Source organism: Pelophylax lessonae (genome assembly GCF_965119305.1).
Source record: "Pelophylax lessonae genome assembly, chromosome: 1".
In the NCBI taxonomy this organism is placed as follows: Eukaryota; Metazoa; Chordata; class Amphibia; order Anura; family Ranidae; genus Pelophylax; species Pelophylax lessonae.
Genome location: NC_138768.1, coordinates 330,753,542 through 330,867,439, shown reverse-complemented (window position 1 = coordinate 330,867,439; position 113,898 = coordinate 330,753,542). Strand labels below are relative to the sequence as shown.

The following is a 113,898-nucleotide window of genomic DNA, read 5'->3' as shown; positions in this document are numbered from 1 at the left end:
TCTTATGTTAGAATTCCGTTACTATCCATGATGTTAGGGTCAGTTTTGACCCGTGTTTTAAATCAGCCATAAAATACCCTCTGAATAATTATTTATCATCAAATTTGTTTCTTACCTCTTGGTTACCTTGTTAGGCTTCTTTATCCTTGAAAAGATTGGTTTTAATATTTTTGGTGTGACCCCTAGACCTTTCTTTTGATAGCATACCTCTCATTGTCAAATTTAAAAAATGGTAAAATAAAGTCAGCAACTCTGAAATGAATTTGTCCTAGGTTTCTTCACTTTATTTAGAGAAGCAGACAAGCAGGAAAAGAGATAGGCCCCTCCCTAACTACAGCTCACAGGGTTGAGAGGGGATTGGCTGTCACTGTTACTAAGCAGAGAGAGTGTTTATGATTTCAGTTTTGGCACTTATTAGTGTCCTAAAATCCTATATTATAACTGGGTCAGAATTGACCCTAACACCATGAACGTCTTAATTTTCACCACAGTATTTTATAATTTAGTGAAAAGGATTATTTTTCTATTACATTGTTTAAATAGAGGTTCCTGACAAAGTAAAAAAATCTTGATGCAATAAACAAATTTATGATACTTATAGACATTCAAAACCTGAAAACGGGTCAGTTTTGACCCTAACACAAGAGGAGGGTTAATGCATTCTATGAAAAAAAACCTTCTTAGTGCAGCTCCCCCTGCAGCCCCCCTTACCTTAGCCTGATCAAGCAATGTGCATGAGAGCAGGGGCTCTCCCAGGTCTCTCTCTGCTCATTGGCTCGCACAGCAGCTTGAGCCATTGGCTCCTGTTGCTGTAAATCAAAGCCAGTGAGCCAATGATGAGAGAGCAGGGGGCGAAGCCAAGCCATACTCTGTGTGTGAACGGACAATGTCTATTCACAGGAGCGTAGCTCAGGAGCGAGCCTGCTCGAGTGCCCTCATAGCAAGAGGCTTGCTACTGGGGGCACTTTGCAGGGGGAAGGAGCCAGGCCCACCAGCAAGAGATCCAGAAAATAGAGGATCGAGGCTGCTCTGTGCAAAACCATTGCACAGAGCAGGTAAGTCTAACATCTTTGTTATTTAAAAAAAAAAATGTAATACCTTTTAGAATCATTTAAGGAGACTGGCTTACAGTTTTCTATGCTCTTGTTTTCTATGCTTTTCTCCAGTTGGTGGCAGTAAAACCATAGGATGCTTATTATAATCAAGCTGTGTCCATCATTGGATTATGGAAAAATACATTTTCCACTTGCAGCTAGCCAGAAAATTAAAGTCATTGTTTATTTTAAAAAAGTGACAGAATCTGTCTGCACATAGAACATCATTACTGACTGTAAAGAGGACAAATGTCTTCTGTGAGAGAGGCATATATATATGGCAGGACATCATAGAAATGTGTTTAAAAATTGTCCAAATGTAACCTCTAGTGCTATGATTATTCCATCCAGAAATGAGGATACAAACTGGGGGCCTACTTGTAGGCACATGAACACTGTTGGTGGAAAGCCCCTGAGGATCTAAGAGCAGTAACGTGCTGAGCATCTGCTGCTGCTCACTGGGCCAGCTGTTGCAGCAACACCATTTCCAGAAATTGACCGCCTAGTTTCTCTGGATGCTTCTGTTCTGACAGATGTGCAGTTTATTATCCAGAGGGTCTCAGCCCTGTGTCGTCAGCTGTGTGAAGTTTCAGTACCCAGTTACCAACAAGGCAAAGGCTAGAAACCCTCAGCATTAGAAGTCTTGGTGGTGTTGAGAAATTATGAATGTAAGCTCTGTTGTTTATCCCCGGTGGTTTCTCTGTTACCAACTGGTGCTTGGTGTTCCTTTCAAGTAGTGTTGACCTGGCTGGCCACGGGAGCACTTGCCATAATGTGCAACTATGAACTCTAATTCTATGTTCTTAACTCTTGGCAATCTTAAGCCCGGCACACACGTACACTCTGTATGTACTGCTGTCTGTTCAACAGAAGCCAGTCTCACAACCGGCTTCTGTCTAACGGTTTTGCTGTAAAACCAGCATTTGTTCTGCGCTTGCATCCAATGGCTGCAATCCTGGAGTTCCCCCTGTCAAAATACAATAGCATAACTGCAGAGATTTCCCCATCACACGTTATTGTGTTGTTGCAGGTATCTGTCAGGTTTTTATTGCTCATCGCTCTGGTTGAATGAAAAAAGCTGAACATGCATACCCAGCTTTAGACATGCTGATAATGTACAGTGAACTGTGTAGGTGTTGCAGGCTGTATATAATTAGAAAAAAATAGCTAGCACACAAATAATGGTTTTTTGGCAATATACAGTAGATGTACAAAATCCTTTCTACCAGAAACTTTGACTCCTAGCATTTAAAAAAAAAAAAAAAAACATCTGTTTCCCTTATAAGAGTCTCAGCCTGAACATTTGACTGTTTTATTTAAAGCTGACAGCTAAGCGATTCCAGAACCCCCACCAACCAGGACACTATATTCTGACAGCAGGACCTCCCACTGTCCCTCCACTGTCAGAATACACTGATCAGTGGCTGCAATTGTTGGTCGAGAAAAATTCTCCAGCGTGTCTGTCTGACAGAAGTTGATCGAACAATCAACTTCTGTTGAGCAGAGACGTAGACATCCCTGCTAAAACAGACCGAACATAGATTAGTATATGGCCACTTTCGGAAACTCCATAGGTTATAATGCCTGGATGATATACATATAAACCCCATTATATGGAGTTTTTGCAGCACTAAACAAGCAACTGTACTTTTCTGTAACAGCTTAGCATACAGTATCTCACAAAAGTGAGAAAATCCTTCACATTTTTGTGAATATTTTATTATATCTTCTCATGTGACAACACTGAAGAAAATACACTTTGCTACAATGTAAAGTAGTGAGTTTACAGCTTGTATAACAGTGTAAATTTGCTGTCCCCTTAAAATAACTCAACAGACAGCCATTAATGTCTAAACCGCTGGCAAAAAAGTGAGTACACACCTAACTGAAAATGTCAAAATTGGGTCCAAAGTGTCAATATTTTTTGTGGCCATCAATTTTTTCCAGCACTGCCTTAACCCTCTTGGGCAAAGAGTTCACTAGAGCTTCACAGGTTGCCACTGGAGTCCTCTTCCATTCCTCCATGAGGACATCACGGAGCTGGTGGATGTTAGAGACCTTGCGCTCCTCCACCTTCTGTTTGAGGATGCCCCACAGATGCTAAACAGAGTTTAGGTCTGGAGACATGCTTGGCCAGTCCATCATCTTTACCCTAGCTTTTTTTAGCAAGGCAGTGGTCGTCTTGGAGGGGTGTTTGGGGTTATCATGTTGGAACCAGGGGCGGACTGACCATTAGGGCACTCGGGCACTGCCCGAGGGCCCGGGCTAGTAGGGGGCCCCATGAGAGGCTCCTGGCACCTACCTTCCAAAGCATCTGTGATGATCCCGGAGCCAAGTGCCGGAGCAAGTTCCAGCACTGAGCTCCGGTAACTGGCCTGCCAGAGACACACTAGCGTGGGCACTCAGGGCACATTCCCTGCATCTCTTTCAGGGTGCCTGGGCTCCCTCACGCAACGATCGTCCCTCTGCAGCAGCCGACACTTGCATCTCTCCCCCAACTGATGCCTGCTCAGTACACAGAGCTCACCAAGGATCCTCCTCCACGGCTCTGAAGTACACAGACAGGAGGAGGAGGAGTAGCCGGGGAGGAGGGACATTAAAGCGGAGTTCCAGCCATTTACTCACCTGTCCAACGGTCCAGCGATGCGGCCGCCGGAAGCCTCGATCCTCTCCCTCGGCGCCGGCATCACTGCTGTGGGCACCCGGCTGTTACAGTTTGCGGCTTCACAGCCGGGTACCCACTGCGCATGCGCGAGTCGCGCTGCGCGCCGTGATTGGCCGGCAATCTTCTGGGACCTCTGACGTGTCCCAGAAGATTGCAGGGAGGGAGGGGGAGAGGAGAACTTCCGCTCAGGGCGCCGCGGCGCTCCGAGCGGAAGTGGGAGCGGGTACCTGTCAAAACTAGGTACCCGCTCCCCCCCCCAAAAAATGACATGCCAAATGTGGCATGTCGGGGGGTCAGGACTCCCTAAAGCGGAAGTTCCACTTTTGGGTGGAACTCCGCTTTAACTTCAAGAGCTGCACTGATTATCTGAGGTATGTACTGTACATAGTTTATGGATACGGAAGGGGGACAGATAACAAGGATGCACATATGGAGAAGTGATGGGGGCGGGGGCATATGCTAGGGGGATGCTTTTGGAGGGGGGATGACTTGTGCTAGAAGGTGAGGAGGTGGTGTGAGGGGATTTCAACTCTGACCTCTCGCCTCCAAATGCACCCCCCAGCACATGTTCTCTTACTGCCCCTTCTCCCCAAATCAAAGAGGTGCAGATTGCCACTCATCCCAGGGCCCCCTCTCTCCTCATCCCAGGACCCCTCTCTGCTGTCATCCCAGGGCCCCCTCTCTCCTCATTCCAGAAACCCTCTCTCCTCATCCCAGGACCCCCTTTCTGCTGTCATCCCAGGGCCCCCTCTCTCCTCATCCCAGGACCCCTCTCTGCTGTCATCCCAGGGCCCCCTCTCTCCTCATCCCAGGACCCCTCTCTCCTCATCCCAGGACCCCCTCTCTGCTGTCATCCCAGGGCCCCCTCTCTCCTCATCCCAGGACCCCTCTCTCCTCATCCCAGGACCCCTCTCTGCTGTCATCCCAGGGCCCCCTCTCTTTCCTCATCCCAGGACCCCCTCTCTGCTGTCATCCCAGGGCCCCCTCTCTCCTCATCCCAGGACCCCTCTCTCCTCATCCCAGGACCCCCTCTCTGCTGTCATGCCAGGGCCCCCTCTCTCCTCATCCCAGGGCCCCCTCTCTCCTCATCCCAGGACCCCTCTCTGCTGTCATCCCAGGGCCCCCTCTCTCCTCATCCCAGGACCCCTCTCTGTTGTCATCCCAGGGCCCCCTCTCTCCTCATCCCAGGACCCTCTCTGCTGTCATCCCAGGGCCCCCCCTCTCCTCATCCCAGGACCCCTCTCTCCTCATCCCAGGACCCCTCTCTGCTGTCATCCCAGGGCCCCCTCTCTCCTCATCCCAGGACCCCTCTCTGCTGTCATCCCAGGGCCCCCTCTCTCCTCATCCCAGGACCCCTCTCTCCTCATCCCAGGACCCCCTCTCTGCTGTCATCCCAGGGCCCCCTCTCTCCTCATCCCAGGACCCCTCTCTCCTCATCCCAGGACCCCTCTCTGCTGTCATCCCAGGGCCCCCTCTCTTTCCTCATCCCAGGACCCCCTCTCTGCTGTCATCCCAGGGCCCCCTCTCTCCTCATCCCAGGACCCCTCTCTCCTCATCCCAGGACCCCCTCTCTGCTGTCATGCCAGGGCCCCCTCTCTCCTCATCCCAGGGCCCCCTCTCTCCTCATCCCAGGACCCCTCTCTGCTGTCATCCCAGGGCCCCCTCTCTCCTCATCCCAGGACCCCTCTCTGCTGTCATCCCAGGGCCCCCTCTCTTTCCTCATCCCAGGACCCCTCTCTTTCCTCATCACAGGACCCCCTCTCTGCTCTCATCCCAGGGGTCTCTTTCTTCTCTCATCCCAGGGCCCCCTCTCTCCTCTCATCCCAGGGGTCTCTCTCTCCTCTCATCCCAGGGGTCTCTCTCTGCTCTCATCCCAGGGGTCTCTCTCTGCTCTCATCCCAGGGGTCTCTCTCTGCTGTCATCCCAGGGATCTCTCCTCTCATCCCAGGGGTCTCTCCTCTCATCCCAGGGGTCTCTCTCTGCTCTCATCCCAGGGGTCTCTCTCTCTGCTCTCATCCCAGGGGTCTCTCTCTGCTCTCATCCCAGGGATCTCTCCTCTCATCCCAGGGGTCTCTCCTCTCATCCCAGGGGTCTCTCCTCTCATCCCAGGGGTCTCTCTCTGCTCTCATCCCAGGGCACCCTCTCTGCTCTCATCCCAGGGGTCTCTCTCTGCTCTCATCCCAGGGGTCTCTCTCTCTCTGCTCTCATCCCAGGGATCTCTCCTCTCATCCCAGGGGTCTCTCTCAGCTCTCATCCCAGGACCCCCTCTCTGCTCTCATCTCAGGACCCCCCTCTCTGCTCTCATCCCAGGGCCCCCTCTCTGCTCTCATCCCAGGGCCCCCTCTCTGCTCTCATCCCAGGACCCCTCTCTGCTCCCATCCCAGGACCCCTCTCTGCTCTCATCCCAGGGGTCTCTCTCAGCTCTCATCCCAGGACCCCCTGTCTGCTCTCATGCCAGGACCCCCTCTTTGCTGTCATCCCAGGGTCCCCTCTCTGCTCTCATCACAGCCCCCCCCCCTCAGCTCTCATCTGAAGACCCCCTCTCTGCTCCAATACAAGGGTCCCCTCTCTGCTCTCATCCCAGGACCCCCTCTCCACTCTCACCCCAGGGCCTCCTCTCTGCTCTCATTCCAGTGTCCCCTCTCTGCTCTCATTCCAGTGTCCCCTCTCTGCTCTCATCCCAGGACCCCCCTCTCTGCTCTCATCCCTGGACCCCCTCTCTGCTCTCATCCCTGGACCCCCTCTCTGCTCTCATCCCTGGACCCCCTCTCTGCTCTCATCTCTGGACCCCTCTCTGCTCTCATCTTAGGACCCTCTCTCTGTTCTCATTCCAGGACCCACTCTGCTCTCATCCTAGGGCCCCCCATCTGCTCTCATCCCTGGGGCCCCTCTCTGTCCTTATCCCAGGGGTCCCTCTCTGTTCTTATTCCAGGGGCTACTCTCTGTCATTATCCCAAGGGTCACTCTCTGTCTTTATCTCAGGGGTCCCTCTCTGACCTCATCCAAGGGGTCCCCTAAACACCAACTGTGATAGGGTGTTCAGGACAGCAAGGGCCTGTTTAAATTTGCAGTTTGGGGGCAGGAAAACCTCAGAATTGAGCCCTGTATTTACTCACCCCCCACCACACCCCCTTTAACTGCAAGGGGCAGGGGTGTACACATGTTGCAGCCGCAGCAGGAATTATATGTCCTGTCACGCTTGGCAGGTGTAGCACCTGCCAAGCATAACTCATTCAAGTGAATGGGGTTGCATTGCAAAGGCTGTGCAACCTTGTGCAGTACGGCAAAAAAAAAAGGGTAAAGTAGGCAATGAGAAGGCGTTGTATTGCCTCCTCATCACCTGCTTCAACTCCTTGGATCACACACTAGCATGCTGAAACTGTGTGCATTGCACATGGTTGCAGGGTATTTGCCGAGTGGGCCTCATTCACTTGAATAGGTCACGATAACCCACCAAAAGCAACAGGGGGTTTAACTCCTGCTGCAACATGTGTACTCATGGGCATGGACACAGGGGGGCCCCATGATCTCATATTGCCCGGGGGCCCCATGGGTTATCAGTCCGCCCCTGGTTGGAACACTACCCTGCAACCGTCTCCAAAGGGAGGGGACCATGCTCTGCTTCAGTATTTCACAGTACATGTTGGCATTCATGGTTCCCCCAATGAACTGTAGCTCTCCAGTGCAAACAGCACTTATGCAGCCCCAGATCATGACACTCATGCTTGACTTTAGGAAAGCCACACTTGTCTTTGTACTCTTCACCTGATTGCCGCCACACATGCTTGACACCATCTAAAACCAAATAAATGTATCTTGGTACCGTCAGACCACAGGACATGGTTCCAGTAATCCATGTCCTTAGTCTGCTTGTCTTCAGCCAACTGTTTGCGGGCTTTCTTGTGCATCATCTTTAAAAGAGGCTTCCTTCTGGGATGACAGACATGGAAACCAATTTGATTCAGTGTGCGGCGTATGGTCTGAGCACTGACAGGCTGACCCCCCACCCCTTCAACCTATGCAGAAATGCTGGCAACACTTTTACGTCTATTTTCCAAAAACAACCTCTGGATATGACGCTGAGCACGTGCACACAACTTCTTTGGTCGACCATGGTGAGGCCTGTTCTGAGTGGAACCTGTTCTGTTAAACCGCTGTATGGTCTTGGCCACTGTGCTGCAGCTCAGTTTCAGGGTCTTGGCAATTTTCTTTTAGCCTAGGCCATCTTCATGTAAAACAACAATTCTTTTTTTCAGATCCTCAGAGAGTCCTTTGCCATGAGGTGACATGTTGAACTTCCAGTGACCAGTATGAGACCAATAACAGCAAATTTAACACACCTGCTCCCCATTCATACCTGGGACCTTGTAACACTAACGAGTCACGTGACACCAGGGATGGAAAATGGCTAATTGGGCCCAGTTGGGACATTTTTACTTAGGAGTGTATTAACTTTTGTTGCCAGCGGTTTACACATTAATGGCTGTGTGCTGAGTTATTTTGAGGGGACAGCAAATTTACACTGTTATACAAGCTGTATACTCACTACTTTAAATTGTAGCAAAGTGTAATGTCTTCATTGTTGTCACATAAAAAGATATAATAAAATATTTACAAAAATGTGAGGGGTGTACTCACTTTTGTGAGATACTATATATATATATATATATATATATATATATATATATATATATATATATATATATATATACGTTGTACCTAGACTGTGGCTTGAATCATAAGCATATCTGTTAGCTAGCATAGTCACACTGCTGAGCTCTCTGCAATCACTGGTAATGGTTACTGACCTTTTTACATTAGCGCTGCTATACTATTATACAGTATAACTGTTCACATCTTTAAAAATGGCATTATAGATAAAAAAAAATGAAGAACAAAACACAAGTTTTCAGTTTCAGCAGAACATATATTCATTAAGCAATCCAAGATTACACATCTAGAACAAGAGACAATACTAGCAACATACATTAAAAAAAAAACAACAATCTGTAATAAGGCAGCTATAAGGCCCCTTAGGCAGAGAAAAAGGCATAATTTATAATGTCAAACTGCCCTTCTCTATGGTTTAATAATTCATTACTTTTTAAGCTATTATGAATTTGGACGTTAAATTGTTTTATTAATTAGTTCCCTGTACCCTGAACATGACCCACTTATATATCAAACCACTACATACATCACTAGAACATCACTCATAACTATGTACAGTATACCTAAAATCTCACACTGCCACATTTTGACATTAATATGTACCTTACTCAATCTGAAACTTTGAAAACTGAATGTCCTGCCTAAGGGTAGACATCACAAGATGCCCTGAATTGATGGCTAAGCTTCAACAACTGCCATCAACGTGACCATTGAGAATGCTTTTAGAGGCCACTAAAGCACTCTTATTTGATAGACAATGGAAAGGTAGTCATCAGGGCCAAATCATGAAATTAGAGAAAGACAGACCTAGTAACCAGGTGAAACAATATCAATGAAAGACAGGGGAAAACTGTGTAATAAAAAGCATCTTGTAGTGCTCAGTCTTAGGCAGTACAGGCTCACTTTAAAGAGACTCTGTCACCGGACCATTCATTGCAACAACAATCTTCTAAAACGGTTATATGTGCATTTAACATATTACAAGCATGTTACTATCTTTAAAGCCTCCATTGTGCAGAGATCCAAAAGCTCTTAGATTATTGCTGAGTGCTGCCATATCATATGTGATGTCAGCATCCCCAGCAGACTCAAGTGACACTCTATAGCAGTGTTTCTCAACTCCGGTCCTCAGGGCACTAATAGGCCAGATTTTAAGTATTACCTTGGGGAGATGCAGACTAGAATACTGCAATCACTGAGCAGCAAATTATATCACCTGTGGTGTATTTCAGTTTTCTTGCAAACCTGGCCTGTTAGTGTGCCCTGAGGACCCTAGTTGAGAAACACTGCTCTATAGCAGGGGTCTCAAATGGTGTGGTCCTCCAGCTGTTGCGGAACTACAAGTCCCATCATGCCTCTGCCTATGATAGTAATGCTTGTAACTGTCAGCCTTGCAATGCCTCATGGCAATTGTAGTTCTGCAACAGCTGGAGAGCCACCAGTTTGAGACCCCCCTGCTCTATAGTAATCCCCTTTGCTCCTCCCCCCCAACTGCTACAGCACAGACATTAATTAGACATTCCCAGAAGATGAGAAGGCTATGATGTGCAAAGCAGGTGCTGGGCTAGGGAACTGACTTATACCTAAGTAGTAAAATTCCATAAGTTCAGAGGCACATTGCAAGTCCTACACATTTTATGGAAAGGAAAAACAATGCAAGTAGGCATTTAAAATGCTTGATTTTTCTGTGCTTTTACCTGTTACTATTGGTGACAGGGACTCTTTAACTACTACTATTGTAAAATCTTCTATTTCCCTAATATACTCCTTACAAATATAAATACACGAGACATAGAACACACACAAACTAAAAACAATGACGTTTCTGCTCATTTTTCTCCAAAATGGATGCAGCTTAGAACTCACAACTGTATATTGTTCGCTAGTTTGTAAAGTAAGTAAGACTTAAAATTGTTCATTTGCGTACACATTACTCAGTGAAGGCATACCTGTATAAGAAAAGTGTAAATCTTTTCAGCTGCCTGTACCGCCTAATGCTGCTCCCATCCAAAAAAATCTTCATATAAACTTCAAAGTTAAACTGATACTTCAGAGTGATGATCCCCTGGATCTGCTACAGCTCTCACCAGTTCCTTCTGCTGACGTCCAGGTGATTAAAGATAGCAGTAGTGATGTGGAGGTCAGCAGGAGGAACTGGTTAGAGCCTCAGAGAACTCAAGAGATCGACACGCCTGGAAGTGTCAATATCTCTGTGGACTTCACATGACAATTCCTCAGGATAGCAGTGGTGTATGGCAGTTAAGGCATTGGAAAAGGTGAGAATTTACACACTTTTTCTTTTAGTGGCATGCCTCTACTAAGCAGTTTTAGTATAGTGGCAGGGTCAGTTTACATATGAGGAACTGGTTAGAGCCTTAGAGGACTCAAGAGATCGACACGCCTGGGAGTGTCAATATCTCTGTGGACTTCACATGACAATTCCTCAGGATAGCAGTGGTGTATGGCAGTTAAGGCATTGGAAAAGGTGAGAATTTACACACTTTTTCTTTTAGTGGCATGCCTCTACTAAGCAGTTTTAGTATAGTGGCAGGGTCAGTTTACATATGAGGAACTGGTTAGAGCCTTAGAGGACTCAAGAGATCGACACGCCTGGGAGTGTCAGTATCTCTGTGGACTTCACATGACAATTCCTCAGGATAGCAGTGGCGTATGGCAGCTAAGGTATTGGAAAAGGTGAGGATTTACACACTTTTTATTTTACTGGCATGCCTAGACTAAGTCTTTTTAGTATAGTGGCAGGGTCAGTTTACATATGAGAAGCCCTTTTAGGTTTAGAAAGTGGGACAAAATTATTAACAGAGATCTGTAATAACTTTGCCATTAGAAATACATTTGTTTAGACTGAAATCCTTTAAACCAGTTTGAGAAACACCATTTCAATTTAATGGCTTACTTCAGTTGAGGAGGTACAGTAGTTTCCTCAATGCACCAGTAATGTACCAGATATATTGTTTATCCACTGCATACTGTATGAACAACCATTTATTACACTTTGCCCTCAATATAACATGGGAGTAGACTTCATCTTCAGTTCATACACTTTAATTACTGTATAGTTAAAGTATAAGGCATACTTTCCTTATTTTTTATTGTTCCCATAAAATATATGCCCTGTACTCCCTAATGACTTAGTCCTTGTAATGTTTCTTTACTTTCATCCAAACATTATATCTTGGCTTTGGATCGAGTAAAGCAGGGTTAGAACATCTGCCAGGTTTTCATTCCGATGATCCTGTGCAGTGTGGTAAAAGTAGCAGCTGCAGCCCTCAGAGTCCCTGAGCAATTAGGTTGTCTCTTAAAAAAGGTATTATTTCTATATATTTTAATTCTCAATTTTTACAACAAATAAGAGGATTTTTATACTCTACTTTCTTCATTCTATCTAACTGTTATAATACATCATATTTTAGAATAAATATGTCCTTAAACACTGAATATTTTCTATCAATGGAGCAACATAGTAATCCTTGTAAACACAGAACATTCTTATCTTTAAATCACACCACAACAATGTATTTGAAGTTTCATATTTATCCGGCTATAGCTATCTGGTATAGCTAGTGCTAGTCACATTTAACTGGACTTTTTCTGTGATGTTGAAGATGTTTCACTGGTTATCCAAGCAGAGTTTTCAGTTCTAATGACAGTCAGGAAAACACTGAAAAAAGAAAATTTGAAGTATTTTTTTTTCAACAAACAGCAACCCTGTGTTATTCAAGCCTGGCAATACACCAAGGATAAAGCTTGTGCATACAACAGAAAAAGCACCAAAACACAAGCGAATTGACTTGTTACATGTAGTGCAGTGTAGTGGAGAACGCAAAAAAAACTCGTACATTGGGGAGGCAAAACAACCTCACCAAGTGGATAGCCCAACATAGGAGGGGAGTTCTACAGGTCAATTTTCTTACGCCTTACAGAAAAGGGACATTATTTTTAAAGATAGCGAGGTGCATATTATGGACAGAACAACTGGTTAGCAAGAAATGTGAAAGCACATCTATACCAAACTGGAACAACCATCTGTAAACATGGTGAGAGTCTTCAACAGCATCTTCCATCCACATATAATCCTGCTTTAACCTCTCTATTTCGACAACATTTCCCACCTTTGATCACCCATATCAGACAATAAACACCTGTCCAAGCACCACTGTGGGATGGGATGATGTAATTAGAACAGAGTAGTTTCACAAACTTTTACATCTGCAATTATGTTCTTGTCCAATCAGTATCTGCCTTGACACATTCCATGTTGCTTGGAATATGGTGGCTATAAATTCTTAGGTATATTAAAGCTGACCTTCACTCCCAAAAGACACTTTTTGCAACCCTCTGAAACAACCCCTCACCCACCCCATCTTAAAGCCTTTACAACTTTTATTTCAGTATTTCATACTTCAGCCTGCCCCCAGCCGCAATTAGAATGACACTATTCAGCTCCAGCAGCCTCCTAGGATACCTACCTCTTCTGGAGGGCTAGCTGCAAGAACCTGAAGGAGACAGCATGTTCCTGATGATGTAGGGAAATGAAGAGGGTAGCGAGTAGTGCGCGGTGATGGAACAGGACAATGCTGGATTTGCTGGGTGTGCATGTTACTTGAGCATTACCCAGTGTAAATAGGTAAGGGAAGGATAAAAGCAAAAGGAATCCCGTTATAGAGTAAAGTTCCCCTTTAAGAAGTTAACTTTGATAATCAGTGAAACATCTTCAACATTAAAGGACAAGTAAAGTTAAATGTAACTTACTACTAACTTTGACTTTTCTATTTAAGTGAAGAAGCAATGTGCAATAACCCACACCAACCATTCAGTATCCAGTAACAGATCAGTATTCTGACTGTGCTAAACTGTCACAAACCTGGCTTGGTTGCTACAAGTTACAGCACATTAATGCTCTTTACATTAGAAGATAGTGTGGCTGGATTCTTGTAGGCAGGCCAGACTAGTCTGTCAATAATGTGAAAAAACACTCTACCTCTGTACACAGAGAGCACTATAGGACCAAATAATATGATCTATTTCCATCTAAAAATGTACAATCCTTTCCACTATTTACGCTAGCATAAATGGATACTGCAACCTAAAAGACTGTTTCACATTTAGCAATGGGTAATCTGCTTCATAGCTATGACCCCTGAATTAGAGCCCCAGAATCATGTTGAAGCCTAAATGGAGTTGACTTAAAAATAACAAATTGGTTACACATTTTATTTAATCTCTAATCAGATAACATTGACTTTTCAATGCCTTTCTACTGGTGGCAGTTAAACTTTTCTATTATTTGAATGACTAATGACAAAAAAAACTTTATGTCTTTTATAAATGTCCACACCTCTTGAAATCTGAGACTGAGGACCCTCTATAAATGGCCACTGTCAAGGGGTGGAAGGGCTTCCACATTGTAGAAGAGGACAACCCTTTAGGCTAGAGAAAGTACAGGTCTACCTAATGCTATAAAACAATGCATTACTGTTTTCTTTAAAAATGTAGTCTAATTTCGATATTAATAATTACATTTTATTATGTCCTACATTTTGAGCACTTTTGTTTTATTGTGACATTAGTTATTTGGTCAGAAGTCTTTGGTCTATGTTTGACATGCAGAACCATTTTTAGACACTGGACTTTTTTTTCTCTCTCGTATTATATGAAATGTATCCATCCATTTTCAGAATCCTGAGTTCGGGAAGCTCCAGCATTAGACAGACTTAGGCTGTAATTCTTGCCCTTGTTGTTGTCCCAGAACTCCTCATCTCCAACTTGATAACGAATAGCAAATTGTAGTGAAGAAAACTGGGGTTGGTCTTGTGGTGGCAGAGGTAGACGGAAGGTGAAGAGATCTGTACCAGGGTGGCCGGCTCCACCATGGCACAGACGAGCAGCATACAGAGCATGGGTTTCCTGATAAGAAAGCCATCCATTCAGAGTATAGCGTACTGTAACTCTCTTTTCATAAGCCAGATCCAGGACCCTTACGGACCCCCACAGGAAGCAGCTTTCACAGCGCATATTCTGAAGGCACACACGCTGATCCCATGTTTTCTGATCCCAGGCACTTCGCTCCCATGCTTGTTTTTCCAGTGTTTCTGACTCTACTATCCATGAAGGGGATAGGACATGGCGAGCCTCACACCAACTCTGGAAAACAACATCTTGGTTAAACAGTGCTTCCAGTGGAAAAAATAATACACTAACATTCATCACAGTTAGGTTTTAATAGCAAGGACAGAGTATTCATTAAAGTTTGCTTACGTTAAAGAATTCCTATAAAAGATATACTAGCAAGGACAATACTCCGTAGTTATTATGACCTCATAGAGAAATATACCCTGCTTTTAAGTGGTTTTGCCTCTCAGGCAGACTTAGGTGACCCAGACATAATACAGGCTTATACAAGGCTGATTCTGAGTCTGTATCAGATAATGCAAAAATGATGCTTCCTTGTACAAGTAATATGCATAATAAATGAATACAATACAATAATACAATAATGTGATTGCACTAAAAAGTATCTTTTTGGAACTAGAATGTGCCTAAGATGCTGAGTACCTTGAGGTGCTTGCAAGTGCATGTAATATTCTTCTAATCAATCCCCTGGATCCTCTGCTCAGATTGTAAACCTCCATGTTGATATCAAAAAGCAACTAAAGCCTCCTATCCTTTACAAGAAAACTGCCATCTTAGCCTCTGTTTGATCTTCAGTTGCAATGTTGCTGCACATGTGATCAGTTTTGACACAAGCCATTTGATGGCTTGACAATTTAGTTGAGAGCTAACATAAACACACTAGATGTTTTCAAAATTATGGGATTATTCATATTGGTAATTGTTGTACTGTATTTGATGCAAACTTTATATTTCTAATTATATACCCCCTGAGGAAGACTCTACAACAGAGGTCGAAATGTGTTGGGGTTCTCCTAAATTGGATGTGATGTTTTTGTGACACAGTCCTTCATTTGTAGCTATGTGCATATATTGACACAATGTGTTAACCAGAGCTCATATCTTTCGCTTTTGTAAATCTTAAAGGTAAAATTCTTTTATCCCAAAATTGTCTTCAATAAAGAATATATTTTTTTACATCTAGAGTCATTTTGATAATTGCTGCTAAAAAACCCCTGGGGGTTTCTTCCCTTCTCTCCTTCGATATATTGGGGTGTGCAGCCTCTCCATGTAGTGTGTTGTCGTTTTGAGTTTACATAAACACACTAGTAACTGGAACGGTTATAATTCAAGGCAAAACAGTTAAAGTGGAACTGAAGTTCCCCTGTAACAGCGAGCAGGAAGGCTTTTACTGCAGTAGAGACATGTACATGCAATAAAATGCCCCTATGTGTCTGCTTGCTGTCTTCTCCAGCGCTGTAAACTGAGCTCCGCATGCACAGCTTAGCTTACTTTACAGCATTGGACTGGTCTCTGAGTGCTGGGATGACGGCCTCCTGCACATGCGCAGGAGCGACGTCCTCTCCCCCTGGCCAATGAAGATGCCAGCACCAGGATGGTTGGACAGGTGTGAATTAAGCCTTTCGTTCTGCTTTAAATGTGCTGGTTTAGTTCCACTTTAAGCCCTGTTTTCACCTTGTGCTAAGGACCCATCATTCAACTATCAAATGCTAGAATCTAGTGTCTGGCATTTTAATGCTAAATTACAGGAGGTGGAGCTCAGCACCAGGAATTGGAACTAAACCCACCAATGTAAGGGATTCCCAAATGGGTTATTCCAAAGCATGCCTTAAATGATAATTGTTACAGTTACTAATGTGCTTATGTTGGCTCACAGCTGAACTGTCAAGCCATGAAATGGTTGGCCTCAACGCATCACATGGACAGCACCATGGCAACTGCAGATAAAACAGAGGCTAAGATGGCAGCTTCTTTAGGAGTAAAGTATAGGAGGGTTTAGCCCCGCTTTAATTTAAACATGGAGAAAAAAAACAAGGTCTCTGTTCAGCTACTTAAAGAGGTTGTAAACCCCCAAAAATGTTTTTTTTTTTCAACCTGAAAGAGAAACACATAATGAGCTAGTATGCATCGCATACTAGCTCATTATGAAATACTTACCTTAGAACGAGCCCCCGCCACGCCGTCCGCTTACCTCTATGACGGGCGACATGTCCAGTCGCCCGTCTTCCGGGATCGCGGCATCCGGCCATCTGATTGGTTGGAGCCGCGGTGACGTCACTCCCACGCGCGGGAACCGATGGTCACGGCACGGAGCTCTGAAGGAACGGCACGAGCGGCCGTTCCTTCAGAGCGCATGCGCCAGTGACGTCACTGGCTGCATGTAAGGTAAATATCTCCTAAACGGTACATGTTTAGGAGATATTTACAGTACCTATAGGTAAGCCTTATCATAGGCTTACCTATAAGGAAAAGTGTCAGAGGAGGGTTTACTTCCTCTTTAAGCCAAAACAGAAGCACTTGCAAGCATTGCAAGGTGTCTGCTCATCAGCGCTGTTGTTAGCCTACTCACCTTCCAGGCTGACTACATTTCACTATAGTAGAAAAAACAGGCATGTGAAAAGATAATTTATCTGATGGACCTCAGCCAAAAAAATTATAGCTCAGCATATCGATCTTTCTGGCAATATTCTCCTTACGCAGATTGTCAAAGTAAACGATCTTTCCTAAATGCACATTGTTTACCGTGGTTGTAATGGCTGATGTTTTTTACACCTTAATGCATTCTATGCATTAGGGTAATAAAAACCTTCTGTATCAGAGGATCCCCCAGCCCCCCTTTATACTTACCAGAGTCTGATCTCAAGCCAGCGATGCGCACAAGAGCAGCGGCTATCTCTGTTCTCTCCCTTCTCACTGGGTAAACGGATATCAGCAGGAGCCATGGGCTCTTGCTGCTGTCAATTAAATTCTGTGTAAAGGGAGTGAGGGGCAGGGTGGCTCTGGAGTGAATTTTTACATACAGTAGTTACCATGGCCCACGCTGAACCAATGTAACTATGTAAAAATTGCCATACCTAAACTTCAGCTTTAATTTCTCTGCAGGTTTAACTTTCATCTTTATTATTGTAAATATTATCCCTGGCTACTTTACATAGAATATCATGTTTCCTTTTTTAAAATGACAGAAGAAAAGTGGTGGACTGTAAAGCACAGCTCACCATAGGGTTCCAGGGGTACTATACAGTTCCTCCAGATATTGCTGGGTGTTCCTTGATCAATGAACAATTTCTGCCACTTGGATAAGCTGCCACCTACACCAATAGTCTTTTTAGCTATGTGTAAGGGAAAGATTCCTGCCAGTAACCACAAATATAGGGGGCATCCTTTCCATTGACCATCACACAAATCTATCATCAACTGTAGATATAGTAATTATTAGCCGGGCTTTTCTGAGAACTGAAAGTTATTTCAAGGGCTCCTTCATGTTTAAAAGGTTGTGAAAGGCTGATATAGGACCTATTCATTCTAAAGAACTCCCTTGCACTGCTGTTCCCATCATTTTTACCCCCAAGGAACCCTTACAAAATGTTTCAGCTCTCAGGAAACCTTTGTTCAGATTAGTCAGTTAGAGGTCATTAGGCAAGTGGCCCTTACGCTGGTAGTGGTCTATGGGAAGAATGCCCCCCTTACAATGGTGGTCAGAATGCCACCATGCTGGCCCTGTCAAGTGCCATTGGTGCTGAAAGTATGCAGGCACCATCAGATGTGAGGTAAATCACAGCTCTAGGAATCCTAGCCACCTCTGGAGGAACCCTGGGGCTCAATTGAACCCTGGTTGGGAATGGCTGCCCTTGCAACTCAACACACAACAAATATAATGGCTATCTTGTAGTCATTCTGCTGGCCCTGTCAAGTGGCATTGGTGCTGGAACTATGCAGGTACTATCAGATGGAAGGTAGAACACAGCATGGGGAATCCTAGCCACCTCTGGAGGAACCCTACGGCTCAATGGAACCCTGGTTGGAAATGGCTGTCCTTGACACTCAACACACAACAAATATAATTCTTATCTTGTGGTCATTCTGCTGGCAATGTCAAGTGGCACTGGTGCTGGAACTATGTAGGCACCATCAGATGGCAGGTAGATTACAGCTTGAGGAATTCTAGCTACCTCTGGAGAAACCCCAGGGTTCCATGGAACCCTGGTTGGAAATGGCTGTCCTTGCAACTCAACACACAACAAATATAATACTTATCTTGTGGTCATTCTGCTGGCCTGGTCAAGTGGCACTGGTGCTGGAACTATGCAGGTACTATCAGATGGGAGGTAGATCACAGCACGGGGAATCCTAGCCACCTCTGGAGGAACCCTAGGGCTCAATTGAACCCTGGTTGGGAATGGCTGTCCTTACAACTCAACACACAACAAATATAATGCCTATCTTGTAGTCATTCTGCTGGCCATGTCAAGTGGCATTGGTGCTGGAACTATTTAGGTACTATCAGATGGGAGGTAGATCACAGCACGGGGAATCCTAGCCACCTCTGGAGGAACCCTAGGGCTCAATGGAACCTTGGTTGGAAATGGCTGTCCTTGCAACTCAATACACAACAAATATAATACTTATCTTGTGGTCATTCTGCTGGCCCTGTCAAGTGGCATTGGTGCTGGAACTATGCAGGCACCATCAGATGGCAGGTAGATCACAGCTTGAGGAATCCTAGCCACCTCTGGAGGAACTCCAGGGGTCCATGGAACCCTGGTTGGAAATGGCTGTCCTTGACACTCAACAAACAACAAATACTTATCTTGTGGTCATTCTGCTGGCCTGGTCAAGTGGCACTGGTGCTGGAACTATGCAGGTACCATCAGATAGGAGGTAGATCACAGCTTGAGGAATCCTAGCCACCTCTGGAGGAACCCCAGGGGTCCATGGAACCCTGGTTGGAAATGGCTGTCCTTGACACTCAACAAACAACAAATACTTATCTTGTGGTCATTCTGCTGGCAATGTCAAGTGGCACTGGTGCTGGAACTATGCAGGTACCATCAGATAGGAGGTAGATCACAGCTTGAGGAATCCTAGCCACCTCTGGAGATACCTCAGGGGTCCATGGACCCCTGGTTAAGAATGGCTGTCCTTGCAACTCAACAAACACAACAAATATAATAGAAAAACAAAATTCGGTGTAACCGAAAAAAGAACTGCGCAAATGGAGTGATATTTAACAATAAATATATAAATGTGAAAAATTAGGGAATTTCTTCCTCTAGCGAGCAGCAATAAAAACATGAAAACGCAATATGTGATAGTGAATGTGGGTTATTGCACTCAGCAGTATACTCACAATAAAGTGCTAATGCATAAATAACATAAACATATGAACCAATTATTTAAAGGTGAATATTCCAATGAATATAGCAATAATAAAAATAATAAACATAGTCCTTGAAAAGTGCTCGGTGCAAACTTTAAGTTCCAGCAGCAAATACAATTGGACTTGATGTGAAATGCCTTCACCAATCACCATACACCCAGTGCTCGGATAAAATACTTCTTACCAAAAGAAGTTGACCCCTTAATTATAGGGGGTCATGATCGCAATGTATCTCCACAAGAGCTCCAAAATCTCCTATTACAGTCTTCACATCCAGTGTGTGATAAGCCAGAAGTAAACAGATGACTCCGAGACTCCGGACTTTGCTATAGTCATGCAGCTGTCCTCAGGTGCTGCCCTGTACAGCTGCATGACTATAGCAAAGTCCGGAGTCTCGGAGTCATCTGTTTACTTCTGGCTTATCACACACTGGATGTGAAGACTGTAATAGGAGATTTTGGAGCTCTTGTGGAGATACATTGCGATCATGACCCCCTATAATTAAGGGGTCAACTTCTTTTGGTAAGAAGTATTTTATCCGAGCACTGGGTGTATGGTGATTGGTGAAGGCATTTCACATCAAGTCCAATTGTATTTGCTGCTGGAACTTAAAGTTTGCACCGAGCACTTTTCAAGGACTATGTTTATTATTTTTATTATTGCTATATTCATTGGAATATTCACCTTTAAATAATTGGTTCATATGTTTATGTTATTTATGCATTAGCACTTTATTGTGAGTATACTGCTGAGCGCAATAACCCACATTCACTATCACAACAAATATAATGCTTATGACTGTTACTATTGACTACAGCTCATGGGGAAGACATTGTACAACATACCACATCCTCTCTGGAGCTGCAGGATCCTCCAATTTGTTCCAGCAATTCTCTCTGTAGTCGGTGGGTCACGTGATGCGGAATTTGGGGCATATCCTCACGTCTGAAATGGCGTACAGACTCCAGCTCTAGCCCTAAAGCATCGGCAAAGCGGACCCTCTTCTTGGTTTCTGGGCTGCGATGGCGCTCAGTCCGGGGTACACGCAGCGCTGGTGCGGATCGTGAACGCCTTCGAGGAGCGCTTGCGGATTTTACAGCGGTGGAGCGTCCCGGAGAGGATGTGGCTTCTTCCTCTTCATCGTGCTCCTCGATGCTTGGTCTGGCCGTGCGGTAGTAGGCTCGTTCATAAAGTCCAGCAATGTAACTGAGGTTTCTGGGGATGTCCCCCGTGGGAGGCCGAGAGCGGCAGGACATTCCTCTAGCTAATATTACAATCCAGGCATTAAGGCTTTAACGCTAACTAGGGGAAAGTAGAGGGAAAGATTTTGTAGGTGAAAGCTGTTATGGGTGGCTGGCCAATAAACGATTAGAAGGCATGGACAGTGTGAGGAATATAAAGGCAAACATTCAGCACACACACCTCTGCACCCTCCTTCAATGACACCTAAACTGCCCCCTGTGTCATTCCATGTCCCCTTCCACCACCGTGCCCTCATCTTCTCCCCGCTGTGCGATGCTCCTCCATCACTCCCTGACTCCTCTGCATCCCATCCATCCTGCGGAGTCCCTGGACCACTACCGTAATGCTTCGTGTAGCAGGGACAGGAGTACAACGCTTGGGCCAGCCCCCTCCACCCATCCCGCGCACGGAATTGGAGGAGAGTAGGGAGTGGGTGGGGCTCCCTGCAAGGTGATCCAGACGGGAGCAGGCGCAAGGGGACGACAGAGCTGCAGACAAGTTGCGGGCCATGAGATCCGGAGATACAAGCACGGAGGGGGCACTGCAGGCGCCGCACTTATTGACACCCTGCATACCCGAGGCGCTGGGCAGTCTTTACATGGGGGGGGAGCTCTGCGGTGGACACGTGGCGGGTGGCAGCACGCTTATCGGATGAGGGTTGTAGCCGCTATGTACAGAACACGGCCGTTACACATCTCAGGGGGTCATATTCTTACCGGTGTAGACGGTTGTAGCGGAACACTGGGGTGCCCGTTTAGTCTACACATTACGGCGCGGAGGTATTTCGCGACCACTGGTAGGAGGAGAGCCGGCCAATCAGAGCGGAGATAGGCAAACCTTTTGATGTCATCGGGCGTCGCCATGACAGAGCCGGAAGTGGTTCCGTTTTAGACCAGAGAAGGGAACGGCAGTACGGGCCGAAAGGGGGGAGAGCAGCATGAGAGTGATACCAGCCGTCTACGGGGGAGTCCCCAGCAGCACATGACTGGTAGGTGGGCTCCTGGGTGCCCTGCAACGGCTGCTCAGGGTTAGAGGGGTCAGCTGATACCAGAAGGCTGGGACCTCACAGTGTGTAATAGCTGGGACCTCACAGTGTGTAATAGCTGGGACCTCACAATGTAATAGCTGGGACCTCACAGTGTGTAATAACTGGGACCACACAGTGTGTAATAGCTGGGACCACACAGTGTGTAATAGCTGGGACCACACAGTGTGTAATAGCTGGGACCACACAGTGTGTAATAGCTGGGACCACACAGTGTGTAATAGCTGGGACCTCACAGTGTGTAATAACTGAGACCTCACAGTGTGTAATAACTGGGACCTCACAGTGTGTAATAACTGGGACCTCACAGTGTGTAATAACTGGGACCACACAGTGTGTAATAACTGAGACCTCACAGTGTGTAATAACTGGGACCACACAGTGTGTAATAGCTGGGACCACACAGTGTGTAATAGCTGGGACCACACAGTGTGTAATAGCTGGGACCTCACAGTGTGTAATAGCTGGGACCTCACAGTGTGTAATAACTGGGACCACACAGTGTGTAATAACTGGGACCACACAGTGTGTAATAACTGGGACCACACAGTGTGTAATAACTGGGACCACACAGTGTGTAATAACTGGGACCACACAGTGTGTAATAACTGGGACCTCACAATGTAATAGCTGGGACCTCACAGTGTGTAATAACTGGGACCACACAGTGTGTAATAACTGGGACCACACAGTGTGTGATAACTGAGACCACACAGTGTGATAACTGAGACCACACAGTGTGTAATAACTGGGACCACACAGTGTGTAATAACTGGGACCACACAGTGTGTAATAACTGGGACCTCACAGTGTGTAATAACTGGGACCTCACAGTGTGTAATAACTGGGACCTCACAGTGTGTAATAACTGGGACCTCACAGTGTGTAATAACTGGGACCTCACAGTGTGTAATAACTGGGACCTCACAGTGTGTAATAACTGGGACCTCACAGTGTGTAATAACTGGGACCTCACAGTGTGTAATAACTGGGACCTCACAGTGTGTAATAACTGGGACCTCACAGTGTGTAATAACTGAGACCTCACAGTGTGTAATAGCTGGGACCTCACAGTGTGTAATAACTGGGACCACACAGTGTGTAATAACTGGGACCTCACAGTGTGTAATAACTGGGACCACACAGTGTGTAATAACTGGGACCACACAGTGTGTAATAACTGGGACCACACAGTGTGTAATAACTGGGACCACACAGTGTGTAATAACTGGGACCACACAGTGTGTAATAACTGGGACCACACAGTGTGTAATAACTGGGACCACACAGTGTGTAATAACTGGGACCACACAGTGTGTAATAACTGGGACCACACAGTGTGTAATAACTGGGACCACACAGTGTGATAACTGAGACCACACAGTGTGTAATAACTGGGACCACACAGTGTGTGATAACTGGGACCACACAGTGTGTGATAACTGGGACCACACAGTGTGTGATAACTGAGACCTCACAGTGTGTGATAGCTGAGACCTCACAGTGTGTGATAGCTGAGACCTCACAGTGTGTGATAGCTGGGACCTCACAGTGTGTGATAGCTGAGACCTCACAGTGTGTGATAGCTGGGACCTCACAGTGTGTGATAGCTGGGACCTCACAGTGTGTGATAGCTGGGACCTCACAGTGTGTGATAGCTGGGACCTCACAGTGTGTGATAGCTGGGACCTCACAGTGTGTGATAGCTGGGACCTCACAGTGTGTGATAGCTGGGACCTCACAGTGTGTGATAGCTGGGACCTCACAGTGTGTGATAGCTGGGACCTCACAGTGTGTGATAGCTGGGACCTCACAGTGTGTGTAATAGCTGGGACCTCGCGCCAGTGCGTGTGTGGTAGCCGATCAGCTTCTAACTTCAGCTTTTTGAATTAACGTGTTTCTAAACCCGCTGTCTTCTTTTTTTTTTTTTTTTTTTTTTTTAACTAAAACAAACATATTACACTTGCTGTTGTACAGAGCAGCCCTAATCCTTGTTTGCTGGGGTCCACCACCAGCGCTCCAGGCCTCTCCTTTTGGCCAGTGTAGGGGCACCCTTGCATGCTCGCTCCTGAGTCGCCCAGTCTGCATCTATTGCATATGTAGAATGCAATAAGGTAAAAAACGTGGAGGCTTTAGAACCACATTAAAGCGGTTGTAAAGGCACAAGGTTTTTTACCTTAATGCATAAAAACTGTATGCATCAGCCCTCCAATACTTACTCAAGCCCCCTCTCGATCCAGTAATGTCCTTGAGAGCCTTGCCTCTCTGGGGACACGCACTCCTGATTGGCTATTGGCAGCAGCGGGAGCCATTGGCTTTCAATCATAGCCAGTGAGCCAGTCAGGAGACAAAAGGGGTGGGGTTGAACAGCAGCTCCGTACGTGGATACACACAGAGCAGCAGCTCGGGTGCCCCCATTGCAAGCTGCTTGCTTTGGGGGCACCTGTCAGGAGGGAGGAGCACTGGTGGAGGATCCAGGCCATTCTGTGTGAAACCACTGCACAGAGCAGGTAAGTATAACCTGTTTATTTAATTTTTATTTTACTTTAACCACTTGCGGACCGCCACATGACTATTTACTGCGGCGGTCAGCCCCGTACAGGCAAAGTGACGTACTACGTTGCTAGCCTGTGAGCCTCTAGAGGGCGAGTGCGCGCCGCCGAGGGCGCGCTCCCGCCCCCACTCGTTCCCTAACATGTCTGCGTGTGTGACCGGCGGACCCGATGTCTGCAGGTCACTCGCGATCTCCCGCTGGAGAGGGAGAAAGGCAGGCGGCTGATGTAAACACAGCCGCCTGTCATTCTTCCTGAACTAACTGCAGAGATCATACGATCCTTCTATGTATGATCGTATGTCTCTGTGGTTACATCACTAGCAACACCCCTTTACAGTAAGAAGCACTCCCCTAGGGACACACTTAACCCCTGCATCACCAATAAAGTTAACCCCTTCCCTGCCAGTGTCATTTTTACAGTAACAGTGCATATGTATAGCACTGATTACTGTAGTAATGTCACTGGTACCCCCAAAAGTGTCAGTCAAGGGTCCGATCTGTCCGCCGCAATGTCGCAGTCCTGCAAAACAAATCGCAGATCGCCGCCATTACTCGTTAAAAAAAAAAAAAAAAAACACCAAAAATGACAGAAATTTTTCTCTTAGTTAGTAAACGCAATAACTTTTGCGCAAACCAATCAAAGTACGCTTATTGCGATTTTTTTTTTTTACCAAACATATGTAGCAGAAAACAAATTGGCCAAAAATGTTAAATTTTGATTTTTACTTTTCTTTTTTTTTCTTTAATTTCATATAAGAAAAAATGTGAAAAATATTGTTATTTTTTCAAAATTGTCACCGTTTTTTTGTTTATAGTGCAAAAAGTAAAAAATCGCACAGGTGATCAAATACCACCAAAAGAAAGCTCTGTTTGTGGGAAACGAAGGACGTCAATTTCATTTGGGTACGGCGTTGCACGACCGCGCAATTGTCCGTTAAAGTCACGCAGTGCCGAATCGCAAAATAGGGCCTGGTCAGGAAGGGGGTAAAATCTTCTGGGGCTTAAGTGGTTAAGCCTTGACCAAAAAAACCTGGAAGCTGATTGGTTTGTGTGCACAGCTGCTCCCAATTTTGCACTCTACATTTTTAGCCTGCGGTCACACTACTTCTGTGAGATTTGTAACATTTTGATACGATTTCAGTGAGGGGGCTGTCCATATCACATTGAGGAACAGTGAAGTTATGAACAAAAGTTTAGCTAGCAAAGGGTTAATTTTTCACTTCTTTCTGGCTCAAGTAGTGCTGATAAGGACACAGGCAGGATTTGCAGTATGATTTACAATATAGTCTATGGCTGTGAAAATCGTGCTAAAGTCCTGAAAAAGTAATACATGAACTACTTCTCAAATCGTATCTATTAAGACACTGCTATAGAAACGCATTAGATGCTACTTTAGATTAGATTTGTAGATCGTATGTTGTGCCTAAAAGTCGTACTGGTGTGACAGCTGGACCTGTGGCTGTCCCTTACACTTGGCTGTGTGCTAGGAGCCTGCAGACAGTCCTCTGTCATTAGCTTGAAGTAGAAGCAGGTTATAAGGGAGGTGACTCTGGACACTCCTTACTGCCAGTGTAAAAGGGGAATTTTGTATACTATGCATCACATGGGAAGTATTCAGTTCACAATCATTTATATTCGTTCTCTAAATCAAGCATTGGAGAAAAAAGTAGTTTCCAGCGTGACTGTTTTACATGGTTGCTTAGAGATTAGTAGCATGGAACCAGTAATTTTGTAAGGCTATTAGCAGATATCTGTATATTCTGAACTCCATGGGGCTGATTAACTAAAACTGAAAGCTGATTGTTTTCTTTGCAGAGCTGCACCAGATTTTTCACTCTCTAGTTTTAGTAAATCAACCCTATTGACTGTTTGTCATCTAGAACAGGAAAGAAATCTAGACTGAAATGATAGTGCCACCCCTCATGTCAAAACAACCCTTAATCTATTAGGTAATTTAAACACTTGCAGTTTTAACTACCTGCCGACCACGCACTGTAGTTTTACTGCTACAGTGTGGGCCGACCGTGCAGATTCACGCGCGTGTGTGTGTGTGTGTGTGTGTGTGTTTATGTGTGTATGTGTATATATATATATATATATATATATATATATATATATTTAGAGCTGCACAATTTTTTTGCTTGGAATAAAGATCACGATTCTCTGTGTAACATCTTTTACATTATAAAAAAAATTGGGATAACTTTACGGTTTTGTTTTATTTTTTTTTATTCATTAAAGTGTATTAATTGCGTTTGAAAGACTGCTGCGCAAATACAGTGTGACATAAAAATTTACAACAATCGAGCAAGTGTCATGTTAAGATCGTCAGGGGGAGTGAATCGCGATCTCGATTCTGTTACGATTAATCGTGCAGCTCTAATATATATATATATATATATATATGTGATTTCGCATTTCCAGGTAGGGGGCACAGCGCATCCACCCACCCGGCTGTGCTTTCACTGGCTCCAGCATGTACCGATCACAAGTTCCTGGCCAGTGATTTATAGCTGGCACCTTCTGATTGGTGGCGCGAGTGACAGGAGAGAGCTTTGTTTATATTAACAACCTAGAGCACTCTTCTTACAGTGGCCATGTGCTGATTTTTGTTTCCCTGCAAAGCAGGGAATAAAAACTGGCACATTCCTTAGTAAAAGCAGCGCACACAGTACACACTGCACACATTTAACCCTTTGATTGCCCCAGATATTAACCCCTTCCCAGCCAATGCAATTAGTATAGTGTCAGTGTATATTATTAGCACTGCTCACTGTATGCCAGTGTCAGTTAGCCAGACCTACAAAGTGTCAGATTGCCCTCCATACTATCACAGCCCTGTTATAAGTCGCCGATCACCGCTATTACTAGTATTAAAAAAAAATCAATAAATAAATAAAAAGTCAAGTATTTATGCAAGAGTTTGTAGACGCTATAACTTTCATGCAAACCAATTAATATACAGGTGCATCTCAAAAGATTAGGATATCATCAAAAAGGTAATTTATTTTAGTAGTTCAAATCAAAAAGTGAGACTCCTATATTGTATAGATTCATTACACACAGAGTGATACATTTCAAGCATTTCTTTCTTTTAATTTTGATGATCACGGCTTACAGCTAGTGAAAACCCAAAATTCACTATCTCGGAAAATTTAGAATATTGTGAAAAAGTTCAATTTCATGGTGTCACACTCTAGTCAGCTAATTAACTCATAATACCTTTAAATGTTTCCGTAGCTTTCGAATGGTGTCTGTCTGGTTGAGTAAGTTACACAATCATGGGGAAGACTGCTGACTTGACAGTTTTTCAGAAGACCTTGTTACAAGGAGGGTAAGACTCCATGTACACGGGACATTAGAAAAAACGTGCTGCAAAGCTAGTTATGACGCCGGGAATAAGCAGCTGTTAAATGTGCTTTCAGTAGCTTTTTCCATTGGCGTTATTGCACGTTTGGCCACGTTGCTTTTAGCAGCGTTTTTTCTGCCTCCATTCAAAATCAATGGTTCCCTATGGGAGCCTATTGATTTGAATGGAAGGCGCACCGCGTCGGATCACAATGATCCGACTTGCGGTGCAACTTGCCCTGTGAGAATCTTGAGGGGGAACTCATGCCAAAAATGGGAAAAAACTGCCGAAAAACGGTGTGGGGTCCCCCCCCAAGATCCATACCAGACCCTTATCCGAGCATGCAGCCCGGTAGGGCAGGAAGAGGGAGGGGACGAGTGAGCGGCCCCACCCCCCCCTGGACCATACCAGGCCACATGCCCTCAACATGGGGGGGTGTTGGTGCTTTGGGGCAGGGGAGCTCTGCACCCTCCGCCCCAAAGCACCTTGCCCCCATGTTGATGAGGACAAGGGCCTCATCCCCACAACCCTGGCCAGGGTTGTGGGGGTCTGCGGGCAGGGGGCTTATCGGAATCTGGAAGCCCCCTTTAACAAGGGGGCCCCCCAGATCCCGGACCCCCTCCCTATGTGAATGGGTATGGGGTACACTGTACCCCTACCCATTCACCCCATAAAAGGCAGTGTTTGTAAATGACAGAAGACGTTTTGGAAAGTTTATTTAAAAATCTTCATCTGGTCTTCTCCCTCTGCTCTGGTCTTCTCCCTCTGCTCTTCTGCTGTCCGCTCTTTTGCCCTCGGCTTGTCTTCTTCCTCCGGTCCTCCTCAGACGATGTCTCCGGTGATTATGCCGGTCTCCGGTCTCTGCAGCTTGTTATATAGCCATTGTGGGCGTGGCCGCCAGGTGACGTCATCAGGAGACCTCGCCCCCTCATGTCACAGATGACTAAGGCTGGCCATACACTATACAATTTTCCTATTCAATTTTCTTTAGATTTACCTTCAACTATGTAGTACAAGGACCTGCCTGACTGCGTACAAATTGAAAGTGTCTAGGATTGACCTTATATTATATGGTTTTGGTAAATCTAAAGGAAAGTTGAACAAGAAAATTGTATAGTGTATGGCCAGCCTTAGTCACAAAAGGTCATTGCTAAAGAAGCTGGTTGTTCAGAGTGCTTTATCCAAGCATATCAATGGAAAGTTACATGGTAGAAAAAGGTGCACAAGCAACAGGGATAACCACAGCCTTGAAGGCCATTCTAGAATTTGGGGGAGATTTACAAGGAGTGGACTACAGCTGGTGTCAGTGCATCAAGAGCCACCACGCACAGACGTATCCAGGACATGGGCTACAATTTTTGCATTCCTTGTGTCAAGCCACTCCTGAACCAGGAACATCAGAAGTGTCTTACCTGGGCTGAGGAGAAAAAGGACTGGACAGTTGCTCAGTGGTACAAAGGCCTCTTTTCGGATGAAAGTAAATTTTGAATTTCATTTGTAAATCAAGGTCCCAGAGTCTGGAGGGAGAGGCACAGAATCCAAGTTGCATGAGGTCCAGTGTGAAGTTTCCACAGTCAGTGATGATTTGGGGAGCCATGTCATCTGCTGGTGTTGGTCCACTGTGTTTTGTTAAGTCCAAAATCAGCGCAGCTCTACCAGGAAATTCTAGAGCACTTCATGCTTCTTTCTGCTGACCAGCTTTATGGAGATGCTGCTGATTTCATTTTCCAGCAGGACTTGGCACCTGCCCACACTGCCAAAAGTACCAATACCTGGTTTAATGATCATGGTATCGCTGTGCTTGATTGGCCAGTAAACTCCCCTGACCTAATCCACATAGAGAATCCCTGAGGTTTTGTCAAGAAGAAGAGAGGCACCAGATCCAACAATGCAGATAAGCTAAAGCATACTATCAAAGCAACCTGGGCTTCCATAACACCTCAGCAGTTGCCACAGGCTGATCGCCGCCATGCCGCGCATTGATGCAGTAATTCATGCAAAAGGGGCCCCAACCAAGTATTGAGTGCATACTATACTGAGTACATGGACATTCTTTTCTGTAAGCCAACATTTCTGTAATAAAAATCTTTTTTTTTTTTTTTTTTTTCATTGGTCTTATATAATCTTATTTTCTGAGATACTGAATTTTGGGTTTTTACTAGTTGTAAGCCATAATCATCAAAATTAAAAAGAAATGCTTGAAATACAATGAACAAAATTATAAACGCAACACTTTTTTGTTTTTGCCCCTATTTTTCATGAGCTGAACTCAGATCTAGGACTTTTTATATGCACACAAAAGGCCTAGTTTTCTAAAATATTGTTTACAAATCTGTGCTAGTGAACACTTCTTCTTCACCGAGATAATCCATCCACCTCACAGGTGTGCCATATCAAGATGCTGATTAGACAGCATGATTATTGCACAGGTGTGCCTTAGGCTGGGCCCAATAAAAGGCCACTCTAAGGCTGGCCATACACTATACAATTTTCTTGTTCAACTTTCCTTTAGATTTACCGAAACCATGTAATATAGGGTCAAACCTAAACACTTTCAATTTGTATGCAATCAGGCAGGCCCTTGCACTACATAGTTTAAGGTAAATCTAAAGGAAATTGAATAAGAAAATTGTATAGTGTATGGCCAGCTTTAGGCCCCTTTCACACAGGCGGACCATTCAGATCCGCCTGTTCGTTTTTTTTTTGGCGGATCTGAACGGTCCCCCCCCCATGCATTCCTATGGGGCATCGGATGTCAGCGGAGACATGTCCGCTGACATCCGATCCGTCAAATCTGGACGGATGGAAACCCTATTTTCCATCCGTCCAGCGTATGGGATCGGATGAGAACGGACCCACGGTCCGTTCCCATCCGATTTCCCTCATAGAGATGCATGGGGAACTGACAGCTGTGTCTCCGCACACAGCGCGGAGACACAGCTGTCATCCTTCTGCTCAGCGGGGGATCGGCGGATCGATCCCCCGCTGAGAAAAGCAGAGTCCATTTGACGGACACAGTGTGTGAAAGAGCCCTAAAATGTGCAGTTTTGCTGTATGGGGGGGGATCCGAAAACCAGTCGGTATTTGGTGTGACCACCATTTGCCTCCTCTCCTTTGCATAGAGTTGATCAGGTTGTTGATTGTGGCCTGTGGAATGTTGGTCCACTCTTCAATGGCTGTGCAAAGTTGCTGGACATTGGCAGGACCTGGAACACGCTGTCGTATGCGCCAGTCCAGAGCATTCCAAACATGGCCATGCAAGAACTGGGATGTTTTCAGCTTTCAGGAATTGTGTACAGATCCTTGTAACATGGGGCCATGAATTATCATGCTGCAATATGAGGTGATGGTCGTGGATGAATGGCACAACAATGGGCCTCAGGATCTCGTCACGGTATCTCTGTGCATTCAAAATTCCATTAGTAAAATGCACCTGTGTTCCTGGTCCATAACATATGCCTGCCCATACGATAATCTCCAAAGTGCTAGACGCCATTGAATGTGAGCATTTGCCCACTCAAGTCAGGTATGACGACGAACTGCAGTCAGGTTGAGACCCCGATGAGGACGAGGAGCATGCAGATGAGATTCCCTGAGACGGTTTCTGACAGTTTGTGCAGAAATTCTTTGGTTATGCAAACCGATTGTTGCAGCAGCTGTCCGGGTGGCTGGTCTCAGACGATCTTGGAGGTGAAGATGCTGGATGTGGAGGTCCTTGGCTGGTGTAGTTACATGTGGTTGTGAGGCCGGTTGGATGTACTGCCAAATTCTATGAAACTCCTTTGAAGACCGCTTATGGTAGAGAAACGAACATTCAATTCATGGGCAACAGCTCTGGTGGACATTCCTGCAGTCAGCATGCCAATTGCACGCTTGCCCAAAACTTGAGACATCTGTGGCATTGTACTGTGTGATAAAACTGCACATTTTAGAGTGGCCTTTTATTGTAGCCAGCCTAAGGCACACCTGTGCAATAATCATGCTGTCTAATCAGCATCTTGATATGCCACACCTGTGAGGTGGATGGATTATCTCGGCAAAGGAGAAACGCTCACTAACACAGATTTAGACAGATTTGTGAGAAATAGGCCTTTTGTGTACATAGAAAAAGTCTTCGATCTTTGAGTTCAGCTCATGAAAAATGGGGGCAAAAACAAAAGTGTTGCATCTACCATTTTGTTCAGTGTCTATCACTCTGTGTGTAATGAATCTCTATTTAACGAGTTTTACTTTTTTAACCACTTCAGCCCCGGAAGGTTTTTACCCCCTTAATGACCAGGCCATTTTTTGCGATGCGACACTGCATTGCTTTAACTGGCAATTGCGTGGTTGTGCGATGCTGTACCACCAAAAAATCGGATGTCCTTTTTTCCCACAAATAGTTTTTCCTTTGGTATTTGATCACCACTGCGGTTTTTATTTTTTGCACTATATACAAAAAAAGAGCAACAATTCTGAAAAAAAAAAAAATCTATTTTTTTACTTTCTGCTATAAACATTCCCAATAAAGAAATCAGACTTTATTTTTTTTTTTTTTTTTTTATCTGTTTAGGCCAATTTGCATTCTGCTCCATATTTTTGGTAAAAAAAAAAATCCCAAAAAGCGTATATTAATTGGTTTGTGCAAAAGTTATAACATTTCCAAACTATTGGATAGATTTATAGACTTTATTTTTTTTGTTTTCATTAGTAATGGCGGCGGTCAGCGTTTTTTAGCGGGATTGCGGCGGACAAATCTGACACTAAGGTCCGGTTCACACTTATGGGAAGGCTGCGAATCCGCAGCCTGTTCCCGCATCGCACACGCACCCCCGGCAGTTCACACTGCCATATGCGATACGCTGGGGGTGTCAATGTAATCTTAACGACACCCCCAGTTTGATCGCATATCGCAGTGCGAGCGTGCAGTTCGCACAGGATCGGATCGCACAAGTGTGAACCGCTGTGCGATCCGATCCTGATGCAGCTTCCAAAAAGGGTCCCTGTGCGTGTTTGGTGCGGCTGCGGTGCGAATTTAGCCATACAAACTGTATGGCTAAACTCGCACCGCACAGCCGATCGCATGTAATGTCGGAGCAGTGCGCTCCGACATTACATGCGAACCACGCACAAGTGTGAACCGGGGCTAAGTGACAGTTTTTGGGGACCAGTGACACCAATACAGTGATCAGTGCTAAAAAATATGCACTGTTACTGTATAAACTACTGACAGGGAAGGGGTTAACATCAGGGGCGATCAAGGGGTTAAGTGTGCTCCCAAGGAATGTTTTCTAACTTGGGGGTGGACTGACTGCAGTAACGGAGAGACCGGTGTTCCTGATTACTAGGAACACACGATCTCTCCGTTCCTGTCTGACAGAACAGCAGTGCCTTGTTTATATAGGCAGATGGCCGTTCTGTCAGTCTCCTTGGTAATCGTGGGAGCCGCTACTGCGGACTGACTCCCGCTGTGTCTAATCGAATGTACATAATTTTGCACTTAAGGGCTGCCCTGCCGCAGTATATGTACGATGGGCGGTCCTTAAGTGGGTAATTAAATTACTGAAATCATTTTTTGATGACGTTCTAATTTTTCAAGATGCACCTGTACACTTATTGGGATTTGTTTTTACCAAAGACATGTAACAGAATACATTTTGGCCTCCCATTCATGAAGTTTTGATTTTCTACATTTTTTTTTTTTTTTTTTTTTATCATTTTATAGCGCAAAAAAATCCAAAAGAAAGCTCTGTTTGTGGGGAAAAAATGTTTCATATAAATATAGTTACAGAATTAAATGACCACACAATTACCAGGTAAAGTAGCGCAGTGTCGAATAGCAGAAAGAGCCTGGTAATGAGGGGGGTAAAATCTTCTGGAGGGCAAGTGGTTAAAGCGAAGTTCCACCCTGAATTTTTTTTTCACCTTCCGCTTGCTTAATTTACCTGAAAAAGAATTGGATAATTAATTTTTTTTTTTTTGTTTCACTTACCTTCTTTTTAATGAAAATATACTTACCTTCCTTCCTCTTCCTCCCTCTGTGGCCGCAGCACACGCCATTCACTTCCTTCTTGCATTGACTCCTGGGAGCTGAGCGTCATCGATCCCAGGAGTCAATGCGCTTGCACCGGTCCTGCTCTTCACTTCCGGTGTAGGCGCGTCATTGCCTGCTGAACCGCTTCTGGGCATGCCCAGAAGCTGTGCAGGGATGACACGCCTGCACCGGAAGTGACGAGTAGGGCATTCTGGGACTCCGATGTCACCGAAGAGGACGCTCCGGCTTCAGCTTGCCCACACCTGAGATGGCAGCACTGGACAAGACATTTTCAAGGTAAGTATTTCATCTAAAAGGTAAGTGAAACTGGACAATTCAGAGGCTATCCTTGCTTAAATGCACTAGCCCTGACTGTCCCGGGGTTATTTTTATCGAAAAAATGTTTTTCTTGGGTGGAACTCCGCTTTAATCTACCCAAGGTAGCTGTTTACTTTGAGTCTTCTGTCTGGTCATGTAATGCTTTTCTTTCAGCAGTGGGTGGTCCAGAATGCTGCAGCAAAATGTATTCACCTAATGACGTGAGCACCATTCTCTGCAGCTTCTATTCTGAGTCTAGGCTGGCAGGATGACGTACCGATTGGGTTGCATAATGTCCTGAGCTCACGTGAAGTGGGATGAGTGATGCTGGATGTCACCCAGCCTGGAAGAGGACCTGTGCTGGACAACAGACTGATGAGTTTGCAGGGACAGCACCAGTGAGAAGAGCATCGTATCAAAGTTACTTTTTAATTGTGAACTGGGCAATGCATTTTTAAAACAAACCTAGCAGAGTTGAGTTTTAAAGTGGAACTTCACTTTCATAATCCACATTGATTCTTTTTAATCCTCACGCTGCTAGCATTAGTAAAAAGGTAGAAAAGTATATCATATTTACTTAACTGAGTAAACATTTTTTAGTTATTTTTTTTTTTTTTTACATTTCTTCAGTTACTTATGGGTTTCTTGCCTTTGCAAATGATGTCATATGTGTTTAGAAAAAAAGGTAGCCGGTGTTCTAAAATTTAGTCGTACCCGTGAAAATTCCGGACCCTCGTCGCTTCCGGTGATACTACGTCACCATCAGCTCGTTGCGAGCCCCGGTGCGCATGCGCACAAGACATTTTCCAGGTCCGATGAGATTTTAAGACTTTGCTAACACCTGACTGAGAGGAGGAGGAGGGGCTGAGGTAGGACGACAACACAGCCGCGGGAAAATTTTACAACACCGCCGCATCATCGAGCAAGGAACATGTTGCAGAGCTGACTTAGAGGGGTTCTCTATAGAGAATGCGGAATTCAATTCTATGTGAGGGCGGAAGTCTATGGACTTTAGGCGGAGGTATGTGTCAGTAAGGGCGGAAGTATCGGGAGAACAGGCGGAAGTGGCTCTATGTGAGGGCGAAAGTCTAGGGACCTCAGGCGGTGTTCTAAAATTATATACACTTCCTTCCCGCCTCCTCAGGACGGACAGTCCCCTCTAAGTCAGCTCTGCAACATGTTCCTTGCTCGCTGATGCGGCGGTGTTGTAAAATTTTCCCGCGGCGGTGTTGTCGTCCTACCTCAGCCCCTCCTCCTCCTCTCAGTCAGCTGTTAGCAAAGTCATAAAATCTCATCGGACCTGGAAAATGTCTTGTGCGCATGCGCACCGGGGCTCGCAACAGCTGCTGGTGGTGACGTAGTATAACCGGAAGTGACGAGGGTCCGGAATTTTCACGGGTCCGACTAAATTTTAGAACTCCGGCAACTCCAGAATCCAGTAAAATGAATAATATTTATTGCTACATATAAGGGCACAAAAATTGCTTACATATTAAGAGCCGGTCCACACTAGCGCGACTTGTCAGACGACTTGTCAGCCTGACAAGTCGCGGTCCATTGACCGCTACAGGACCCGTTCTAATAGGAGTGACACAAGTCGCTCCGACTTAGAAAAAGGGTCCTGTACTACTTCAGGGCGACCTCGGAGTGACTTGCATAGACTTCCATTATGTGAAGTCCCAGCAAGTCGCTCCGAAGTGGTAATGCACAAGTCGCCCAGAAGTAGTAAGGAGTCGTGTCGCCTTAAGGCCCGTACACACGTACCGATCGTCGGCATACAAACGTCGGTGGACGAAGGATCTGCCGATTGTACGCGTGTTAGTATGGTGCCTCCGACAGATGTCTGCGCACAATCCGCGGACAAAAGTCTTTCGTGCAAACATGAAAATATTTGTATGCCGACACCAGAACGGACGATTGTTCGCCTGTCAGTACACAATTCGGCCGACAGACCGCAGATTTGCAAGACTGGGCATGCTCAGAAAATAGAAAACACAGGGAAAGTTAACCATTACATGACATCACTTCTGCAGTCGGCGGACAAAATTCTTGTGCTGTCCTTGTGCTGTCTTTGCACTTTTCAGCAGACACCGACATCCCGGGGAGAAAAGAGGAACATTTGTAAGCCGACCATCGGTACGTGTGTACGGGGCTTTAGTGTGAACCGACTCTTAGACACACAGCCTTGATCACACATGCTCGTGATCAAGGCTTTGTGCCGAGACATGTAAGCTGTTTTTATCCACCTATATGTAGCAATAAAGATTATTCATTTTACTGGATTCTGGAGTTTCCGGCTACCTATTCTTCTGAACACTTGTTAAAACGTATGGAGATCCTTTTAAGCCTGTGCACCCAGCCGAAAGACTCCACTTCAGATTTGTCAGGAGTCTCCTTTTTTGAGAGTGCTGCTCTTTGTGTGTCATTTGTCTATAAATGATGTCATAAATGAGTCTTCAGGAGAGGCAGAGAGATTTTCTCAGCTAAGCATACTCTACTGCATGCATGCCTGAGCTAAGGGCAGATGGATTCCGGGAATTAAATTCTAAATGAATAATTTGCCCTTACTCTAGATGGCCATGGCTATAAATGCTAGGGGCTTGTTTTCAAAGTGATTTCTTAACCAAATAAAGCATGGATGGATGTGTGAGTTTGCTTTATACATTAAAGATGAATGAAATAGTGTTTTTGGTTTGTGGTTCTCGGATGCAGTGAAAATCCCCTTTAATACCCACTCTTGCAAAGTTACTCTATACTAGACATGTCAAACTTCAATATAATGGCATACCAAATTAGGATAGGGTAAACAAATGAGGGACCAGATTTATTTCTGAGAACACGTGGAAAACTTCAAAAATGTTTCGGTTTATAATTGAGGATTATCATACCTATGAATAAAGCTATGTTGTTGGAGGGTGTTTTTGTTTTTTTATTTTTTGAGTTTCAAATGTTTAAAAAAAAAAATAATAATAATTTTGTCTATTTTAAATGTTTGTTCCTTTTTAAAAAAGAAAAGTTGACAGACTAATATAATATATGGAAATACCATTATAGAAAAGACTTGGACCTCATTCAGTTTAAAAAAAAAAAAAAGTTTTTATTGACTTCTCTGTAAATTAGAGTTTTAACATTTTCTGTGGAGTGATGGCAAGAGGGCATTTTTGTGTTTTTGGCTTTTAGAGAGCCTGGATGGCGCAGTCTGACCCAAGATCCCGATCCCTGGTGGAAGATTTTGTCCAGTACAAGCTGTGTCAGCGGGGTTTGCTTCCAGAGCCAGTTGGACCTCCATCCTGTGGTCTACATTCAGCTATGCGTGCTGCAGGGGATGAGTTTGAAGAACGTTTTCGACAGGCATTCAGTGAAATATCCACACAGATACATGTGACCCCTGGCACAGCTTATGCACATTTTGCGGAGGTGGCAGGTGGTCTTTTCCAAGGTGGGGTTAACTGGGGTCGTGTGGTGGCGTTCTTTGTGTTTGGAGCGGCACTTTGTGCAGAATGCGTCAACAAAGAGATGGCTCCCCTTCTACCGCGGATCCAAGACTGGATGGTGACCTTTTTGGAGACCAACTTGAGAGACTGGATGCAGAGCAATGGGGGATGGGTGAGAAATGGCAACTTTACTTTTGTATGTACATTTGACAATTTATCTTAGTTTATCACTGACTGGGCACCTCAAGGGACAGTTCTGTCTGTTAGAGATTCTGTCACTCTTAGAAAGCCAGAAGTTGTTGACAGATATGAACTGCAGGTACCCAGAAATGGTAGGACACACCTGAAGCAGCTTTCAGTACCTCTGGCTTTGTCCAAATGCTTTGTCGTTCAAACGGGCAAAAGCAAATGTTGGAGCTTGCCTATTCCACACATTCCCATTCCCCCATCACTGTGATGGGCTGCCTCACTGACCAATAGTAATGGGCGGGCAAGCACTCTTACTGAATCCTGAAGTACTGAATCATTCTATTGTCACCGCTATCTTTTATTTAGGTGAAGCAGGTGTTGAAGTGAAAGCTGCTGTAGGTATGTACAGGTACCTCCTGGGTGTGTAAACATTATCAATAGTTTTTGTTACTATAAATAAGTCTTTTTTTTATCATTTTGCAATAATAGCACAAATGTATTTAAAATGGCCTATTTAATATAGATAAATAGATTATGGAATACTTATACATTTAAAGAGTTAATGACAACACGTGTACATATTTCCATAATACCTGAAGTAGGCCAACCCAAAGCAGGAGGGTTCTGGCTCTTTTTAAATGAGGTGATATGTATGTGTACAGTATTTAGAAAAAACAGTCTACATCACACAGTGTACTTTATTTTTTCATGCTTGCCGCTTACCCTGTTGTTAATTTGCGGACATCGAAAATATCACTTCATTAACCACAGGCACATCAAATGCCTGCCTGCTGAATTCCTTTTTTTGTAGGGTGCTCTGAAACTCCTGAAAAGCAGAGTGTTCTGATATGCAAATAGGAGCAATCTCCTGGAGTTATTAGCTCAGGCCTACCTCCTCCTTCTCCTTTCTAACCAGTAGGCAGGAGGAGTGGGAACCATGGAAGGTGGTGTTTGAGGACCTAGTAGTACATGCTTTTCATTGTGCCATCTTAAAGTGATATTAAAGGTTCGGTATAAAAAAAATATACCTACCTGCTCTGTGTAAATGTTTTGCACAGAACAGCACCGATCCTGTCTTCTCGGGTCCCCCTCCCTTCCCCCCACTAGAACCTCTCTCCACAATACATTTAAAAAAATGAATTGGAGTTGGACTTTAGTCACATACATGTACTCAGGTTTTCATTTAAGATGATGCAGATGTGCAATGACTGGCCTGTTGGCAATGTTGTGACACTCCAACCATGTTACTGTATGTCTTTCTTTCTCAGAATGGGTTCCTGGCTCTGTATGGCGATGGTGCTATAGAAGAAGCAAGAAGACAGCGTGAAGGAAACTGGGCCTCTCTGAAAACAGTACTGACAGGGGCGGTGGCTCTTGGGGCTCTTATGACTGTAGGAGCTCTGTTTGCCAGCAAATGACACATAAAGCAACAGACACCAAATGTCCTCTGCAAGCAGTGTGCTTTATCCATGCACAACAAGAAGTGTGTTTGTAGATGAGTGCCATCGTTAAAGAGTATGTGACGGTTCTTGCCTGTGTGCTCTATGTATGTTTCTTTGTTTTAATATGACGTTTTTGCAGCATATGAGTATGTATTTTATGTGTCCGATTGCATAAAAGATTACAGGTATTGTTTGTATGCTGGTTTTTTGAGTGTGATCATGCATGTCTGCATTCCAGTGTTTTTCTGTGCATGTGTATCCAATATGTCTTGCTCTGTGTGGATGTAATGTCTGTATGGCTCCATTATATGATGCTTTGTGTATGGAAGAGAGAACTGTATTGCCTTGTATGCATTTGTGTCTGTATGCAGTGCTGGTATTTGTTGCTTCTCCTTGCTGCTGGTGGTTTAGTCTAATGAATTTGTAGTAGGAGGGAGCTTCTTTCTCTCTACCAGATTCTTTTATTCTGTACATTTGAGGGTAGTAAACAGGCATGAGTAGAGCTAATGGTCTCAAACGATAATTTAACCCTTTTGCTGCCACCAATGCTGGTATATAAACAGACTCCTGACTGCTAACTCAGCCAGGAATTTGTTTACATTTTTCGCCAGGCTGCTGGCTTTCTAATAGAATTGGCTCTGTAAAGTCACCCCCATCACTTCTACATCAATAAAGTGACCTTTTCTTTGACAAATTACCTCAGAAGTGCTCAGCTCTGCTCACTTCCAGGTTCAGAACTGTCAGTCTCTGGCCAGGGAAGAAGCTGATGACGCCAACTCTGTTCACTGTCAGCATCAAGAGTAGAGAGGTCCTAGTGGGGGTCTAATAAACCACTGATGTACCCTTAACAAGAACCTGCACTATGCTATCATTTGGGAGGTTTATCAGCCTCCTTGTGATAGAAAATAAGAGTAAAGTTAACCCCCCCCCCCCCCAGCCGCTTGGGTGCCAGGTTTATAAAAACAAAAAATGTGCCACACATATTGGGTATCGCTGTGTGTTCTGGAGTGAGACAGTTGTCTATAGAGTGTTTACGATCTATGGACAATTTTGGGTACTGTCGTTTTTTTTTTTTTTTTCTGTTTCCTAGGCATACAGTTTTAAGGCTAGCTAAACAAATTGGGTGTTGCGTTTGTGTGCACTAAAATTTGAATTTTTAATTTGAGTGCATTTTTTACTGAAAATATAGATTTAATAAAAAGGTGCATAAATTGTAACTGCCACCATTTTTATTTTACTGGGTCCCTGCTTTCAGGAAATAATGTTTTAGGGGTTTAAGTAACAGTTTGCCCTAAAATGTGCATTTTATTGTAATTGCAAAAAAAAAAAAAGGCTCTGGCAGTAAAGGGGTTAAAGAATAGAAAATACAAAATACAGTACTGTTGCAATTAATTAAAATGTCTTTATGTCAGCCTTCTGCAATTGCTGTTCTCCAAATATTAACTGCACAGTCTCTAGTTTTAGTTCTGATAATTAGATGTCATGCTGCCCCAGTACTCCCTGCAATTGGCATGAGTTGCCTGAATAATTCAACTGTTTGCTATCACCTAGTGCAATTGTCCTCCACCCCTCCTAAAGTAAGCAACAGACATGAACTGGCTTCCTCTCAATACCTGTATATAAAGGCAGGCCTGAGAGGAGGAGGCTCCTGCACTAACTACGCTCTCACACAAGTTGACATTGGCTTCCCTGTACGGAGAACACTGTTTCAGAGGAGATTGGTTTAAGTGTTCATCATGCATTAAAGATTCCTTGCCCAATGTTATTCTGGCCTCTGTTATTCCAAATGCATGGTTTCTTGCTACTTTCATTATGTATTAAACGATAAAGATAGCTACACATAATAGTGAAATAGTGTCAATTACAGCACTCCAAGAAAAGTCCAGGGCACTCGCCTTGCATATTTACAGTATCTCACAAAAGTGAGTACACCCCTCACACTTTTGTAAATTTTTTATTCTTAAGTGACAACACTGAAGAAATTACACTTTGCTACAATGTAAAGTAGTGACAGCTTGTATAACAGTGTAAAAAACTCAACACACAGCCATTAATGTCTAAACCGCTGGCAACAAAAGTGAGTACACGCCTAAGTGAACATGTCCAGATTGGGCCCAATTAGCCATTTTCCCTCCCCGGTCTCATGTGACTTGTTAGTGTTACAAGGCCTCAGGTGTGAATGGGCAGCAGGTGCGTTACATTTTGTGTTATGGCTCTCACTTTCTCATACTGGTCACTGGAAGTTCAACATGGCACCTCATGGCAAAGAACTCTCTGAGGATCTGAAAAAAAAAGAATTGTTGCTCTACATAAAGATGGTCTCTAGGCTATAAGAAGATTGCCAAGACCCTGAAACTGAGCTGCAGCATGGTGGCCAAGACCATACAGCAGTTTAACAGGTCAGGTTCCACTCAGAAGAGGCCTGGTTGACCAAAGAACTTGAGTGCACGTGCTCAGCGTCCTAGCCAGAGGTATTTGGGAAATAGACGTATGAGTGCTGCCAGCATTGCTGCAGAGGTTGAAGGGGCGGGGTCAGCCGTCAGTGCTTAGACCATACGCCGCACACTGCATCAAATTGGTCTGCATGGCTGTTGTCCCAGAAGCAAACCTCTTCTAAAAATAATGCACAAGAAAGCCCACAGTTTGCTAAAGACAAGCAGACTAAGGACATGGATCACTGGCACCATGTTCTGTGGCCTGATGAAACCAAGATAAAACTATTTGGTTCAGATGGTGTCCAGCGTGTGTTGCCGCAACCGGGTGAGGAGTACAAAGACAATTGTGTCTTGCCTATAGTCAAGCATGGTGGTGGGAGTGTCATGGTCTGGGGCTGCATGAGTGCTGCCGGAACTGGGGAGCTACATTTCATTGAGGGTACCATGAATGCCAACATGTGCAGTGACATACTGAAACAGAGCATAATCCCCTCCTTTGGAAACTGGGCCGCAGGGCAGTATTCCAACATAATGACCCCAAACATTCCTCCAAGACAACCACTACCTTTGCTAAAGAAGCTGAGGATAAAGGAGATGGACTGACCAAGCATGTCTCCAGAACTAAACCCTATTGAGCATGTGTGGGGCATCCTGAAATAGAAGGTGGGGGAGCGCAAGGTCTCTAACATCCACCAGCTCCGTGATGTCATCATGGAGGCGTGGAAGAGGACTCCAGTGGCAACCTGTGAAGCTCTGTTGAACTCGATGCCCAAGAGGGTTAGGAAAGTTCTAGAAAATAATGGTCATACAAAATATTGACACTTTGGGCCCAATTTGGACATTTTCACTTAGGGGTGTACTCACTTTTGTTGCCAGTGGTTTAGGCATTAATAGCTGTGTGTTGTTATTTTGAGGGTTATGTTTGACGCTGAGCACCTGCACTCAACTTTTGGTCGATCATGGCGAGGCCTATTCTGAGTGAAACCTGTCCTGTTAAACTGCTGTATGGTCTTGGCCACCGTGCTGCAGCTCAGTTTCAGGGTCTTGGAAATCTTCTTTCAGGCTAGGCCATCTTTATGTAGAGCAACAATTATTTTTTTCAGATCCTCAGAGTTCTTTGCCATGAAGTGCCATGGTGAACTTCCAGTGACCAGTATGAGAGCGATAACACCAAATTTAACACACCTGCTCCCCATTTACACCTGAGTCATTGTAACACTAACAAGTCACATGACACCGGAGAGGGAAAATGGCTAATTGGGCCCAATTTGGACATTTTCACTTAGGGGTGTACTCCCTTTTGTTGTCAGTGGTTTAGACATTAATGGCTGTGTGTTGGGTTATTTTGAGGGGACAGCAAATTTACACTTATTATTATTATACAAGCTGTACATTCACTACTTTACATTGTAGCAAAGTGTAATTTCTTCAGTGATGTCACATGAAAAGATATAATAAAATAAATACAAAAATATGAGGGGTGTACTCACTTTTGTGAGATACTGTATATTCATAAATTCTAAAGGCAAAAACAATTAAATGCTTTAAGTTAAAAAACTTTCCTTGCACAAAATGCATGCTTTCACAGGGCAGTTGAATCTAAACTTTACTCAGGGTGTGCCTGTCATCAAAACATGCAGATGCCTCTTTATACTTCTCCTTCAATTGAGTGAAATTCTGTTAACTAATGCTATACCTTGCGCACATTTCTTAAAGCGGAACTTTACTCATGGCAACTTTGTTAAAAAATAATTTAGCAAGCAACATACATTCCACATTAATAATTATGTTACCAACATTAGTATGTGATGTAAATTGCCTCCAGCATTGTTCCTGTTTCTACTTGCTGGAGGCTGCCATTTTTGTTGAAGCCCTGAGCAGAAGTAAATCATAAAACGAAACCAAACCAACTATATTCCTATAATGCCAGGGGTGCTAATGGTCACAGTTGCCTGTGTCATGAACCAAACTGTCAAACCATCAAATGGCTGGTGTGATAACTGATCGCATGTGCAGCACCATGGCAGTTGCAGCTCAAACAGAAGCCCCTTCTTTGACTGTAAAGGATAGGTGGGTTTAATTTTGCTTAACCACTTACCGCATACTGACGTACCCGTACGTCGGCAGACTTTGCGGGGTTATACCGGGATGATGCCTCTAGCTAGAGGCATCATCCCGGTACCGTGGTTTGAAGCCAACGGTCGGCTTTCCGTCGGTAACGACCGATGCGGCTCGGGAGCCGCTCGATCGTTATCCGGGTGAGCGGGAGGGGACGTTCCCCCTCCCGCCGCCTTCCGTGGCTTTTCTCGGGGCTCCCGTCCCACCGGGGGCCCCGAGCACCCAGCCGGCACGGCCGCCGGCTGGATGGAGTCCCGATGAATGCCGGAAACGGCATTGATCGGGTCTCCGATGACGTAACCCGGAGGCGGCGTCCATGACGTCACTTCCGGGTTACTGTGCTGCAAAAGGCGGCAAATTTAAAAAACGTCTGTATGCAAAACCGCTGTTTTCGGCGTTTTGCATACATGGAAGTGTAGTGGAGGGGTCTAGGGTCTTTTAGACCCTCGATCCCTCCATAAAGTGTACCTGTCACTACATATTGGTGTCACAAGGGATGTTTACATTGCTTGTGACAGCAATAAAAGTGATCAGATTTTTTTTTTTTTTTTTTTTTTAAAAACCTGTAATAAAGTTAAAAAAAAAAAGAAAAAATAAATAGGAAAAAAAAAAAATTTAGCCGCCCCTGTCACCGTTAGCTCGCGCACAAAAAAAAAACGTATACGCAAGTCAAGCCGCGAATGAAATCGCTGTTCAAACCACACATGTGAGGTATCGCCGCGATTGCCAGAGCGTGAGCAATAATTAAAAAAAAGAGCTACACTCTAACTCTAAACTGGTAACCGTTAAATAAATTTAAAGTGTCGCCGATTGAGATCTCTATTGATTTAAAACGTAACATGTTGTTTATCTATTTACTCGGCGTGACATCATCTTTCACAATATACAAAAAAATGGGCTAACTTTACTGTTTAGTATTTTTTAAATGCAGTGAAATGTGATTTTTGAAATTTTTTCCAAAAAAATGGCGTTTTAAAGACCGCTGCGCAAATACCGCGTGACAAAAAATTTTGCAATGACCGACATTTTATTCTCCAGAGTCTTTTCTAAAAAAATATATATAATGTTTGGGGGTTCTAAGTAGTTTTCTAGGAAAAAATACTGGTTTTAACTTGTAAACAAAAAGTGTCCGAAATAGGGCTGGGGCTTAAGTGGTTAAGGCCGACCGTTCAGATCCGAATGGTCCCCCCATGCATTCCTATGGGGCATCGGATGTCAGCGGAGACATGTCCGCTGACATCCGATCCAATCTGTCAAATCCGGACGGAGGGAAACCCTATTTTCCATCCGTCCAGCGGATGGGATCGGATGAGAACGGACCGACGGTCCGTTCCCATCCGATTTACCCCATAGAGATGCATGGGGAACTGACAGCTGTGTCTCCGCACACAGCGCGGAGACACAGCTGTCATCCTCCTGCTCAGCAGGGGATCAGTGGATCGATCCCCCGCTGAAAAAAACGGACTCCGTCCAACAGACGGAGTGTGTGAAAGGAGCCTTAAGGCTGACAGCAGATCGGCCTCTACAAACTCAGCAGTGCCTAAAAATAGAGAGCAACTGGGCATGTCCAGAGTGAGACAATGTGTTAATGGATTTTACACAATATAGGCACTTCTTTTTAAAGTGGGAGTAAACACCCTTGTATGACTTTTTTACCTATAGGTAAGCTTATAATAAGGCTTACTTATAGGTGCAGTTATAATCTACTAAACGTGCACCATTTAGGAGCTATTTACTTTAGCTGTAGCCAGTAAAATCACTGGGGCATGCACTCTGAAGGAAGGGCATGCGCATGCTGTTCCTTCAGAGCTGTGCCGTAAACCGTGACTCCTGCGTGCATGTGCGGGAGTGACGTCATCGCGGCTCAGCCATTCATATCACCAAAGCCTGCAAACCCAATAGGAAGACCGGGTGAAGATGGAAGCTCCTTCAACGGTGGCAACATCCCCCTGGAGGGCTTAGTTTTCAGGTAAGTCTGTCATAATTTGCTAGTATGCGGTGCTTACCAGCACATTATGACTTAAACTGGCCGGGCCTAATTTTATTTATTTTTTTGCTGCGGTTTACTACCGCTTGAATGTTTTATATAGCTATACTTGCAAAAGAGGCCAGCCTGAAGTGATCTTGCAGGACTTAATTTTCTGACTAAAGTTCCTACTTCTAAAACAAGCACTGTTATAAGGCCCATATACAGTCATAATAAAGCACTGTTACAAGTCACACACACAGCCGTAACAAGCATTGCTGCAGCTCATATACACCTCTTCTCACTACAGGAATGCATTTAATAAATTTCCTTAATTTAGTCTCAAAAGAGCTGTTGCATTAGTAAGTGAAATTAAAGTGGTTGTAAAGAATATATATACTTTTTAAAATCACAAATATACTTACCTGCTGTGTTCAATATAACTGCCCTGAGCAGCCCGATCCTCATCATCTGGGGTCCTCTGGTGGCATTCCTGGCTCCTCTGTGTCTGCACCAAAGCAAGTTGCTTGCTATGGGGGGCACTCATGCTGGCTTGATCCTAAGCTGCACTGCTTGTGTCCATAGACACAGACAGCGCCACTAAGCACCGCCCCCTCATCAAAGGGTTTGGCTGACAGCAATCGGGAGCCAATGGCTCCTGCTGCCTTATCATAATCTAGGAAAGCCACTATAGATGCCTACAATATTAGATGAGTGAGGGCTTAGGTAATTATTTGGGGGGGATACTGCTACCTGGACATTTTTTACCTTAATGGAGGGATTACATTAAAGGTGTGAAATGTTTACGCTTTAGAATCACTTAAATTTGACTTCTTCCTGTAAAAATATCTTCCAACAATCACCCCCTTTCACGAATATGATTAAATCATCTTGCTACTCCTACTTTTGTTTAAGTTGATCTTAAATGTTCTTGAATGCAATCCTTTAACATTTTATTAGTTTTAAAAAACATAGTAATAGCTGCAAGGACACATCATGCAATAAACTATATACAGTATTAATAACTGATCCATTCTTAAATGCAATGCCTTTATCCACCCAACTTCACCTTATTTACCTTCAACCTATGGGGCCAAAAAGGGGGTGATTTACTGAAGAGTGCAAAATATGGTGCAGCTCTGCATAGAAACCAATCATGTTCCAGGTTTTATTGTCAAAGATAAAGCGGAATATTACCCATAACATCTTGATAAAACCTAATGTTCTTTAGCATGACACATACATTCCACATTAATAATTATGTTACCAAAATTAGTGTGTGCTGCAAATTACCTCCAGGCTGGAGGCTGCCATTTTGCTGAAGCTCAGAGCCCCTGAACAGCAGTAAATCATAAAACGGAACTAAACCCATTGATTTAACAGTTTCAAAAAACAGTTACATTCTTGGAATGGCGGGATTGCTAACTGTCACATTAGCTTGTGCTCTCAACCAAACTGTTAAGCCATCAAATGGCTGGTGTGATATATGCAGCATTATGGCAGTTGCAGATTAAACAGATTCATCTTACTTGGCTGTACAGGATAGGAGAAACAACCTTAGCAGTGCCTAAAAATGGAGAGCAACTGAGCATGTGCAGAGTAAGGTGAGACAGTGTATTACTGGATTTTAACCACTTAAGGACCAGGCATATTTCTGACACTTGTTGTTTACAATTTAAATCCGTATTTTAAACTTAAAATTATTTCGAACCCCCAAACATTATTTATATATATATATATATATATATATATAATATAATATAATTTTAGCAGAGACCCTACAGAATAAAATGGAGATTGTTGCAATACTTTTATGTCACACTGTATTTGCGCAGCGGTCTTACGCATTTTTTTGGGGAAAAAATACACTTTTTTGAATAAGAAAACAGTGAAGTAAGTCCAATTTTTTTCTATAATGTAAAAGATATTGTTACGCCGAGTAAATAGATACCCAACATGTCATGCTTCAAAATTGCGCACGCTCGTGCAATGGTGACAAACATCGGTACTTGAATATCTCCATAGGTGAGGTTTTAGAAATTCCTACAGGTTACCAGTTTAGAGTTAAAGTGAGGTCTAGGGTTAGAATTTTTGCTCTTGGTCTAATGATCGCGGCGATACCTCACGTGTGGGTTTTACACCGTTTACATATGTGGGCGCCACTTTCGTATGCGTTTGCTTCTGCATGCGAGCTCGGAGGGACGGGGCGCTTTACATTTTTTTTTTTTTTTTATGATTATTTATTTTACCTTTTTATTTTTACACTGTTCCTTTTTTTTGATCACTTTTATTCCTGCTACAAGGAATGTAAACATCCCTTGTAATAGAAAGCAGGACAGGTCCTCTTTAATGTGGGATCTGGGGTCAAAAAGACCTCAGATTTCATATTTACCCTTAAAAGCAAAAAAAAAAAGTATTTTTTTTTTCAGCAAGAAAAAAAATGGGCTCTTTCAGGCTGTTGGGAAGAAGCGACGTATGACGTAGCTCTGTTCCTCCAAGGCCATAGAGTCGAGTGGGGGCCATCTTGTCCTCACTCAACTTCCTGCACAGCACCTGAGAGGACCGAATCATTTTCTCCCGCTACCGACGGCTCTGGTTAGCGGCTGGAGGGGGAACTCCTCCCATCGCCCATAAAAGTGATCCCGCGGCAAATCTGCCACTGGGACCACTTTGTGTGAAAGAAGACCGCCTGCCCTGTAAGAAAATACCGGGGTTATGGCAGCTATCTGTGCCGTAAAACTGCAGCAGGTGGTCTGGAAGTGGTTAAACAGTGGAGATACTTATTTTTAATGTTTTACATAGCTATACCTGCAAAAGGGGCCAGCCTGAAGTGATCTAGCAGGACTTAATTTTCTGATTAAAATTCCACTTTACTTGAGCAAGCTGAAATTCAAGCTGATTGGCTACCATGTACAGCTGCACCAGATTTTGCACACTCCAGTTTTAGTAAATCAACCACATAGTGTACGACCCATAACAATAATTCCCCATGGGGGCAAGTCTGATAACTGTTTTTTTTTCAGGTTTAAATTCGCTCTTCACCAAATAGTTCTTAAAAAAGAAGTATCAGGACAAGTATGACATTTGATAGGTGGTATTATGCCACCTCACCTTCTACTTTCACTGCTAAAAGCCTGCACCTCTGTGCTGCAACTACGTGCATTGCATGCGGTTATGTTGCGTCCCCATTCACTTGAATCGGTCGTATTCGGCTGGCAGTACTTCCCACTGAATCTAACAAGTGGTACAATACTTGCCAATAAGCAAACCAGCATGGCTGTAGCAAGTATACAACACTGTGTGGCTGCCTTTGTAGCTTGGGGGAGGAGATGGGTTGTAAAAATTACTAAATTGCTTGTTTTTACCACCCCCCAAACGCAAGTGTAAACTTAGCCAAATAGAATACAGAGGTATTGGGGAAGGCTGGAAAAAAATGTATAGAAAAATTACTCCCATCTGTTTAAAGAGGACCCAAACTGTTAAAGCTGTGTCTGAAAAAGGCAAGCAGAGGACAAAGAATTGGGTTGCTAGTGGTTCTCCTAATGGTTTTCTGCTGATATTTTCCCCCATTCTTACTAACCATGCCTGGTCTGTACTGGCTTTGTGTAAAGGCAGCCAATGTTGGTAAAAGCAGGGCTTTACTGTTTTCTGTCAGAGCTGTCCCCTGCTGACTGGAGATCTAATTACTAGGGGAATAATAAAAGGTGCAGAATAAAGGTGGATGAAGCACAAATCCAGAAAATGGATGAATGAGAAGTGTGGTTATCCTTGTACTACAGCTATCTCTCCAGCAAGAACCGCAAACAGCTAAATGGTGACATCACCAAATCATGTGAGACTAGCAGTGACGGGACAGCAGTGCTTTAATGCACTTCAGAGACACAACTATGAGACTCAGAAGCACAGAAACTGCTTAGCTATTTTTAGGACTAATTCAAGACAGTAAATATTTCAGGGTACAGTTTAGGTAAAGTTAGCCTTTTTGTCCGCTATATTGTTTAATTCTACCTTATTACACAATTGTTAATTTCTCTTTCTTTCATTGACGCCGGCTCCTGATTCTTCTTAACCATTAGATTATACTGCCCCCTACAGGAGTAGGACACTAGGCAGGAGTAGGACACTGGGCAGTCCCAGGGGGTATACACCCGCACTCTGCTATAGGCACTGTTTTTTTCTGCCTAGTCAAGAGTAAGGACCTAGTTTCTTGCTAGGATCTCTGGTCCTGGTCATTTTTTTCCTTTTTTAAATAGATTTTTTCTTATCTTTGTTATTTTGTACCTGTGAGAATCTACTATCAACTGCTGGACTTGGCGATGGACTGGATAATCTAGATCCAGAGGGTTCCCCCAGTCTGGCCAGCTGGCGTGCACAGGCCTCAGCTCCGTGCTAGGTTGGCAGCGACATAGGTCCACTGGACGGGGCCTGGCCTGCGAGTTAAACGTCTCGCACATCTACAGTTTATCTGTGATACCTCTTTGGATGCGGCTCCATTAATTTTAGGCTGTCTGTATCAGCAGTGGTCCTTTGGCGGCTAATCTGGCTGACAATGCTGGTCTGCGGACCAGACTTCTAAGAAGGCCTTATCTGATCTCCCCTTTGTGGGGGATTGCCTGTTTGGAGTTTCCTTGGATGACATCATTAAGGATCTCACATGGGGAAGAGTACTTTTCTTCCGCAGGCTACCGAGGGCAAGGAGCCCCGTCGTAGACATGGGCCATTCTTCTCGGCTCATACAAGGTTTTTTTCGTCCCTCAAGGGATAAAAGTTCCAAGAGGACATGGCGTGGCAAGCCAGAGGGGCTATTCCAGACCTGCGTACAAGGCTTCCTCTGCCTGAAGGGGCGCCCTCACCCATATCTGGGGTGGAGGGACATCTTTGCTGATTTTCCGGATCCGTTGACCTCTCTGGTACAAGTCATTCGGTCCAGCTACTAGGGATGTAACGATATTGCCGCCATCGCGGTATCGCGACGGTTACCGTGTCCCGATATCGTCGTGGTTGGGGCACGGTTTTGCAGGCGGCAAATGATCAGGGGCGGCCGCTAGAAGAAAAAAAAATAGCCGCGGCTGGGACTCGATTATTAGTCAAATTCATTGGTCTGGCCGCCGTCTGTCACGGACGGTCACTCACCTGTCACCTCCCTAGTGCTTACTGCTTACTGGCCGAGCCGAGGCGAGCGGCTGCCAGTTGGTTTGGAGCAGTGTGGGTGGGCGGGCTTGTGGGGCGGAGGCGGAGCCAGCGCACGAGAGCGGCGGAGTCTGACTCGGCGGAGCAGCTTCCAGGGCAGGCAGGCAGCCAGGCACCAGGAAACAGCACCACACTACACAGGCAAGAGAAAGACACCGGACCGCCGGTGAGTGTAATGTCACGGGTGTAAGTGAGGTGAGCTTGTGCAACATTTTAGGAGGAAGTGGCTGTTTATTTCAGCAATATGGTGCTGTGTAAAAATGAACTCACACTGCTGTCAGCGTTACCCTGCATGCCTACCAAAGCCTCCAGCTATCAGAAAGGGGGGGGAAGACGCTCCAGTTCCCTTCGTGTGCAGCTACTCCACCAGGCCCTGTGTCCCTGTTGGCCGCCCATTCTACGTCACCATTCCAATATGGCATCTCAGTAGGGCATCTTCCTCGCTCAGCAGCCTGCAGGGGAGGAAGTAGCTGTTCCCAATCCTCCCCTGCTGGGCATTATTCCCAAGGTCATGGTGTTATTATTACTGAGAACTTAGAGAACTGGAGCAGTAGGAAGGAACAGGCTCAGGATTGTGGGTCTAAAGATAAATTAAATGAAAAAAAAAAACACTGACGCCAGTGCCACTATCATACTGATGGAATTCAAGTAGTGTATCTGTGGTCATTAAATAGTATTTAACAATACCGTGAGCTTTTCCACAATATCGCAATAAATATCGTACCGTGAGGTCAATATCGAAATTGTATCGTACCGTGAGATTTTGATATCGTTACATCCCTACCAGCTACAAGATCGAGTTTGGTCTTTTCCTCCGAAAACGTTTGACTCTTCCAACCTGTTTACGGGGTCATTTTGGGGCAGTGCAAGACTTGTTACTTTGTGGGGTGATTGTCCTGGTTCCGGCTTCAGAATATTTTCAGGGTTTTTACTCAAACCTGTTTACAGTTCCCTGAAAGGAAGACAAGGTACGTCCAATTCTGGACCTCAAGGCGCTAAACTGCTTTGTGCAGGTACAGAAGTTCGGAATGGAGTCTATTTGCATGGTAGTGGTGTCCCTACATATTTGGGATTTTCTCGCTTCTATCGACATCAAGGACGCCTACCTTCACATTCCAATATGTGCCGGTCACCAGTGATTCCTCCACTTTGCTGCGGGCGAGGAGCATTATCAGTTTGTGACATTCACCTTTGGTCTCGCCTCTGCTCCTCGGGTCTTCACAAAGTGTTGGCCCCGGTGCTAGCATTGTTGTTTCAGTGGAGGATCGCGGTACTGGGGTACCTGGCTGATCTTCTTCTGCGAGCAGAGTCTATCTGGGTGGATTTGGCCTCAGCCAGAGTGTTGCTTCCTCTGGAAAAACTCCAGAAATTGCAGGAGGCAATTCAGCTTCTGTTGTCCAGCAGACGATCATCCCTCCAGACTTGCATGCAGGTGCTGGGCCTGATGGTGTCTACCTTCGAGAGCTTGCGTGGAGGTCCTGTAGAACTGGGGCTGAGACTGATCAGGATCCAGCAGAAGAAGTAGGTAGAAAGTCCGGAGCAGGCTGAGGGTCAAACACAGGTAAGCAGGCAATCCAGGTCCAGGCTGGGGGGTCAAGGCACTGGAGACGGGAGGCAAGACTGGGTCACAAGCAGAAGGTTGAGGCACAGGGGACTAAAGGGGAATCCGGGTCGCAGGCATAGGCTCAAACACAGGAGGCAGGAACAAAGTCCTTGAAACAAGCCGAGGTCGGGGCCAGGAGAAGTTCAGAGTAGGTCAGGGTCCCTGAGCAGAGAGCTGGTGACTGTCAGTTACTGGCTCTCTGCTGTGCCCCCCTGTGCTCACTGGATTGCTAGGCTGCGAAGGGGGCCTAGCACACTCTCCTGATTTCTTGGTTCGGCAGGACCCGTGCAATAAAAATGACTTGCCTACCCAAACTTTTACACTATTTTAGGGTCCTTCCAATACCAATTCCCAGCCATATAATGTGCATTGAAGAAGAAAAACTCTTGAAATTATTTTGGCATCATTACAGGCCTGCAAAACAGCAGGTGGCCTAGGTGTACCAAACCTAAGAATATACTATATTGCAGCCCAAATCACACCTTTTAGCATCACTACATGCTTCTTGTAAATTGCCCCTCTGGACTCCTAATACTATCCTCGAATGAATATCACTCCCCATATTTAACCTAATCTTAACACCAACAACATCAAATAATAGAACCCATTAGGCAGCATTTTCCAAGCCAATGGAACCTTGTTAAATACCTCAACAATATGTTTTCACCTCACCTCCAACTCTCAAGGGATTCTGCATAACCCCCATTTCTCTCCACACATGAGAACCCACAGGCCTTTCAATAGTGGCATTTACAAGGGGTTAAATATGTATATGACCCCATCCCTCCCAAATCGTTTACAGGGTCTCTTTGGGGCAGTTCAAGACTTGTTACTTTAGGGTGTGATTGTTCCGGTCCCAATTTCAGAACTTTTTCAAGGGTTTTTACTCAAACCTGTTTACAGTTCTTAGGAAGGAAAGCAAGGTACATCCAGTTCTGGACCTCATGGCGCTAAACTGCTTTGTGCAGGTACAAAACATCTGCATGAAGTCTATTTGCATGGTAGAGGTGTCCCTACATCAGGGGGTTTTCTTCTCGCTTCTATCGACATCAAGGACGCTTACCTGCACATTCTAATATGTGCCGGTCACCAGCACTTTGCAAGGAGCAGGATCAGTTTGTGGTGTTGACCTTTGGTCTCGCCTCCGCTCCTCCTGTCTTCACAAAAGAGTTGGCCCCGGTGCTGGCATTGCTTGAGTCAGCAGGGGATCGCGGTACTGGGGTACCTGGGCAATCTTCTTTTGTGAGTGTAGTCTCCGACTGCTCTGATGGACATCTGGAGATTACTCTGTGAACTCTAAGGGAGTTAGGTTAGATTATGAACCTTCAGAAGTCTGCTTTGGTTCTGTCCTAAAAAACTGGACCATCTGGGGTCTGACTCTGAACTCGGTCTCAGCCAGAGTGTTTCTTCCTCTGAAAGAACTCCAGACATGGCAGAAGACAATTCAGCTTCTTCTGTCCGGGCTTGCATGGGGGTGCTGGGCCTGACGGTATCCACCTTCAAGGCGGTCTGTTTCCACAGTTCCACACAAGATCTCTGCAAAAGAGATTCAGGTGAAATAGGACAAGGATCAATGGTCTCTAGAGGTGGCTTCGTTCTCCGGGACTTTGACAGGGAATATCCTTCTTCCCCTGTACTGCATGGTTGTCACCACGGTTGCCAGCCTGTCCGGGGGGGAGGTGTCCTCAGCACAGATGTGCTCAGGGGGTCTGGACTCTGGCTGAGTCCAGACTGCAGATTAACGTACTGGAACTCTGAGCAGACTTGTCTGGCTCATTGGACAATTCGTCTTCAGGGGTGTCTGGTACGAATTTATTCGGACAAGGCCACGGTTGTGGTCTATGTCAATCACCAAGAAGTGCCCTTGCAGCTCAGTAAGTAGCCATCATTCTAAGGTGGGCTGCCGATTCATTCCAGTCCTCTTTAACTCCTGCCACGACTCCTGTGCAGGATAGAGACAGAAAGGATTCCGGTCATTCTAGTGGCTCCAGACTGGCCTCAACGGTCTTGGTACGCTGATCTGGTACGGCTGGTCTACAATGCTCCTTGGGGACTTCCTCTCAGGGAGGATCTGCTGTCCCAAGGACCAATCTTCCATCCTGCTTTACAGTCACTGGCTTTGACGGCTTGGCTGTTGAACGCCAGGTGCTGAAGGATAGAGGTTTGTTTGAGTTGGTGATTCCTACGCTGTTGAAAGCTAGGAAATCTACTTCTAGGAAGATCTCCCGTTGTAGGTGAAAGACATACATTGCGTGGTGTGAGTCTTTTGGGATTCATCCTCGCTCCTTCTCAGTGGATCGAATCTTAACCTTCCTTCAACGGGGGGGTTTAACAGGAATTGGCCTAGGGCTTTCCCTCATCATGCGTCAGTGAAGCAGGTTTGCAAGGCGGCCACCTGGTCGTCAATGCACACTTTTACAAAGTTTTTACAAAGTGGATGTTTTGGCATCTGCAGATGCTTCTTTTGGCCGCAAGGTTTTGCAGGCTGCTGTTTAGAGCAGTGGTCCTCAACTCCGGTCCTCAAGGCCCACTAACAGGCCAGGTTTGCAAGATAACTAAATTACATGACAGGTGATCTCATTTGCTGCTCAGTGATTGCAGTATTCTAGTCTGCATCTCCCCAAGGTAATACTTAAAATCTGGCCTGTTAGTGGGCCTGAGGACCGGAGTTGAGGACCACTGATTAAGAGGACCTGGTCCTCTTTGAGGGTGTATTGTTTTTCAAGTGAGCGCCAGTTGTTTATGGTAGAGCTCTATGTTACCTGATTGGCTATGGTTAGCCTGGGGAATTTTTTTTTTTATGTTTTTCCCACCCCTCATGTTTCACACTGCTTTGGGACGTCCCAATGGTTAAAAAGGATCAGGAGTTGTGTCTGTTATGAACGAAAAAGAAAATGGGATTTTTGACTTACCCTAAAATCCATTTCTCTGATGCTCATTTACGGAAACAGCACCCACCCCCTCTGTGGAGTTGGCTTTCTTCTGACACTGCTAGTAACAAAACTATACCTATAGCTGAGAGTGGGTGTATATCCCCTGGGACTGCCCATAAACGTAGTCAAGCTTTTTCCTGCCTAGTATCCTACTCCTGTAGGGGGTAGTATAACCCAATGGTTAAAAAGAATTAGGACCTGTGTCCGTCAATGAACACTAGAGAAATGGATTTTACGGTAAGTCAAAAAAATCCCATTTTTTTTTTTGCTAGAAGATTACTTAGAACCCCTAAATATTGTATTTATTTATTTATATATATAGCAAAGGCCCTATAGAATGATGGGTGTTGCAAATTGTTATGCCACATAGTATTTGCGCAGCAGTTTTTTAAACGTAAATAAAAAAAAAAATACACTTTACCTTATGTGTGCTGCAATCACCATTTACATATGTGTGCAGGATTAACGTATGCATTAGCATTTGCGCGTAAGCATGGGGGTGCTTTACATATTTTTTTTTTTAATTATATAATACCAAAATTTATTTTTTACACTTTTTTTGGTTTAATTTTATTGCTATCCGAAGGGATAAACAACATCCCTTCTGACAGCATGGGCTGTGACAGGTCCTCTTTATGGAGAGATCTGGGGTCTATTAGACCCCAAATCTCTCCTCTGACTACCAGTGCAGCCGATCAGACACAGGTGGGTCTGATCGGCTGCTTTCCTCCCCGCTATCGGCCAAGTAAACAAAGAGGTGGAACTTGAAGTGAGGACATACTCGTCGCTTCCTGTTTCCAAGGTCACAGAGAGAGAGAAAGAGAGAGAGAAACAACGTCAGTTCCTCTCTCTCTTCCGTGCAGCCAATGCCGCAGGTCGCATCGCTCCCAGGCTCTGCAATCAGACGGTAGAGCCTGGGAGAGGTGGCACCTCCTTCTGCCACCCACAGTAGCTATTTAGCTACAAAGGGAATCGCTGGCTGCAAATTTTCATACCAGGATGCCTGTAGGTGAAGGCATCATCCTGGTATAACTACTGCATCCCAAGGATGTCCATCGACATCCTATGGGCAGGAAGTAGACAAATAATAAGCTTGCTATAGGCCAGTAGGGAAAGGCTTCACTGCTGGGTTCCCTTACCCTGAATGGCAGTGGCAGCACCCGAGAGCCGATACGAAAATTGGCTTTGGGTGCCGTCATTGTGGGAACCCTGGACAGGCAGAACTCCTCGAACTCTGCACACTGTACATAGTGCACTCCTGATTAGGGTGACCACATTTCCTAACTGCCATTCAGGGACACTTACTTTCCAAGTGCATTTCGTCAAACTTATATGTGAGACTGGCAAAAACATCTGTCTGTGCATTTTTCAGTATTTCTGCACACTTTAACTGGCGACTTAGCTATCTCTGAAGAAATAGAAAACAAAACAAGTTGCATTAAAGAACAGTTTTTTTAATTTTTTTCTTAATGAGCAGGAACTTTTACAAAATATGAATACTTTACCAACCATAAATAACAGACTGCAAAACAAATTTACTACACGTTTTACAAGTCCAACTTTCTAAGCAATAAATATTTGCTGCCCTGAACACAAAGGAAAGAATAGGCAGACATCCATTAAAAAGTTAAACTTACATTTTGTCCTCTTAAATGCTGATAATAATGGCCGTTGGATTACAGACAGTCAGTTACAGCAGGCTGAGGCGCCGCACAGTAGAGATCCTGACTCTGGCTGATGTCACCGTCGTCACGTGACTCGGCCGCGCACTGCGTGCAGCAAGGCAGGGGAGGAGCCACACACACACTGGACAGTACTATGCGATGCCGATCTGATTCGGCGATCGCATAGTATAAGGAAGTAACTGTCACAGCACAGCAGCTCACGGGCTCAGATCATTCCGGGACACTGCATTGTCCCGGAATGAGGGTGACCGGGACCTGGGACAGACTCTCCAAATGCGGGACTTTCCCGGGCGATCCGGGACACGTGGTCACCCTACTCCTGATCTCTGCACTCTATATGTAGCAAATGACTGAACTTTGCATATATCGTCTTACACATACACCTGGCCCTTTTAAAGGCAATCATAATGCCAATGCGGCCCTCTATTAAATTGAGTTTGATAACCCAGTACTCTAACCCTTTACAGCTGCCTTGACCACTGACACCTGTAAAGAAAATACAGTTGACAGGTTTACATATTTCTAAAGGAACATGAAGAATACCACTATGCTCACTCTTAAAACAAATCAACAATGGCGGCTTCCTTGTTCGCGGTTTTCCCCCTGAAAACACCCACCCTTCCCGAGGGGACGTCCAATTTCCATCCCACACACAGTAGGCGGCGGCGCTGATACTGCGCATGTCCGTCAAACAGCCAATCCTACTAAACCGGATGGGCGGGATTTCTTAGTGGCGCCTGAGGAAACAATAAACTATAGAAGAGCCAATCGGCAGCTAGGTATAGAATGATTGATCGCACTGTGCGCCAATCCCAGTTGTAGCTCGGTTACAAGGGTTAGCTCTGCGGCTGCTGGCTCCTATCTCTTCTCAAGATGGCGGCGGTGTCCTCAGCAGCGGCACTGCGTGGGACTGACTACGAGAACGGACTTCATAGCGGATCAGGCTCGGCGGGTGCAGGCCAGGATCCCGGCGAGGACGACCCCATGGGCCGCGGAGGGCTGGAGCTCGATTTGGAGTTGCTGGGCCCGGGCAGAAGAAGCCGGAGGATAGGTGGGAGAGTGGCCACAGGAAGGAGGTCGGGAGGACGAGGGAGTACTGGGAGCGGAGGAGCCGGGGGATTGGAGGAGCTGGAAGAAGAAGAGGAGGAAGAGCCCGGGGAACTAAGCGGAGATCCCGCCATCGAGGACCCGGTGAGAGCTGAGTGGTGGGGGCAGGATGTGAGGGGGGGAAGGGAGGAGGAGGCTCTGGGGAAAACCATGACATGGAGGTTCCTCTGATCGCTCGTGGATACAGCTAGGCCTCAGATCATAGATTGCAGTATGAGGCCCAGCACCGCATGGGGCATGTAGGAGGTCTCACACAAACTGCACCCATCTGATCAGGTGTGCCCACAGCCCCCATTTCAGGTGAATGTGCTCCTGCATTGATCGTACCATCTTAGGCCTCATGCGCATGGCCAAAAACAATGCCTCTGCTAGGTACACCAGACTTTTTATTTTTTTGTAGCATAATATTTGCACAAATGTTTATCAAACATTAATTTTTTTAGGGAGAAAAAAAAACTGGTGAACTTATAGAATATGCACACAATAAAATAAACGTGTCGCATTTAAAATTGCATTTCCATAGAATGGTGACAAACTAGGGTGCGTTAACCCCTTGGCGCTGGCTCCCGCTCACCTTTTTAGGGGTTTGGCATTCTGGGAGGTGGGCCGGGGCTCGTGGTCACATGATCCCAATTGTAAGCGATCTGTGCGCTAGGCCACAGAGAGGCCGAATATTGGCGTTCGATCGGTGCCTAGGGGTTAAAGTGGAGCTTTGGTGCCGATTCACATTTGTGCGATCACAGAGATCGCATGTAATTCGGAGCGCACTGCTCCTAAAATTAAATGCGATCTCTGTGCGGTGCAAATTCAGCCATACAGTTCCTATGGCTGAATCCGCTGTGAACACGCAGAGGACCCTTTTTTCGGTCTGCAGGAGAATAGGATTGCATGGTGGTTCACACTAGTGCGAACTTTCTGATCGTAATGCGATCTGATCTGGGAGTGTCATTCTTTGAATTGACACCCCCAGCGTATCGCATATGGCAGTGTGAACTGCCTGTGTTGCGCAGCGTTCCCGCATCGCAGAAATGTGAACTGGCATTTACTCTACCAATCAACATAATTAGTAATCCTTCTACTGTTAGAATTAGTAAATAGGAATGTACAACACATGTACTTGTGTTAAACTTTGTTTTTACTTACAGCAGTTACGTCTCGGTATCTTTCCTAGGCAAAAAATGTCCTACATACCAGGCAAGGAGGAGGGATTTTTTCGGCTATGCTCTCTCCTGCATGCATACTTGAGCTAAGGGCAGGAAGTAAGTGCTATGTAAATTGCCCTTACTCAAGATGGCCACGGCCAGAAATGCTAGGGGGTGTTTTTTTTTCTAAAGATTTCTCATCAAAATAAAGCATAGAGACGTGGGTGGGTGGTGGAGTTTGCGTTGAATAGTATAAATATACTTTAACTTTATTGAAGTATTAAAATTACATCACTGGTGATTTTATTTAAGGATCGACCGATTATCGGCAAAGGTGCCAATATGCACTTTTCCCGATAAATCGGAATCAGCCCCTGAGGTTACCGATATTTCGGGGAAGTGCTTGTACCGGAGTGATGCCTGCAACTAGAGGCATCACTCCAGTATCGGCGTCCATAGCCGATGGTCAGCTGTCTTGTACTGACAACCGATGCGGCTGAGAAGCCGCACGGCTGTCATTACAAGAAGTGGAAAGGGATGCCCCCCCTGCCTTCCGCGGCTCACCCGGGTCTCCTGTCCCACCGGGAGACCCGGGCAGCCTGCCTGCACAGCCACCAAAGAGAAGACCAGATCAAAGCCACATTCGGCTCTGTTCGAGTCTCCATTTAAAAACCCGGAAGTGATGTCATGGCATCACTTCCGGGTACTGGCGCCAAATTAAAAAAAAAGTTACAGCATTCAAAACAGCCAAACTTGGCGTTTTGAATGCTTTTATGTGCAGAGGAGGGGTTTGGGGTCTTTTAGACCTCCAGATCCCTCCACAAGAGTACCTGCCAAAAAAAAATGAATGTACGAAAATATCAGCCAATACCGATATGCGATGACCAAAATATCGGCAATAAAAAAATATATCGGTCGATCACTAATTTTAATACTTCAATAGTTACCAAGGAGTGCAGCAATATTCCGGATTTTTTCATGTTTCTGAGCTGTGCAGCACCCTGGGTTCCTGTTCACAACGTGTGAGTCGGTCACTCACCTAGAGTGGCATTTTTTTGGCTTTACGTCCCCCTCCTTGGCTGAGAACAGCAGCAAGGCGCCATATGCTCCCACAGCTGTCTGAGCCATTGAGGAGAAAAAGGCGGGGCAATGGCTGTCTGAATGGATACACTGAGCTTTGGCTTGGCTGCCCCTGTAGTATGCTGCTTGCTGTGTGGGCACTCAATGGGACAGAGTGGCCAGGAGCACCCAAGAAGAGGATCTTGGCTGCTCTGTCCTATACCTCCTGCACAGAGCTGGTAAGTAGAACTGCTTTAGGTTTCGAAACCAATTTGAAAAAGCCGACTTATCATTCCTTATTGGTGGCCATCTTGCGTAAGGGCAAGTGATTTATGTAGCATTTATTTCCTGGAATCCATCTGCTTTTAGCTCAGGCATGAGGGTGTGCTTAGCTGGGGAAACCACTCCTCCCCTCCTGAAGGCTCCTGGGATGTCTGATCTCATTTGCCTATGGAGGAAGTAACTGAAGAAATGTAAAAGAGTAAAACAAGTAGATGTAATATACTTTCTGATCTATTTACAAATGCTAGCATAAGGATTAAGAATAATCCATGTTTGAGTGAAGTTCCACTTTAAAAGCCTTTACATGTTTACCAGTTTGGAGTTAAATGGGTCTAGTGCTAGAATGAATGCTCTGATCGTGGTGATGCTTCTTCTGATCACCCTGTACATGTGTGCGGGACCTACGTGCACAGGAGATGGGAGTGCATTAAATGTTTGTTACATTAGATTTTTTGGAGGGGAGCATATGAGCATGATTGACATGCGTACGTAGATATGTAAATTAATTCTAGTGCATAGAAAAAGTTAATCTACCCAATAGAATGGTTTTAACACTCATATGTAATTGTACATATGCACATAAACACTGTTATAGTTGCAAAATTAGAGGCGTTTTTCCTCCCAAGCGCTGGCAGAAAAAAGCAGCATAAATTATTGTGCCTATATGCACAAGGCCATATAAGAAAATGTAAAAATGGAAGCCATGCATGCGTCTTTTTTTCCATCGCTCACTTTCAATAGGAATAATCCTTTAGTTAACTATACATTTAATTTGCTTCTCAGCATCTAACTTACATTTTCAAAGCTTACCTGAACAAGCTGAAGATAGAAGCTGATTGGTTGTTAACCACTTCTACTGCAGATTCTGCCCACTTCAGCTTGATGCCTGGTTCACACTTGTGCGGGTGGTCCCCACTGCGGGGACTGCAGCCACAACCCACCTGCTTAAAAAGCACAGGAGATGCATGCTAGGACTATTAATCCCAATGGTACCCACACACACTGGTGATTGCAGCAGCGGCTTTCCAGACTGGGAACCCTACTGCACTTATTTGTGTAGGCTGCAATTTAAAAAATGATGCGTGGACCCTTTCCCTGGATTTTCAGGGGCACAGCAGCCTATTCAAATGGGTAGACTTCCATGCCCACACAAAATGAGTCTCTCAGTAGTATGAACCATGCCATAGGGCAGGACTCAACAAATCCTGCCACTGAATGCTTCCACCTCCCTGCTAATGTATCCCGAGCTCCAGCCATCTGCACGGGCCTAAGACCTGCATAGTGGGGTCTGCTGTGAGAAAGAAAGTGGACACTTGTCCGCTCTTCTCCCCATAGGCCCCTTTCACACTTGCGGACCGCACCGTTCATATCCGCCTGTCAAGTTTTTCAGGTGGATCTGAACGGATGCCCCATGCATCTCTATGGGGCATCGGATGTCAGCGGAGACATGTCCGCTGACATCCGATCCTGTCCGTCAAATCCGGACCGATGGAAACCCCAATTTTCCATTCGTCCGGATGAGAACGGACAAGTGGTCTGTTCTCATCCTATTCCCCCATATAGGAGAGCGGGGATCTGACACCTCCGTCTCCGCACCAATAAGCTTCTACTTTTTTTGCATTGCTTAACCACTTGCCGACCACATTACAAGTGGCTCTCCTGTCGAATCACCTACCTATTATGTGATCCGGCACTTCTGGGGTTGTGGGCACTTGCTCTTAGGCCCGGCACAAGCTGATCAGCAGATGGCGAATAATGGATGACTGCCGACACCCGCTGATCAGTGAGGAGAAAGACAAAATAGAGCTCTGCCTATGTAAAGGCAGAGTGCTGTCCTGTCTGACTGGGATTGTGCTGAATTTTGTTTCCCTGCAAAGTAGGGAATGAAATCCAGCACATCCCTTAGTAAAAGCACCACATAGTAAACACACACCTGTTAGGCACTAGGGATGATCGAACTTTTGAAAAGTTCGGTTCAACCAGAACACCTGAACTTCCTGAAAGTTCAGGTCCGGATTCCAGAACCCCATTGAAATCAATGGGACCCGAACTTCGGTAATCAAAAAACACAATTTTGAAGCCCTAAAACCCAATAAATGCCCCTAAAAAGTGCCAAGGGTTCTGGGTCACGCCCCAGGGACTATTAATCGCACAAAAAAAAGTTCTTAAAAATTGTCGTTTTCGATAGAGCGCCAACTATTGAAAAAAATTATTGAAAAAAAAAGAGATTTCTTTGGATTTAGTGTCTGGGGGGGTCTAAAAAGTGTACCTGTGAAGTCTCAGCTCTGTAGCATGTCCAGAACCAGAAAAAAAATTGTTTGTATTAGAATTGCAGTGGAGCAGGCATAGGGCTCCGCTCTTTTCACACCTGGGCGTTTTTGTTGCAGGCATTTTTTGGGCGTCTTTGGAGGCAGGCATAACATCTGAACTTCTGTGTAGGGGTATATATACACACACTTATGTGTATATATACACATACACACATAGGTGTGATAGGAGCGGAGCCCTATTCCTGCAAATAATTTCATTAGCGCAGGCATAGGGTTCTGCTACTTTCACACCTATATATGTGTATATATACATATGTGTGTGTGTGTGTATATATACCCCTACACAGAAGTTCAGATGTTATGCCTGCCTCCAAAGATGCCCAAAAAAAGCCTGCAACAAAAACGCCCAGGCATTTTTTGGGTGTCTTTGCAGGCAGGCATAACATCTGAACTTCTGTGTAGGGGTGTATATATATATATATATATATATATATATATATATATATATATATATATATACACACACACACACACACACACGTGTGATAGGAGCGGAGCCCTATGCCTGCAAATATTTCATGAGCCATCAAAAAATGAATGCTCAAATCGCAAAGCATAGAATTGCGTTATTTGCACAGGAATGCGGTGTGATTCACATGTGGCTTCCAGTGTGGACCTAGTCTCAATCTTTTTGTGAACAAAAAAAAACTGACTAATAAACTGGCACGTTTGCAAGGTTTGTTTTGTGAATTAACGGTTGCCCTAGGGCTTTATTCATACATGTATGAACAAGGACATGACATATTATGAAAAAACACAACTAGTCATTAAAAAAAAATATTGCAACAATTTACACACGCTAATGCACATACCTTTTCTACATGTTCTGCAGACTGCTGGCAGTTACTGCTGGTGCGGTTACTGCTTGTGGGTACTGCTGCTGGCTCCTGCTTGTGGGTACTGCTGCTGGCTCCTGCTTGTGGGTACTGCTGCTGGCTCCTGCTTGTGGGTACTGCTGCTGGCTCCTGCTTGTGGGTACTGCTGCTGGCTCCTGCTTGTGGGTACTGCTGCTGGCTCCTGCTTGTGGGTACTGCTGGCAGGTAGTGCTGGCCCATCAGCTCAGCCTGGTCAGCGCCCATCAGCTCAGCCTGGTCAGCGCCCATCAGCTCAGCCTGGTCAGCGCCCATCAGCTCAGCCTGGGCAGCGCCCATCAGCTCAGCCTGGGCAGCGCCCATCAGCTCAGCCTGGGCAGCGCCCATCAGCTCAGCCTGGGCAGCGCCCATCAGCTCAGCCTGGGCAGCGCCCATCAGCTCAGCCTGGGCAGCGTGTCCATAAATGCAGCCTGTTCAGTGCATGGGGATTAGAGAAAGGAGAGCCGCTGGATTACAGTGTGCTGTCTATCATAGGAGCCAGTCCAGGAGGTGCGACTTCGCATGACAGTGGCCTCCTTTTAAGCGGGAGATCCCCACTCTGTATAATCCGGTGGGTCCTGCTGGGAGCTGGCTTCAGACCTGTGGGTCCTGCTGGTTTCTGGCCATGACCTATGGCTCCTGCTGGTCACTGACCTGTGGGTCCATCTGGCTGCTAGCCACGGTCTGTGGCTCTTGCTGGTCATCGACCTGTGGCTCTTGCTGGTCATCGACCTGTGGGTCCTGCTGGCCACTAACCTGTGGGTCTTGCTGGTCACTAATCGGATGGTCATGCTAGCCAGCAGGACCTGTGGGCTATGGCCTACTGTGGGCCTGTTGGCCATGGCCTATAGGTCCTGCATGCAGCTGGCCATGGCCAGCTTCCAGCAGGACCTACAGATCAGTGGCCAGCAAGACCCACAGGTCGTGCCTAGCGGCCAGCTGGACCCACAGGCTATGGCCATCTCCCAGCAGGACCCACAGTGTTGAGGGCTTGAGGTTACTGGGTGGGCACTGGAGCAGGGAAAATGGGGGAGGGAGATAGATGGGATGATCATGTAGTGGTCAGCTGGGGATGTCAGGGTCTCTCATATCAGTGATGGTATCTGCCAGCTCAGTTCCAGGTACTCACACGGCCTCCTCCAGTCCTGGGGGGAGGGGGGGGGTGATCCTGTCCTGGGGTCAAGTACAGTTGCAACCAGCCCAGCAGCCTGAGCCAGTCGCATGCGTCCAGACTCCCTGGCGTGCCCTTCCTCTGCCTGCCTCCGATATCCGGGAGTTGTAGTTTGCTAGTGTAGCAATATTTCCAGGCATTGAGCCTGATGTGGGTCTGCCATGGTCACTGGTAACACCAACAGCACATTTAAGCTGATTGCCCAAGTGTGAGATCTGAGACAATGAACAGTCCGGCATCTTTGGTTTATTTTTTTTATTTTATATGGGGATGGGAGAAGGGAATGAGTGGGATACTCCTCTGGCTCAACTAGGTACAAAATGGGACACTTGAGAAAAAAAAATGCTTTTCAGCGCTAACCTGACGCCAGCTGGATGCCGACCAACGCTTGCTGGCGCTTGAAATCAGACTTGCTGTACTGTATTGAAACTGGCTTCTGACACTCTGGTTAGCTCAAAAGTCCTTGACTGTACTGAAGACTAACTTCTAATGCTCTGGTTAGCTCAAGTCTTTGACACCGCTCCCTCCAGTCCTTCCTGACTGAGGTAGCCTCTTGTAATTCTGCTGCAACTCTTAACACTGTACACTCTTAACACTGTACACTCTTAACACTGTACACTCTTAACACTGTACACTCTTAACACTGTACACTCTTAACACTGTACACTCTTAACACTGTACACTCTTAACACTGTACACTCTTAGCACTGTACACTCTTAGCACTGTACACTCTTAGCACTGTACACTCTTAGCACTGTACACTCTTAGCACTGTACACTCTTAGCACTGTACACTCTTAGCACTGTACACTCTGCACTTCAAGGCCCACACTGGCACCCGCTCTGCACTTCAGGGCCCACACTGGCACCCGCTTTGCTCTTCAGGGTCAACACTGGCACCCGCTTTGCTCTTCAGGGTCAACACTGGCACCCGCTTTGCTCTTCAGGGTCAACACTGGCACCCGCTTTGCTCTTCAGGGTCAACACTGGCACCCGCTTTGCTCTTCAGGGTCAACACTGGCACCCGCTTTGCTCTTCAGGGTCAACACTGGCACCCGCTTTGCTCTTCAGGGTCAACACTGGCACCCGCTTTGCTCTTCAGGGTCAACACTGGCACCCGCTTTGCTCTTCAGGGTCAACACTGGCACCCGCTTTGCTCTTCAGGGTCAACACTGGCACCCGCTTTGCTCTTCAGGGTCAACACTGGCACCCGCTTTGCTCTTCAGGGTCAACACTGGCACCCGCTTTGCTCTTCAGGGTCAACACTGGCACCCGCTTTGCTCTTCAGGGTCAACACTGGCACCCGCTTTGCTCTTCAGGGTCAACACTGGCACCCGCTTTGCTCTTCAGGGTCAACACTGGCACCCGCTTTGCTCTTCAGGGTCAACACTGGCACCCGCTTTGCTCTTCAGGGTCAACACTGGCACCCGCTTTGCTCTTCAGGGTCAACACTGGCACCCGCTTTGCTCTTCAGGGTCAACACTGGCACCCGCTTTGCTCTTCAGGGTCAACACTGGCACCCGCTTTGCTCTTCAGGGTCAACACTGGCACCCGCTTTGCTCTTCAGGGTCAACACTGGCACCCGCTTTGCTCTTCAGGGTCAACACTGGCACCCGCTTTGCTCTTCAGGGTCAACACTGGCACCCGCTTTGCTCTTCAGGGTCAACACTGGCACCCGCTTTGCTCTTCAGGGTCAACACTGGCACCCTCTTTACTTTTGCTCCTGCACCGGCTAGCTAGCTCCTGGATCCCTCTGACCTTCTCCGAAGTGGTCCCCTCTCAATAGACAGACCCCCAGGGGCAGTTTGCAGTACTCACGAATGGGAATGCTTTCCTGAAACTCTTCCCGTCTCCGCTCTGCTGGTCCTTGGCACCCCAGATCCTCTCTGCAGCTCAGTTCAGCCCTGTACCCCCTCAGGCAAGCTGCCTGGGATACCCGATTCTTCCTGTCAGGAAGAGACAGCCGTACCCTGCCTCCTGGGACTCTGCTTCCCGCCAAAGACAATCTGTCATGTGCTCCCCACAGACTTATACCCTCTCCCAGAATGCTCTGCGGCAGAATCTGCCCTTCCAGGATGGATGCAAGCCCTGGTGTGCTTTTGGTCAGGTTTCCTTCACTGCCCAATGAGAGCCCTCATTGGGACACAGTGGGGAGACTCCCCAACTCAACAGGCACACCTGGGAACACATGCCAGCCTAGCTATAAATCATTGCCCTGCTGATAAGCAGACAAGACCTACTACACTTTACCTAGCGCCTACCTTGTAGGGTGCTACGCTACTCTAAGTTCTCCACTCACTGGGAGCTTGAGTGCACATGGACTACAACTCCCAGAATGCAATAGTCGGCTGCCACGGCCCTGGCCTGACTTCCTCCGAATCCCAAAAAAACGGCAGTGAGCTGCATTGCCTGCAGTTCCGGGCCGCATGCGGCCCGTGGGCCGCAGGTTGGACATGCCTGGTTTAAAGCCTTCACTTGTCCTCAGGTCAGCACCTTGAAGCATTGGTCAATAATGCTACCTTCAAGACCAGTATCTTCTTAAAAACAAGCTTCCTTTCAGCACGTTTGTCCTGCTGAAAACACTACTATAAGATTCTTCCTGTTTTGTGGTCATGTGATTATGTGGCATGGCCTTGTTGCCAGTTTGAACAGAGGATCAGTGGTCATGCCAGATAGCGGGCTCTCTACCACAGTGATCCTGGATCTGCAGTTTCTGCCGAATAGTCATGTTGCTTGGCTGCCTTTTCTCTTTTCAAATATACTGGTAAGAAATTGTATTTATTGCCACATTCCAGGCCCTGTAAACTAGTGAAGTTATATTTAAGACTACTTAATAGCTGACTATGCAGTACCAATGTTAAGGGTCCATTCACACTGTGCTCTTTGGCATTGCGTTGTTGTGCATTGCCATTCTTATTGAATAGCCATGCACTTGTGCTGCTGTGAGCTGCAATGCACAGGGTGATCTGTGGTGAAAAAATAGGCTTATGAATGATTTTGGTGGGTACCATTTAAAAACGGCTGCAGTACAGCAGCAAGCCAAATGCACAATAAATCTCATTGCAGCGTATGCATCATCTCAGCACAATAGAATGTATGGACCTAAAGAACTATAACAAGGCCCGTGACATTGGGCTTACTATGTCTAGTTACCAAGCCAGTATTCATCTTTGGTAGGAGGTGTATTTGATCATGGCATAGTTTGTTTACTTTGTATCCATGGAAACTGGTAGTGATTTTTCTCATAAACTAGCATTATTACCTCTTATAAGCAGTGACATGCTTTCTTTAGTTAAAACATAAGCTGAATCCAATTACTGATATTTCTTAATATGTCATGCAGGAGCTTGAAGCAATTAAAGCTCGTGTTCGGGAAATGGAAGAGGAAGCAGAGAAATTAAAGGAGATGCAGAATGAGGTAGAGAAACAAATGAACATGAGCCCTCCACCAGGTAACGGTAAGAATCTAAACTGTACCTTTGAAGGCCTTCTATTCCATTGGTCAACTGAGTGTTTTTTAGTCCCCAAGTTGCCATTTTTACCCATTTGATTACTGAGAATGCTTTTTGATCATGTGCCAGTCCAGGCATGTGGGTGGATCCCGACTCAATGGTCGACACTGACGTCAGCAGAGAGCGGACTTAGGCCACTCTCTGCAAGCGGGTCACAGGAGTGCAAAACAAATTAACTCCTGTAATCCACAGGAGAAGTACAGCCAGACTAGCGTTTGCTGTTCTCCTTTAAAAAAGCCGCCCACCCACATATAAGCACCACCCGATTTTCCTCTGTTCTTATAGAAGCTGGTAATTTTAGTTATTTGTTGGCTTTCCTATTAATGCTAGTTGAATAACATGTAGTAAAATAGTTGGACCCTTTTTCTGTAGAAAAGTACGATAGAATATTAAAGCGGAGTTCCACCCAAAAGTGGATCTTCCGCTTTAAGGCCTCCTGACCCCCTGACATGCCACACTTGGCATGCCATTTTATTTTCATTTTTGGGGGGGGGGGCGCAAGCGGGAACCTAGATTTGTCAGTTCTCTACCCCTCCCCTCCCTGCAATCTTCTGGGACCTGTCACAGGTCCCAGAAGATTGCCGTCCACTCAGGTCGAGTGACTTGTGCATGCGCAGTGCGCACCTGGCTGTGAAGCCACAAGCTGTCACAGCCGGGTGCCCACACAAGAGATGCCAGTGCCGCAGGGAGAAGAGGGAGAGAACCGAGGCTCCCACCGGCCGCATTGCTGGATTGTGGGACAGGTGAGTGTATTAAGTCAGCAGCTACACGTGAGTGTGTATTAAGTCAGCAGCTACACTTTTTGTAGCTGCTGATTTTTAATATACACAAAAATGGGTGGAACTTCACTTAAGTTTTTACTTAAACCCCAAACAATGTTGTAAAAAAAGTAAATGATTTGCCTTTTAGCCCTCCTGGTGCTAACAACGCTGGAAGGTTTAGACCAGTCTTTCTCAACCTTTTTTAACCACTTAAGCCCCGGAGGATTTGGCTGCTCAAAGACCAGGCCCTATTTTGCCATTCGGCACTGCGTGACTTTAACGGACAATTGCACGTGCAACGCTGTACCCAAATGTGCGTCTTTTACTTTTTGCGCTATAAACAAAAAAAGCGACAATTTTTAAGAAAAAAAATTATTTTTTCACATTTTTTATATGAAATTCACAAAAAAAATGTAAAATTCAAAAATTTTTAACATTTTAGGCCAATTTGTTTTCTGCTCCAAAAAAAATCGCAATAAGCGTATTTTGATTGGTTTGCGCAAAAGTTATTGCGTTTATGAACTACGGGAAAGATTTGTCGGTTTTTTTTTTTTTTTACTAGTAATGGCTGCGAGCTTAAATTTTTGCACAGGACTGCAACATTGTGGTGGACAGATCGAACCCTGCCGTCGGCAAGTGGTTAAATGAAGGAACCCTAAATCACTTTCCTAGCGGAAAGAATATGCTTTACACTTCTTGACATTGAGAATAACCTCCTTTACCAATGGCAGGAATTGCTCATCGAACCTCTGGCAATCTGTCGACTTTAAGGTGCCATGGAACTCTGGTTGAGGAAGGCTGGTTTAGACCATGGATTTGATGCCATTTCAGTTTTAAAGTGATGTAAAGGTTTTGATTTTTTATATTAAAATAAATGTTATATTTGCCTGCTCTGTGCTGTGGTTTTGCACAGAGCATCCCCGATCCTTTTGCTCTCAGGTCCCCTGTTGGTGCTCCTGGTCCCTCCCTTCTGCTGAGTGCCCCCAGAGCCAAGCCGTTTGCTATGGGGGCACCCGAGCAGGTGCTCTCCCAAGCGTGTCAATTCAAGAGCTCCCCCAAATTGGATCAATGACTTCCGCTACTGTCTCAGCCAATGAGGAGGAAGAGTCCTCAGAGCCAAGGCTCTCATGCACAGTGTTGCAGGAAGAATTGGGGTCAAGTAAGCATGAAGGGGGGCTGCTGCAGAGACGTTTTCTCACTTTCATGCATGTAGGTAAAAAACCTTGAGTCTTTAGAACCACTTTAATCGAGTACCACCTGCTCCCTGTAATGTTATGATGGCATATAGTTGTGGTTGAGGGGCACTATTAAAAAAAAAAAAAAGTGCTCAAAATTGTCAATTTATAGCCCACTTTAAGTTTTTTGTGTTGTACAAGTGAATGTAAAAAGCAGGTTTTTTTGGTATTTTGCAGCTGGTCCTGTTATTATGTCTGCAGAGGAGAAAATGGAAGCTGATGCTCGGTCAATATATGTTGGGAATGTAAGTTTCTCTCTTAAAGGCAATAGCTACCAAATTGCATTTTATCATGTATAGTTTGCTTTTTTTAAATTGAAAATAGATTTTTGCATTATATTCAGTAAAGTCTTTATTTCACAATCCAATATTCTTAGTGTGTTTGAGGAATTCTGATTGAAAAAAGTGCAGATTATTTGGTGGGTTACTGTGAGTTACATGAGGTGTCTATTGAGGAGTGCAATAGAATGATTTTAAAAATAGGATTCAGTTAAAAGCCCATGTCATGCAGAAAGTGATTCCACAGTGTAGCAATATCTGTGAATTGCATTTTTTGAGAGTTAATAAAAAAAAGTTAATATACTTGGTGGGGGGGGGGGGGGGGGGGATTGGTTTATTTAACCACTTACCGCCCGCCCGCCGTCATATGACGGCGGGACGGTGCGGCTATTATCCTGGGCGGACGTCATATGACGTCCGCCCATTCAAGCACGGCAGGCGCGCGATCGCGGGCGCGCCGCCGTGCACTGCCGGTGTCGGTGTGTCCCCGGGACACAGCCGGTCACCGGCAGGGGGGAAACAGCCAATAGGCATGGCTGTTTCCCACGTGATCGGCTGTGTTCCAATGACACAGCCGATCACAATGGAGGCGGCCGGGAGATGACCGCGCATGCGCGATCGGGAGCGCGCAGCGCGGTCATGTCGGTGGCACTGTGTTCCGTAGGAACACAGCTGTCACCGGCGGTAGTAAACAGTCACTGACAGTGACTGTTTACTATGTGATCGGCTGTGAATCCATTCACAGCCGATCACAAAATGTAAACACAGAGCAGTAACTCACTGTTACTAGCTCTTCTCTCCTCATACAGTTTCCAGTATGAGGGGAGAAGAGCTAGAAATAGTGAGTTACTGCTCTGTACACATGTCACAAAGTAAAATCACACTAAAATCACAGTAATAAAGGTCCCCCCACACAGTCCTCAGCCCCCCCCAATGTCACCTGTCACCCAACAGTCACCTCATCAGTGCCCAGAAATTGACACCCATAACGTTCACATGTGAGCGCAGCGATCGCGGGCAAAATCACCGCGATTCTGCCCGCGATCCGGAAATCATTGCAAATTGCGGGACGCCTGTGCGTTGCCCGTGATTTGCAATAGCACCCCAAACGCTGTGCGATGTTGCCGCCATTTCCGCCTGCCGAATCGCAGTAACATCGCGCAAACATCGCATGACGCCCAAAAAAGTACAAGAGTTTCTTTGGGGCGTCATGCGTTGTTTGCGTGATGTTACCGCGATTCGGCAGGCGGAAATCGCAGCAACATCGCACAGCGGGCAACGCACAGGCGTCCCGCCATTTGCAATGATTTCTGGATCACGGGCAGAATCGCAGTGATTCTGCCCGTGATCGCTACGCTCACATGTGAATGTAGCCTAAAGTTCACCGGTCACCAGAGACTGCCATCAGTACCGCCGTGCACCATCGCCCGTCACCTGTCACCCATCAGTGACCATCGCCCCGTCACCTGTCACCCCATCAATCACCGTCACCTGTCACCCCATCAGTCATCGTCATCTGTCACCCCATCAGTCATCGTAACCTGTCACCCCATCAGTCATCGTCACCTGTCACCCCATCAGTCACCGTCATCTGTCACCCTATCAATCATCGTCACTTGACACCCCATCAGTGATCGTCACTTGTCACCCCATCAATCATCGTCACATGTCACCCGGTCAGTGATTGTCATCTGTCACCTCATCAATCATCGTCACCTGTCACCTCATCAATCATCATCACCTGTCACCCCATCAGTCATCATCACCTGTCACCCCATCCGTCATCGTCACCTGTCACCCCATCAGTCATCGTCACCTGTCACCCCATCAGTCATCGTCACCTGTTTGCCATATACATGCAATCACTTACTGACCGCCTAACGACTATATGCGTCGGCCATTAAAAGCTAAATACTGGGGTTATGGCAGAAGATAGCCCCCATAACCCCGGTATTTTTTGAAACGGCGGGCGGTCGGCTTTCAGATAAGGGTGGTCCCAGTGGCGGATTCGCCGCGGAATTACCCTTACGGTGCAGGGGAAGAGGTGCCCCCCCCCCTCCTGCCGCGTCCCAGACGTTTTCCCAGCTTACCGGACCCGCCGGCAGCGGGGAAAACTATCCGGTCCCGGATCCTCAGAGACAGGAAGTCGAGTGAGGGCAAGATGGCCCTCACTCAACTCTATGGTCTTGGAGGACCGGAGCTACGTCAAAAGACGTTGCCTAGCAACCGGTTTAAAGGGCCGCTTTTTTTTTTTGCTTTTTTTTTTTTCCTCTTTCAACAATTTTTTTTTTTTTTTTTTCTTTTTTAGTGTAGTTGTGAGGTGTGAGGTCTTTTTGACCCCAGATCTCACAATAAAGAGGACCTGTCATGCCTATTTCTATTACAAGGGATGTTTACATTCCTTGTAATAGGAATAAAAATTATCAAAACATTTTTTTTTTTTAAACTGTGTAAAAATAAAAAAATAATAAATAAAATAAATAGGAAAAAAAAAAAAAAAAAAAATTAAAGCGCCCTGTCCCCGTTAGCTCGCGCGCAGAAGCAAACGCATACGCAAGTCCCGCCCACATATGTAAACGGTGTTCAAACCATACATGTGAGGTATCGCCGCGATCGTTAGAGCGAGAGCAATAATTTAAGCCCTAGACCTCTTCTGTAACTCTAAGCTAGTAACCTGCAGAAATTTTTAAAATGTTGCCTATGGGGATTTTTAAGTACCAATGTTTGGCGCCATTCTGTGAGCATGCGCAATTTTGAAGCATGACATGTTGGGTATCTAATTACTCGGCGTAACATTATCGTTCACATTATGGAAAAAAAATTTGCTAAATTTACTGGTTTCTTATTTTTTAGATCAAAAAAGTGATTTTTTTTCCAAAAAATCGCATTTGGAAGACTGCTGCGCAAATATGGTGTGATAAAAAATATTGCAACGATCTCCATTTTATTCTCTAGGGTCTCTGCTAAAAAAAAATATATAATGTTTGGGGGTTCCAAGTAGTTTTCTAGCAAAAAAATGATTTTAGCTTGTAAACACCAAGTGTCAAAAATAGGCCCAGTCTTAAAGTGGATAAATGGACAACTTTGTGTAAAGCGCTACTTGGATGTTAGGCCTATGTATGTGGCCAGGCTGTGAAAAAGTGTTACACATGTGGTATCGCCATACTCAGGAGGAATAGCAGAATGTATTTTGGGGTGCAATTTTTGCTATGTACATGCTATGTGTTAGAAATATTGCATAAATGGACAGCTTTGTGTAAAAAAAAATGTGTTTTCATTTTCTTTCCACATTTTCCAAAAACTTGTGGAAAAAAATGACATATTCAAAAGACTCATTATGCCTCAAAAATTATACGTTGGGGTGTTTGCTTTCCAAAATGGGGTCGTTTTATAGGGGTTTCCATTGTCCTGGTGCTCCAGGGCCTTCAAAAGTACGATAGGTTGTCAGGAAATTATATGTGAAATTTGTGCTCCTAGAATGCCGGACGGTGCTGGTTGGATGTTAGGCCTCTGTATGTGGCCAGGCTGTGAAAAAGTCTCACACATGTGGTATCGCCATACTCAGAAGGAGTAGTAGAATGTGTTTTGGGGTGTAGTTGCAAGTATACATGTGCTGTGTGAGAGAAATAACCTGTTAATACGGCAATTTGTAAAAAAAAATAAAAAAAAAAAAAAAATCTTCATTTTGCAAAGCATTGTGGGAAAAAATGACAACTTCAAAAAACTCACCATGCCCCTTATTAAATACCTTGGAATGTCTACTTTCCAAAAAGGGGTCATTTGGGGGGTATTTGTACTTTCCTGACTTTTTAGTGTCTCAAGAAATGAGATAGGCCTTCAGTACATCAGGTGTGATCAAGTGTGATCAATTTTCAATGATTCGCACCATAGCTTGTGGACTCTATAACTTTCACAAAGACCAAATAATATACACTTACTTGGGTTATTTTTACCAAAGATAAGTAGCAGTATAAATTTTGGCCAAAATTTGTGAAGAAAAATTACTAATTTGCAAAATTTTATGACAGAAACAAAGAAAAATGCGTTTTTTCACAATATTTTCAGTCTTTTTTTATTTATAGCACAAAAAATAAAAAACCCAGTAGTGATTAAATACCATCAAAAGAAAGCTCTATTTGTGTGAAAAAAAGGACACAATTTTTGAATGGGTACAGTGTTGCATGACTGAGTAATTCTTAGTCAAAGTGTGAGAGCGCTGAAAGCTGAAAATCGGTCTGGGCAGGAAGGGGGTGAAAGTGCACTGTAGGTAAGTGGTTAAACTGGAGTGCAAAATCTGGTGCAGCTCTGCATAGAAACGAAAACCACTTCCAGGTTTTCTTTTCAAGTGAACAAGTTGAAGTTAAGGCCCGTACACACGTACCGATCGTCGGCAGACAAGCGTCGGCCGACGAACGATCTGCCGATTGTACGCTTGTTAGTATGATGCCTCCAACAGCCGTCAGCGCACATTCTGCCGACAAGAATCTGTCATGCAAGCATTAAAATTTTTGTATGCCGACACCAGAACGGCCGATTGTTCGCCGGTCAGTACAGAATTCGGCCGACAGACCGCAGATTTGCAAGACTGGGCATGCTCAGAAAAGAAAAAACACAGGGAAAGTTAACCATTACATGACATCACTTCTGTAGTCGGCGGAAAAAATTCTTGTGCTGTCTTTGCACTTTTCAACAGACACCGACAGCCCGGGGACAAAAGACGGCCGATCGTTCGCCGACGATCGGTAAGTGTGTACGGGCCTTTAGAAGCTGATTGGCTACCATGCACAGCTGCACCATATTTTGCACTCACCCAGTTTTATCAAATCAACCTCTTTGCCTGTCTTGTTAGTTTCTCTCCATTTTTGATGTTTAGGAACACATAAATACAATAAGATAGCCTATAGACAGAATATTGTATCACTCTTGCTTGCCTTCTAGGTATTGTGATGTTATTTGACAGTTGTGGTATGTTTCATGTGCCAGTGTGCTGACCTTGTATGTTTGCTATTGCTAGGCATATTTTCTGGCACATTACTAACATTCAGCACTGTGTATCGGTATTTCCATTTATATTGGTGTGCACTAAAGGTAATAGGAAAGATGAAGCCGCTCAGGTGTGTCAGTCCAACCTGGTGCTGGTAAGACCCGCCATCCGGATAAATGCAAAAGAAATTGTTGGAACCGCACCCAGGTAGATGAAAACAATTGAAGTACTTTATTCTTTAAATCAAAATATGAACAGACAGTGCACGGAACAGGTAATCCAGGTTAACGCGTTTCACGGCGCACACAGCCGCTTACTCATAACCTCAGGGTTTTGAGTAAGCGGCTGTGTGCGCAGTGAAACGCGTTAACCTGGATTACCTGTTCCGTGCACTGTCTGTTCATATTTTGATTTAAAGAATAAAGTACTTCAATTGTTTTCATCTACCTGGGTGCGGTTCCAACAATTTCTTGTGCACTAAAGGTAACAATGCAGCTTAATGGTGGCTTTGGGCCCAAGAATTGTGCTTGATGGGAGTTAATGTGTTTCACAATTTGGATATGCTTTCATAGCATTTTAAATAGTTCTCAATGAAAGTTGCCCAGAGTTCAGCATACCTTAATGTCTATCTTTAGTCAGAAAAAAAGTGGTTGTAAACCTCAGTCATGAAATCTGAGCAAAGTACATACATCTGTAGTTTACTTATCTCTCTCCAAAGCGCTAAGTGTCATTTCTCTCTATCCACGTGTCGCTTCTGAAGTTTTCTAGACACAAGGTAAAATTTGTGTCGGGGAGGGAGTTCTGCACACAGCTTGTCTATTCACATAAAAGTTCTTCTGCTGTGTGAAGGTGGGTGTGTTCCTTTTTAGCTCTATACGCTAACTGCTGCCTCTTCATCCCACCCTCTGTTCCTCAGATGAAGGATTTTAACAGGATTCTGCCTCTTCGAAGGGGTTGTAGGGAAGAGAGCTGCAGATAAACAAGTAAAACCTATGTATGAATATTTGTTTCATCTCTGCATATCAACCAAGGCTATTCACTACACTGGGTATATGCAAGGGTTTACAACCACTTTGTCCTGCTAGATCACTTCAGGCTGACCCCTTTTTCAGGTATAGCTGTAAACAAATTAAAAAATGCCTTTACTGTTTAAAATCCAGTAATACTCTCACCCTGCTCTGCACATATTCAGTTGCTCTATATTTTTAGGGCCCTGTTGAATTTGTGGAGGCCGATCTGCTGAGAGCCTTGAATTAAAATTAAATCCTCCTATCCTTTACAGCCACGGAAGCTGCTTCTGTCTGATCTTCAACTGCCTTGGTGCTGCACATGTAATCAGTTAGGACACCAGCCCTTTGTTGGTTTGACAGTTTGGTTGAAGACACAAGCAAATGTGACAGCCATCCTGGCATTTCTAGATTGTAAGAATGTTAAAACAGGCTTAGCTCCACTTTGATTTACTGCTGTTCAGGGGCTCTGGGCTTCAGCAAAATGGCTGCCACCAGCAAGACAAATCTGAAGCAATGCTGGAGGAAATTTACAGCTCACACTAATTTTGGTAGCAATAAATATAAATGTGAAATAACATTATTTTTTATCAAGTAGTTTTGGGTAATGTTCCACTTTGTTTTAATACTCATGTGCAGGTTGATTATGGAGCAACAGCAGAAGAATTGGAGGCCCATTTCCATGGTTGTGGATCTGTGAACAGGGTAACCATTCTTTGTGACAAATACACAGGTCATCCAAAGGGGTAAGTGGTTTGTGTCATTGTTCTACAGATGTTTGTTTTGAAGATGGCATTGAATGTGGTGGATTACATAGCCATCAATCTAGCTGTTTGCCATGTTGCATCCTTTTGTTTCTTACACGTGTGAATCATTGATGCTCCAGCCCCTTCCAAGTTCAGGTCCATTTTCTGGTGAGCATGCAAGACACAAGTCCAAAGAATAAGCTCATTCTGTATAGGATGTTGCTGCACTCAGTTCATGGTGTTTTTAGGTCTATAAGTAGCATTACTTCCTGTTCTGCGTCAGACTTTTTTTTTCTGGATGTACAGTAAACGGTCTTGTTTAACCCCTTCACTCCGGAACGCAAATTATGCGGCCTCAGCTTCAGGGGGTTGTACCATTGTTTAGAACCGACGGTTAGCTTTCTTATGACCACTCGATTGTCATTACAAGGAGGAATGTCCTTCGGCGGCTTGCCCGGGTCTCCCATCCCACCGGCACATCTTCCTGTTAACCAAAGACCTGAACAAAGGCGCATTCGGCTCTGATCTGGTCTCCGATGTAAAAATCCGGAAGCGGTGTCATGACACCAATTTCGGGTACTGGAGCCTTAAAGGTGCCAGATTTAAAAAAAAAAAAAAAAAACAGGCAAACTTTTGAATGTTTAGTGCAGAGGAGGACCCCAGATCTCTCCATAAAGAGTACCTGTCTTTGCCTATTACTGTCACAAGTGATGTTTACTTTTTTAAATGGACAGTGTAAAAATAAATAAATTAAGAAAAAACTATTTAAAGCACTTGTGCACAGAAGCTAACGCATACCCATGTCGCGCATGAATTTGTAAATGGTGTTCAAACCACACTTGAGATATTGCTGTGATCGTTGGAGTGAGAGCAATAATTCTAGCATAAGGACTCCTCTAACTCTAAAAATGTAAACCTTTTTTAACGTGAAGTAATTTTCTAGCAAAAAATACTGATTGTAAGCAACATGTGTCAGAAAAAAGGTTTGGGCTCCAAGGGGTTAAATCATTGACTGGGTTGTATGCAGCTACCTTCATGTGATTGGACTCTGTCAAGAGGCAGTCAATAGAACACCTTCCACTGCAAGCTAGCCTCAGCTTCTTCCTAGTGGCTCTAGCTCATGGATTCTCAACCTGTGACCCTCTAGCTGTTCCATCATGCCTCTGCCTTTGGGAGTCATGCTTGTAACTGTTCAGCCTTGCAATACCTCAAGTGACTTGTAGTTCCGCAACAGCTGGAGGGCCAGGGGTTGAGCACCCATGCTCTAGCTCAGGGATCTCCAAACTACGGCCCTCTAGCTGTTATGAAACTACAAGTCCCATGGGGCATTGTAAAAACTGAAGTTCACAGATATGACTTGGCATGATGGGAATTGTAGTTCCTGAACTGTAGGGCCATAGTTTGGAGACCCCTGCTCTAGCTGATAGATTTCGTGCCTGTACTGACAGAAGCTTTCATTTCCACTAGGAAAGTTTCTCTGAATGCCTTTGTCCAAGGTGTGATGATGCACACTAGCCACTGCATCTTTTTATGCAGCTTTTGGGATCAGTGAGCTCCTTGATAGACTTGTAATGTTGCTTTGGAGTCCCTAGTCGGTCTTTACAAAATAAACACGGTTTACTTAACCTGCTCTGTGCAAAGGTATTGCACAGAACGGTCCCCAACCTCTTCTGCGGTCCCCTGGTGGCGCACTCCACTCCCCCTTCTCTGTATGTGCTGCCAAAGGAAGCAGCTTTCTATGGTGGCACATGTGCAGGCGCGCTCCCAAGCATTGCTTTGTGCGTCCATAGACACGCAGCGTTGCTTGGCACCATCCCCACTCCCTCTCAAAGGATTTGATTGGCAGCAATAGGAGCTAATGGCTCCCGCTGCTGCCTCTGTGTCCTATGGGGAGAAGAACACAGACCAGCGCCACTGCAGTCTGGCACAGTGCTGGATCAAGATAGAACTCAGGAAGGTATTTAGGGAGGGGGGCAATACTGCTACTGGGACGTTTTTTTTACCTTTTTAATGCAGGGAATCCGGTCTGAAGGTAGCTGTATATAACCCAGTTGTAATGAATTAAAAAAGCCTGTGTTCTGTACTGTACTCCAGAAATCTTATTTTACAAGCCAATTAAATATCCTATTCTACTGTGTGAATAGTTTTGGAAATGTTTTATTCCAAGCCATCTTGAGGCTCTGGATTTTGAAAGTACCTTTCAGAATATCAGAATTTTTGCAGCATGTTGCTCAGCCCCAGCTGGAATAGGTTCTACTTGTCCTACAGCTTTGCTTAGTCAGTCTGGCAGCAGAAATGTTAGAGATGTGCTTGCAGAGAAAGTGCTTAAAGTTTCAGACTGTTTACCTCAGCAAAGTTCTCTATTTGATCAATATTTGAGTGTTTGCATTTCAGCCAGCTGTTTTTAATGGCTCAGTGGTTGTGCGGCATAGCATTGGCAAGGTTTATAGATCTTGTACGTAAAGTAGCTTCAAAACTTCTGTCTGTTGCTTTGTTTGTACGTTGACATTGCATTGGTAGGTCATATATCGTTTGTACTATTTCTTATATTCTCTGCATATTTGTGGCATGGAGCAAAGAGTCAGGCTTTTAGTTTTGACCATGTTCTGTTTCTGCAGGTTTGCCTACATTGAATTTTCTGATAAAGAATCTGTCCGGACATCAATTGCCCTTGATGAGTCTCTGTTCAGAGGCCGACAGATAAAGGTAAGGCGCTGCTTGACATTAAAGAATGAGTAGCACTTTTTCTACACACAGCTCATGATGGTTTAATCCTGATACTAGGATACAAATATAGCATATCTCCCACATCCTATAAATCATTTGCTTTTAAAAATTGGGTGGTGTTAATAGTGATAACCTCAAGTACTATATATACTCATTGACCACACAGGGTTGGACCCCCTTTTTGCCTTCATAACTGCCTTAATTCTTGGTGGCATAGGTCCATATTGACATGATAGCATCATGCAGTTTTTGTAGATTTCTCAGGTGTGCATCCATGATACAAATCTCCTGTTCCACCACAACCCACAGGTGCTCTATTGCAGTGGTCCTCAACCCTGGCCTACAGGGCCCACTAACAGGCCAGGTTTGCAAGATAACTGAAATACATCCCAGGTGATATCATTTGCTGCTCAGTGATTGCAGTACTCTAGTCTGCATCTCCCCAAGGTAATACTTAAAATCTGGCCTGTTAGTGGGCCCTGAGGACCGGAGTTGAGGACCACTGCTCTATTGGATTGAGATCTGGTGACTGGAGGTCATTGGATTACAGTGAACTCATTGTCATGTTCAAGAAACCAGTTTGAGATTTCAGCTTTGTGACATGGTGCATTATTCTGCTGGAAGGAGCCATCAGAAGATGAGTACACTGTAGTCATAAAGGGATGGTCATGGTCAGCAACAATACTCAGGTAGGCCGTGGGTTTTAAACTATCCTCAATTGGTACTAATGGGCCCAAAGTGTGCCAAGAAAATAAAATATCCCCCGCGTTAAACCACCGTGAGTCGTTGATACAAGGCAGGATGGATCGATGCTTTCATGTTTACGCCAAATTCTGACCCTACCATCTGAATGTCTCAGCTGAAATAGACTCCTCAGTCCAGGTAACATTTTTCCAATCTTCTTTTGTCTGGTTTTGGTGAGCCTGTGCAAATTGTAGCCTCCCTTTCCTGTTGGCTGACAAGAGTGGCATCCTGTGGGGTCTTCTGCTACTGTAGCCCATCTGCTTCAGGGTTTGATGTGTTGTGTGTTCAGAGATGGTATTCTGCATACCTTGGTTGTAACGAATGTTTGAGTTACTGTTGCCTTTCTATCATCTCAAACTAATCTGCCCATTCTCCTCTAACATCAAAGCATTTTCATCCACACAACTGCCGCACACTGGATATTTTCTCTTTTTCAAGCTATTCTCTGTAAACCCTAGAGATGGTTGTGCATGAAAATCCCAGTAGAGCAGCAGTTTTTGAAATACTAAGACCAGCCTGTTTGGCACCAACAACCATGCCACATTCACCTAAAAGAGCTTTCTTTCCCATTACGATGCTCTGAATGAACTTGAAGTCATCTTCCCTACGTCTAGATGCCTAAATGCATTAGTTGCTGATCAGCAATTTGTGTTACCAAGCAATTGAACAGGTGTACCTAATAAAGTGGCCGGTGAATGTACTTTATTGGCTGTACCATTTTGTGGGTATTTTTAGGTGTTAATACAGGTTATATAGATGTTGGTAGCTGTAGATCTTTTTGCCGTCATGAGTAATCCAGATGTAGATCTCATGATTAACCACTTGCTGACCACCTAACGTACATGTATTGCGCAAAATAACGTAACTACGTCATTTCATGTAATAACAACTAGGTGTGACGGGGGGAGCCAATCAGCAGGTCAGCAGGACCCGATGTCTGCCGGCCACCCGCGATCGTTCCCGAGACCGGCAAAACTGCGATCTGCCTATGTAATTAAGGCCGATTGCCGTTTTGACAGGGGAGAAGATGGAGATCTTTTGTTCCAGCCCAGTCAGAGCAACCCCCACACAGCAAGCACCCCCTTAGGGACATATTAACCCTTTGATCACCCCTTATATACCCTTTGCTTTCAGTGTCATTATTACAGTAACAGTGCATATTTTTAGCACTGATCACTGTAATGTCACTGGTCCCCAAAAAAAGTGTCAAAGGTGTCAGGTGTCCGATTTGTCTACAGTGTTGCAGTCCCACTAAACGATCACCGCCATTACTAGTAAAAAAATAAATAAAAATGCCATTTAAAATATCCCATAGTTTGTAGACGCAATCACTTTTGCACAAGCAATCAATATACACTTTTTTGGGATGTTTTTACCAAAAATACGTAGCAGAATACATATAGGCCTAACTTATGAAAAAATTTGATTTTTTACATTTTTAATTGGATAGGTTTTATAGAAGAAAGTAAAAAATGTTCTTTTTTTCCAAAATTGTCGGTTATTTTGTTTCTAGGAGCCAGCTATAAAAAGTTGAGGCAGTGTTTTAGTTTAAAAAAAAAAAAAAAAAAATCTTATGGGTGGAACAGGTAACATCCTTTAACCCTTTCAAAGCCAGAGCAGTTTTTTGCACAGGTTTAAAAAAAATAATTTGAGGCCTTAAGATTACATAAAACCCTCAAGCATCTATTTTCTCAAAGCAGATACCCTAGAAAATGGTGGTAGTTCCAATGTTTTAGGTCGCACCATATTACCGCAAAGGTAATTGCAAAAATGCTCAAAATTGAACAAATTTTGGGTAAAATTTAAAAGCCGAGGGGACCGAATGAGCAGTGGCGTTTGATCACTCAGTTCTCAATGCAGAGCCAGCAGGGGACAGATGCAGCATTGGATCGATGCTGCATCCACCTAGATGAGTATAATTTTTTTTTTTAGGAAAGCCATACTTAAGTTATTGTCTAGGTATTCACAAGACGTTTCTATCTTAGGGAAATGCCTCTGCTTCCGCTGTCTCAGAAGATGGCCTTTTTGGTGGCTTTCACCTCTCCGCGCAGGGTGTCGGAATTGGCGGCATTACCCTGTCCACAGTGAGAAGGTGGTTCTTCGCCCCTGTCGATCGTTCCTTCCTGAGGTTGTCGCTGATTTTCATTTGAATGAAGACGTGTTGCCTTCCCTGTGTCCCAGACCAAAACATCCGAAGGAAATTGCTTTGCATGCCTTGGATGTGGTCTGGGCGATTAGGGTGTACCTGGCAGGTACGGAGTCTTTTAGGAAATCAAACTCACTATTTGTGCTTACGGATGGGCCTCTGAAAGGGTTATCCACTTCCTCTGTGACCATTTCCAGATGGATTAGACAGACAGTGATTCAGACCTATTCCATCAAGGGTCAGGTTCCTCCTTTCTCTGTTAAGGTGCTCTCTACTTGGGGGCTCAGTGCCTCCTGGGCTTTCCGCCATCAGGCGTCAGTGACGTGGATTTGCAAGGCGGCCACGTGGTCGTTGGTGCACTCTTTCACATCTGCGGATGCTTCCTTTGGCCACAAGGTTTTTGCAGGCTGCTGTTTAGAGGACCTGGTCCTCTTTGAGGGTTTATTTTTTCAGATGAGCTCCCGTTTACCTGGTTGGCTATGGTTAACCTTAGGAATCACTTTTTCGCTGTTCCCACTCCTCATGTTTAACAGTGCTTTGGGACATCCCAATGGTTAAGAAGAATCCGGAGCTGTGTCCGTCAATGCACGAAAGAGAATGGGAATTTTTACCTTGACCGTAAAATGCATTTCTTTGATCATTGGATCATTGACTGACACAGCACCCACCCCTCTGTGGAGTTTTAATTCTTCTGACACTGCTTGTAACAAAACTGAGTACCTAGAGCAGAGTAGAAGTATTACCCCCTGGGACTGTGCCCGTAAGCGTAGCCAGACTTTTTTTCTGCCTAGTGTCCTACTCCCGTAGGGGGCAGTATAACCCAAAAGATCAGGAGCAGGGTCTGTCGAACATTAGAGAAATGGATTTTACAGTAAGTCAAAAATCCCATTTTTTACATGGAATTTTGACCATTCAGCTTATTGCATTTGATGCGTGTGCCTTTATTGGCATGATTAGCATGATGAGTAAACAGTTGCTTCAGAAAACAGTCAGCTCTGGAACAGTGGGCACTGGAAAACTTGACTATAAAGAGATTAGAACATTTTATAAAGTGAGGTCCCTGAATGGACGAAGTATTTTTAATCAACCCAAAAGTCTACTTCAAGGAGAAATCGAGGTTGAGCGGTGTTTTAAATTTGTGTGTATTGGACTTCATTGGTCAGATCTAGATCTGTCAGTTACTGGGTTTGCTTACACCAGGCTTTGGATGTTCCTATATTTTCCATAAAACGACCTTGTAGTTATTGCAGTATGTATGCCAGGCCAAGCAGAGATTTCAGCATTAAAATCCCAGAGATGAAAAAGCAGTATCCACCGTAATTTCCATTTCACCCTCTAATTTGTTTTGACAGGTGGTTCCCAAAAGGACAAACAGACCCGGCATTAGCACAACAGACAGAGGCTTTCCACGTGCAAGATACAGAGCTAGAGCATCCTCGTACAGTTCCCGTTCCAGATTCTTCAGCGGCTATCCTTCAAGACCCAGAGGACGCGTGTACAGGTCTGGGGGCTAATCAGCACAGAAGGCATTGGGGGGGGGGGGGGGCCTGTTGGTGGGTGTTGGGATATTTGACGTTATCACAAAACTTTGTCTGCTTACACTAGGCTTGTCTTTTTCAGGGGACGGGCTCGTGTGACATCATGGTATTCACCTTACTAAACATATAACTTTAGGAAGACCTGAGAGGCAAAAACACAAAAAAAAGAAAAAAAAAAAGAAGACTGGAAATGAATTTTAAGAGTTTATTAAAACAGGGTCCCATGTGGACCGTTCTTTTCTCTTGTGCTCACATGCCCCATGTGCATCCTTCAATGTTTTAAGATGGGTGTGGTAGGCCAGGCTCCTAATGGTTACTGTATGTTGGGGGGAATAAGAGGTTGTACTAATTGGTGTGAGTGTATGACTTGTCCTGGGGTATTCTGGGGGTGTGCTGACTGTTTATGTGCAGGATACCTGTTAATCAAAGAATGTTTATACTGAATGGTTCCCAGCCTAGTGTGTTTTCAGCTATGGGAGGGAAGTGATGTCTGCTAAACATCCTGCTGTTTTCCTTTTCTTTTCTTTTTTTTGCGTGTTTTTATCTTTGCAGGTATCTTTCTATGGGAGAAGCTTGTTTCCCGGAGAGAGTCGGCTGCCCCTCACAAAACAGCCTTTTCTTTAGTTTTATTCTAGCTCAGATTCCTGCATACTGCTGGAAGGCACAAGCTGGGCATCTTTTGTGTTTTAGACTGTTCCTTTTTGTTTTATTTTTTGTTTTTGTTTTTTTTTTTCTTTTGAGACTTATTTTTTATAGTGCCAGGCAGGGAAAGGAGAAAAATAAAAAAAAATGGTAACATGTATTTTGTGTCTTATTTTTTTATTTTTTTTTTGCTTGTTTTTAATGAAAAGTAGTCAAAACTGTCACAGGCTTTTTCCAGTAATGCATTCCTTTGTTTTTGTTCTGTAAACTGCAGGCATTTGCTATGAGGTCAATGTCACTTAACCACTTCAGACAGAATTCATAAAAGTATTCTCCCTGTATTGCCCATAAATGTGTTATTTTTTTTTAATACATGTTAAGAAGCAGCCTATCTCAATACCAGCTGTTTGGTGTATCTCAGAGCTAAAGCCACAGTCTTAAACCACACAGGGGGCAGAACTGGAAATCTGTTGTAAGGTAATAACTGTCTACGTTACTGAACTAACATGAAGTTGCAGAGGGCAGTGACTGGAGTAATGGTTGCTGTTCACACCTGCAAACACATTTACTCCTGCATGTGTGCTTCTGTATCTAAAAACCTCAGGAAGGTATTGCTCCCTTCATGACCAGACAATTTTTTGCTATTCACCACTGCGCTATAACTGACAGTTGCAGAGTCATGCAAACACAACACAAATGGGGGTTTTTATCATTTTTTTCACGTAAATAGAGCTCTTTTGCTGGTCACCACTGGGTTTTTATTTTTTTATTCTACAAACAAAAAAGGTATATTCTAATTCCTTTCATGAAACATCCAGTAAAAAAAATCAAATGTCTTCATAAATTTAGTCCAAAATGTATTCTGCTGCATGTCTGTTAACCTCCCTGGTGGTATGATTATTTCAGGTGCTGGAAGTGGTACCGCTTGCTTGTTTTGCGGAAATCTGTTCTGTACATTTTAAAACTCTCCTTCCCCTGCGATCCCCCCGCCGTGTCCTCGGCCGATATCGGCACCTGTCTTCCGGTTCCCTTCCCTGCGAGCGTTGCGACGCAGGGGGGTGGAAATAGCGGCAATTTAAAAAAATTGAAGTACACTAAATGACATGATACAAAGCTGTGATCCTAACGTATTATGCTGTATCGTGCTTTTTCACCACAGGATTTCACCCTGGTGACTCTTCCAGTGCCCCTGCCTGTGCTTTTCCAGTGCTTGGTGCCTGGAAAATTTTGAGCGACCACGGCGTTCAAAAAGCGCTCTTTTTGCGCAAAAGCGCTTTTAGAGGAACTGGAAAACAGCGAGGAAGAGGAAAACGGCAAAACTGAGTTACTTGAAGAACTGAACGCTAGTGATTTGTGGGAAAATTCATCACCGGGTACAGAAAGTGACGAGTGACAATTCTGGCACATCGCTCCTTTGGAAATTGTGAAGAATCATTTGATCTACTTCCCAAATTCCACAAGCTATGTGCCAGAAAGAGACAATTTTCCCACGAATCGTTATCGCTCAGTTCTTCAAGTAACTCCGTTTTGCTGTCGCTTTTTTCCAGTTTGTCTAAAAGCGCAAAAAAAAAAGTTTTTGGACGCCATGGTCGTTCAAAATTTTCCAGTCCCAAAGCACTGGAAAAGCACGGGCAGGGCACTGGAAAAGTCACCAGTCATCCTGTGCTGAAATGGCATGATACAGTGTAATCCGTTAGGATCACAACTTTGTATCATGTCATTTGTGTATTTACATTTTGAATTTGCCACCGGTTCTTCCTCCCCCCCCCCCCCCCCCCCCTCCCTGCGCCGCAATGCTCGCAGGGAAGAGAACCGGAAGGCAAGTGCTGTCAATCGGCCATGCACAGAGCGAGGAGAGAGTGCGAGGATGGTGGGGGGGATTGCAGGGAAGGTGAGTAACATTGTGGGGTAATCCTGAGTGTGGCTCGGGGTTACTGCTTTTGGTACTGAAAACTAACCCCAAGCCACACTCGGTATTACCGCCAAGCACGTTAAAATGTATGTTAGGTTGTCCAAAAAATTAGTGTCTACAAACTGTTGTGCGTGTGTATGTATATATACACCGTCATTTACGCAGCAGTAAACGCTATATTGTAATGGTGGCGATTAGCCACTTAGTGTGTTTGCCCACCACCCTCTTAGTCACACTATATCAGGGATGGTCACTGACGTTGCTAGTGACATGAATACAGTGATCTGTGATAATGCTGACACGAAACGCAGGGGCTTAACCTCTAGGTGGTAATCGGGGGTTATCTGTGTGCCTAAGATTATGTAATGTGTGCTGCTCTTTACTGTCCGGCTGTTTTTTTCCCTGTAAGAAACCGCCAGATTGTTCCCTGCACAGAAGCCAATCCGCTGCTTTCAGCCACAATCATTTACTGAAATGGCTGCTAAAATTGTGTTGTGTCCAATCATATTACACGTTGGCAGCGATGTGCACTGCCAAACCAGGAAGAATAACAGTATGTACAGGTATGTGATTGTACCATCTGCCCCCTTGCAGTTTATTTGCTATGAGTGGTTTGTAGGTGGTAAAAATTTTTTGAAATTTAAAAAAAAAATCTACAAGAAAATAGAGTATTTTCAATGAGCTCATTCACATATGTGTAAATTAACAATATTTTACAATAAAGGATACAATTTTGCTGTACAAATAAACTGCAGAATCTTAAAATATACACTAGGTGTGAAGTTGCCCTTAAGACAAAAAAAAAATGTCCATCTCAAGTAGGTTCCACACTTTTTGTGAAGTAAAAGATCTAGATTGAATGTGTGCAGCAAGTAACCTATAATAGGTAGTAAGAGATAAGGTAAAAAAAAAAAAAATAAAGGACCAAATCTGGGGTAGTATCTGATATATTGGGTGTCTTTGTGCATTCATTTTAATAAACATTGTGCAATGATTTTGTAGTGGAGAGGTGAATGAGGGGCATTCCTGATGCCCTGAAAGATACACGAGGAAAGAGGAGTTTCTTTTGTAAAGAAAGTGTCTTGTCACCTGGTATTGCGTAAGAGGTTACGGAGGTCTGGTAAATGAGCACTTTTCACTTTAACCCCCAGGAGCTGTCATGGATTAATACGTTGGTGGATTGAAGGAACACTCCATAATTTCAACCATTTGATGTGGATGAAGAACTTTTAATGGAATATTAGTTTTGATATGAGCACAACTAATATTAATGTATGATTTTATAATTGGTCTTTAGGATTTGGTGATATAGTGCCCCCTTTTGATCTAAATTTGTTCATTGTATTAAAGTGGAGTTCCACCCAAAAGTAGAACCTTGGTTTATCTGATCCCTCCACCTTTCTTCCTGTCCCCACCTCTCTTAGACCTTGCCATTTTGGACCCCCTTCTTCCTCCCCAACGGCTGGCACAGTAAGAGGGCAGCACACTGGGTATGCGCAGTAGGGAATTGGCCGTGAAGCCGCAAGGCTTCACGGGCCGGTTCCCTTACTGGCAATGGCATTGGTAGCATATTGCTGGATTCCAGAACAGGTACATGTCCTAAAAATAAGTCACCAGCTCCAGTAGGTGTAGCTTCTGACTTTTTTTTTTTTTAATTGTGGGGGGTGAGGGAGAACTGCTTTAAGAACCACAGAGAGCATGCACTTACAAGGTTGTTGGGAGTATGCACTGGCTATTGTAGTTTAGCCCAGTGTTTCTCAACTCCGGTCCTTATGGCACACTAACAGGCTGGATTTTAAGTATTACTTTGGGAGATGCAGACTAGAATACTGCAATCACTGCGCAGCAAATGCTATCACCTGTGATGTATTTCAGTTTCCTTGCAAGCCTGGCCTGTTAGGCCCCTTTCACACATACGGTCTGTTTGTCCGTTTTTCATTCATCCGTTGACGGATGAAAAACCGACATCAATGTATCTCTATGTAAAAATGGGTGACAATGCATGATCATCAGTTAAAATCCGTTTTCATCCGCTTCAGTCAATGTCCGTTTTTTTTTTTTAACGGATGAATTCCCTATTTTTCATCCGTCAGAAAAACGGATGACAACGGATGAAAAACAGATAACTGATGAAAAACGGATGACAACAGACGGAAAACTGATACATTTTGACGTGACTGAACTGATGAACTGAATGGACTGTATGTGTGAAAGGGGCTTTAGTCTGCCCTGATGACTGGAGCTGAGAAACACTGGTTTAGCCTATTAAGATTTGATGGCATTACATTTTTTCACTTTTATAGTTTTAATAAGTTGATGATCCAGCCTCTTAGCATATCACCGAGCAGCCTGCAAGATGTGCAGACATGTACTAAGTTCTTCTATTTGTTTGGTGCCTGTTGACGACTTGACCTCCCCTCATATTTAGTGCTTTGGGGTATCTTAATCATCATGAATATAAAGATGTACAATAAAGAAATTGGTTTAGTGCTTTGGGTCATTCCTCTTGTAATGGATATGAAGATACTTGATTTCTTGATCTACGATAAAGAAAATAATTTTTGGTTACCTGCACATTTTTTAGTACATCGTAATATATCAGGATCACCATTTTGTAATGGATACAGTGTTAGTATGGGCATTGAATTTCAGTTTAGTCAGTGATGGGGACTTCAGAACCGGATGGCTGGGTATCTGCTCTACGAGGTCTCTGGAACACAGAGGATTCTGACAAGAAAGTAAAGTCAAAGTATGTTCATTTATTTCAGGAAATGTCCCTAGCATATATACGGTTTGAAACAGAGATTGATTTTGCAATAGGTGCTTGGTTTCAGTATGCCTTAGGCTGGCCATACACTACACAATTTTCTTGTTCAACTTTCCTTTAGATTTACCAAAACCACGTAATATAGGGTCAAACCTAAACACTTTCAATTTGTATGCAGTCAGGCAGGCCCTTGCACTACATAGTTTAAGGTAAATCTAAAGGAAATTGAATAAGAAAATTGTATAGTGTATGGCCAGCCTTAGTCACATGATACTTTTTGGCATACTACACAAGTTTTTATAACATATTTACCAATTAAGTTATTCTCATGTGAAATGATTTCTGCAGTGTCAGACATATCTGAATAAACAAGATGTTATGACTACAAATCAAGGATATCTACATGGAAAAATAGGGAAGAATATACATTATGAAAACACTGTGAACCCTTCAATCCCCTCTTATGAATATGATAAATCCCTTTAATGCACTTGGGCAACAGGCTTGTCCAAGAATGATCATCAGCCTTTTTAATCATTTTGTTAATCTTTTCCTTAAAAGTTTATACCAAATAGTAATTATACAGGACAAGTATAACCAAAATTATAACACAGACAGTGAACGGGTAGAAGAAAGTTCCCTACGTCTCACTTCTTGTAGGTTACCACCCTGTAACCACATCATACCATGAATGATAGGTATCCTGTGACAACGGAGTGGTGGCTGCTGCAAGTTTGCATCAAAATGGTTGTTTTTACTATTGCCTGATGCACCGTCAAATTATGTTTTAAGGATTTACTTTGTTGTATATCTGTGATTGAACCTATGGGCAGTGAAAAATCACCAGAGTGCATCTGGTCTTCAGTAGATACTTTGAAAGTGTTCTGTACCCCCTTCTAATATATATATATATATATATAGATAGACTTGACCATGGCAATGCAAAAGTGAGACGTGTATACAGCCTGAGAAGGCTAAATATCCACTTCAGTTATGTGTACTCCTATTTCGGTGGCCAAATATACTTGTGGGCCAACTTCCATTAAAGCATTGTACCCTTGGGGGATACATGGTCCAAGTACACATGTAACATCTGGCCTGGACAATAAACAATGTTCAAATACTGGAGACCTGTGTGTGCGCAAATGAGATCCTTTTCTGTTTTCTGACAACAGTTCAAACTGTAGGATCTATTTGAGCCTAATGCCCCATACACACGTGCAGATTATCTGCAGACTTTTGTCTGCAGACTTACCAAAACCATATAATATGAGGTCAAACCCAAACACTTTCAATTTGTATGCAATCCGGCAGGCCCTTGCACTACATAGAAAAGGTAAGTCTGCAGATAATCTGCACGTGTGTACGGGGCATCAAGCTATAGAAGATCTATCATACTTTGGTTCTCAGCATGTAATAGTGTTAGTGATTACGTCTGGCATAGGAATAGGGGGAGTAAAGAATTTACACATGATGACTCCACTAGCTCTAGGAATAATCAATGTCCTACACAATAAAAACTACATATGTTGCTAAATATCTTGGTATGGCATACTGTGTCCTGTGGGGAAAACATTAGCTAATATTCCATAGAAATTTTGGAAAGGGACCTCAGCTGCCCGCCTATCTGGGGATGTGAGTCTATTTTCCAGCATATTTCTTTGTTGACTCAACTAAAGGAACCCTACAACACACACAGTCAAATTTGCAAGACCCTTTATCAAGTCACCTGTTAGCACAGTCAATTTACCCAGCTGAGTCACCATGGATTTATCTAAATTTAACTGTGCTATTTGAGTTACTATTAATGTGGGGCTCCAATCTCCTAGTATGTGAAGAACATCCACACTATCCTTTCCTGCAGCTTAAATTTTATTTCTGACAATTTCTAAATCAAAACCATTCATTAGTTCCTGTTCCTCCTAGGAATGTGTCATACCAGGCTCTCTCTTCTTTCTACTGTGTGAACTAAGGTTATAAGTAAATATGTTGGGTGTGGTAATGTTAAAGGTTACTTGAATCTCTTGATTGGATAACTAAGTGTTAGTACAGGTACTAGCTATAGGTACATGAGTGTTATTGTTAACTTAGGGGTCAAATACTTGGTACATACATATGCAACACCAAAATACGTTTTAATTAGTGATCTCTGACTCATTTGTTATCAGTATGCTGGAATCTGGACCATTCTTTGGAAGACCTAATTCATTTAGTTTTTGATCTCATCTTACTATTCTAGCTTCTTTTGCATATCAAGGGGAAGACAGTGGGTGGGTATGCTTCCATCTCTTCCAATGATAGGAGGTCAGATTACTTGTAAACATTAATAACACATGTGGAAACATTTGTGTGCAACACAATTATTCCTGGTCTTAGACCTGTTTATAACACTACATGGTCAAAGGGTACTGTAGCATTTATAACTACATAGGAAGCATTGGGCAAACAAGTAAAATCCCCTTGTGTGCGGTTTAGATCACTCTCCTCCCACCCCCTGAATCTTTCCCCCGTTACTCTAGATTCTGTGCTTAATACCCCCAGGGTATCATGGATTGGGAATGTTTTTACATCTCTTTTCTGCACCTTATATACCCCAGGGGAGTATCTACAGTAGATGTGGGCGTAGGTATGTGCATGAGCTCATTTGTTTTGTCATAGTCCTCAAAAAACACAGGCCTGAATGGGCCTAAGTCCTCTGGAAGATGCATGCAGTTCGTTATGATCCATGTTGGCAGAAAGACCAACAAGATCAAAAGAATAAGTCCACACAGTGCATTCCCAGAAGTCTGGGAAGGTAGTAGCCAGGACATCTGTATCCTCTTCCTGCTTGTCTGTTGCTTTAATTTCAGAGTCTTTATCACCTGTTTTGCCCCTCTTGTTACTCTTTACTCTGGATCCACTGGGGACAGTGTGTTGGCTCCTGTGAAGCAAGAAGAAGACTACCACATCACCATAGATGCCATTCAAAGTCTAAATTAACTTCCTACAATATTCTTAAATCAGTTCCAGATCACTGGTTTCTAATATAGGTGGCCTTTTGCCCAAGGTGCCCAAAAAATTGAAAATGCCCAATTGTTGATCAGCATAGCGCGCACTCCAGGAATCACTTAAGTTGCAAAATAGGCCAGAACTTTGCTTTAAGAAACACTGGTGTTATTCCTTTCTTTAACCTTGCTTTGTAGGGAGTGCAATCAATGTGTCTCACATCAAATTTGTTCTGTGCCCATACCTTAGGATCAAGCGGTGTGTCACTTAAGCCACGGAGGATTTGGCTGCTAAACGACCAGGGGGTATTTTGCGATTCGGCACTGCGTGACTTTAACGGACAATTGCGCAGTCGTGCGACGCTGTACCTAAACGAATTTGACGTCCTTTTTTTCCCCCACAAACAGAGCTTTCTTTTGGTGGTATTTGATCACCTGTGCGCTTTTTACTTTTTTGCGCTATAAACAAAAAAAGAGCGTAAATTTTGCAAAAATAACATTTTTCTCTTACGTCCTCCGACAGTCGCCGCCTCTTCATATTCGTCACATATGGGGGTATTAGACTTTGCTCCGAAGGAGTAGCTAGGCAACAGAATATGTTAACAATAAAGCTTTAACATATCCCACCCTCAAGGGGTGGTCCCCTCAGTCAATACCCTCCTACTTCCTGCAACCATATCTCAGTTTTAATGTCTAGCTTGTCAGGAGTGGCTGGCTCTCTCTGTGCTGGGACTTTTTGTCCCAGACTCTTTCTTCTTTTTAATATTTTGTTTGAGTTTTCTCTCTACCTTTACTTAGCTGTTATTTTTGTCAGCATTAGTTAGTTCTTCGGACGAAGAGGATCATGCGGACTGGGTCTCGGGCTGATCGCAGGTCGTGGGTCAGTGGCTTCCCAGTCTGCCATCGAGCGTTCAGCCAGGTAACGCTCCTGGCACAGTGAACGACCCATCCCTGTTCGGTGCAGGGATGATTGGTGAGGTGGCTACCTCACCGGACGCTGTGCGGTTTCTTAACCGCCATTGTGTGCGTCTTGAATTGCGACTCTCCCTGCCTCATGTGCAGCGGCTTGTTCGCCTGTGCGGGTTCCCCACGCCATGTGAGGTAAGTGTATCTATGTGGGGACCTGTCTGTCTGGGGGGGGTCTCAGTCTGGGACTGTGTAACCTGCCTTTATTCACACTGCTTGTCTCCCTATCTCTCGGCTGCATGCTGTGGGCTGCAAGGGGGGGGGGGAGCTGTGTGACACTGTGTGTGTCAGGCTGGGCAGTGTGGGAAGCTGTGTGCTGTGGGGCATGTTGGGGCATATACAGCGATCGCTGCGGCGATCTAACATGTACCCATATAATGGGATAAAATTGTGTGTGTTTTTATGCACTTTGGAGCGGCGATTTCGGCGCCAAACGACGCCATTTTGCCGGCGCCCGCTCCGGCCGCATGGTTTACATGCACGGCGGCCATTTTCTTGTAGCCTCCATAGGCTTACATAGAGCGCCCTGGCAGCATCACTTCCTCTTTCCTGGAACACCGATCGAGGCAGCAGCAGCAGCGGGGTCTCCTCAGGTTTTATCCTTCTATTCCTGTTTTCCATTGCCTGTATTCAGTCTGTATATTCCCTGTGGGGGTCTCATTGTGCCTGAGTGTGGTGCGGTGGGCTGCGCTTGCCGCGCTTGCTGAAAGGGGGCAGTTAACCCTTGGTTGTCTGGCATACAGGGGCAATGGATTCTCAGGAGGGCAAGTTTCCCACAGTATTGGTGGAAAGCCAGGGGACCGCTGTTTCCCCCCAGGGGGGGATTTAGCCACTATTGTGGCTGGCCTTGCTGCCCAGGTGCAAATGCTGGTGGCTGCTCAATCTACTAAACGGCCCAGAGTTGCTCTGTCCTCTGATTCTGAGGGTGAAGGTGATGGGGCTGTTCTGGCAGGGACCCCCTTATCGGGGTCCCGCTCCTCTCTTGATCTAGTGGGGTCTGAGGTGGAGGCTGAAGTTGAGGGGGTCGATAATTCTCCCCCTGGCTCGCCTGAAGAGCTTGCAATCATGGATGAGTTGATTGCTTCCATTAAGCAAACGCTGCGTTTGCAGGACGAAGTGTGTCCCCCCGCTGCCTTGGCGGCTTATGGGACGCAGAGAAAACGCAGGACGCCGCAGGTTTTTCCCTGCAATGCTGATTTTCAGCGCGCTGTTAAGGATCAATGGCGCGATCTGCGCAAACCTTTTGCGGTACCAAGTAAATTCAAGCTGCGTTATCCTTTCTCGCCTGCCACTGATGAACGGTGGTGTGTGCCTCCGCCAGTGGATCATGCAATTGCGGTTTTGAACAAAGCCACTGCGATTCCTGCAGAGGGTTCCCCTGTTTTCCGTGATGCCACGGATAGGAGACTGGAGTCTCTTGCCCGTCATACTTATTCTGTTACGGGTTCTATGCTTAAGGCTCTGTTTGCTTCTCTCATGGCGGCCCAGGCGATCGCAAGTTGGACGCAGATGCTTAGGCGCGTCCTGGTGGCCGATTCGGCCTCGGCGGCGACCCTGGATATGGTGGATCAGATCCACCAGGGTGTCATGTATCTGTGTGATGCGGACCTGGACCTGATTCCGTTGGCTGCACGTGTGCACAGCGTGGCGGTGTTGTCTCGCCGCCTGGTTTGGTTGAAATGTTGGTCGGTGGACCAATCTTCACGTAAAACCTTAGCCAATCTGCCTTATGATGGGTCTCGCCTTTTTGGGGAGTCCCTGGATGTATTGATTAAGGGGATCACCGGGGGTAAGAGCACTCTCTTGCCCCATTTCCCCAAGGCTAAGGGGGCTTCTGGGAAGAAGCATGCGAATTTTCGGCCCCCTCAGGGGTCCTTTCGGCCGCACTACAAGGGCAAACCGTTCAAAGGCCAGGGCTCTCAGAAGAAGCCCTGGTCTGGGAAACAGAAGTCCGGCCAATCCGGACCTGCGGCCCATAACAGTTCGGCCTGAAGGGGCGCCCTCACCCAGTTTTGGGGTGGGGGGGACGCTTGCTCGGTTTTCTTCAGCCCTGGTTGGCCCGTGTGCGGGACAGATGGGTTCTGGAAATCGTTCGGTCTGGTTACAAGATCGAGTTTCTCTCTCGGCCGGAGAGCAGATTTTTTCCCTCAAATCTACAACTGTCTCCAGAGCGCCTGCGGGATCTGCACCTGGCGGTGCGGGACCTGAGGGCTCAGGGTGTGGTGGTTCCGGTGTCTCATCGGGACAGATTTCGGGGGTTTTATTCCAATCTGTTCACCGTGCCCAGGAAGGAGGGCAAGGTTCGTCCGATTCTGGACTTGAAGGCTCTGAACCGCTCTGTGCGGGTTCGCAAGTTCCGCATGGAATCCCTGCGCTCGGTGGTGGCTGCCCTGGTTCCGGGGGAATTCATGGCCTCCATCGATTTGAAGGATGCGTACCTTCACATCCCCATATTCGAGGGGCATCAGAGATACCTTCGATTTGCCATTGCGGAGGATCACTACCAGTTCGTGGCGTTGCCCTTTGGGCTCGCCTCGGCTCCGCGGGTCTTCACCAAGGTGCTTGCACCGGTTCTGGCATTATTGAGGGCCCAGGGCATTTCTGTCCTGGGGTATCTGGACGACATTCTGATTCGGTCTGCGACCAGTCAGGGTCTGGAGAAGGACCTGTCTGTCACAATGCAAACTCTGCAGGAGTTCGGTTGGACGATAAATGTTCCAAAGTCGACACTGAGTCCGTCGGTTCGTCTTCCCTATCTGGGAATGATACTGGACTCGGTGCAGGCGAAGGTCTTCCTGCCGGAAGACAAACTCAGGACTCTTCAGGAGGAAGTCAGGTCCCTCAGGGACGTTCCACACTCGTCTCTGCGGACGTGTATGAGATGTCTGGGATTGATGGTCTCGGCCTTCGAGGCGATTCCTTTCGCTCAGTTTCACACGCGGGGTCTCCAGGCGGAGATCCTGTCCAAGTGGGACGGGCGACCTCAATCTCTGGATCTTCAGATCTCGTTGAGTCATCGCACCAGGGAAAACCTTCTGTGGTGGCTACAGTCCCCGTTGGTGTCCGGGGGCAAGTCGTTTCGTCCGATCTCGTGGACGATAATCACTACGGATGCCAGCCTGTCGGGCTGGGGTGGTGTTCTGGGCGTTCTGTCCGCCCAGGGGACCTGGTCGGAGGGGGAGTCTTCCCTCCCGATCAACATTCTGGAATTACGTGCAATAAGGCTCTGTCTTCATCGCTGGACGGACCGGCTGCAGGGCTGCCCGGTTCGGGTGCAGACGGACAATGCCACGGCGGTGGCCTACATCAACCACCAAGGGGGCACCAGGAGTGCCCGAGCGGCTCGAGAAGTGGCCGACATTCTGTCTTGGGCCGAGACTCATGTCCCGGCGATAACGGCGGTTCACATTCCGGGAGTGGAGAACTGGCAGGCGGACTATCTGAGTCGCCAGACCCTGGATCAGGGGGAATGGTCTCTCCATCCGGCTGTCTTCCAGATGTTGTGCGCGAAGTGGGGTCTTCCAGATGTGGACCTGTTCGCGTCTCGCCTCAACTACAAGGTGAAGAGGTTCGTGGCAAGGACGCGCGACCCTCGGGCAGACGCGTCGGACGCGTTAGTGGCCCCGTGGCATCAGTACAGGCTGATGTACGCTTTTCCACCGATTCAGTTGCTGTCCAGGTTCCTTCGCAGGTTACACTCGGAACGCAGCACGGTGATTCTTGTGGCACCGGACTGGCCTCGCCGGTCCTGGTACGCAGACCTCGTGAATCTGGCGGTCGACGCCCCCTGGCGTCTGCCTCTTCGAGACGATCTACTGTCTCAAGGACCGATTTACCATCCTGCTTTACAGTCGCTGGCTTTGACGGCCTGGCTGTTGAGACCGAGGTCCTGAAGGAGAAGGGTCTCTCTCCAGAGGTCGTTCATACCTTGATCAACGCGAGGAAGTCTTCCTCGGGAAAGGTTTATTACCGTACTTGGAAGGCCTATTTTGCCTGGTGTGAGTCCAGGGGGTTTTCACCCCGCACGTACTCGGTTTCCCGTGTGCTGTCTTTCCTTCAGACGGGTGTCGATCAGCGTTTGGCGCTGGCCACGATAAAGGGTCAGGTGTCTGCGCTGGCCGTTCTGTTTCAACGTCCCGTGGCTTCCAACTCCTTGGTTGGCACTTTTATTCAGGGTGTGCGGCATCTGGTTCCTCCTAGGAGGGATCCTTTGCCCCCCTGGGACTTGAATCTAGTTCTATCTGTGTTACAACGTGCTCCTTTTGAACAGATCAGGGAGATCTCGTTGTCTCTGTTGTCCAAAAAGGTCGCCTTTTTGGTGGCGATCACTTCGGCTCGCAGAGTGTCGGAACTGGCGGCTTTGTCCTGCAAGTCTCCGTACCTGGTTGTTCATTTGGATAAGGTGGTCTTGCGACCTAATCCTTCTTTTCTGCCGAAACGAGTTTCGGAATTCCATCTTAACGAGGATATTGTTTTGCCTTCGTTGTGCCCGAAGCATAAACATCCAAAGGAGGTGAGATTGCACTCTCTGGATGTTGTTCGGGCGATTAGGGTTTACCTTAAATCGACTGAGTCTTTTCGTAAGACGGACTCCTTGTTTGTTCTTCCAGAGGGTCCTCGGAAGGGCATGGCGGCTTCGGCCTCTACCATCGCCAAATGGATCAGGCAGACCATTGAACAGGCCTATGCCTTGCAGGGGAAGGTTCCCCCTGTGCCTGTGAAGGCGCACTCTACTAGATCACTGAGTACGTCTTGGGCCTGCCGTCATGGGGCTTCTGTAGCCCAGGTGTGTAAGGCGGCGACTTGGTCGACCGTGCACACTTTCACAAAATTCTACAAAGTAGATGTTCAGGCATCGGCGGATGCTTCCTTTGGCCGCAAGGTTCTTAGTGCGGCTGTTCCCTTGTTGGGGACTCCTGGCTGTTGGGATATCTTTTGTATCCCCTGGTTTTTTTGTCTTTTCCTGGGTTGTTGCTCCTGTTGAGCACTTATTTTTGCTGTTGCCCAGCTGGTTTCCTTCCTTTGGTAAGGTTCCTTTCTTTGATGTGGAGACTGCGTTGCCTTTCGGCGCGGATGCGTTTCCCACCCCTCATGTTTGCACTGCTTTGGGACGTCCCCATATGTGACGAATATGAAGAGGCGGCGACTGTCGGAGGACGTAAGAGAAAACGGAATTTTTGTAAAATCTTACCTGTAAAATTCCTTTCTCTGAGTCCTCCGACAGTCGCCGCCCCCGCCCCTCTTTTGGGGTTTGAATGTATACTCTACTGCTATTCCACTAAAACTGAGATATGGTTGCAGGAAGTAGGAGGGTATTGACTGAGGGGACCACCCCTTGAGGGTGGGATATGTTAAAGCTTTATTGTTAACATATTCTGTTGCCTAGCTACTCCTTCGGAGCAAAGTCTAATACCCCCATATGTGACGAATATGAAGAGGCGGCGACTGTCGGAGGACTCAGAGAAAGGAATTTTACAGGTAAGATTTTACAAAAATTCAGTTTTTTCAAATTTTTTTATATGAAATTCCCCCCCCAAAAAATGTAAAAATCAAAATTTTTTAACATTTTCGGCCAATTTGTTTTATGCTACATATGTTTGGTAAAAAAAAAAATCGCAAAAAGCGTATTTTTATTGGTTTGCGCAAAAGTTATCGCGTTTACTAACAAAGGGAAAGATTTTTGTCATTTTTGTTTTTTTTTTTTAAACGCGTAATGGCGGCGATCTGCGATTTTTTTTTTTTTTGTGGTACTGCGACATTGTGGCGGACAGATCGGACCCTTGACTGACATTTTTGACACTTTGGGGTTACCAGTGACATTTCTACAGTAATCAGTGCTATACATATGCACTGTTACTGTAAAAATACACTGGTAGTGAAGGAGTTAACTTTATTCGAGAGGGAGGGGCTGTGTGTGTTCCTAGGGGCGTGATTCTTACTGTGATTGGCTGTGGCTTGAGGTGTAAGTACACTGATCAACGGTTCTACATAGTAGAACCGTATGATCAGGGTTTTTACACCGAGGAGAATGACCGGTGGCTTGTTTACACAAGCCGCCTGACTTTCTCCCTCTCCCCCGACGATCGCCGAGTGACCGGCGGACATCGGGTCCGCCGGACACACGCGCGGGGGGGTCCGGGAGTGCGCCTCCGTGGGCGCGCGCTCGCTCCCCAGACCCTCCCAGGCTAGTGACGTTAATTAACGTCACTCTGCCTGGCCGGGGCTGACCGCCGCAGTAAATTTACTTGCGGCGGTCGGCAAGCGGTTAAAACAGCTCAAAAACCAAAAGGGGGAATCTACATGTAAACCACCTGTTGTGTAAGCTGAAATGTGCACCCGTAATTTACCAATGAGTTCTCTCCCTAACAAATTAACAGGACATCCAGGTATTAACCTAAAAGAAACATAAAGATAAAACATAAGATCTCCTGTTGTGGCATTATGTACAGCTAGGGGTGGTGTCTTTCAAGTATTGGTCACTATCCCATTTTATTCCCTTTGAAGGTTCAGCATTCTCTTTCGGACGATTATACATGTCCAAAGAAAGGGTAGACTGCCCGTATCTATGAGGAAAGGCATAATATCCTCTGCCACACAAAGATATATATATGGATTATCACAATAATGTTCCGAGAGAGCTGGAAATGCCGGGAAAGTACCTTCAGGGCATCCCCATTGTTTCTGACCTTGCTGAGGGATGTCTCACTCCTTGTGTACTTTTGGGAGGGTGCAAGTGCTTGGGGCTGTGGAGCACTACCCTGAGGGGTGTAAGTCACATTCTGTTGCGGAGGTTATGGGCACCGATTCCTCCAGTGTCCCTCCTGTCTGCAATTGAAACAGTGTGTCCTACGATCACCAGGTGGTGCCCCCCTTCTGCTTCAGCCCCTTCCTCCCTGTGGAAACTGCCTCTGCATTCCTGTGTTATCTCTAGCCCTTGCCTCAGGAGGATCACAATGTTGCAATCTCTCCTGATAATACATTCTAACATCACTTCCCCTACTTTTAAAACAACCTGCCGCTTCCTTTTGTAACATTTTCTCTTAACATCTTTCACATCCAGACCAGGCCATCCTGAAGTTAATTGTTTTACCAGAAGGCCCTGTTCCAGGTTTAATCCTGAAATAAATGAGTGCATCGTCATCATCTTTCCCAAATTTTCTTCTGTAGTTAAACCTGCTTCTTCCTTCTATGGTTTAACAAACCTTTTTCAAAATTCAAGAATAATTTCCTTTTGAGTTTTGTTTTCAAGCTACAGCGGTAGGCAAGGAAGTTTATCCCTTACCCAACCTCTCAGCTTCTTTAGTTATTTCCACCCAAAGTTGCGTTTGCCCTTCTGGTGTTGCCAAAGTATAGGCATCAACTTGGGCACCCACTGCTATGGGAGTATTGATGGGAGGAACTTTGGTCCAATCCCATCCACTTTCCATATCCTATGCTAAAAGTCAATCTATAATCATAAATCAATCCTGTGTCATCTGATTTCCATTTGTACACCTTTTGTTTCTAATTATCCCTATAGAGTAGAGGGTAATAATGTCCGACAGGATTGAGGATGCCACTCAGTGCACTTCTTGCTCCATGTATGCGTTCCTTGATGAACCAATCGAGGGCGAATACTGCTGTGCAGGATGTGTGCGACTTGTTTCTCTGGAAGCCCAGATCTTGGATCTAGAAAACATAGTGGCAACACTGCGTAGCATCAACAACCTGGAAAGGAGCTTGGACATTACCCATCAGGCGCTGGCAGGGGCCGGCATAGAGGAGGGAGGAGTAGAGACGCAGGCATCAGAGGTAGGCAGTTGGGTGACCGTTAGGAAGGGTAGAGGGATGAGTGCCAGGGAGGCCAGTCCTGAGTTGGTACACCCTAACAAATTTGCCAAGTTACAGGTTGATGGGGATATCAGCTCAGGGGTGGCAGTGCTGGAGCAGGCACCCTCCCCCAGCTGCCAGGGGAGTGGCGGTTCCAGGAAGAAGGGGGGCCAAGACTCAGGAAAGGTTAGACAGGTTGTGGTAGTGGGGGACTCAATCATCAAGAGGACAGAGAGGACAATCTGTCGAAAAGATTGCGGTAGCCGTACATTATGTTGTTTACCGGGCGCTTGAGTTTGGCACATCGCGGATCGGGTAGACAGATTATTGGGCGGGGCTCAAGGTGGAGGCTCCTAAAGAACGATTTCAGGGACTTAGGGAATAGATTGAGGAATCGGACCTCCAAGGTGGTTTTCTCTGAAATACTGCCGGTACCTTGAGCTACAAAGGAGAGGAAGAAGGAAATTAGGGAACTTAACAAGTGGCTGAGGAACTGGTGTAGGAAGGAGGGGTTTGGGTTCATGGAGAACTGGGCTGACTTCTCAGTCGGCTACTGGCTCTTTAGTAAGGATGGGCTGCACCTTAATGGGGATGGTACAGCTCTTTTGGGGAGAAAGATGGCCACCAAGTTGGAGGGGCTTTTAAACTAGGAGACGGGGGGAGGGCTCAGAAGTAGAGTCAGTCAGGAGGGAGCAAAGGACAGAAGGCAGTATTAAAGTCAGCAGCGACAGTAGTTCCATAACGTCAATGGGGGTCTGTGCGGGAAAACCTCAGACCGAACAGGAATAAAAATAATCACCATTCACTATCAACTTACACAAAACTGAGAGGGGTATATGCAAATGCCAGGAGCCTAGCTAATAAAATGGATGAGTTGGAAATGTTAGTACATGAGGAGGACATTGACCTTGTGGGAATAACGGAAACTTGGTTCGCCCCCCTCACATGACTGGCTGGCCAATATCCAAGAGTATTCGGTGTACCGGAAGGACAGGGTAGCAAAAAGAGGGGGGGGGGGTCTGTCTCTATGGCAAGAATAATGTAAGGGTGATAGAGAGGAGTGATATTACGGAAGGGATGAGTATGGAGTTAAAATCCGTATGAGTAGAACTCCACAGGGAAGAAAAAAAGAGAAAAGTAACTGTGGGGGTTTGCTATAGGCCACCCAACCAAAGGGAGGAGGTAGAGCTGGAATTTATATCACTGTTGGTAAAAGTGGCAAAACTGGGATCAGTCATCATATTGGGGGACTTCAATTATCCCGACATTGACTGGGAAGAGGGGACTACACACTCACAGAAGGCCCGTCTATTCACGGAAACCTTACAGGAAAACTACATGTCACAGTTGGTGGATTCTTCTACTAAAGAAAATGCAGTCTTGGATCTATTGATCACTAATGACCCAGACCTAATCTCGGAGGTAGGAGTCCAGGACAACCTGGGGTTCTAGCGATCACAGGATGATCGCATTTAGCGTAAATAACAATATAACAAGGCAAGTGGGGAACACAAGAACCCTAAACTTCAGAAGGGCAAACTTTCCAAAATTGTGCTCCATGATGGAAAGGGTAAACTGGGACCAAACCCTAGGAACACTGATCACGGAGGAAAAATGGGATTGATTTAGGAACATATTAAACAAATGCATCTCGCACTGGCTGGCTAAGCCGTAATGTTAAAAAACGTATTAAGGAAAAAAAATGGCCTTCAAGAAATATAAATCAGAGAGCACAGTATCGGCTTTCAAGCAATACAAGGAGGCAAATAAGAAAAGTAAATACGAAATCAAAATGGCTAAAATCAACTTTGAGAGACAAATAGCGGAGGATAGTAAAAAGAACCCAAAGAAATTCTTTAAATATATCAACAGCAAAAAAAAAAAACTAGGGCAGAGCATATTGCACACATAATTAACGATGATGGGAGGATGGTTACAGAGGACACTGAAAAGGCAACCGTGCTGAACGCCTTTTTCTCGTCAGTCTTTACTCAGGAAAAGGAGGGGTACACTGACCGCGACTATATGGTTAGTAGTAATACACAGGACTTGCCACTATGGCTAACAGAGGGTGAAATTAGGGAAAGGCTGGATAAAATTAACACAAATAAATCACCAGGCCCGGATGGTGTACATCTGAGAGTACTCAAAGAACTTAGTAAGACTATATCTAGACCACTGTTCCTGATCTTTGCTGACAGTATTATGACAGGAAATGTACCAGGGGATTGGAGGAAAGCTAACGTGATACCGATATTCAAAAAAGGGCAGAGGCATGTCCCGGGAAATTATAGGCCTGTCAGTCTGACATCGATAGTATGTAAACTTCTGGAGGGGATGATAAGAGACTATATCGTAGAGTTTGCTAAAGACAACAACATCATCTGCAGTAACCAGCACGGGTTTACAAATGGGCGTTCTTGTCAAACCAATATCTTCACATTCTACGAGGATGTGAGCTGTGAGCTAGATAGGGAGAGACCAGTGGATGTGGTGTACCTGGATTTAGCTAAGGCGTTTGATACAGTTCCCCACAAGCGCTTAATTTATAAAATAAGGTCTGCAGGCATCGACCGCAAGGTCTGCTCTTGGATACGGAACTGGCTAAAAGGGCGTGTCCAAAGGGTGGTAATAAATAGCGCATACTCAGACTGGTCTCAGGTGGTAAGTGGGGTCACCCAAGGCTCAGTCCTGGGACCAACCTTGTTCAATTTATTCATAAACCGCATTGAGGGCGGGATCAATAACTCTATATCAGTTTTTGCAGATGACACAAAATTGGGCAGGTCAATAACTGCAAAGCATGAAGCAGATATCCTACAGAATGACCTGGACAAAATAACGAAGTGGGCAACGACGTGGCAAATGAGGTTTAATGTGGAGAAGTGTAAGGTTTTGCACTTGGGGACTAAAAACATAAAAGCACAATACACTTTGGGGGAATCAAAAATGGAGAAAGATCTGGGAGTCCTGGTAGAGGATAGACTAAGCAAATAGCATGCAATGTCAAGCGGCAGCTGCCAAAGCCTGCAGAATATTAGCATGCATAAAGAAAGGGATGTATTCCAGAGATAAAACTATAATCCTTCGACTTTATAAAACTCTGGTCCGACCACATCTGGAGTATTCTGTCCAGTTCTGGTCGCCGGTCCTTAGAAAGGATGTGTTGGAGCTGGAGAAAGTCCAGAGAAGGGCAACTAAACTAATTAGGGGATTGGAGGACCTTAATTATGAAGAGCGTCTGCAATCGCTTGATTTATTCTCCCCGGAGAAGAGACGCCTGAGAGGGGACATGATAGCAATTTATAAATATCTCAATGGTGATCTCAGCATAGAAAAAAAGCTATTCAGTCGAAAGGATTGCATGAGGACTCGAGGGCATACAATGCGATTAGAGGAGAAGCGTTTTAACCTCAGGCAACGTGGGGGTTCTTTACTGTTAGTGCTACAAGATTGTGGAATTCTCTACCACAAGAGGTGGTTTCTGCGGGAAGTATGGTGGCTTTCAAAAGACTCTTAGACGTACATCTCAAGAATCAGAACATTCAGGGGTATGCGAGATGATTACGGCCACATACACCTACACAGGTTGAACTAGATGGACTATTGTCTTTATTCAACCTCACCTACTATGTAACTATGTATGTAACCTTTTTAAGAATGCCACAAACGCAGCAGGATTGCACTGTGGACGAGGGGCACCTTTTATAATTGAATTATACTCTTCAATATCCAGAGGTTTTAAAACTATTTCCTTTCCCATTATAATATGAGAGGCTTCTAAGTTCACTTCCCCCTCAGTTTCCCCTTCACCCTTCTTTTAAGGGGCTTGTGACCTTAGCCCAGGGTGGGAGGCAGCTGGTTTAGGGGTGTAGGTAATAGTGCTTCTTACCCTCCTGGGACTTGGAGTTGTTACAATGTCGCAGTCCCGAAAAAAAAAATCGCAAATCGCCGCCATTACTAGTTAAAAAAAAACACAATAAAAATTACATCAATCTTTCCCGTAGTTAGTAAACGTAATAACTTTTGCGCAAACCAATCAAAATATGCTTATTGTGATTTTTTTTTACCAAAAATATGTAGTAGAAAACAAATTGGCCTAAAATGTTCAAAAATTTTGATTTTTACATTTTTTTTGGGGAATTTCATATAAAAAAAATGTGAAAAATATTGTTATTTTTTCAAAACTGTCGCTCTTTTTTTGTTTATATCGCAAAAAGTAAAAATCGCACAGGTGATCAAATACCACCAAAAAAAAGCTCTTTGTGGGAAAAAAAAGGACATCAATTTCATTTGGGTACAGCGTCGCATGACCGCGCAATTGTCTGTTACAGTCACACAGTGCCGAATCGCAAAATAGGCCCAGGTCTTTGAGCAGCCAAATCCTCCGGGGCTTAAGTAGTTAAGCATGCAGCATATAATACAGTTTATGTGTACCAACAGATCTTTTATATCTGTCCCATTAAAACAATTTTATAGCCCATGGTTCTTTTAATGCAAAAAACGAATCAGAGCTAAGGTGTTAGAATGCGCCAAAAATAAGGTACAATTCACTCACCTTAGATGATCTTGCATCCCACACACTGACACCAAGCTGATAGGGACTTTGGAACCGGGTGGCTGGGTATCTGCCCTACGAGGCCTTGGGAACACACAGAGACTTCTGACAAGGAAGTAGAGTCAAAGCATGTTCATGTATTTCAGGAAATGTCCCAAGAGAGAGACTGATTTCTCAATAAGGGGCTTGGTTTCAGTATGACTCGCATTCACATGATACTTTTTGGCATACTACACAAGTTTAAACTGTTCCCATAACAAATTTACTAATCAAGGTATTCTCATGTGAAACAATTTCTGTGTCAGACATATCTGAACAAACAAGATGTTATGACTATAAATCAAGGACAGCTACATGAAAAATAGAGAGGAATATACAGCATGAAAACACCATTAAACCTTCAGTCAGTCTTTTGACTAAAATGCCATTTTAGTTTTAGCCATATTTTAGTAATGTGCAATTTAAGGGTTAGTCATATTTAGTGGACTAAAATCTGCAGTACATTTTAGTTGACTAAAATCTAATGTGATTAGGTAAATTGTAATGCATTATTTAAGCATGTCTTTAGAGTTTCCAAACTCATATACTCCTGGAATAAATAAAAAAAATTGAATGTTATTTATGGTATTAAGTTTTAAACAAATTATACACTTTGGTCAGTAGTCTGAGGAGGCCTGGAATGCATTGCACCCAGTGCTCTGGACAGTCTGCAGAGTCCTGTAAAGTGCTACACATTGCTCTGGATTGTGGTCTGAAGAGGCCTTTAATGCAGTGCTCTGTACGGCCTGAGGAGGCCTGTAATGCACGCAGCTCTGGGCGGTTGAGAGGCCTGTAAATGCTCCACAGTGCACTGGGAGGTCTGAGGCCTGGAATGCATTGCACAGAGTATTCTGAGGAGGCCTGTAAATGCTGCACAGTGCTCTGGACGGTGGTCTGAGCAGACGTGTAATGCACACAGCGCTCTGGATGGTCATCTGAGGAGGCCTATAAATGCTGCACAGTGATAAGCACGCTACAGTTGCTACCTTATTTGCTGAGGGTAGGGAACACAGGCTTTACAGGTGGAGCTTTGAGGAAACCGGAAGCTCACTTGGGTAACCATTGACAAAAATGGAATTAATTTTCTTCTCTCACCTTCCAGGACGGCAACACATGAGAGATGAGAGGCTCCGCCCACCCTACAGGAAATACAATCCATTCACAGCTGCTTAAAAGGCCTCACCCTTCCCCTTGTCCCTTAGTATTGATTGTGTTTCTCCCACAACAAAACATTTGTTGTTTTTCTCTGACCCAGAAGACCTAGAGAGTCGGATGGTACCCATGTGAGGCAGTTTTAGGAACGCCAGTGAGGACCGCACTAACCTGCACACATCGAGCTTCTCACAGGTCACCTCATGAAACTTGTACAGTCGGTTCGGGCACAGTATTGTGGTCCCCCGTCTTTGTACTCTGCCCAGCAGCTCGGATCTCCTCCTGTCCTCCCCTGCATACAGCGAGCGCCATGTTGCAAGGGCCGGCCGAACTTGTTAAGCAACTAGGGGGAGAACTCAGTGTGCTCCAAGCTCTCTCTCATGGGAGGCAGAGCACAGTGCAACCCAGAATGAAGGGAAGCGCTGGAGGAGACGCCAGACCCCCGTGTGGCTACTGGAAGAGGGCATAGGATTTCAGTAGTGATACTAAAGCCAGTGGGCTGCAAGGAGCCAAAGTCTGCATGGAACCACCTCATGGAGAAAGAGGAGGGAAGGGCAGCACAGGTAGCTGTGGGCAAGAGCAAGTCAGGGCCAGGTAAGTGCCTTTTCTGAGGGGAGATCAGAAAATGGCAGAATGCCCTAAGAGGGACAGTAGCCCCCCTCCCCTTTGAAAATGTTTAGATCCCAGGAGGTGTGTCTTTATGCTGCTGCTGCTGCAGTGTGAAGCACACAGCCTAACTTTGCAGCTCCCCGGTTGGGACAGCATCTTGGAAGGGGGTGATTTTGGCTGCTGTCCTCCTCGTGTGACATTGAGGATAGAAAAGCAAGCCCTGTGGCTGTGGTAAAGGGGACAGACAACAGTAGTGAGTACTTTGTTTTTGCCTTGGGAGCTTAGCAGCAGAATCCCTAATAGCAGCCAGGTGATTTCTGGGCTTTGAGATAGTACTCCCTCCCTTAATACAGGGTGCTTCTATCCTTTCCCCTAGGCCTGGGAACAAATAACCCAGAATCTAGTAAAGGGGTGAGACCTGTTAGACACAAATAGTCTCTTACAGGCTATTTCTGACACTGAACAAGTTAGACATTCCTAAAGGGTTAATTGAAAGGGATGTAAAGTGGTCTGCAGAAACCTGGAGATTCCATGAGTAATACCACAGATTTCTTATTTGTTCATGAACTAACACTGCTCCTGATATTCATAACCATTGGGTTATCTCTGCTATAGCCACTCAGTGTTTTTCTGCCTAGTCAGGAGTAAGGACCTATTTCCTAGCTGGGATCTTTGGTCCTGGCAAATAAAATTTTCTCCTGGATTTTTGCCTGTGAGATCTACAATCAACTGCCGGACTGGGCGACAGGTTGCTTAATATAGATCCAGTGGTCTCCCCAGTCTGGCCAGCGAGCACGCGCAGACCTCAGTTCTGTGCTAGGTCGACCAAGACATAGCCCCACTGGACAGGGGCTGGCCTGGGAGTTAAACGCCTCATGAGGTCACATACGACCGGGTCTCGGCCTGAGTTGCAGCGTTCCTCCTTGCCGACAGCCCCCCATTTTGATGGAGAGGGGTTTTGTTTGTAGCAGTGCCTGCCTGGTTCCTGGTATGGTGAGTAGCTGTCCCCCCTTTCCCCCTGGAGGGTTTTGGGGTGGACGTGGGCCCCTCCTTGAGACAATCAGACCCCCGGGTTCCCCTCCTTCCTGCAGGCATCCCCCCTGCCAAGTCTCTCATCCTGCCTCCCCTCCACGCTGGGGCTATTTGGGTGGTCTGACCACTCCTGGAATGGGGACAGGGCGCTAACTGGCGATGGGGGCCGGGGGGGGGCGCCGTCAGTGACCAGACGATCGATTGTGCGGAGGGGGTTGTACCTGGTGGGGGCTCCTGCCAGGGCCTTCTGTCCTGCCTAGATCTGTCCTTGAGGCCTGCTCTCCTTTGTGGGTCCCTGTAAGCTTCATGGTGCCATGCAGGGCCGCCATTTTGTTGTAGCCTGTGTGTTTCTATACAGGGCGGCCATGTTTGTGTAATCCTTTTCTTTTCTTGTGGTTTGCCATTGGAAATAGCGGTGGCCAGTGGAGCCCTGTGGGCGGCAAATTTTTCGGCGGTGGGAGTCCCACCTAATCCCCTGTTCCTGACTCCTGGATAATTTTACTTCCTGATTGCTGCACGTGTAGTGCAGATTTTCCTGGTGGCTGCAGGTGCCTGTTTCTGTGGGTGATGAGTCTGGTGGGGTCCTCTCCCTCTCTGTTGAGGATCGCTTGGTGCTTTGTGCCTGGCGACTGGGTGGTGCTGCCAGCGTGGTGGTGGTTGCCACTTGGCAGTGTTTTACACTTTTTTTTGGGGTCCCCCTGATGACTTATGGAGTCTTTAGAGCACATTTCCCCACCTGATCCCCTCTCTGAGGCTGCGGGGCCCTCCGGGTTTCAACCATCCATCCATGCACTGACGGCGGTCCTGGAGTCCCGGGTGGAGGTGGTTTGTGGGCTTCAGGCTAGCAAAAAGCACCCCCCCTTCCCCTGCTTCATCTGCCTCATCAGATCCTGAATTTGATTCAGCTACAACCATACGCCTGGAATCTTCTGATAGTGAGGATGATTCCTCCACGTCTGCGACTGTGCACGAAAAGGCACTGGTGGATGCACTGATTGTATCCGTGAGTGAGACCATGAAGATAGAGGAAGCAGCTAAAGCTGCGACTGAGGCGTAGGCGCCCTTTGGCACTCACAAGCCATTCAAAGCTGCAAAGGTGTTTCCTTTACCTGCCTATTTTGACAGAATTGTTGCTAAAGAGTGGGGGCAACCGAAACGTCACTGTGGGGTCCCTAAGCGCTTTACTAGGCGTTACCCCTATGAGGAGTCCCTTTTTAAGAAGTGGACTGTGCCACCGGTTTCCAGTTTAAACAAGGCAACCATAATTTTGGTTGAAGAGTCGCCGGCCTTTAAGGATTCGGCTGACCGGAAGGTGGAGGTTGTGGCCCGCACTCTGGCTGGTTCGGCAATGAGGTCGGTATTCACCATTGCCCTAGTGTTGCAAACTCTGACTGTGTGGGCTAAGCTCCTACACCGTGACCTGGAGGGGGAACAGCTCCCCCCTGTCTTTGCCAAGCTGGTGGTCCAACTGGTCCAGGGGCTGCAGTTTATCTGTGATGCCTCTTTGGATGCGGATCCCCTGATGGCTCGCCTCTCTGTTTTGGCAGTGGTCCTTTGGCGTGTTTTTTGGCTCAAATGCTGGTCTATGGATCAGACTTCAAAAAAGGCCTTGACTGTTCTTCCTTTTCAGGGAGATCGCCTGTTTGGAACTACCCTGGATGACATCATTAAAGGTCTCCACAGGGGGGGAGAGTACTTTTCTTCCGCAGGCTACTAAGGGCAAGGAACCTTGTCATAGACATGGGTCTTCCTTCTCAGCTCATAAGAAGTTTTTTCGTCCCTCAGGGTCGACTGACAAGGGCTTGAAGCCTTTCAGGACCTCTTCTGGAGGATCCAAACAAACCTGGTCTGGCAAGCTAAGATCTGGCTTCTCCAGACCCGGGGACAAGGTTCCTTCTGCATCAAGGTACACCCTCACCCGTATTGGGGTTGGGGGGACATCTTTGCTGGTTTCCGGACCCTGTGGACTTCCCTGTTGCAAGACAAGTGGGTCCACTAAGTCAGTCTGTCCAGCCACAAGATCGAGTTTTGCTCTTGTCACCCGGAAAGGTTTTTTCCTTCCAACCTGCGCCTGTCCCCAGACCGGTTACAGGGTCTGTATGGGGCGGTACAAGACCTGTTCCTTCAAGGGGTGATTGTCCCGGTTCCAACTTCGGAACGTTTTCAGGGTTTCTACTCAAACCTGAGTCCTCTAGGCCTGGACCTCAAGGCACTGAGCTGCTTTGTGTGAGTACAGAAGTTCAGAATGGAGTCCATTCAAACGGTGGTGGAATCCCTGCATCAGAGGGATTTTCTCGCCTCTATAGATATCAAGGATGCCTATCTTCACATATACCAGACACCAGGGTTTTCTCCGCTTTGCTGTGGGAGAGGAGCATTATAAGTTTGTGGTGTTACCATTTTGTCTCGCCTCCGCTCCTCGGGTCTTAACAAAAGTGTTGGCTCCGGTGCTAGTCTTGCAGGGGATCGCGGTACTGGGCTACTTGGACGATCTCCTTCTGTGAGCGGAGTCTTCCTTTGCTCTGGTGGAGAACCTGGACATCACAATACGAACTCTGCGGGAGTTCGGCTGGATTCTGAATTTTCAGCCATAGCCAGAGTGCTTCTTCCTCTGGACAAGCTTCAGAAATTGCAGGCTGCAATTCCAGACTACCGATCAATGTTCTGGAACTCCGAGCGATCAGACTGTGTCTGGATCATTGGATCGTCTTCAGGGATGCCCAGTGCGCATTTAATCGGCCACGGTTGTGGCTTATGTCAATCACCAAGGGGGCGAAGAAGTGCCCTTGATGGCTCTGGAGGTAGCTGGCATTCTAAGGTGGGCAGAATTGTTTGTTCTAGCCCTCTCTGCTGTACACATTCCTGGGGCGAAAAATTGGCAGGCGGATTCCCTCAGTCGGCAGGCGTTGAACCAAGGGGAATGGTCCCTTCAGCCGGAGATGTTTCAGCAGCTCTGTCTCCAGTGGGGCACCCGGTGGGGCTTCTCCGCTCAACAGAAAGGTGCAGAGGTTTGTGGCTTGGTCAAGGGATTCTCTGGCAGACGCCACAGACGCGCTGGTGGCCCCGTGGAGTCAGTATCATCTGATCTGTGCCTTCCCTCCTCTCAAGCTTCTGCCCAGGCTCCTACGCAGGATCGAGGCAGAAGGGATTCCAGTCATCCTAGTGGCACCGGACTGGCCTCGCACTCCGATCTAGTGTGGCTGGTCGCCAACGTACCTTGGAAGCTTCCTCTCAGGGAGGATCTGTTGTCCCAAGGACTGATCTTCCATCCTGCTTTACAGTCGCTGGCTTTAATGGCTTGGCTGTTGAACGCCAGGTGCTAAAGGAAAGAGGTTTGTCTAAGTCGGTGATTCGTCGTTGTTAAAAGCTAGGAAATCTACCTCTAGGAAGATCTACCAACGTACGTGGAAGACATACATTGCGTGGTGTGAGTCTTCTGGGGTTCATTCTCGCTCCTTCTCAGTGGCTCAGATCTTAACCTTCCTTCAGAAGTTGGCCTTGAGTACAATTAAGGGTCAGGTATCGGCTTTGGCGGTCTTCTTCCAATGACCTTTGGCCACACACCCCCTGGTGCGTACCTTGGTGATTCACAAGGATAAGGTGTTGCTTCGCCCCTGTCCGTCTTTTCCTCCTAAGGTGGTCTTTGACTTTCATTTGAATGAAGACATTGTGTTGCCTTCTTTGTGTCCCAGGCCTAAACATCTGAAGGAGATTGCCTTGCATGCCTTGGATGTGGTCCAGGCAATTAGAGTGTACCTGGCAGCTACGGAGTCTTTCAGGAAGTCAGACTCTCTATTTCTGCTCACGGATGGACCTCGCAAAGGGTTGTCCGCTTCCTCATTTATAGATTGATCAGACAGGCGGTGGTTCAGGTTTATTCCATCAGGGGTCAGGGTCCTCCTTTCCCTGTCAAGGTGCACTCTACTAGGGTGCTTAGTGCCTCCTGGGCCTTCCGTCATCGAGCGTCAGTGACACACGTTTGCAATGGGGCCACCTGGTCGTCGGTGCACACTTTTACAAAGTTTTATAAAGTGGATGTGTTGGCATCTTCAGATGCTTCCTTTCCCCGCATGGTGTTTGCAGGCTGCTGTTAAGAGGACCTAATCCTCTTTGACGTTGTATTGTTTTTTTAGGTGGGCTCCAGTTGTTTTGGTTGAGCCCCTGTCGCCTAGTTGGCTACTGTTTAGCTTTGGGAATTTTTTTGCTGTCTCCCACCCTCATGTTTGACACTGCTTTGGGACGTCCCAATAGTCAAGTATGACAGGACCGGTGTCCGTCAATGAATCAAAGAGAAAATGGAATTTTTGACTTACCGTAAAATCCATTTCTCTGATGTTCATTGACGGACACAGCACCCACCCCTCTGTGGAGTTATAATTCTCCTGACACTGCATGTAACAAAACTGAGTGATTATATCAGGAAGAGGAAGTTTTTTTCTGCCTATTGTCCTACTCCTGTAGGGGGCAGCATAACCCAATGGTCAAGAAAGACAGGAGCTGTGTCCGTCTATGAACATCAGAGAAATGGATTTTACGGTAATTCAAAAATCC

General features: G+C 45.5%; 2 protein-coding genes across 3 annotated transcripts; one reads left to right on the top strand and one right to left on the bottom strand.

The window, feature by feature from the left end:
- Positions 1 to 13,404: 13,404 nt before the first annotated feature.
- Positions 13,405 to 21,159, bottom strand: PPP1R3E (protein phosphatase 1 regulatory subunit 3E). Its single transcript, XM_082248048.1, has 2 exons — positions 20,587 to 21,159; positions 13,405 to 14,592 (listed from the first exon to the last, which is right to left on the bottom strand). Exons 1-2 carry the CDS (start codon positions 20,995 to 20,997, stop codon positions 14,098 to 14,100), a joined length of 906 nt encoding a protein of 301 aa, XP_082104174.1. The 5' UTR covers positions 20,998 to 21,159; the 3' UTR covers positions 13,405 to 14,097.
- Positions 21,160 to 21,813: 654 nt separating this feature from the next.
- LOC309548092 (polyadenylate-binding protein 2) lies at positions 21,814 to 85,474 on the top strand. Of its 2 annotated transcripts, XM_082248057.1 has the most exons (9): positions 21,814 to 21,971; positions 37,443 to 37,868; positions 39,154 to 39,270; positions 68,543 to 68,657; positions 70,885 to 70,952; positions 77,616 to 77,722; positions 80,341 to 80,428; positions 84,692 to 84,840; positions 84,960 to 85,474. In XM_082248057.1, exons 2-9 carry the CDS (start codon positions 37,452 to 37,454, stop codon positions 84,997 to 84,999), a joined length of 1,101 nt encoding a protein of 366 aa, XP_082104183.1. In that variant the 5' UTR covers positions 21,814 to 21,971; positions 37,443 to 37,451; the 3' UTR covers positions 85,000 to 85,474. The 2 variants fall into 2 exon arrangements, with proteins under 2 accessions (XP_082104183.1, XP_082104182.1); XM_082248056.1 differs by lacking the exons at positions 21,814 to 21,971; positions 37,443 to 37,868; positions 39,154 to 39,270 and adding an exon at positions 58,085 to 58,448.
- The last annotated feature ends 28,424 nt before the right edge of the window (positions 85,475 to 113,898 follow it).

Coding starts and splice junctions, on each gene's coding strand:
- PPP1R3E (XM_082248048.1), bottom strand. CDS start 20,997: ATGTCCTGCCGCTCTCGGCCTCCCACGGGGGACATCCCCAGAAACCTC. Junction 14,593..20,586: donor GCAGCTCCAGAGAGGATGTG/GTATGTTGTACA, acceptor GTTGTTTTCCAG/AGTTGGTGTGAGGCTCGCCA.
- LOC309548092 (XM_082248057.1), top strand. CDS start 37,452: ATGGCGCAGTCTGACCCAAGATCCCGATCCCTGGTGGAAGATTTTGTC. Junction 68,658..70,884: donor GAGCCCTCCACCAGGTAACG/GTAAGAATCTAA, acceptor GGTATTTTGCAG/CTGGTCCTGTTATTATGTCT. Junction 80,429..84,691: donor TCAGAGGCCGACAGATAAAG/GTAAGGCGCTGC, acceptor TTGTTTTGACAG/GTGGTTCCCAAAAGGACAAA.